A 135207-nucleotide genomic window follows, 5' to 3' on the forward strand; every position below is an offset into this window, starting at 1 on the left:
CCATATAGTTCAGAAGAAAGCATCAGTTCCCCTGGAACTGGAGTTACAAGTGATTGTGGACCATCTGGCATGGTTGCTGGGAACCAAACTCAGGTCTGCTGCAAGGGTCACACCCACTGTTAACTGATGAGCCATCCTTCCAGTCCCCCAAACGCCACTTCTTCTCCATCTTCCTCCTCCTCTTCTTTAAGAAAAAAAAAATAGGTGTGGTGGTGCATGCCTTTAATCCCAGCACACAGGAAGTAGAGGCAGATGAACCTTTTCGAATTTGAGGCCAGCCTGGTCTATATAGTGAGCACCAGGATAGCCAGGGCTATGTAGAGAAACACTGTCTCAAAAAGTCCCTCCCAACACATCAAAATAAATAAATATAAACTTTATTTTTATGTGTATGGTTGTTCAGCTTTTGTGTATGTCTGCGGCAGACCACCTATGCACCGGGTCCCTCTCAGAGGCCAGAAAATGCTGTTGGGAAGCCTGATCTCCCGAGATAGTGGAGTTACAGAAGAGTGTGAGCTGCCACGTGGGTGCTGGGAGTGGAACCCAGGCCCCCTGGAAGAGCTGCCAGTGTTCTTAACCATGAGGCCATTTCTCCAGCCCCTCTCACACACTACTTGAAAGGCTGAGTCAAGTCAGTTTACGATGCTGTCAACCTTCCAGTCCTCCAGGGGCATCCGGACTGGGAGGAGTTAACTTAAGAGCAGACAACCATTGGCCATGGTAAGCTGGCAGTAGCAGGTCTGCACTGATTCCTTTTTTACAGTATGGGATGCAAGCGTCTTTCTAATTCAGAATGTGAATATGGCCCTTCCATCCCTGCTATCCTCATAAACACCCAAAGGAACATCCAGAGGGGTCAAGGACAGGGCAGGCCTCTGCAGGAATGCAGGACACCCACCTCCTCTATCGACAGAAGGCTCCATCCTCCTGACTCTGGGCCCAGATGGCAGTGCCTAACCACCTGGACTTGAAGTCAGAGAAAAGGAGAGGACACAGAAAAACGGAAGTGAGGTGGGACCTGCCTGATCAGGTACAAACTGCATCTGCCTGCTTGTGTTTGGCTGAGCCACTACAGCAAGAACGCCACAACCAGGGAGGACATTAAGAATGGCAGGCTCCACTTCCGGGAAGCTCTCCCCTCAGCAATGAGCCCGCCATTGATACTCAAAACCTCCACATCCCAGGATCCATCTTACCTGACTTACATGACTGTATTCCTTGTGTCCCCAGCTCCTAAGGCATCTCACCAGCCAGTGCCTGGGGGACGGAGCCTCTAAGCCTTACGGGTTCCCTGGGTCATAAGAGGATCATTCATGGTGGGCTCTTAGGACCACAGCTAACAGTTAATTTACTAACAAGGTAATTTTCTTAGAAAATTAAGCTAACTGAGAACTCAGGGGAAGGACTGGTGATATCAGAAACCAGTGTGTCATTAGAAGGTTTTTGGTGTTTGAGCCATATGAGGACAAAGCAATTTGGAATATGAGGTAAGGGACTGGTAGCTGAGTTCATGATGGAAGCCCTGTCAACCCAGACATCGAGGCAACCGGACAGACATTCCAGCATCCTTGAGTGGCCATTGGTTTTGCACATCTCACTCTTCAATTTGATGGGACCCTGAGAACGACAGAAGCTTCCTGTTGGGAGCTTACTAGAGCCTCCCCAATCTCTTTCATTGATCAGTTCTAATTTGTACCCATTTGCTACAAAACAAAAACCAAACCAAACAAAAAAACCAAGAATAAGCAAGGCCTGGAGATGGCTTAGTGGGTAAAGCAATGGCTTTGCAAGCCCGACCACCGAGCTCAGTCTCGGGAACCTATGGAAAGGTGCAGGGAGAGGAGCCATCCCAGGAGATGGTTTTCTGACCTCCAATGCACACAGCAGCATGTACCCGCACACCCACCTCCTACATCACCACAATAACAATAACTAAAGTTAAACTAACCCTCCGGGATAATGGTGCTTTCCTGAGTCCAGTGAGTCATTTTAAGGGATTACAGAAACTGAGGGAGTCTGTGGAGAGCTTTGTAATTAGTCAGCAGGACTAAAGTAAGGTAGCCTGAGACCCCTGGTGTGGGACTGAGGCCATCGCCCGGCCTGTGTGGTCTGTCCTTAGCCTTGAGTTTGACTGACTCTAGGTAGCACCTCCCCTCTGGAAACCTCATCTTTGCCTCACTCCGAAGCAAAGCTGACCTTTCTGATTGGTCTCATGCCTCCTGGCTCTTCCTTGTCATATTTCTTCCACCTCTTGAGGGAGAGATTGTCTTGACACTCACAGCCTAGTACTCCTGGCCTCCTCTGAATAACTCCCATTACCCTCTGGGTAAACAGCTCTGCGCATGAAGACCTGTCCTCTGACCTCTCTCTTCCTCCAGGCCAACCTCAGCCTTGACTCCACTCCCCGGTAGCTTCCTGAACCTTGTTGATACAACATAGGTCTTAGTTCCACTTTGACCTTCAAAATTTAGCAACAGGCTGACTTCCTCCAGGAAGTTTATCTTTGACCCCTTCCCTATGACTCAGGACCAACCTAAAGCCACTTCCCTTGCCCCAGTTCCTCTGACCCCCAACTATTCTTGTATCCTGTGATGGAATTTTTGGTTTGCCCTTAGATGGCTGAACTATGGGCTTCTCAAGGGCAAGGGTGCTGTCATCCAACCTTGTGATTTCACCCAGGGCACGTTCAAGGGGTAGACAGACCCATGAGTCATCCCCTCTCAAGGATCCTCCATGACTCAGTTTCTTTCTACACAAAGTAAGATTTACAAATGTTTATCACATGGATTATTGCCAGTACCCTCTGGGACATAGGTCAAGCTAACATCGCACGCAGAAGACACATACTCCCACCCACACCCATCCCTTTGATTCATCATGTGACATTCACCATCACCTGTGTCCTTCGAAGAAGATTCACTATGGAGCTATTAGATTAGATTAATTGTAACCAAAGCAACTGAAATAGAGAAGAGGATGGGCCTGGCCTGAGAGTCGGCTCAGTGGGTACGGGTACCCGCTGTCATGCTTGAAGACCCAAGTTCAATCCCCAGGATGCACACGGTCAAAAGAGAGAGCCAACTCCCTACAGGTTGTCTTGTAACTGCTACAAAGATGTTATGGCCTGGCACCTGGTGCATATGGGCATCTTCATACACATAGACAGACACACACAGAGAGACAGACATATACACACACAGACACACATACTCTCTCATACACACAAACACACACACACACACACACACACACACACACACCATATAAAATATTTCTAAAAATAAAGCAAGATGACTAGTCAGTAAATTTAAAATGTAAAAGCCAGAGAGAGTAGTTGACTAGCACATCCATGTGCCAGAAAAGATGTTCTGGCTCTGAGGCATCCTCTGAGCTTGCTGATGAGCCTCCTCATCTGGCTGCGCTTTAGCATCCTCTGTGATAAATGGTGACAGGAAGTACTTGCTTCCCTAAGTTCTGAGAGCCCACCACAGCTGCAGGGTGGGGACTGGGACCATACGTGCCGTCAACTGGGTAAGAGTGCTAGACTCCGGTGACCCCATGTATGGCTGGCAATTGACCTGAGAGGGTAGTCTTTTTGGACTGAGGCCTTCCGTTTCTAAAGTCTGGGGCTAGCTGCAGGTAGATAGTGTCAGGACTGGATTAAATCGCCCGACATTAATTTGGCGTTGAGAATTGACCGCTGGTGACAACAGATGCAGCTCAGCCAAGTAGGAAAGCTGAGCTGTGTCTCACAGAGATGGTGTGGAGTGAAGTGGACTTGACCTCTATGACAAAGATGGCTTCAGAGCAGCTGAGCTTGCCAAGGCGCTGCCTGGCTCTCCGTAGGTGCCTCTGCCCAGGATGAAAACTCATGGAGCGATTTCCATGAGGGAATGGAGCATCCAAATCCATGACGAACCTCAGCGTGGCTGCTGGTGCCCGAAGCACCATGCTACCGAACTCTTCATAAACTCTTAAGCACTTAATGAAAATTGCTGAGAAATTTGTTTGGTTAGTTTCCGGCTTTGTTTTGCTTTAGCAGAAAACGTCCAAGAGACAATAACAGCCAGCAAAGTACTTAACATGCTCTAAATGACAGGCTTGTCTGTGGCCCGATCTTAAGGTGGCATTTTCTTAATTGAGGTTATGTCCTTTCTGGGGACGTTAGCCTGTGTTAAGTTGACATAAAACTAACCCACACACTGTGCAAACTTGAGGGCCCGAGTTCAGATTCCCCAGGACCTACAGAGGAGCCAGGCACAGCTGTGAGAACCTGTAACCCCAGTGTCGAAGGACAGAGTTTACAGATCCAGGGGGCTTGACAGCCAGCTAGTCTAGCTGAACCGATAGGCTTCAGGTTCTGCCAGAGACTGTCTCAAAGAGTAAGGTCCTCCGGCGACCTTCTATCAACCTCCAGCCTCCAAACTTGCTGATACCAGCGAGTGAGTGTTCAGACACACATACTACACATGTACAATACGTTAAAATTTAATCAATCAAGAAATTAACAAATAAGATACTTTTGAGGGCTAGAGATGTAGCTCGGTTGGTAGAATATTTGCCTAATATGTACAGAGCCCTGGGTGTGCCCAGAACCACATAAAACAGGTTCTGGAAGCATATGCCTGAAATCCCAGTACTTGGGAGATGGAGACATAAGGAACAGAAGTTCAAGGGTTGTTCTTAGCCACACAGGGAGTTTGAGGTCAGCTCGAGATACATGAGACACTTTTTTGAAAAGAAACAACAAGCCACTACTGGAAAAGGGAACAGTCATAGGAACAGACCTTCAGGGGAACTTTGCTGCGCGCTGGGAAGGCTGCTGGAGCTAATGAGGCTTGGTTTTGTTTCTAAGCGCTGAGGAGAGATGGGGAGACAAAGGATTTTCTCAACTGTACCTGACCCCTCTAGGTAAAAACAATGTGTTATTGAAATGCTCAGGGCCATTGAAGTGGCATTTGACCTGGAATTTAAAAAGAAAAAAAAATCAGGCTCCAGTTACAGAGATAGGACAGGAATCTGAGGCCTTGTCCCTCAGGCAGGGGAAAGGGGAGGACGTGCACTCCATGGGGCTGTCCCTAGGATAAAAACAGGAACTTGAGGCAGATATGGATTTTTCCAATGCTTTGGAATGAGGGGAAAAAGGGGACAGAATCTTTTGTGACAAAGAGTTGCAGGTGATCACAGGGCAGAACATTAAAAAGGTCCAGTGACTTTAAAACAAACAAAGACTAACTTTGTGGACCCACTGACCTTTCCTCTGATGTTAGTTGGTGTGGGTAGTGAGTAGCTCCCCAGATTCTGAAAGCACACAGTCTCACACACACACACACACACACACTCACACACACACACACACTCACACACACACACACACTCACACACACGGACACACATACACACATATGCACATACACACAAGTACAACACAAACATACACACATGTACAAACACATATACATGAGCATGCTTGCACTCACACATAGAGGCATACACACACATACACACTCACATGCACATGGCCTTATATATACACGTACACACACACAGAAGTATCATCTCAGGGAAAAGTGATGGGCTCATTCTAAGAAAGTAACCATTGGGCTGAAGATATAATTCAACCCTGGTTCAATCTGCAGCCCCATAAAAATATTAAAGTAGAACGATTGAGTATTTTGAAAACTCTGCTAAGAAATAATACCAGATTGTGTAAACAATTAACAATTAGTGTCCAGTAAGAAAAATTCACATCTGTACACCTAAGAAACCTTGAGATCAACATGATGACAAGCACAGTTCTCTGAGTTAGAATCTATTCCAATGATGAGAACAAGTGGGTTTTCAACACAGCTATTAAAAGTGTAAAAACTGAAGCTGGACATGGTGGTGCATGTCTTTTATTGTAGTTCTTGGGAGGCAGAGGCAGAGAGACCAGCTTGGTCTATATAGTGAGCTCCAGGACAACTATGACTACAGAGAGAGACTCTGCTTCAAAACACACTCACACACACACACACACACACACACACACACACACACACACACACACACGAGGGAGACGGGGAGAGAGGGAGAGAGACAGAGAGAGAGAGAAAGAGACAGAGAGAGACAGAGACACACAGAGAGATAGAAACAGACAAAGAGACAGAGAAAGAGACAGAGACACAGAGACAGATTCAAACCTCCCTAGTCAATCTGCAAAAGCCATAAGATTCATAATGAGGCCAATGGAAAGTTAATTAGCCACGTTTTTAAAGGAAAACAACTGGTGGATTTAAAAAGAAGTTCAATCCGGTGGGCAGCAGAGCCCTTCCCTCTTCCCTTGTCTGTAGCTTTGGCTAGTTATTTTCCAAACCAAATCTGAAATACATCAACAACTTGGACACATACCTTCAGCTCTTTAAGCAAATTACAAAGGCGGGGTGTCTCTCTAAGGAAGGGACTGTCCCCTGTGGTGGTGTCCCACCACTAACACACCACTGCTGGTGTCTGAGGGTGAAGGTTTTGTGCCATTTATGGATACACACACTAGAATGATTAAAAGGTATTACCACTCACACCTTACACATCTCCCCATTTTAGTATAAATTTCATCAACAGATATGAGAACAAGAACTTGTGCCAGTGCATAGTTTGCAATAAAGAAACACAAACACTGCTCCAAGGACACTCTTTTCTGGCTCATAATAGTCTCTATTTCACTTATATTTTAAAAAAATGAATGAATTTAGTGAGTGCCTCTGATTGTATATATGAACGCACGCATGCACAGTGTATACAGAGGTCAGAAGAGGAAATGGGATTCCCTGGAACTTGAGCTCCAGGCGTCTGTGGACCACCCTGTGTAGGTGCTGGGACCCTAAACCAGGCCTGGGCCATCTCTCCACAATTGCTTTTCTGCAAAGTGATTTGACCTCTCTCCCTAGGGGGCAGTTTCTCACTTCACTTTGGACTTGGGCCTGTGTGGAGCAGTAGAAGGCAGAGGGCTAATATTATATGGTATTATAAAAATCTGGCTCTGAGATCATCAAGATCTGCATTAGCCCAGCCAGCCAGTTAGCAGAGGCAGGTGCTAATCTTCATCCGTCCCTGCAATCTGAGTTTATGTGAGTAGAGCTTCTTGGGTGCCCCAGGCTACAGATGATAGCAGCCCCACCTGTCGTAGTCAGGGTTACCATGGCTGTGATGAAACACCATGACGAAAGCAACTTGGGGAAAAAAGGGTTTATTCAGCTTCCACATCACAGTTAATCATCAAAATCAGTGAGGCAGGAACGCATGCAGGGCAGGAACCTGGAGGCAGGAGCTGATGCACAGGCCATAGAGGTGTGCTGTTGACTGGCTTGCTTCCCATGGCTTACTCAGCCTGCATTCTTATAGAACCCAAGACCACCAGCTCAGGGAAGGAATCACCTACAACAGGCTAGGCCCTGTCCCATCACTAATGAAGAAGATGCCCTACAGCTATCTATTGCTTTCCGGAGAAGGCATTTTCTTAACTGAGAGAACTTCCTCTTTGATGACTCTGGGCATTTTCTCAGTTAAGAGGACTTCCTTTTTGATGACTCTGGCTTGTATCAAGTTGAGGTAAAACCAGTCAGGACACAAGCCAACAACACATGACACTAAAGAATTCCTGCTGTGCCCTGCCCAGATTTTTAGACCTGCAGAGCTGTGGCTGATGAAACAGTAGCTATCAGGAGATGTTAGGCTTTGAGATGGCTTGCTGTGCAAAGTCCTTAGTATGTGGCATGTAGCCTTTCAACAGATGTATGTGCCACATGAAATTTATCACTACAGGGTCTCAATATGTAGCTTAGCCTGACCTCAAACTCATGGCCCCTCTGCTTCAGCCTCCTGAGTTGCCACCACAGCCTACATCACTGTGTACCTTATTTCACCTTGCCTAATGTCTTCAAAGGGAAGCCATGGTGTGTGTCTGGATCTCCACCTTTTTAAAGGCTAAATTGTATTTCATTTTGTGTTCCAAACATCTCCGTCCAGGCTGTGCCACGAGCTTTGCTGCTCTGGGCAGGATGCTCCTTGCCATCACTCCCTTCTGGAACGTTCTCCACCTTCTCAAGTCCTGCTTGTGCATTACAGCTCAGCTCAGGCCAAGTTTCCTGCCGGAAGTATTCCCTCTATGACAGCTGTGTCCCCGGAGTGGCTTTCTCTGTCTCTGGGTGGGTGGGGGTGGGGTGGGAGGTGTCCTTGTGTGTCTTCCATATGTGTCTGCTTCTCAGCCACAGGCCAGCTCCTGGGATGAAAACTTGCTGTCACTTCTTGCTGACCTCAGCTGAGCTATGAGATTTTACACAGCAAATGGCTGGTCAGTAAACAAGAAGGGTAGGAACAGGAATGACCTGAGTTGTAACACCCTAGTTAGTTCTGAGGTACACAGAGTGCCTGCCAGCCCATCCAGCCATCCGGGACCATTGTGGCCTGGAGTACATACAGTTCAGATTGGACGACTAACAGGCATGATCTCAAATTCCTTCTGGGCCATTCAGTGGTCATTTGTGCGACTGATAGAGACCAAGTAGGAAGAATCATATACAGTAGATATAGCTGTTAGAGGCTTTCTTGGGTCAGGATAATGGCTAACTGTATGGGTCAACTTGACTGGACTAGGGAGATTCAGATAGCCTATTGAATATTATTTCTGGTGTGCCTTTGAAGAGGTGTCTAAAAGAAACTAGCATTTAAATTAGTAGACGGATCGACTAAATGGGCTGAACCTTCACCAGAGTGGACGGGCAACAACCAACAGAGAGACAGGCCAAGGAAGGGTAAACTTGCTCTCTGCTCGCCTGGGACGTCCATCTTCTGTCCTTGGATGCTGAAGCTGCAGGTTCCCGGGTCCTTGGATTCAGACCAGACCTCCAGCCTTGAATGGATGTTGGGACCTCTTGCCCTCTCTAACCACCAGCCAGCTTCTTTAATGGTCACCCTCTACCTGGATGCGTTCATACATGCCACTGGACTGCAAGATATATGGCATGGCAGAAGGCACACTTCCCTCCCCACCCAAACCTGGATCTGGGGTCCTCACCCGGAAGTAACCCCAAAGCTCTGAGGCAGCAGGCTCTCCTTATAGGTAGCTATGAGAGAAACTCAGAGAAGTAAGATAATCAGTCTTGCCCTTAAAGTTCCCACTCACACTGCTTCTCCTGTGCAGTGATGGGTCTTCATGGGCCGTCACCATCACCCAACTCCCAAGCCCACACCCTAGCACTAGGTCTCCGTTTCATAGGAAAGAAAACCAAGTGGTAAGCTTGGCTCCTGCTCACGTGACAAGGGGGACATGTCAAGAGCTGGGACAGTCCTGTGTTCAGAAGAAAGGGCCATCTGACACCTGATTTGATGTGAACATTTTGCTCTAGTGGGAAGACCTGAAGTGACTGGAGTTTCTTACTAGTGTGACATTTTGTCTGATGAACCACAAGGTTGTCAAGTCCCACTCTCAGAGAAGATAGTAGATGGTCTCCAGGAGTCACATCTTCCTTATTACTGGAAAGCCTACATGATTCTAAGTGGCAAGAATAGCAAACAAACTTTTAAAAAATATGAACAAGGGCTGGAGAGATGGCTCAATGGTTAAGAGCATTGACTGCTCTTCCAGAGGTCTTGACTTCAATTCCCAGCAACCACATGGTGGCTCACAACCATCTGTAATGGGATCTGATGCACTCTTCTGGTGTGTGTCTGAAGACAGCTACAGTGTACTCATATAAATAAAAATAATAAAAAAAGATTAACACTGATATGTTTATAGAAAACTCCAAAACATCCTAACTTCCTCATCTCTCACCAGCATCCGTGAGCTTCTAGCTGGACAGAAAAAAAAAAAATCCTCCGGTAACACCCTATTTCACCTCTAGATTAGACCGGGAAGAAAAAGTGACCCTCTGGCTCTGATAGATGGTGACCTGTTTATTCCTGTCACTGTGAATGTCTTGCACAAGAGCAAGTATCATGTTGCCCCAGGCATCCTTCAGTCTTCAGTGGCTCGAAGGACCTTATGCTGCAGCGCCCCCCCCAACCCCTGCGCCCCGCCATGTGCGGAGGTCCAGACCACCGTGGGCAGTGCGTCTGACTTGACCTCAGCCCTTCCTTCCAGGAAGCCTCTCTTTGCTCCCTCTCCATCCTGACATGTGGCCTCACTCAAATGATCCTTTGACACGTAGCCAGTGCTCCATGCAGCCCCTCTCCCCCGACCCAGGCCTTCCCATCTGGAAGATTAGATCTAAGAAGTGAGGTCATTTGGGCCTAGCATGACCAACAAGGACTAGGTCAAAAATGAGCTCTGCATCCCTCTAAGGGAGCCTGTCAGGAACTCTCTGTCACAAGGCAATTTTTCAGGAGGAAAAAGGAAGGATTGTTGGAGATAGCAGGAAGTCATGCAAATTGCGTCATGCTTCAGATTTTAAAAGCATATATCAAATCAAAGCAAAGCCCTGGCTAAATGCTATATGCTACAGGGAGAAACACTCGGCACTGTGTCTCTAAGGGAAGCCAGTCACAGTGGTTAGGTCTGGAGGTCTCCAGGCAGAAAGTTCCCAAGGAGTGTCATCTTGTGTTCAAGAGATCAGGACAGGGTGGGAGATGTAGATCAGTTGGTAGAGTGCTCGTGTAGCAAGCCTGAAGCTGGGTTTAACTCTCAGCACCACGCAAAAACAAACAAACAAACAAACAAATAAACAAACAAACAGGCGTGATGGTGGGAAGATTGTATTTGCAGCTCTTAAGATGTGAAGGCAGGAACCAGGGATGAATGTGTCACACGCCTGTAATCCCAGCACTCTGGGAGGCAAAGGCAAGCAGATTTCTGATTTCAAGGCCAGCCTGGTCTACAGAGTGAGTTCCAGGACAGCCAGGACTATACAGAGAAACTGTGTCTCAAAAAAACCAAATCCAAAAAAAAAAAAAAAAAAAAAAAGTGAAGGCAGGAGGGTCAGAAGTTCAAGGTCATTCTTAGCTATTCTTAGCTATATAACAAGTTCAAATCTAGTCCAGAACAAAGGAGACCTTGACATAAAGTGAGGGAAAAAAGAAGAAGAGGAAGAGGAGGAGGAGGAAGAAGAGAAGGAGGAGGTAAAGGAGGAAGAGGAAGAGGAGGAGGTGGGGGAGGAGGAGGAAGAGGAGGAGGAGGTAGAAGAGGTAGAGGAGGAGGTATAGGAGAGAGAAGGAGGAGGTAGAAGAGGTGGTGGAGAAAGAGGAGGTAGAGGAGGAAGAGGAGGTGGAAGAGGTGGAGGTCCCATGTTGTGTTCCCTCAGCTCTTGCCCTGCCGCAGTAGCAGTGCTGGCACTGTCTAAGACAGTGAGTGATCCACGACCTTCAAGTTCCAGCCATTGGGAAGGAAGAAGATATCAGAAAGGATCTTTTTATCCTACTAAAAATTTATGCTATATGTATGGGCGTTTTGCTTGTACTCTGTGGACCACATGAGTGCATGGTGCTCATGGAAGCCAGAAGGGTCCTTAGGATCCCCTTCAACTGGAGTTTCAGATGGTCGTGAGCCACAGGTGTAGCTCACAGGTACACAGGGCTTCTCTGAGTAGCCCTGGCTGCCTGGGAACTTGCTCTGCAGACCATACTGGCCTCAAACTCACAGAGATCCTCTTGCTTCTGCCTCCTGGGATTAAAGGTGGGGATTAAAGGCTTGCACCACCAGTGTCTGGCAGGATGCTCACGTCTTCAGGAACACCAGCTTCCAGATGTGAGTGCTTCATTTTGGCTCTGGTCTCCTTGTACACAACAGAGTGGAGGTAGTCTTTGCTCCGGATGTGTTGGGAGAATGAGAGGAGGGCTGGGGCATGAGCTTTGTGAAGTGGGACATCCATCCATACCACAGGACACACAAGGAAACACGGGTGCATGGCACTCAGCTGGCAGAAGCTGACTGTCCTTGGGTCCATCCACAAGGCCTAATGCAAACTAGCCTGCGGCTTCATCACAAGAACTCTCAGAATCTCTGTCCGTGAAGGCCTTTGCCCCAACACCCGTTTGAAGAGTCTGTGTACAGACTGCATGTCTCTGTCTTGTTAGTTCTTCAGCTTGATTCCCCAGGCTGCTCTTAACACTCCTTCACGGTAAGGAGACAGCCTGCTTTGTGCTAGGCAGGGAGGAGCCGGGGGGGGGGGGGGGGGACCTGAGGAGGAGGGTTCCCATTTCAGTGTCACTCTAAGTCCAAGCGATGGTGACAGGTGGCAAATAAGTCTTTGCCATCTCTGAGGTGTGTGCATGTGTTAGACCTTGAAAAGCAGGCCCTTCTATGTGGCTAAGGACAGAAACCCATAGAGAAGTTGGGTCTGTGAGCGGGCAGGGCAGGTAGGGTGGGTGGTGTCATCGAGAACAGCCTAAGGCTTGATCTCCAGGGTCACTGCTCTTAAACACCGAGTCATAGGCCATTTGTCCATGGGAACTCCACTCTGCAGACTTCCCATTCTGATCCTGTCCATTCTACAACCCTCAAAACCCTAGGGGCATACACTGCTCCCGGCAGTGGGGAGCCCCCACACCCTGAATGACAACTCCCCTTTGTTCTACCAGACCCCATAGCTCTCTGGACTCATGCTGCAATGGTGGGGTGTGGAAACTGGAAACTTTAATATCACTACTATGAGGCGCCCCCCCCCCCCCCAAGCATGGAGGGCTGGGGCCTGCCAGGGATGCGGCAGGCCAGTCAGATTATCAGGCAGGCTACACTTTCAGGTGACCGGCCCGGGCTCTGCTGGCTTTTTCCATATTTATCTGTGAACTTTCCTTTAAACAATCAAGAGGAAATACTCACAGCCCCAGATGGTCAGGATACACGTGTCTGAAGCTTTTTTCCAGGGAGGTAGCTGTTAGGCCGGAGGGCGCTGGTCACAGGAAGGAAACCTAACCCTCGCCATCAAGGAAGCAATAATCCCACCTCGCTCTCAGGCCCTGAGAGAGAGGCATGGCAGGCAGCAGGCCATGTCTGCAAAGCACGAACACCGAGTCCCTTGGGATACCCCTCTCCGTGCACTAGCGAGCACGTTCCTGGGGGGGGGCACTTGTGTACCCTTGGGGTCCCTCTCTCTAGAACATTCTTTTTCAGCCCGATTTACAGGGTAGGGCATCAGCTTCACAGGACCAGTCCTTTCTCTGCCCTTGACCCTGAGGGATGGAGGGGAACAGCAATAAACGCCACAGGGACCTATAAGGGTATGGGCAGGTGCACTGGTTAGTTTTGTGTGTCAAGTTGACACAGGCTGGAGTTATCACAGAGAAAGGAGCTTCAGTTGGGGAAGTGCCTCCATGAGATCCAGCTGTGGGGCATTTTCTCAATTAGTGATCAAGTGGTGAGGGCCCCTTGTGGGTGGTTCCACCTTTGGGCTGGTGCTCTTGGGTTCTATTAAGAGAGCAAGCTGAGCAAGCCAGGGGAAGCAAGCCAGTAAGAAACATCCCTCCATGGCCTCTGCATCAGCTCCTGCTTCCTGACCTGCTTGAGTTCCAGTCCTGACTTCCTTTGGTGATGAACAGCAGCGTGGAAGTGTAAGCTGAATAAACCCTTTCCTCCCCAGCTTGCTTCTTGGTCATGATGTTTGTGCAGGAATAGAAACCCTGACTAAGACAGCAGGCTAGAAACGTCCCCTAGGGCCGGGGGTCCCCTTGAGCAAATTTGAGTGTTGCAATTAGAGTCTCTAGAATGCTGGCGGGCTCGCTGTCACAGCTGTGACGAGTATCTACCAATGGATGGCTTGGACACCAGCTTATTATGGTGCTAGAAGCCAAGGGCCGGCGCCTTCTCGGGCCAGCAGGAAGGGTCTGTTCTAGCCCCCTCCCCGTGAAGTGATGACTCAGCTTATGGGTTTCTTATTCTGGTTTCTACTACCATATCTATATGGTATCTTCTGTGTGTGCGTGCTTCCTTTGGGACACTAGGCACATGGGGTTATAGCTCAATTTAATCACAGAACCTTGATTTGACTTTCTCTGTAATGGTCCAATCGCTGTTAGGATGTAATAAACGAGAGATGAATAAGTAAAAAAGAAAAAAAAAAACCAAGATCCAATTGGTAAGTAAGGTTATATTTGTAGATTCTAGAGGACCTGAACTTAATGTGTAAATTTGCTGGGAGGGGCGAAGGGTGGGGCCGACAGGACACAATCCAGCTCCCGGTTCATATTCGAGGATCCTATGCAATAACTGGAATGTAGTTTCAACTCAGGTTGTCAGGCTTGGTGGCAAATGCCGTCATCCTGTTCATAGAGAGCTGCCCGTGTGCCTTGTTCTCGGGAACATATGTGTAGCCCCCAAGTCACAGCAGCACATCCCTGCAGAGGGCATCCCAGGGCCCCTGCTCTCAGGGAAGTGCTACACTGTTACCTTAAGGAAGAACCTCTTGCCACCAGTGGAGAGACTAGGAGCCCCGCCCCTACCCCAAGTCCTCTAGGCATGTAGGAGAGGAAATCTCAGCACAGGGGCAGGTGTCATCCAATGTGCTATCCAAAGTGCTATCCAGTGACATTATGATTGGAGAAAGCTCGGTCACCAGGCTGTCCCCACCTAGGACTTGCTGCAGCCAGAGCCTGCCACTTCTCCGTTTTGCTGGCATGAGAAAAGGTGAACTTCCTCTGGTCCTGCCGCTGGCAGGCTGTGGGAAGTCCTCCCTCTGACAATCGCAGGAGGGCACGGGAGGAAGCCTCGTGGCCTGGGTAAGGCCACACCACAAGGTTGGGAAGCTGAGTAACAAGAGGCATGGCAGGCACAGGAGCCTGAGGACGGAGCCTGAGGACGGAGCCTGCTTCTCTCACAACGCAGCCTGGAACAAAACAGACAGAGCTGTGGAATGGCTCCAGTCTGGGACCCATTTAACTGTGAGGCATGATTTCACCTGACAGGGGCTCACAATGTATCCTTAGATAGACTGGAACTTGATAGTAGACCAGGCTAGCACTGAACTCAGAGATCGGCCTGCCTCGGCCTCTTGAGTAGGATTAATAGTGTGTTTGCTGGTTGTTTTATAAAATCTCATTTTATGTAGGTAGCAAACATAGCTTTGCTCTTTTTAAATTAAACTCGCTATGAGAATTTAGAGAGAGAGAAGAGAGAATGGAGAAAGTTTAAAAAGCCCTGGCCCTGCTCCAGCAATGTACTTGAGGCCTGGCATCCATTCACCTCCGGGTTCTGCCACATCCTACAGAGACGCTCTTGTCTTCACAGCTCAAACTGAGTCAGCATGTTTTCGGTCCAGATCTCAGAAAGACACAGTGTGGGCAAGCCACTGCTCTGCTGTCTAGGCAGGCGGCCTCTGCTGCATTCAGTTGGTGCAAACATGGCGTGCCCGGCTCCACTAACTAGCCTAGCTGCTCCTTCTGGGAGATGAGAGAAGTTCCAGGCAGTTAGATGTTACGCCACACCTGACAGACTCAGTCAGTCAAATGTGAGTGGTCCCCACCACTGGCCATGTCACCAGCCCACTTCTGACTGTAACTACTGCCAGTCTAGACAATTAGCTTATGAACTTCCACTCCTGCTTCTGTCTCAAGGGCTCCTGAAGGGGTTCCATGTGTGCCTGGGGCATTCTGGGTGTGCCACTGTGCCAGAGTTTAACAATTTATATTTATCCTCAGAACCTTGAAAATGACCCATAATTCTAGATGGGTGAAGGTTTACTTGGTACATCAATATACAAATATGCAGGTACCAGATGGGAACATCTTTTGTCAGCCTGAAGCAGGGCTCATAAGACAACAGACTGTCCCCCCTAGGGTGTTTATTCCCCACACTGGTTTTGGTTTAGGAGGTACATAAAGGAGGCCTTCAGTCACAGAACTGATATTTGAGTCAATATAGTATCCTGTCTCCTCCATGAGCTACAGCTACTTTCCAAGGCTAGACTCCTGCCTGCTGGTACACACCCCAGGATGAGTCTCCCCGCAGGGAGAGACTCTCAGGCCCGTCGGCTTGGTAGCTTTGAGCCTAAAGTGCCTTACCAAGCACCTTTTCTTTTTTTTTAAAGATTTATTTATTAGCCAACCCATGGTGACACACTCCTGTAATCCCAACACTTGGGAGGCAGAGGCAGGTGGATTTCTGAGTTCGAGGCCAGCCTGGTTTACAGAGTGAGTTCCAGGACAGCCAGGGCTACACAGGGAAACACTGTCTCCAAAAACCAAAAAAAAAAAAAAAAAAAAAAAAAAAGAAAGAAAGAAAAGAAAGAAAGAAAGAAAAAGAAAAGAAAAAAAGGAAAAAAGAAAATATGTATGTATGTATATATGTATGTATTAATTTATTTATTATATGTAAGTACACTGTAGCTCTTTTCAGACACCCCAGAAGAGGGCATCAGATCTCATTATGGATGGTTGTGAGCCACCATGTGGTTGCTGGGATTTGAACTCAGGACCTTCAGAAGAGCAGTCAGTGCTGTTAACTGCTCCAGCCCACCAAGCACCTTTTCTACTAGCACTATTTCCCTGTGAAAATAGGACAAGGGCAGTCTACTGTGCCTGGAGGAAGCCAGCCAGAGGTCAGGCTGGAAGAAGGGCCAGGCCACTCATGGTGACAAGAACGACCCCTTTCCAGGAGGCAAGCCTGACTGGGGTTACCAGGGGGATTCTTGGGTGATGTCAGTGCTGCCTGGGTCGGATAGCCCAAGGATCTGCTGGCCTTAGTGGACATGCTGTCACCTTTGGGAAGGCTGACAATTCCATTATGGAAGCTGGAAAGAAGCAGGTTCCAGGCGGGGCACAGAAAGCTTAGCTGTCTCCAAAGATCCCGTCTCAGTTTCAGTTACTACTGCTGTGATAAAACACCGTGACTGGAGCAACTTGGGGGAGGAAAGGGTTTATTTGGCTTACACTTCTGTCACTGGGGGTGGGGGCGGGGGGGGGTGCTGCTTACTGGCTTGCTCAGCCTGCTTTCTTATAGAACCCAGGACCACCAGCCCAGGAATGGCCTCACCCACCATGGGCTGTTCTTCCCACACCCCCATCAATCACTAACTAAGAAAAATGCTGTACAGCTGGATCTTATGGAGGGATTTTTCTCAATTGAAGTTCCTTCCTTTCAGACGACTCTAGCTTGTGTCAGATTGACATACAACCAGCCAGGACAGGTCCATCCAGATACTGCACTGTAGACATCGCTCACTATAGATGCCGAAGAGTTGGGTGGGCTTGACTCTAACATTGCCCCTTCTATTCCCAGGTTAGTATTCAAGCCACCCCATTAATTGAGAACTCTTTATCTTCCTTGCGAGGCAGGAAGAGTGAATTAGCAAAACATGGCTATGAGGCATAAAAATGTTAATTCCAGGCCCCTTCTGAACGACCTGCCACTCAGACTACCGTAGACCACTATGACGATTATACACCCTCTTCCAGCAAACAACGAAAGTCCATCACCTACAGCAGCCAAAGAAGAGTCCATCCTTCAGACTCCGGACCCCAGGCTGGGGCTCTGGAGTCACTTGTCCACTCGAGACCACTCCCATTCTGTGGACTGTGTTCTTTGCTTCTCTGCACACCTCTAATAGATCTGAATTTTTGATTCTACCCTGTTCTTGTTGGCTGGTTTGCCTGTTAGACAAAGAACCTAAACACTGATCGATCATGGGCTACCCTGGAGACGCCCTCAAGTAACACTGGGAACAGACAGGGGCTACGAAGCCTTCCAGTCCACTCCCCACAAAGCTGATTTCCTGCTGCAGCTATAAATGCACGCACAAGTACCAGAACAGGGGACAGTGTCCCGAGTATATAAAGAACTTCTGTTGAGTTTTATAAAAAAGAAAGAAAGAACCAGGTAGAGGGGTGGGGTGGTGATGTGGGGGGGGCGCCTCCGCAGGCCCATGCGGAGCCATCCCTTCCTCTGAGGGACCAGCCATAGGAAAGATACAGTATGGAATAGAGTTTATTTAGGGCAGGGGGAGGGAGAGTTGAGGAGAAAGTAGACACAGAGAAAGGCAGAGAGAGGGAGGAAGAGAGAGGGGGGGAGAGAGAGAACTAAAGGAGTAGAGGCTGGCCATGATCATGTGGAGGGGGGAAGGGAACGGGGAGAGAAGGGACAGGGAAGGGAGAAAGTAAGAGTGAGGAGGGGGCACGCAGCCCCTTTAATACTGAGTCAGGCATACCTGACTGTTGCCAGGTAACTGTGGGGCGGAGCCTAGAAGGCAACAACAATAATAAAAATATGGACCACTGGGCAGTGATGGCGCACACCTTTAATCTCAGCACTGGAGAGGCAGAGGCAAGAAGGATCTCTGAATTTTAGGCCAGCCTGGTCTACAGAGTAAGTTCCAGGACAGCCAGGGCTACACAGTGAAGCCCGGTCTTGAAAAAACAAAAGCACACAAACAAACAAAGAAAATAGGACCCAATTGAAAAACAGGGAAGGTCTAGGGTAGTGGCTTCTGATGGTCCTGATACACCAGAAGGAGGCGGAGCAGCAACAGGGAAATGCAATTCAAAGATACAGGAGGGGCCTACGAGTTGGCTCAGTGGGTAAAGGTGCTTGTGGTCAAGCCTACCTTGAGTTGGATCCCCAGGACCCATACAGTGAAAAAAAGAGAATCAGCTCCTTGGAGGTGTCTCCTGACCTATATATGGACACATGGACATGCACAGTAAATACATCTTTGTTTACATCCATAGGGGTGGGGGACACATCATTGTAACTCCTTACATAGCTGAAAGGTGTTCACAGCCGCACAATGCATGCTAGACAGCAGGGAGCGAGCCAGTGTTCCCAGTAACGAAGGGAGAGATAGGCAAGCTGTGGTGTGCGCGCATACAACAGGGTTACTACTCAGTCACAGGAAGGGGTGGCTTGCTAGCATGCTACTGCGTGGACCAACCTTGAACACCACCTCGTTAGTGAAATGAGCGAGACACAAAAGGTCAAGACTGGATGATCCCATGAGGCGAGGCGAGGCGACTTCACAGTCAGAGACTAGAGCAAAGGTCACCAGCAGCCGGCAGAAGTGCAGGCAAGGGGCACAGGGCGTCAGCAGGGCAGGGAACAAAGCTTTGGAGGTAGACGGTGGAGATGCCACACGGCCGCGTGCACATACTTAGTGCCACTGAATTCATGCTTAAAAGATGGCTCAAGTAGGGGCCGGAGACGTGACACGACTTTGCAGTGAAAGGAGCCTGTGTTTCAGGAAGATCTAAGTTCAGTTCTTATTACCTACACGGGGCAGCTCACAACTGCAAGTAACTCCAGTCCCCTCTTCTAGCCTCGCCAGACACCTGCACACATGCACACCTACACATATTCACGAATGTGTGCGAGCACACACACACACACACACATACCCACAAACATACACATAGAGAACTTTTTTAAAAATTAAATTAATTAATTTATTTTAATTAATTAATTAATTGATTGATTAATTGATTAATTCTGTTTTTTGAGACAGGGTTTCTCTGTGTAGTCCTGGTTGTTCTGGAACTCACTTTGTAGAACAGACTGGCCTCGAAGTCAGAAATCGCCTGCCTCTGCCTCCCAAGTGCTGGGACTAAAGACGTGAGTCACCACTGTCCGGCTTTAAATTTGTTTTCTTTCTTCCTTCCTTCCTTCCTTCCTTCCTTCCTTCCTTCCTTCCTTTCTTTCTTTCTTTTTCTTTCTTTCTTTTTTTTTTTTTTTGAGACAGGGTTTCTCTGTGTATCCCTGGCTGTCCTGGAACTCACTCTGTAGACCAGGCTGGCCTCGAACTCAGAAATCTGCCTGCCTGGGATTAAAGGCGTGCTCCACCACTGCCTAGCTAAATTTGTTTTCATTTCATGTTCATTGGAGTTTTGACTGCATGACGGTGTCGGATCCTCTGAAACTGGAATTACAACTAGTTGTGAGCTGCCATGTGGGTGCTGGGAATAGAACCAGGTCCTCTGGAGAGCAGCCGGTGCTCTAAGTGCTGAGCCATCTCTCCAGCCCCAAATCAACAGCATCTAGACTCTAAGAGACAGACTTCTGCGCATGCCTGAGAGAGAGTTTCTAGATGGGATCGTTGAGGCAGGAACACGCACCCACACTGCGGGCAGCACTATTCCCTGGCGAGGGTCCTGGACTGAATCAAAAGGACAAAGAGAGCTGAGTGCAGTATCCACCTCTCTGCCCGACTACAAATGCAATGAGACCCGGTGCCTCCGGAGAGTCCCTGCTGCCGTGCCTGTGCCTCCCCGCCATGACGGACTGTACTCCCGAAGGGTGACTCAAAATAAACCCTTCCTTTCTCAAGTTGCTTCTGTTATTTTCGTCACGATGCACAGTGTGAAACTGCCGAGCAGGGCCCAGGAAGAGTCCGGCAGTGGACAGGGAGGCTGGCTCTGCTGCCCGGCTCTCCCTGGGCCTGCCGGATGCGCCTCCTTCAGGCACCGGCCTTTTGCATGGAAACCACTTAAGAGCTAGGAGGGAAATTCAAGTTGAGTCACTACTGCAGGATGTGTAAAGGCGGTACCGGCAGGACCCCCAAACTTGGCATCCTCAGAGGAAATGATTTTGTTTTGCAGCCTCCCCTGTCACCTAGCCTGCTCATCAGGGACAACTGTGTTTCCTATCTTAAGACATTTCCAAATGGGGCGTGCTGGCGAGCACTTCTGCAAATACATCCGGGAGGAGCCGGCCACGCTCCAGGGCTGGGGCCCAGTGCCTCCAGGGCTTCCACAGGAAAAGGCTGCAGCTGGCAGGAAGCCTGAGGTCTCTTTCTGGGAAAAAAACCCAAAAACCAGAATAGAGCAGATTGGAGAAGGCCACCCAGTCCCCAGAGGGGGTTCACTCCACTTGCTCCCAATGGATCCGGTTTGTGTTTTCTTGGGCTTCCCCCTCCTCTTTCTCTTCCTACGTGCCCAGAAACCCACAGATCCGCCCACAGGCTTCCCCTGCAAGTGCCTTCTAGCACAGAAGGCCTTCAGGGAGCAACAGCTTCTGCCCCAACCCCTGTGAAGTGTTCACGGCCCTGCTTCCTCCGCTCCTTTCTCTTTCAGCATCTCCAAGCCCACAGATGTCACACGCCTGACTGGGGCCCTGACAGGAAGGGTGAGGATAATAGCCAGATGAGCCTCCCGTCTTCTCTCCTCCGACAAACCCCACTGGTACCTCTGTCCCCCTCCGTTAAATGCAAACCCTGGTATAAACCTGTTCATTTCCCTAGAGTGTGTGTGGTCATCGCGGTCCTCTGGGCTCTGCGGGCCGAGGGCACAGGGTGGCAGTGGCGGCGTTACCATTGGGATTGCCATGGTTACTGGGACACCTTGCCTGAAGAGTTGGTAGCCCTCACCTAACTCAGACAGGCTCGTGGCTTTTCAGGACACTCTGTTGCCCAGGGAGGGGATGCGTTCTGCTCCTGGCTCTGCACATTGTCATCGTGGTCACCTAGTATCACTTGGCCAGGAGCCAAGCACACACAGTGTTCTTCCGGAACTTGCCATGGCTGGGAGTGGCTACAGTGAGGGTTAAGTCAAGAGCCAGGTCTGTCAAGAGAGGAGCTAAGATGTTAAAGACCAGGGAAGATGGACCACTCTAGGATGGTGCCTTAAGCGCTGAATGTGGCCCTGAGAACTCCCAGGCTGCGGACACTCAGAGATGTGGGTACAAGCCATAGCAGTCTCACGGTGCACACGGCCCCGGCCCCTCTCCCTACCTCTCTTCCTGAGGAGCTCTGCTTGGTTACTTTAAAGGTACTTGTGAGGCCAACCCCTGAGGGGAAATCACTATTATTCAGCAGAAATGTCTCCAGCAACTCTTCAAAAGGTGTAACGTTCTCATCCCCTTCTCGGGAAGAAACTCACAGGACTAGGATGATCCAGGCTGAGATTCCTTACCAGCTCGTGCCCCAAGAAAGGAGGCTCTCGCCACATCTGACCTCCCCAGGGAGGCCCCACCCCATCAGGCCTGCTTCTGCTTCTAATTCTCCCCTCTGTAGGATGTTAGGGAGCCCCCGGTTGTGTGTGGACCTCAGTCAGTTCTCTCTGAAGCATACCTTCTCTGTAGGTCCTAGCCACACAAGGAACTTTACTGCCATTGCCCTGACCAGTCCCCACGACTTGCCAATTAGCCTCACTGCTTTCAAACCCTCGGCCACTTATCTGCCAGTTATTTCTTTGTCCCCCATGGGAATTCAGCCACCTCATCCTGTGCCAGGCAGCATAGAGCCCACCGCTTAGCTGACTGGCCCCAGCTCCATCTGCTCTGTCTCTCTTATACCTGGGAAGCCTGAGTTTCTGAATCTCCAACAATTTGTGGCACTTACATCTATCTTCCCAAGGTGCAATGGGGACCTTTACCCACAGATCTGTGTCCCTGGGAGTGCTGTGGGCGGTGCTCTCCCTCCTTTCAGTGAGCATTGGAGATATGACCAAGTTACACACACACACACACACACACACACACACACACACACACACACACGAGCCCAAGCCCCACTGTGGTTTGCATGGTCCTATAGCCATGGTAAGCAGCCTCTCTGGGTGCTGTGTGAGCTCAGGGCAGTAAACCTGCTTGTGGTGAGTGCTCCACTTGTGGTGAGTGCTCCACTTGTGGTGAGTGCTCTGTGATGTGTGCTCCACTTGTAGTGAGTGCTCTGCTGTGGTGAGTGCTCCACTTGTGGTGAGTGCTCTGTTTGTGATGCGTGCTCCACTTATAGTGAGTGCTCTGCTGTGGTGAGTGCTTTGCTTGTGAGTGATGCGTGCTCCACTTGTAGTGAGTGCTCCAGACTGGTTTGTGGTTAAGGCTCCTTAGCTTTTGAGGCTTGGGAGGACTGTGTGGCCCCATTAGGTTCAGGTACACAGAATACATTCCATAGCAACAAAGTAAGAAAATCTCAGCCTGCACCACACCAGGAGCTGAGTGAGGATGTGCAGCTCTTGCTTATCTCTGATTCTGACCTCACCATCATAATCACCTCACCTCTCTAATCTGAAATTTCATTTCTAAAAATCAAGCGTTGATCCTGAGCTGTACAGCTGGTTCCCAAACCTTCCTCACTGACACACCCAAACACTGCCAAAGCGCTGGTAACTGCTGAAGCCAGAGGGCAAGCTCCTCAGGGCCAAATGTTCGCTGATCCAGGGTTCTGTGAGCCTCAGGAGAGGGAGAGCTCACTGCCTGACACTCTCCCCTGGGTCCTGAGGGAAGGTGGAGAGGGGAGCCGACATCTTGCTGCTCAGGATAGGCAGGCCATCAGCCAGGTGCCCTGTGGTGTAGGAACTGTCACCTCAGGTTTGAGTAGAGGAAAACTCCTCAGAGAAGGCAAATGACACCTAGAATGTTTTTTTTTTTTTTCACATATTTTCAGACTTGGCCTTAAACATGGGGATGGGCTGGGAGGACTCTTCATGGTGCACTGGAGGACTCTAACTGCCCCCACTGATGGGTGGTACCTGAAGAACTGCCCACCAAACTCACACCAGCTGCTTTTGCTTGGCCGAATTTTCCCTGGATTCCCTACTTACTTTTTATTTTAGTATATTTAGATATTAGGGATCGATCAAGGTTGAGCCACACCCCCAGGCTCTGATTTCTATACACCCACATTCCATTAACACCAACTGTGCAGGCTGCTGGGCTACCTACCTGGTCAGCCCCACCAGCTGCGTGCTCACGCTCTGCCCCTCCATCCCAGTCTGTTACCATAGTTACCACAGCAGTGACAGTAGGGATGCTGCCGCAGTATTCGAGAAGACAGGGTAACTCATCTGGCCTGAGGTGACCCAGGGTGGCAGGGTCACTAATGGCAGAGATAATCCAATAGGGCCTTAGAGGGGCTTGTGGATTTTGATTCCTGCATGAGAAATGGGCCTTGGGCAAGGGTCTGGACCGCCTGTGACACACAAGAGTGGCGAGCTGGCTTGTGGTTGATATCTTGACTGAGCATGACTTTTGAGGTTAGTTCTGTTCCTAGTCCCATCCTACAGGTGAGGACCTGGAGGTCCAGACAGGAAAGAACTTAGCCTCAGACCCATGAGCAGGTAAATGATTCCAACATCAGATGAGAGGGCATGAAAACCTTTTAGCTCCAGGCCTGTCGTGTTACTGGATCTGGCACACGTCAGTGTGGTAGGAAGTCTATGTCAGCTTGACGGGGCTCTATTCACGCACTGGACAAAGTGATGACTATGACCTGTGGCACCTGTCTCATCCAACCCACCCAAGGCCTGAGTGGAATGCAAGGGTGTCGCTGAATGCCCTCCAGTTGGGGCACCACCGGCCCTTCTGTGGGCAGAGTGGGTCTGAAACATCAGTTCTTTGTAGGTCTACGACCCAGGGCCAGGAGACTGCAGTGTCAACCATTATTAGTTGTCTTGAATCTCCAGCTTTCCGATTGCAGACCCGGGAGGCTTCTCAGCCTCTCAGAACTCCATGTAATACGTTTCTAGCAAATTCTGTTTCTAGCAAAACCTGTGTCACCCCCATGTAGCCAACGGCCACCCTGAGCCTGCGGCATGCTGGGTGTGCTGTGGATTTACTGACTGAGTAACCTTCATTAAGAAGCAGCAGATGCTCGTGTGTGTGGTGTGTGTGTGTGTGTGTGTGTGTGAGAGAGAGAGAGAGAGAGAGAGAGAGAGAGAGAGAGAGAGAGAGAGAAGGTCCTTGCTACTCAGTGGCCACGGTAGCTGACACGCCATGGCGGCCCCTAAGTAGCTGTGAGATTCTGTCCATCCCGTGACAAAACGTAATGAAATGAACTCCACTTCTTATAGGACACTTACAGCTATGCCTTTGAAACTCAAGTTTTTAAAGCAAACCCATCGTCATGGTAACCCTCTTAAAACAAGATGTGACCTGGCTCAGAGAACACACAGGGTAATTACAATAGTGCTTTGTATTTAGCTCCACCTTTCTTTTGAGGGATTTAATGGACCTCACTCATTAAGCTCCACAAACACTCTCTGAAGTCTTCAGGGGACAGATACTATTAAACCCATTTTACAGATGCACACACCAAGGAACAGCAGTCTTAAGTGGCTGTGCCACTAACTGGCAACTTAGCCTTGAGCAAGTCTAGACCAGACCCAGGTCTCCTCTCATTTCCTCTGTTGTCTTCACTAGCAGACTCCATGCTAGCTTTGGAAAGCTCCATCATTAAAGGATTACAGTTTCTCACAGCCTGGTCTGGGGATCCCTGCCTCTGCCGTCGATGTACCGACACTCATGTGGTGCAGAGGAGACAGGGCAAGCAGGGGCCGTGGCCGTGACAGTGGCCGTGCGACCACGGAAATGGGAAGATCTGCAGAGGGCACACCCACTTGTGAGGGCGACATGACCTAAGACCTAAGCCATCAGCCATGCTGATGTCCTAGGGGACAAAAAGCTGACATCGAGCCACACCTGTCCTAGTCTAAGTCTCCTGTCCCATACCAGTCAGAGGCCAAGACTCTGTTCTTCCTGAGCACTCCAGCAAAGTCCACCTTTGAGTCTGTGCTGCAGCTCTGGGATTCCCAGGTTAGACTCTACGACTTCAGAACTGTTTTACAGGTCTTCCCGGGGCTTCTGGTGCATGCGCTGGGGCCCATTCTGATTTCATTCGGTCTTACGCCCCCCCCCCCCCCCACTGTGGGTGTTGGGAGTGGAACTTGGGACTCCTGGAAGGGCACACCGTCTCAACCATCCGAGCTAGCTCACCTCAGCCTTAGACTCCTTTGTTGTTTGCTTCGCTTGGTTTCTCTGGATAGTCCTGGCTGTCCTGGAACTCACTTTGTAGAGCAGGCTGTGTCCTTGAACACTGGGATCCTCCTGCCTTTGCCTCCTGAGCGCTGGGACCACTGCCTGGCTATATTGCCTAGATTCTCGTGACTCTTCTGGTGACGACAGAAGACGCACCAGAGCAGGACATCCATCTGCGTAGTCACTTGCAAGGAGCAGAGCAGTCAGTGAATCAACAGAACAAACCCTGGCTTTGCTGTTTGGCCTGAGGGGGAAGTAAGGACACCATGGCAGGGGGTGGGGTGGGGGGGCAGTGAATAGGAAGGAGGGACGGCATTAGGGAGGGGCAGTGAGGAGCTTTATTCTGAGTACTAGAGACCAGAGGGCCACAGATTTGGTAGGTGGCTCTAGAACATTGAGACTAAACAACAGATACTATGTAGGAAGTAGGAGCAGGAATAATAATAATAGTGACGATGATGATGATGATGATTATGATGAAGGCTGGGGAAGGGACCCCAGAGCCCGTCTGAGAATGGTGTTAAAGGTAACTGTGGGGGGTGAGGCCCCGCAAAGTCTAGAAGGGAAAGTCTCATTAAGAGGCAACCACAAACCAGGTGAGGGAAACTTGGCAAGACTGCAGGGACACAGCGGGGCTCCAGCAGTGGAGCCGAGTGGGCCCTGGGGAGGAGAGATTGCAACGTTCCACTCATTCTACAGAACCTGAGAAGGGTTAGAGGAAGAGAAGACTGTCCCAGGTCAGCCAGGTGTGTGAGCAGAAACTGGGGAGTGCACTGAGGGAGGCCGGATAGGGAAACCCAACTGGGGGGTGGTAGTGGGGGTGTTCCGGCCAGCTGGACTTGAAACACCCTCAAATCCTGAGTCTAGGATTCATCATTCTGTCCTACAGCTAAAAGAAACTCAAGGCTGCTTGAAGTATTTAGTTGGACTCCTTCCCACCTGTCAGCTTTGAAGTCCTGTTTGGGTTGGGCTGGGAGCGAGGACCATCAAAGAATAAGAACTTCCTCTTCCATATGGTGTGTGTGTGTGTGTGTGTGTTGTATACTACGTAGCACATTTACATTTACCCATCCATTTACAGATACCAGCTCAGGAACTGACTTTTCTAATGTCATGTTTTCTATTTTAAAAAGTTTTCACTATAACATTTGAGTTGTGAGCATGTGTGGAAGCATGCACTACACACACACACACACAGGTACATACATAGTGGACATCTTACGAGAGTCAATTCTTTCTACCACATGGGTTTCAGAGCCTGACCTCAAGGTCACTAGGCTTGGCAGCAAGCACCTTCAGCTCTTGAGGCATCACACCAGCCAGCCCCTCACTGACACACTAACACGTCTCTCGCGCTCTCTTGACCTCATATCCCATTTTCTGCTTCTTATGTTACACTATCCTCTCAGGGTTATTTACTGATAATGGATATTCTCAATTTCCTTTTCCTTGGTCCTCTGCCAACCTTTCCAGTTTCATCTTTTGCATCCCACCCTCTCTGAAAGCTCAGGTGGGAATCACTCCTCATGCATAAAGGTTTACATAGAAAGTTTAATTGTCAGTTCCATCCAACTCAGTCATTTGTGACAGGGCAAGACAACACAGAGGTTCCTCCATCTTGTATTCTTGCTCAGGCCACTTTAGGTTTAACTGGAATTTGATCTCCTTGATGGAGAATCCTGTGGAAAATAATTACCCAACTCTAAGAGGTCAAGATGTTCCAGCTAATTTACCTTGGCTTCTGTTAGACTGCTTGCTTGTACAGATCTCTTCCTGCAGTTGCCAAGCGAGATACCAGGATGTGGTTTTGCCTTAAAAACCCCTTAATGCTAAAAGCTTGGAACTGCACTGGGTCCCAAATACCCGAGTGTAGTCACCACTGGCAGGGAGAAAAGCCTTTCGTTTGGCCATGGACTGTGTCTGAGTGGTCTCTGGTAGGCACCCCACAGCGGCTAAAGTAAATATGCATGTGTGGCAGCCATTGCTCTAGAGATGAGATACACAGCCACAAGCAAAACGTACTGTTTAAAACATCCTCCCAACCCTTATTGAGTTGACATTCTGGAAACAGGCGCCAACACTGGACATGTTAGCTAAGAATTCACAGTGAGCAAGTTGCTCGCTGCTGGGGCATGCTGGTTCATTCAACTGTTCCCCATTCATTCGTGCATGTATGTGACACTTTCCATAGTAAGAATCTAACTCCATGCTATACTTCTTAGTGTGTGTGCACGTGCACATGCGTGCATGTGTATGAGCATGTATGGGTCAGATATGGTTTACCGAACTTGGTTTTCTTCCACTTGAGAAGTCTCTGTGGCCCCCACGGCGATGTTTTGAAAGCATATTTAGATGGAGTATCATTTGTAAACTTGGCATGCTGGCACTGGGATGTGACAATTTAAATGGGGCAGAATTGACCAGACAGGGAGAGAAAGCAACCTGAGAGGCCGCCTGGGGGAGCATTCGGAGCAGAGGGAATGGAATGTGTAAGGGCTGAGGGAATGCCTGGAATGTTCTAGAAAGAGGAAGGTCAGTGTGGTGACAGCAAACAAAAGGAGTCTGTGCCAGGCCAGGGTCCTTCAGGGACTCAGGGTGTTACTGAATGGGAAGAGAGCCACTGGAGGATTCTGAGAAAAGGATCTGAACTCAGTCTTCTTCCAGAAGCCCTTCTGAGTCCCTTACCCCTGGGCCTGTATTTTCTGCTGGCTGCCTCCTGTCAATCATGTCCCTCCCAGCATGCCTCCTTCCTCCAAAAATTACTGATGAAAATACTCAAAACAAAAGACTCAGGCATTGGGTCTGGGATACTGAAGTTTGAGAGGGATCTGCAGCAGAAGAGAACACATTACTGAGGAACCCCAGTCCCCCAGGGCCTGGTGCCCAGTTCTGGTGCTACCCTTCTCACACTGGCTTGTAAGTCTCACCAAGAAGGACAGCAAGCTGCTGGCAGGACTGGGAAGAATAAGGCCACATCCCAGTGCTGGTGACTAACAATCATAGGTTAGGGGTTGAGCCTGAAAGGTCTTCCACAGGCCTCTAACAAACGTCTGTCCCTGGACAGTAGCTGGGAGGTGTGGGGGTGTTCTTAGAGGTGGGGGCTAGCTGGCAGAAGTCAGAGGTTGCTCAGGCAAGCCCTTTAAAGCTATGGCTGCGTTTCCATTTCCTGGTCTGTAGTGATGTGAACAACCTCTGCACCCCCAACACCCTCTGAAACCAAGAGCCAAGATGAATCCCTTAAGTCCATATTGAATGTTTTGGTGATAGCTGTGCAAAAGCAACTAATATAAACACAGAAAAATGACAGAGTAGACTACATAGCATGCACAGCAACTTTAAAATGGGAAATTTTGAGACAGGGAAGAGAGGGCACCAGGGGCTCAGCCCCAGGAGAGATCTGCTTAAGACTTAATAAATACAAGGCGGGTGGTAGTGGTGGTGCAGACCTGTAATCCCAGCACTCTGGGAGGCAGAGGCAGAGGCAGAGGCAGGCGGATTTCTGAGTTCAAGCCAAGCCTGGTCTACAGAGTAAGTTCCAGGACAGCCAGGGCTATACAGAAAAACCCTGTCTCGAAAAAACCAAATCCAAAAAACCAAAAAAAATAAAAAAAAAGACTTAATAAATAGGAGTGTGTGTGTGTGTGTGTGTAGATTCATGCACCAACAGTTAGAAAGCTCTTGAGTAATACCTCAGGCTGAAGAGACACGGAGGAAGATAGGGCCAGTGCGCAGCCTGCTATATAACGTGTCTGCCTTGTGGACTCAGCACGGACACAGCCCAAAGAGCTCCCATCCCATTTGTTTACATGAGAAATTCCAAAGTATGGAAGCTGAAGTGAAATTTAAAATTCCCAAAGGCAGGAGTCCTCCTTAGAGAAACTGTCTGAATAAAAGCATCTCCCTTTATAGGCGCTGCCTGTATCAAATAGTACTTCATCAGAAAAATAACTACGTTAATTTTGTGACAAGCTAAAACAAATAGCCAGTAACATTCATTTATTATTTATTACCATTCATTTATACTCTTGATATAAAAATAGTTTAAAAAGTATACCGAGGGACTATAAAAGCAATGGAGCGAGCCTGCACATACTCCTGCACATAAGCAGGGCCAATGAGCAGACACCAGGTAATGGGGCGGGGCGTCTGTGTGCCTCAGTCCCAAGGGAGAAGACAGTGAGCACAGACAGTCTGGCTGGGCATGGTGGTTCATCCTTTAACGTCAGCACTCAGGAGGCAGAGGCAAGCGGATCTCTGAGTTCAAGGCTTCAGATCAAATTTCAGGACACCCAGGGCTACACAGAGAAACCCTGTCTCAAGTCTCAAACAAACAAACAAACAAACAAATAACAATTTCCAACAAAAAACAAACAAAAACCAAAAAACCAAACCATTCTGACAACATGATAATCTCTTGTTTTCAGCAGAGGATAAACTTTTCATTTCATGTAGACCTTTCTAATATTGGAAACGATGTCTGCTTTCCTTGATCATCAGCAGGGCAGAAGACAAGATTTAACTTAGAAAAAGCAGCCTGGGCCGGGGGCCCCCCCTGGCTGGGTAGTGGACCAGCCAGCCCACCAGCACCATGCACACACATCCGCGTGGGGCTTTAGCTACCACAGTCCCTCCCTGGGTATGACGCCCTGTGAGAATCCATGGCAGAAGCACAGCTTCCTAGTTGCTCGTAGGCACAGTTCTGTGGTCAGTGAAAAGGCCGGCCTCTTCTGGGCCTGGACCTCAAGTGGCTGGCAGACCTACGCAGCTTTTTCCTCTCCTGGCGATGCAGTTTCTCGGCCTCCTGTTGCTTCTTTTGCTGTTCAGACTAAAAAAGAGTGAAGTGAGTAGAGGAAAGGGTTTGCTAGAACCAGAACAAAGGGCTGCCAGTCACAGTCCTGCGACCATCACTGCTGCTGGGTAACAGTCTGCCCTGGCGGCGGCAGCCCGACAAAGAATCATTTTCACTGTCAAAGGAAAAATTCTGAATCCCTGGGCAAAAGGAGAAGTGTCCACACACCAGCCTGACCACAAAGGCAGAGCCCCCTGGAATGCTCTAAGAGGACTCCTGTCTACGTCTGCTTGCACACTGAAACTGTGAGTTCATTCACAGAGACTTAAAGGCAAATAAAAATTTTGTGTTTTATCAAATACATATCAAATATGTATTTTATCACACACATGTCAAAATGTATTATGACCTACACCTGATTAGATAACTTATTAGGATTGCCCCAAAGCTGTTTTGGGTGCTAGGGAGGGAGGGAGAGAAAGAGGGAAGGAGGGAGAGTGGGTGGATGGATCAAGCCTCCCCAGAAAGAACAGACTTGCTATTATTAACCCCTGGCAGTTGACAGGGCTGGTTTCCACAGGAGTTTTCCATCTTCATTTGCTTGGGAGGGGGCAGTGCTCCCAGGGCCCATTTCCTTCCTCCCTTCCCCTCCCCCCCCCCAGCAGACAATCAGTGCAGAATCCATTGAAGAGAGGAGCTAAGGAGTCTGAAATCCATGCCAGTGCTTGCTGTTGGCACTTGGAGCTTTAGCACATGATAAAATGTGGATATTCACCAGTATTTCCCTCTTGAAAAAAACAACACCTGAGCTTAAAGAGTAGGGTGCAGAGATGAGGGTAGGAGAGCAACTGGTGAACCCACCATGGACCATCTCTGCATTCTTTTTTTTTTTGGGGGGGGGTTTCGAGACAGGGTTTCTCTGTGTAGCACTGGCTGTCCTGGAACTCACTCTGTAGACCAGGCTGGCCTCCAACTTAGAAATCCGCCTGCCTCTGCCTCCCAGAGTGCTGGGATTAAAGGCGTGCGCCACCACTGCCCGGCTCATCTCTGCATTCTTGTAGCTTAGGTTCCTATCACTCCAGCTCATTTCTGATGATCAATACATCCTATGCATTTTCACTATCAGCTCTGCCCAGTATGCCATTCACTCTAAGTCAGGTGGAAGCCTCCTTCTGCGATCTTCACTGGGTGTGGATAGGGGATGGAGATGCAAACACATCCTCCTGGTTCACTCCTCTGGTCACAGCCAGTATGTGTTTTAAAAAATAAAAGCATTATGTCAGGCTGGTGAGGTGGCTCAGTAGGTGAAGGTATCTGCCACCAAGCCTGATGACCCAAGTGTCATCACCTGGGGGCCAAATGGTAGAAGAGAGAAATAACTCAAGTTGCCTTCTGTCTTCCACATGTATAACACACATTACACACACAAATAAAATATATAAAAATGTTGTCTGTCGGTTAGGCCTCTGCTTCCTAAAACACTGCTTACACTCCTTGCCATGGGCTCACAGGCACTTCTTTCACCACAGCACTTTGGGCTAATTTGCTAAGGGTGTCATTTGCCCTGTTTCCTTAGCAGAGAGAATGGGCTGAGCCTTGCAGCCATTCAGAGCACTGGTGTCCTGTGTTAACAGGGAGACTCTGAAACCTGGGGACTGTACCTGCCCTGTAGACCAAACTGCACATCATCAAGATCCTCATGGAGTTAGCACAACTATTTAATTCTGATGAACAAGGCTCTGGGCTTGTTCCAGTGAGGACTTGGGGGCAGGGGCAGAAGAGGGGGAGAATATTCTGCTCTACATATTAATAAGTTTCCCTTAAATCCTCCCCACCCTAAACAGTGTTTGTGTACCTAGGCTAGCCTCACACTCATGATCTCCCTGCTTTGGCCCCAAGCGAGGATTAGGGCTGTGGGTATGCACTACCAAGTCTGGCTTATAAAATGCATGTCTTCAGATATACTGAATACAGATTGACAGGATGCTAGAAGGACTTCTGGAGTCTTCATGTGCTAGTGTGGCCCTGTTACAGTGTGGAGCAGGACTTCCGGCAGCTCTGTGCAGCTTCTCGGCTTTCTTCAGGCCCAGAGCAGCCAGAGGAGCTGGGAAGAGGCCTCTATTGTTCCGCAGACAAAGCTCCCCACACAAGGTCTATCATTAGCCTTTCTCCCCAGGGCTGCACTGGAGACCATGCCACGGTGTCACCCACTCATCAAGATTTACAGGGCAATTAGCTCTTTTCCAAGTCAGCTTTCCTCTTTCTCCTTGTTCCTGTGCAGCTGCAGCCTACAGCCCTCGTGGGGAAGGGGAGAGGACAGACGCTAGTTGTGGTGACATGAGCAGCAGCTCTGACTGTACACACAGCAGTACACACAGCATCCGTGAATTCTACTGGCACTTCAGAGGCACCTACGGACATACTGGGCATCTGATTTTGCCTCAATGTATCATATACAATAAACATAGAACAAAAGGAAAGGTCTAGAAACAAATCCACAAACATGTCTGTAAACATATATTTAACAGTGATATACTAAATAGTTAAGAGCAAGCCAATCAAGTAATAAAACTCATAAATCAAATATTAATTGACATAGCATATTCTCCCAAAGGGTTCTGAAGCCTACACTTGATGTCACTTCAAGCAAGTCTCAGGGTATCTCCTCATCTTTTCATTTTACCACAAATTTACCAGTGACATTCGACTTTGTGCCTTCTGACTTACAAGTTCTGAGGGGCGGGGATGACTGCGCCTTCCCACTGCTGGAGCGGGGGCTGCGACCAGCGTCCTCCCACTGAGCTATTTCCCCAGCTCTGAGACAAAAGCTTCCAGTGGAACAGTTAGTGATCTAATGAACATACTAGAAAGCACTGACTGGCTTGCTGAGTGTAGGGATGGAGTTCAGCTGTAGAGTGTTACCTGCTTGTGCACGGACCTGGAGGACTGATAGCAAGCATCAGAAGGAGAGAACAAGAAAAGGGAGCGTGAGGGAGGAGCGTGAGTGGCTGTGCATGTCCTTTTCTGTCGAGTTTTCCAACTTCACTGAAAGAACTGAGCAGTGAGGAGCACAGACGGCTCAGGCTCAGGCTCAGGCTCAGGATCCTGCCTGTCCCCGCTGTGCTGGGTGACAAGGGGCTGATGATGGAACAGGAGCAGTGCTGCTCTGCAGTCTGCCGGACAGAGCCACACAGAGAAACCGTGGGTCTGTTCCTAGAGATGGATCCTGTTTCAAAGGTGACACGAACTTGCCCTTATAGATTACAGACAATAAAGCTAACAATAAGCCCTGTTACACAATAAGCCTGTGTTAACAAGTCATATCTGCTCATTGGATTTCGGGGGTGGGGGGGAAGCCTAACATATCAAGTAGTTTTAGCTTAAAAATTCTGATCTATTTAAAAGATTTAAAAGATAGATTACAGGTTTTTGGAAAACTGCAAGGACCCCACTGCTAAGTGTGTATTCCTGTGTGGAGCACGCAGCTACTCCTGCATATATTGTTAAGAAAACCTTGGGGGATCTTACGGCATATAAGTGACACGTCAGTTTAGAGAAGAAGCCACAGGGATGACAATTGCCTTTGCAGTGCCCGTTTTTTTTTTTGTTGTTGTTTGTTTGTTTGTTGTTGTTGTTGTTGCTGTTGTTTTTGTTTTTTGGGGGGGTGGATTTGGTTTTTTTTTTTTTTCAAGACAGGGTTTCTCTGTGTAGCCCTGGCTGTACTGGAGCTTACTCTGTAGACCAGGCTGGCCTTGAACTCAGAAATCTGCCTGCCTCTGTCTCCCAGAGTGCTGGGATTAAAGGCGTGCGCCACCACCGCCCGGCTGCAGTGCCTGTCTTAATTGATGACTTTGTTGAGGAATCTGACTGGGAAAGAGAACATTATCTTTTAAAGAAAGAAGCCATGCTGTTTCAGTTGTCAGCTACTAGCAGAACTCAGTCTTCTCACAGTGTGCAAAGGCATCAGCACTACAGCATGCTTAAGACATGGATCTTTGCCGGGCAGTGATGGTGCAATCCCAGTTCTTGGGAGGCAGAGGCAGGTGGTGGGTCTTTCAGTTCAAGGCCAGCCTGGTCTACAGAGTGAGTTCCAGGATAGTTGGGGATACACAGAGAAACCCTGTCTTGAAAATTCAGCCCCTCTCACCCCCCCAAAAAATAAGAAAGAAAAGAGAGGAAAAGAAAAGGATCTTCAAAACAATTTAAAACAGATTACCACTAACTGAGATATGGGGAATGCCTGTATCCGGGCAAGCCAGATGGGACCATCACAAAGCTAGTCACTCTGCAGTCCTTTCTAGGTAAGTACTGGGTGTGTTTATCCCGTTCCCCAGACAGAGCTCTTGGGTAGCTAGGATGCACAACGGGCCAGAGACCCAGAGGAACATAGGTTACTATGTAGGGCTGACTCTGGAATGAGGCCTTTCCCCCATGACTGTTTTTCTGTAGCTGTCACCCACTGGGGCTCTGGCTATAGGAAGCACTGGAGTAGGGAACACAGCTTCCTCAGTGAGAGGAACTTGGGAGAGTGGTCTCAAAGCCATACACATACCTAGAGCTTTTCTATGTGAATTAAAATAAAGTCGTGAAACTACTTACCCTCTTGAGAGTAAATGTCAACTGCTTGCTGCCAACAGCGGTGTCCGAGACATTCAATGTTCCATGTTTTGCTTCAAGTTTCAAACGATCTTCCAGAGTTTTGCTGTAGGAGGTTAAAAGAACAACATATTCATCAACATGCTTTGATTGACTATTTGGAATAAGATTTAATTAGGACTGATCATATGAACAAGTCTTTCATGCACATGGTAAACAGTAACACTCGTCTAGCAGAGCCCAGAGTCGGCTGCCCTCAAACTGTCATTCTCCATAAGCACACCGTAAAAACAGTGGCTGACAAAAACACTAATTAATTCAATAGTTAAGGACCTCAACCTCAATGGCTGCCACTTAGCTCACTGGATTATATTTCCGAAGCTAAAATGCAATGAGCAATGTTTCTAGCCCGGGGTCTCCTGGGATAGTCTGCAGCAATGGAGATTCTAGGTCACTCCATATTTAAACCATCGAGGTGGGTGGGCATGTGGGCCCTTGGTCACCTCCTACAAGGAACTGGGTGCAAGCTGAGTTCCCAGGCACAGAGGTCACTGACACCTCTGGTGGTTCTCCATCAGCCTTAGTCAATCCTCATCTTCTGCATGGACAACTGAACACAAACCCCTCTGTTCACACCGGCAGGGAACAGAAACAATTTACATGTTGGGTAAATTCTACCTGATTTCTTTCCATTGAGACATCTGCTGGTATCTTAAGATTTTGATACTTTGTTCCAGAGTTGAATCTCAATTCACTTCTTGATGAAGTTTTTCAAACTATTCTAGTCTCTTTATTCAATGGGTGTCTCTGTAACTTCTGGTTGATCTGTAATTTTCTTCTTTATAATGAAAAATCCTTTTGTGCTCTCCAATGCTGGGGAGAGCATGTCTGTGTGTGCGTGTGCGTGTGTGTGTGTCCCTGTACTGAGAAAAAGACATGTGTGTGTGTGTGTCCCTGTACTGAGAAAAAGACATGTGTGTGTGTGTGTCCCTGTACTGAGAAAAAGACATGTGTGTGTGTGTGTCCCTGTACTGAGAAAAAGACATTTTACTCTATAGTGCAAACTGGCCTCGAACTCTAGGCACTCTGCTTTAGCCTTCCCTGTCCTGGGATTATAGGAATGCACCATGTCCAACTCTCTGGGACCAATATTATATTCAAATTCCAATAGCAGTGATACATAAAACTTACCCGCACATTACTGAAACATTTATTATAAATGAGAACATGCCCGAGACCCCATGCCCACTTTGGAGTGGGAAAGCTGAAGCAAGCCCAGCCACATGCAGTAAGGCTCTGCCTGCTCCAGAGCACAGGAGGGAGCAGAACGGGAGAGTGCCGTTTCCCTTGCAGTTCTCTTCCCTTCTCGTCAAACCAAGAGAATGCACAAAACAAACAAAAACAAACAAACAAACAAACAAACAAACAAGCTCCAGCCACCCTCCATCTCCCATCTTCCCCGAGGGACCCCACTGAGGACCTCTTAAAAGGCCCTACTAAACACCTAATAGAACAAGGAGCAGCGCCAATGGTGAGAGCCATCCTCTGTCCTCTGTCCTGTCCCCTGGAATGGTCTCTGTGACTAATTATGAGCAGATCCCTACTCTTGAGGGAGCTGCTAGACAATGAAGTTCCTTTGAGATTTTGAAGCCAATGTTTGATGTTCACACCATGAGAAGTTCACCTTACTTTATAGCTACCTGTAGTGTGCTAAGCACACCTTCATCACAGTCTGAGGCAGAAGTGGTTAGCATAAAAGTGGCTCTCTTTTCTAGGCGATAACGTTATTAAGAAGCACTTTTAAAGCACTTTTCATCTTCAAAGTTCTTTACAGACTAACTAATTAATCCTTTCAACATCCCTGAGACAGAAGTATTTATCCTTTATAGATGGCAAAAGGGAGGTAAATGTTAAATGACTTGCCCCAGGCCATATGTGGATCAAGTCTGAAACCAGGGTTCCAGGACGGAGTTTGCTTTTCAAATGTGTGAGAGACCACAGATTTATACACATCTCTTCAGGAGACACGTCCATCAAGTGTTCCCAGTGACAAGTTTCCACATGACAAACTGGAAGGAATTAAAATCCAGTTGCAATTTTTTAAACAACTCCAAAGTGAGGACGAGCTGACTGGGGCGCAGCGACTGTCCACCGCGGCAGTTCCTCGGCCTGCCGTGCTGCCCCTTACAGCTCTAAACTCGAGCTTCAAAGTTAACAGGAATTCTGAACTGTGGAGCCACGGAGACAAAGTGGGCCACAGAGAACCTTAATTTGGGAAGTAAAAGACTTTTCAAGTCAATTGTGGGAAATTACTACTCTTTAAGAATGCCCCAACTTCCTCTACACTAGGGCACATAACTGCCTTTCTCCAATGTTCTCTCCTCCTGTGCCTGTAAAAACTTGTTCTGTCTAGGCTGCTCAGAGAGGCAAGCTGAGTGTTGGACGAGCCATGGCAGAAGATCAGAGACAGCTGGGGATGGAAGCAGACTTCTACATTAAAGCAAGCTCCCTTCCCCTCCCTTTGAAAGGCAGTGTGTGGCTGCCACCCAGCAGGCAGGTCATCGTCTGCTGCTTGAGTGTGACTGGTCATAGAGAAGCTGCAGGACAGACACAGATGCAGCAGTACCTGGGATAGGGTGCAGGGAAGCAGGCAGGTAGGGGACAGGGTGCAGGGAAGCAGGCAGGTAGGGGACAGGGTACAGGGAAGCAGGCAGGTAGGGGACAGGGTGCAGTGAGGCAGGCAGGTAGGGGACAGGGTGCAGGGAGCAGGCAGGTAGGGGACTGGCTGGCTTCGCTCCTTATCTCCAGGGCCCAGGCTTCAGGTGTGGAGTGGAGGGTGAGGACACGGGACCCTTTCTGGTTGGCACAATTATGTATTTCAGGAAAAAAAAGTAAGCAGGACAAGTTAATAAGAACATTATGGTGACTCTAAAGAGAAGATACAGGAATTAAGATTAGAAGCTGAAGCACCCAGCTACCCAGGGTAGAGCATAAAGGGAAGTCTAAACGACTAGGAAGGAGACCTTAATATGAAAAAGAAAATGGGCATAAACTACAAGGGGAAAAAAAATCAAATGAGATATTTATTAGCTGCCCCAGGAAAGGAGAATGACTGACTTCTTTGAGGCTTAAAATACACACATACTTTATAATTTCTTTAATTAGCAACATTTAATTAAAAATCACTCCTCAACCAGTTTTTTCACTCCCTCTGTGTGGGAGGGGGCAGGCTAAAGAGCAGAAGGCTATGCACTTCAATGTTCCTCAGAACAGAATCTAGTTACATGGTAAGTGGAATCCAAATGAAGAATATAAGCAGTGCTTTAGTGCTAAAAATTTTAATATTAGGAACTCCTAAATAAGCAACATTGGGGCTCATTGGTTAAGAACATTTTCTGTCCTTGCAGAGGACCCAAGTCTGACTCCCAGCACCCACATCATCAGCTCACATCTGTCTAACATTCCAGTTCGGGGTACCCGACACCCTCTAGTCCCCATGAATATCTGCACATACATCATGTGTATAAACTCGAGTAAGTGCACATACATACACACTAAGTAAGTCTTTTAAATAACTGACAAAATTTCACCTGTCCTATAAAAGGTAAAAATACTCTCAATATTGTTAGTTTGCAAATGCTGCTTCAAAAGCTCCAATGAGGGTGATCAATTTAAGCAGCCAAAAAATGTGAGGCTTCAGTCTCTCAGCGCACTTAACTAAACAGATGTATGGCTTTTAGCTGACTCAACAAACAGGTTTTCCCTGGGATTCTATTTCTTACTAAACATATCCTTAGCACACTGTAGCCTTTCACATCACAGCAAAGGGATAGCATCTCTCAAATCAGCACAACCACAAGCCCAGACTTAGGTCTCCATTTGTCCACAGAACACCACCAAGAAGACAGGCTCTGTGGAGTTCAAAAGCTGAAAACCCAGCTCTATACGCTGTCAGCTTTGCTTCACTTCACAGGGACCATGCTCGACATTTCAATGCCAGCCGTAACTGTCCCATTCTGCTTTTGGGTTTAACTCAGTAGCCAGTGTTACAGCTGGTGTCTGCCTGCCCCACCTTCACATAGCCTTTTGGGTAATAACCTGGCTGGGAGTCTGTCAGCTCCTCCTGCCTCTGGCCGGGTCTAGGTACATGGACCTTTTTGGGTGTGGGGGGCAGCTCTATATCTTCTCAGACTCTCTGACAGTCTGAATGGCTCCTTGGGAGTACAGTTTCTCCCACAACAATGTTCTAAAGCTGAGATACTTTGCTATGGGCTTCTGAACAGGGGCCTTTTCTACTTCTATGACTTAATTCTATGATAAACACACAGTATTGTTATATAAAGTGTTTGTATTACTGAGGGAGGGACTGATGAGGACAGATTTGATGATTTTAACGTCAGCTGGACAGTTCGCCATGGCTTCCCAGGGCCTGGCAGGACCTGTCCCCACCCCACTGACTGCTCAGCACTATACCTGTCAAAAGGCCAGTTCCAACATGACTCTCACAAACGGTTTCTTGACTTTCCCCTAAATCAAGCCCCTTTCTTTCTTTTCTCTCTCTCCCACACCTCTCTGACTCAGAGGATATCGCTAGGATAGGAGTAACAGATCTGTGTCCTTCCTTCCTGTCCTCAGGGTCTAGGAGGGTCTTAGCTCATTCATACCAGGCACTCCTTGGATGTTTGATGAATGGATAGTGGGTGGGAAATCTGAGAAGTGGGTGAATAGCTCACAAATACAGTTAGCAACATGCAAAGCAAGAAAACATGTGTGGATGGACATGTGTATTTATCTAAAACCTGCTGACTACTGACTACTTTCTCTGTTAGAAAAACCATTTTCAAGCTGGGCAGGTCTGAGTGAATATTTAAACCCAATCCATCCCATCTGGATGCCATCTTTTCAGGACTGCCTTGTGGTGACTCATGAGATAAACACAATGAGTTATTTCAGTTCTCTGAAGGATAATGGTTCAATGCTTTACTAAGTAATATTAAAATCTGCAAGCCCAGGATTTGCCACAACAATCCAGTCAAGACTAGCACTCAGTAAGCTGCTTTTGCCAACGACATTGGTTAGCCCTTTAAGTAGCAAGCACTGTAACCTCCCCTGCTCTTCTATGGGGACTACTTACTCACTGAGAGTGCTTTACTGCAGGGATTCCCTCAGCTGTTGCTTATTTCTTGTTTAAAACATTTTCAGTTTACTGCATTTTAGTTAGTGCAGAGAAGGAGCACGGGTGATAGTCAAATACCTTCTAGCAGCCAGCTTTCATTCTACCATGAGGGACCTAGGATCAAACTCAGGCTGCCAGCAAGTGTCTACAAGCACAGAGGCACCTCACTAGACCTGATGTTTCTTCTCACAATTTTAAAACATGTACGATCTGCATGAGTGTGTGCTGTGTGAGAGTGAGGCAGGAGGAGGGGGTCAGGCTCCCTGGGAGCTTGAGTCCCACAGGGTTGTGAGCCTTCTGATTTCGGTGCTGGAAAGAAACTCAGCTTCTCTGAAAGAACAGCAAGCACTCTTTACCATGGAGCCATTTCTTCTGCTGCATTACATAAGAATTTTAAAAACCCCCTAAAAATATTTTTAAATTGTGTTTTATGTATAAGAGTGTTTCGTCTTCATATATGTGTATATGTATCATGTGTGAGCCAGGATCTGTGGCAGTTAGAAGAGGGCATCAGGTCCCCTGGAACTGGCGTTTCAGATGGCTGTGAACCACCATATTGGTGCTGGGAACTGAGCCCCGTTTATTGGAAAAACAAACAAACAAAAAAAAACAAAAAAGATGACTCCTAACTGCTGAGCCATCTCTTTAAGCCCTAAATGCAAACTTTCATCCTGTTTGTTTTTCACATTAACACCCTGCTCCAGCCCACAGGACGGATGCTATCCAGCTTAGTCACACTCCCACTCCCCAGAGTGGCCTAGTTCCTATGGTTACGCTGAAAACAACCACTGCAGTATCCCACCGGTGGTCACCAGGACAAGAGGCTTTCTTGAGAAGACCACGAAGCAGTAACTGACAGGCCTTTTCCATTCCAAGCAGGAGTCAGGAGCACACGAAGCAAGACAAATGCAACAGAAAATAAACAAATAAATGCAGTCTACAGCAGTGGACTGAGAGTCAGTAACCCCGGGACAAAGCAGGCTGCACAGTGATGGTGTGCCCACCCTGCAAAGCTATTTAGCAGTTTCTCAAAGGCTAAGGACAGAGAGCAGCATGACGGCAATTCCCCTCACACGCACGTGAAAACACATTCCAGCCTGAGCCAGCTTGGGCTTTCTACAGAGTGAGACTCGTCTCTTAAAAAAACCAAAGCTAACCAAACAGCTGCCCCAGACAAAACTAACCCACTCTCACCTCTCTCTTTCTCTCTCTCTCCCTCCCTCCCTCCCTCTCTCTCTGTTACCACTAGCTTCTTTCTAACACACCTTTGGTTAACTGTGCTCCTAGGTTCTAAGTGGAAGGAGCCGCTCACCATGGCTGTGTTAGATGAGAGGCTCAAGTATGAGGATGAGAGAAACATGTCTGAAGCCCAGAAGCAACACGGATGCCGTCCCCACCCCTCCTTTCTCCCCTGGACTTTCTAAAACGCCCTTTTCCCGGATGGAAGACTGGTGCTGGAGGAAGGAGCTCATGTGGCAGAGCGGCACTGGTCTGCCTAACTTCCAGCTGCTCCCAAGGACATCGCAACTCTTCTCTCAAAGAGCACTCAGAGCATCCAACGTTATCTCAAGGCTCTGCTTACACAGTCCCAAAGGGAAGATGCACCATTTGATACTTGACAACTGAAAATAGTTCAAAATGGTATGGCTTTTCTGAGGGCTGACCTCTTTTCATTATGGCGAATATTTATAATAGAACTGTGTAAGGCATGTGAGGTGGACAGCCCGGGGCAGCAAGCACGTCACATGCTGCCCAGCTGTCACAAGCAGCAGCATCTCCAGGCCACGCTTGTCCCACACGGAAGCTCTGCGCCCACTAAATGAGCTCCCTCTTCTCCTCTCTCCCAGGCTCTGGCAGCCACCACTCTTCCGATCTCCCTGCATTTCACTGCTCTACTGACCTTCCATCTCTCCATTCAGTTGTAAAGGACTTAAAATTTCTAGCAAATTTTTGAGTAAATTTCCAATAATCGGGTAACTGAGGGTAAGATGCTTGGTATGTTTGTCTCTCTGTGTGTGTGTGTGTGTGTGTATGTGTAAGTGCACATATATGCAGAGGCTGGTAGCCAAAGCTGAGTACCTTTTTCAGTTACTCTCCACTCTTTAAAATTAATTTAATAAATTATTTTTGAGACAGGGTCTTTCTGTATAGCCCTGGAGTTTACTAGGAGCCTAGGTGGCCTTGAACTTGTAATTCTCCTGCCTTTGCCACCTGAGTGTTGGGATTAAAGGTATATGCCACTACACCTAGCTTCTCCTTTTTTTTTTTTTTTGAGACAAGAAAGAAGTTTTCCTACTGAACTTGGTTTCTGCAGATTTGACTCCACTGACTGGCTAGTTCCCTGGGATCAGTCTGCCCCAGGCATGAACAACTGTACCCAGCTCTTTTGCATGGGTGCTGGGAATCAGATTCAAGCCCTCACATTGGAACAGCAAACCCTTTACCAACCGAGGAATCCCCCAGCGCTGGATCTGGTTGTTAACCAGAGGTCCTGTTGGCCTATACTTCCAGGCCTCAAAAGTGAAGTGAGGAAGGAGAAGAGAAAGCTTGAAGCATCCTGGGCTTCATAACAAAGCTTTCTCAAAACAAACAAATGAACTAAACATCACTTTTGTTAAGAGGCCTTTGCTCTCTGACATGCAGGGTGTGGAGCAAGTACCTAAAGGCTGGGCAGCCCAATGGAAAACACAGGGCAAGAGTGAGGCTTTTAGAGATTAAAGTGTGCTACCATATGTAAATATATGAAGACTTCAGAGGTGTTTAAGGAGCAGTGAGGGCCCAGTGGCTTTGCTGCTGACTTTCCTGCTGGGGTGGGGGTGGGGAGCATCCTACCCTCTCCTCTGGTACCCACCGCCCAGAGAGAACAGGCGCCCTCTCCAGCGGGCGCAGCATGGTGTGTGCTGTGCGGAAGGAGCTGGGTTTCCCCTCCACAGGTACTCACTTCATCAGTCTCTGCTTGGTGGCAGACTCTTTGAAGCTCCTGAACTCTTCGCCTGCTTTGATCTCATAGAACTGGGGCTTCAGGACTGCCTGCTGGTCCTCCTTCAGCTGCTCCTGCCGCTTCACTCTTTCTTCCTGCTGCAGGAGTCTGCGCTGCTTCCTGACTTCTTCAACCCAATCTTTTTCATCATCTGAACTCTCTGAACTTTCTGCATCACTGGGTTTTCCTTCCGGTTCTTCCTCCTCTTCCTGAAATCAAAAATAGCAGGAAGAGCTCTTCCTCCAGCCAAACTTGGACCATTAGAGGCATCAGCCCATCAGAGTACGTGACAGCTGCTCCATGGAGCATCAGAAGAAATGCCTTAATTAATAAGATACACTCCAGGCTGAATGTCAAGCAATTAGTATGCAACTAATTACCTCTCATGTGTAATCAGAGGCTTTGTAATTCTCAGAAACTGTGTTAAGAAGCCGTAAACACACAGTGTCTGTCTTTATGAAATGCTATGCTTTCCCTCATCTGAGGCTCTTAGATTTTATACAGAATACACATGTGCACACAGACAGACTCGAGTGCACGTATGACGTTGAGAGTAGAGGTGTGATTGTCCAATGGAACAGGACTAAAGGAGGAGAGGGATGAGGGGGACACAGTGGAGGGATGGGGGGTGTCAAAGGGTCCTTATGCAACACAGGGCCATGTATACGGCAGAACAAAAGGCCTTTAAAACAGGCAAACAACAAGAAGAAGCCATCCCTGCTACTGACGACGGTATGTATGCCTTACATTCTTGAGACGCTCCTGCTGCTCCAAGAGTCTCAGCTGCTTCTTCCTCTTCTCACTAATCCTCGAGACAAGTGGATTGAGAAGCCTGAACTCTTCACTGTCCTCGTCCACCTGGAAGTCGGGATTCTCAAACATAACTTTAAATCGATCATCCGTGAGGATATTAGGAAGGCTCTGCAGGAGAGACAGGAACCAGTGTAAGTCAGTATCTCAATTAAAAAACAACAAAAAACCTTCATTAGAAAATGATTTTATAACACTTAGTCCATAAGGTATAGACTATTGCCATTATAAAATGTTCAAAATTGCTTTGGAATCAATTTCTAGAACTTTCTGATTGGTTCTAGGTTTTACTTTCTAACAACAAAACAAATTCTATTGATACGTTTAACAGCTGATTGATAATTCTTGGCCATTACACATAATGATCTAAAAATGAATCTTTGGGCTAATATAATGCTTACTATATAGGAAAGAATTTTCTTCAATTGATATTTTTAGTGCAAAGCAAATACAAACAACCCAATATTTTTCAAGGAGATATATAAAATTTTAAGATATGGCTTTGTTTGTTTGAGACAAGGTTTTTCTGTGTAGCAGCTCTGGCTTTCCTGGAACTCTCTCTCTGTAGACCAGGCTGGCTTCAAACTCACAGAGATCTACTAGCCTCTGCCTCCCAACTATAGGACTAAAGGTGTGTGCCACCACTGCCAGGCTGGAATATGGCTTTTAAAGTATAGCTACCCTATTAAACTAAACTAAGAACACTGTCCAATGTCACGGTGCACAATGGAAGGGTTTAAATCATCTGTCAGTGTGGTGGTACAGCGGCAGCAGCAATTTACTGTTCAACTAAGAAAGTCTGCAACTCCCCACCATGAGGCCGGACACTGCCGGACACTATAAGGATTACTCCATCAGTTTTCTTCCTTGGACCATGGGTTATTCTTAACGGACACAGTACAATCTCTACATAACAAGCTTTGGCTATTCAGATTCATTTACACAGTTCAGAACGGACATTAAATTCCTTTTTATTAGTAGTGTTTTAAGCAGCAAAGCAAGCTTCCTAACACGTATAACACACACGTTTGCTCATTGACTCAGATGACAGCCATTTCACACTCAGACCTAGAAGCCAGTGGAAACCAGCCACCCAGGAATGATCATATCAGAGTGACATCCCAGAACAGAGCTGCAAAGCACCAGCCTATTTGTGCCGCTCTCGCTTCACCACACAGACCTTCGCTCACCGGCTCACGCTCCACTTCTGACTCAGGTGTGAATGCCACGCCTGAATGAGGCATGCAGAGCTACGTAAATCACAGCAAATCTCACACCACGGCAAGGCATAGCCCATTTATTACTTGTATAAAACTATAAACTGAGAATCCCTTAACTAAAATTCCTAGAGATACAAGTTCAAAAGTCTTCCCCGAGTAATTATCATTTCTAAAATAGACCAAGGAAAGAAAAGACCTAGTGTCTGACCCCCCAGCTTTAGAGGGAAGGAAAAAAGCACAATGTGTTTGCTACAAAACTCTGTATAAAAAAAATGTTCAGAGTGTATAAAGGGTATTCAGGATGTATGGAGGATGTCCACGGATGAAGGTACTCAGAGGGAAAAAAGTAATCTAAAAGTATCCAAGAGGGTATCCTGGGGACATGGCATTGAGGAGCCCTAAAACCAAATAGGTTTCAACAAGTAGAAATGGGAAGAGAAGGGCTGGGGGATCAGCAGTTAAGAGCACTTACTACTCTAGCAGAGGAGCTAGGTTCTTTCTGTTCCCAGTACCTACACTAGGCAGCTCACAACTAACCACCTGTAACTCCAGTTCCAGACAATCCACATCTTCTAGCCTCTGTGGGTACTTGTATGCATATGTGTGTGTGCGTGCACATACTCAAGCCTACACCCATACACACAGTCTAATTCTTTTTTTTTAAAGTTAACATTTATTTATTTATTTGATTTGATTTGATTTGATTTGATTTGGTTTTTTCGAGGCAGGGTTTCTCTGTATAGCCCTGGCTGTCCTGGAACTCACTCTGTAGACCAGGCTGGCCTTGAACTCAGAAATCCGCCTGCCTCTGCCTCCCAAGTGCTGGGATTACAGGCGTGCGCCACCACGTCCGGCTCTAATTCTTTTTATTAAAAAAAGGGATATGAATATAGCATTCCAACTGACCGAGGAGTAGTAAATCATCTGACAAGAGCAGATCGGCAATTTGGAAAAGACATCTTAAAAAACAAAAATTAGAAACAACCAAGGCAAACTATAAACACTCTCATCACTCTGTGACTGCTCTTCTGAAGACCTGGGGGAGCCACTATTCAGAGAAAGAGGCAGGGGAGAGGAAGACACGATGACAAACTGAAGAGTGTTTCTGGGACCACAGCAGACAAGGGAAAGTGCTCCAAGAGGTGGCAGCGACACGGTGCATAGCACAGTTAAGGAGCAGACTAGAGCCATTGCAAGAGTCTGAGACATCTGACTTCATCACTTCCTTCATCCTAGGAAGTGATGAAGAGGCAGGGCCGGGACCAGGGTGATGGAAATCAAAGGGTGGGAGCAATCCCTGTGAACCGCACTTCTATGGACCTCAAGCAGCAGCAGCTAGATGAGAGGCTAGAGCTAAAGATTAAGCACGGGGCTGCAAACAGCTCTCAGCTGATTGGTCTGAGTGGGCAGACGCTGGGAATGGCGAGCTTGGAGCCATCATTAGGGCATCAGGATAAAAGGCTTGGGCTAGAGCGAAGGGCAGGAAATGATGATCATTTAGGACCAAGTGTGACACAGTCATCCACATTCTGACCGACACCAAGGTGTCTTGGGAGCAGTAATTCACACAAGGACTCAGGAGAGAGGAGGGGGCTACCAGGTAAATTTTGGAGTTACCTGTAAATGTGAGAAAACTGCTATTGGCAATCAACCAATATTTCAGGCCAAAAGCCATGTGCCTATTAGGTTAAAAAACAAAGAAGGAAAAAATTTAATATCTTGCTGTATTTGTCAAAATTATTATATTTAAAATAACAGAGACTGTTAAATAGAGTATGTTGTTGGTATTTTAAAGATTTTTCTCCCCGTTAATTTACAATAAACAAATTATCCTGCCTAAAGACAAGTATGTTTTAGAGGACTGATTATAAAATCAAAACTCCTTTGACCTAGCTGTAAAAGTATTTCCCCTAGGGACCTTTGCTTGTCTAATTGCTTATTTTCACAGCTGTCTTAAAAGAAAAAAGAATAAGATAGTGATGTTCTTGAAGTAGTTTACAAGTGTCTGGCTAGTGATCTGTCTATAAACACACACGTGCACACATGCTCAGCACTTGCTCCCGTGTTTGGGAAACATGTGATTGTGGTGTTCAGCACTGCCTCAAAGAATCACTTCTGTAGCTCCGAGCAGACACGTATTATCATCTCGTCCCAGTGTAGAAACAGTCAGACTATCTGCTACTTAAAACCTGACTCTCTAGCCCCACCTCTAGCCTAAAGAGGAGGGAGAGGAGGAGGTCTAGTGGGACTGGGCAGCTTGGGAGAAGGAAGTGAGCAGTAACAGGAAGGAGATGAAGGCTGGCTGGGGTGGGGGGTAGGGTGTGTATGTGGAGGGGGGTGTGTGGAGTGCTCTCCCAGCCTGCAGGTGAAAATCCTCAGGCTGCCGAGCTGGAAGCTCACCTTACAGCCGGAAGATGGCCACAGACCCAAGGGTCCTCCGCCTGTCCCCTCCTCTATTTCACACAGCTCTTTAGCGCCCCACCCCAGACTATGAACATGTAACCAAGACCATGGCAGAAAATATTTTTTTTCTTCCAAGAGAATTCCTTCTACACTAAAGGCCTAGGTTTCTAGGCTGAGTGGCTCAGCAAGCAGCCAACGATCCATCCTGGCCAGATTGCAGCCTGGAAGGCACCTAGTATGACATGGCGGTCACTAGAGCTTTGCCAGGATAGTGCCTCTCCTAATTCATGAGTAAACCGTCTGAGCGCTGTCTGGAGGGCACAGTGTGGAGCTGCTGTGAGAACATTGTATCTCACATCTCGTATTTACCCTCATGAGTCCTCACTGGCACTCATCTAGTGAATGTAAAGTATTTGGGTAGAAACTACATTCCTTCAGAAACCCAGGGTTCTTCTAATTCTTTGTTCAACATTACATGAAATAGTACAGGGAGACCCCAGGATTTGAAGATGAGCAATGTACAGACTTAGAAGTGAGTTCTTCAGGAATGTACAAACAAATATATCTGAGCTACACAGATTCTTGCCATGAGGTCCAGACTTAGGGTCCAGAACAAGGGGCTGATCGGTGATAATGACACAGAAACTTACTCCAGGGGAAATCAGTCATGTGAGGTGACTTGGCTACAAATGGCATTTACACAGTCACCAAAATTACTATCTAGCTTCAGTGGGAAGGAAAAGTCACGACACCAGCACCACAGGCAACAGCAAGAAAGAGTTTTATACCAAAATAACCAGCTAAAGAGGGGGACGTACATCCCCACAGAAGCTCACCAAGGCAGGAAGGGAAGGAAGATAAGGGATATGAGGTGTGATGCCCAACCCTCCCAGGAGGCCCCGTGAAAACATCTAGTTTTGAGTGTTCAGGTCCTTGTAATTTGCAATTAAAAAAATTAAATGACAAAATTCTAATGTTAAAACTATCTGATCTAACTTAGTATGTTCTTGACCCAAACCGATAAATTACTACTTTACTATAAAGTGTTAGTGGTATTTACGGATTCCTGAGAGGAAGACACTGCTTCTGTGGCTTTCTAGCCCCAGTACATAGACAGCCTCTCTCACACAGAACCCAGGAACAACACATTCAACACAGACTGCAACAACAGAGGGGTAAAAGGGGCTGGCATGTAGATCATGTGCTGTGGGGGAATGGTCCCACCTACCTGGATGGACCCTTAAAGGCCAAAGTGGGCACAGGTTGTGCATAAGGGAAGCTCAATTTGCATTTGTCAAAAGGTAACTATAATTAACACCACCAAGGTCTACGCTCCTCCAGCACCCAGACAGTGCTCATTGATGGTCTGCGGACTATATGGTAGGTCACTTCCTGTTGTGGACTCAACACCAACTGTAGGGTGTACAGTTTACTAGACTCCATGTTATCAGTGTGAACACTAACCGGGAACAGCTCCTGTGTCAGACACGGTGGAGCTTACTTTGGGTCAGGAGACAGTAGTGACACTCTGGAGGTTCTGAAGAGTTCTGCTCACGGGCAGAACTGATGACCTGCTGTAGTTTGCAACTCATTCCTTACTGATTTAATTTATGAACAATTTGGTTTGAAAATAAAAGCATTAGATGACAACTCTAAGAACAGATTTTTAAAAGACTATATATATTATTTCTGAATTTCAAGAGTCAGACTGAACTCTAATAATGGGGCCTGATTTGGATTAAGGCAATAAAAGCAAATCAGGACCCATGTTACTAACAAAGCTTCCTAGAAGAACCTGGAGATCATGTGACATGGCTATTAAGACACACTGGTTATAAAGAGGCAGGAAGAAGACATAGCAGTTGACAGAGGAATGTAACATTTTCTAGGCTTTGTCCTCTCTGAATCTAGTACCAACAGTACAAACCCAATCAATAACTATCCCCCTAAGATAGATGCTGAAGTAAATGCATGCTGTCTTGGTTATGAAGTACAGAACAGGTGCAAGCAGGAGTTAATGCTGCAGGAACACAGGGGCAGACTTGCCTGGAAGTACCAACCAGAGAGTCAGAGGCCACAGATTAAGTTAAACACTACCAGGCCCTTAAAAACAGGATTCAAATTTCAGTGACTTCTGAAATTACTTGACTGTGGTATCAGCAAGAAGTGTAAACTCCCACTCTCTGATGTGAGCAGGAGGCAGGCTCATGGGCAGCGGCCACCATGGTGTTTTTTTCAGTGCTCTCAGTGATGTGCCCCTATGGTCACCAGTTTACACAGCGTAGGAGCACGGCGTTGCTGGCACCTGTATCCCAAGTTAAACCTTCTTCACAAAGTTGATTATTAATGAGGAAAAAGATGAAAATGTAGCGGAGAGAGGGAGGGAGGGAAGAAAGAAGGGAAGGAGGGATGAAAGGAGGAAGGGAGGGACAGAAGAAAGAGCTGGGAGTGGGAAATGGAACACTGCCCCTGGCTAGGACTTTATTGATACAAATCGAGAGACAGTGTGAAGCAAATGTCTCCACATAAATCAGAAAACAGTAATAACAAAAGGCAAATATCTCTTTTTTTTGCATGACGCCAGCAAAGCCCTCATATTGAAGGAGCTCTCAGAATGGCTAGGACGGGCTCAGGGGCAGCACTTCCCCAGCAAACCGGGGGCCCGGGATTCATCCCAGCACTTCAGCAATGAGTATGCTCTTGGAGATAGTTAATGATATCAACAGGGCCAGGGATGAGACTTTGAAAATCAACAATTTTCTAGGGCAAAGGAAAACACTGGGTCCATATTGAAAGTGTGAGAAGAGAAGATAGCAAGCATTGTTCAAATTATTCTTGACAGTTTTTACAAAATAAGTAAAAAGGTAAAATAATAAGATATCTTCTACTGTTTTGATTAACGGTATATTTAAAAGGCTTCAGTTGCCTATTTTCATTTTTGTAGACCAGGAAAGAGTTCCTGAAGATCTGGGAGGACCGCCAGGGAGGAGCAATGGTGAATATTCACTGAAATGAGCACTGCTGTTGTGTGCTTGCGGCTTTCCAGGTCATTTCTGTCATCTCATACCACCCTGCCCCCGTCCAACACCAACAAAAGACTCCCGACAGAAGGGCTGAGAGACGGCTCAGCTGCTTCACTATGGTCCCAGAGAGGCTGGAGGGATGGCTCAGTGGTCAGAGCACTGACTGCTCTTCCAGAGTTGGTCCTCAGTTCAATTCCCAGCAGCCACATGGTGGCTCATAACCATCTGTAATGTAATCTGATGCCCTCTTCTGGTGTGTCTGAAGAGAGTGACAGTGTACTCTACGTCAAATGAATGAATGAATGAATGAATGTGTCCCCAGAACCAACATGAAAATCTGGGTATGGTGGTGTCCCTACAATCTCAGCACTGGGGAGGGAGAGACAACCAGAGGGCATGACTCACTGGCCACCCAGGCAAGCCTAAGCCCAGGCACCTGGGAGAGTGTCTCAAAAACCAGTGTGGCCAGAACCTGAGGACTGTGGGAATATTCAGTGCAGGAACACACACACACACAAAGACCCTTTCCCCAACACAGTCTCCCAAAGAGAATGTACCAACTTCTGCATCTTCATTACCATGACCCGTGAGAAGGCTCTGCCATACACCATGCTGCTCAAAATAGCGAAACTGAGTTTAGTCCAAGTACCCTATAGCTTGGTTGTGCAAGGACTAAGCTCAAAGCATTCCTGAAATGCATCCATCTATAGTCTAAATTAGTTGCACTCTTCCTCTGGGAGCTTCAGGAAGACAGTACAATGATCACTTCCATGTGGCTTGTAAAATGACATTATAAAGCTGGAAAGTCATAGGTTAATCACCCTCAGACTCAGCTAACAAGAGCAAAGTGAATGCTCTGGGGAGAAGGCCAGCAAGGCAGGCAGCTACTCTTTCCACCCCGCAGACACACACCCAGGGTAGACACGCTTGGTCACACACTGGCCCACACAGACAGCTACAGTGCAAACATGGGAATTTAAATGAGCATGCTTGCTCAGTATTGGCTTGTTATTCATGAAGAGGACAGTGAAACATAAAACCATCCATGTAGTTTACTTGAAAAGAGCTTCCGACTTAAGTAATGTACTTAAAGAATATAATAGGCCAGGATGAAAGGCTTGGGAGAAGCTAAGGAAGAGAAGGCAGCAAAGTGGAGCATCTGGTCGGAACTCCACAGAAGTGACAGTACTAAGATGGTCCCCACCTGTCCTTACGGGTTACAGGTGAAAGTGAGGCTGAGGGAGCCATCTAGCACCACAGCAAGTGCACAGCCAGCCTCAAATGAGCCTGGATTCTGAGGAAGGCAGAGGAACCAAAGAGCACAGTAAGGTTCATGCAGCTACAGCCTGCACAACCCATCTGATGGGACAGCAATGAATATGCTACCAGACAAGGAGCCTGCCTGGCCCAAGGTTAGGCCCTTATCCAGCTCCTGCGCGCTCTCCTGGCGGGCAAGGGGTTTGGGGGCAGTGGATACTGCACTGGTTCTTTGCTGTCAGCTCTCAGCAGATGAGGGAACAGGACTGGGGAGGACCGAGTCTTCATAAATCTAGAAAAACTAGGTACATCTTCCCACTGCGGGACAATACTAAGACTGTGCTAACTTATTATTTCATGGCTGGTCCCTGTCTACCGTCACTTCAGAAAGGCAGGCAGGCAGCAGCTACATGGCAGCAATACCCTCCCATAATGCCATGTCAAAAACAAAAAGCAGTTACTTCTAGGATTGAAAAACTCTTGACCAGAAAATTCTACAAAATCATGCAAATCAAGAAGTTCAAATTTTCATGTTCATTTTCAGAACATCCGTGAAACTGCTCAGGTCATTAAGGGTGCTCGTATGTGTCACCACCATGTGTCTGAAAGGTGTCACTTTAAGGAAGCAATGGTGCAGTAATGAGGTGTGCCCAGGCCACAGTGGGGCTGGACACAGGTGAGCCGTCCAGTGCTGGGTTCAGACAGTAATGCACACAGCACAGCAGTTCTGACGTAGATCGTCTAGTCACTGACTGCACTGTGAGAGGACAGATGCACCACTAAAAGCCATGGAGGGTTAACCCAAATGCCAACTTTCCTGGCCATATGCACACGATCCTGACCAAAAGAAGCAAACTGTTCCCCAGAACAGAAATAAGTTCAGCATCAAATAAATGCAAATAAAGTAAAAAATTGAACAATAAACCTAGTCATTACAGAAAAAAGTAACAGCAATTTAGCAACAAAAGGATTAAGTAAATTATAACACAGACTACATAGCCATTTAAAATACTGAGAATTTAATAACATGTGAAACTACCACTATTATCTTCTAGAACTAGGTAACATTTCAACAGACACACGGTGATCTTACTAATACAGTATATACCTTTAAGAGGACTAACATGGAGGAATCAGCCAATGCTAATGCTTTCCCTCTATAGAGTACAGGAAGGTAGCTCTTAACTTTTTTCCAACTTCCCATACTGAGCAAGCATGGGGATGGGGAAACACCAACAATGAAAAGATATATACATTACTTTTTTTTTTTTTTTGGTTATTTTTGGATTTGGTTTTTTCGAGACAGGGTTTCTCTATATAGGCCTGGCTGTCCTGGAACTCACTCTGTAGACCAGGCTGGCCTTGAACTCAGAAACCCGCCTGCCTCTGCCTTCCAGAGTGCTGGGATTACAGGCGTGCGGCACCACTGCCCGGCGATATATACATTACTATCCATGAACTGCAAAGCAGCTTACTGACACTTTCTGGGCCTTAGGACATCTTACCTTAACTTTCTTTTTCAGTGTAGACTTTTGTTTCTCCTCTTCTTCTTCAATTAATTTAAGTGCCAGTTCTTTGTTAACTTTTGGCAGTTTCTGATAAAGAGATGGAAATAAGATACACTGAGAGAAATACACTTAACAGTACAGGCCAGCAGGTCTGTGAGCAGCGTAAGCTCACAAAGGGCAGCTCATTCCGATGTCTTAGTTTATTGTCCATGGTAAGAAAGAATTACACAAGGAATAGCAGCAGGTGAGCTCAATGGCCAGACCCATGGGCATGGCCTGTAATGGGAGTATACTCTCTTTCTAGCTTACTGAGAGGCTGAGCACAGAGCAGGGGACCCTTGGAATTGCAGCCCCCGCCCCGCTCGCTCACTCGCCCGCTCACTCCCTGCTGCAGCTGTGGGAAGGTCTGAAATGCTCCCTGCTCTGTAAGGGTGAATTCCTAGTCTAGATGGTAATGTAAGGACTCTCGGATAAGCCATGGGCTACCTACTATCTTCTTTCACATTGTGCACACTTACTGTACTAAGTCAAATGTAGCTCTGGCAGGCACAACCCCCGCCCCTCCTAAAACTCACAGGCACTCACAATTGCTGCTTTATAAACTCTGAATAACTGTGGAGAATGGAACGAGCACTGAGGTCATCTCAAGAAAGTCACTAGTTTTTTTTGTTGTTGTTACTGAGAGTGTGTATATTACATACATATTTTAAACCCATGTTCAGTTATAAATATTTCATCACTCAGTGATTTGACTTAATGGATGGGAGGCTAGAGAGCCAGGAAGGCAGGAACAGGCAGACAGGAAGCTCCTCCCTGTCTGCTCATGGTCTGGCTGGAATAACCAACAGCAGCTCTTTACCAGGCGCTAGCAGGTGGCTCTGGCAGCATTGGTATTCACCAGTCTGCAGTTCTCAACACACCCACGATCACCCTCAGATCCCAAGGGCACCAGCCGGCCAGTTCCTTAGGAGTCTGGTTCCTCCTGTGCCTACACCTTTCTTGCCACCTGGATCTAAGTCACTGTCCCTTTTCTCCCACCTCAGCGTTTCTGTCTTTTGGGTGCTCTAATTCCTGGCAGGCATTAAATCCTCTCCATCAATACAACTGGTGCTGGTTGCTTCTTGACGCTGTCTACTAGCATCCTGGGATGCAGAGAACCTGATAACTGAACATACTAGGAGGAAATGGAGAACAGATTTCTAACATCTGTTAATCTGAAAACAGCTGGAACTGTTGTTCAGTGCAGCCCACAGCAGCTGCTGAAGATTGAAGCACTACAACCCAGTGTGTCTTGGCCTTTGGTTATCATCACAGTATTACCCAAACACCTCACCACCCACCCTCAGGACAAAGTACACCAAGAAAGCAAAGAATGTGACTAAAAGAAGGAATTTCAAGGATATGATAGCAGACTTCTTCAGAGTAACACACAAAGAAGATGGACTCTTTCCCTCTGGTAATCACACTGTTGAGTAGAATCTTTACCTTTAATTGGACTCTCTGTGCACGTGTTTCTTCTATTTTCTGTCGAATTTTATCTTTCCTATATTCTTCATAAGCAAATGGATTGACCATCAATTTCACCTTTTTAAAAAAAAGAATGAAATTAATCAGAATCAGTATTTAGTAGCATTTACCATGACTACCAAAGAAAGTGGATCCCTCACAATGTAGAGGTATGCTTTATGAAAGCAAAGTAGGCAGAAGCAGCTATGGATGGCTAACCTCACCTGAAGTATCCATAGCTCATACTGACCTTGTGGTAGAGTCTGATATCCATGAAGAACCCATGCATATATGCTCGGAGGAAAGGTGATCCAATGAGATGTGTGAGCCCTGCCAAAGTTAATCAGAAGGATAAGTCTTTATGACGTCTTCATTAAAATTTAAGTTTTTCTTTCCTCCTTTATTAATGGTTATCTTATGAGTATGGGTGTTTTGTCTACATGCATGTCTGTGCACCACATGCATGCATTGCCTGTGGAGACCAGAGAGGGTGTAGGATCCCCTGTAACTGGAGTTACAGAAAGCGGTGAGCAGCCCATGGGTGCTGGGGATTGACCCTAGAAGAGCAGACAGTGCTCCTCATCGTCTCTAGTGTAACTTAAGGCGGGAAGTCTTTTGTAACTATGACTATGGTAAAGAGGGCTCCTTAAAACAGTGGTTCTTAGATGTTGAAACCGACTGTTCATTTGTTCATTGAGACAGGGTCTCTATGTAGCCCTGGCTGTGCTGGAACTCTCTATGTGGACTCTCATAGAGATTTGCCCCGCCTCCCACAAGGCTTGAACCACCTGCAGAGCTAGCGCAGCTTGATTTTAAAGCAGTATACTGGGAATCATACATACAGCAGCAGGGTCCTGGGTTTATACTGTTAGGAATGGGGAAGTAAATCCTGAGGCAGTGTTGTCAACATTTCCAGAAATGGAGGACAATGTCATAGCATGGTCTTCCCAAGCAGTTGACAAGCTTAACTCACACACATGCTCATGCACATTAGGACCATTCCTGGCTGGGGCACAGCTCAGATGGAATACTTGTATAGGATGCACAGCCTCAGCAGCACAAGCAGCTACACTGCTGCCAGTACTTTACTAGAGCTCATTATCAGTTTGTGTTCAGGAATCTTCTCTTCCGTAGGCTTTTCCTAATGATTACATTTAGAATAGAATAGGCCAGCTAGTGAGAGGATCAACAGGTAAAGCAACTGCCATGCAGACCTGATGACCTGAGTTCCATCCCTGGCACCCACACAAAGGCAGGACAGAACCAACTCTATAAAGCTGTCAATCTGTCTCTCACATGCATGCCACATAAGCACATCATGTGCGCGTGCGCGCGCACAAGTATAATAATAATAAAACAACACATTAAGTGTAAGCACATTTAGGGAATACATATGAAATCTGCGATGTCACAGAAATCTACTTTTTTAAAACATGTTTTATGCGTGCGTGTGTGTGTGTGTGTGTGTGTGTGTGTGTGTGGTTGTACATGTAGATATAGGTGCCTATGTTGTGCAGAAGATTTCGGATCCCCTATAGCCTGCGAGCTGCCTGGTGTGGGTGCTGAGCCCAGCTCAGATAGGTGCTCTTAATTGCTAAGCCATTTCTCACTCCCTAGAAATCATTTAGGTGGAAGGAGGGAGAGAGGGAGGGAGGGAGGGAGGGGAGAGAGGGGAGAGGGGGGGCATGGATGTCATGAAGATTTATCTTCAAAGGAAACCATGTGTAATACGTGAAATCCAGCTTTAGTGTTGTACCCAGTCCTTTCCTTCCCTTTCTTTTCTTGGTGGTGCTAGACTGAACTATGGAGAGCCTTGTGCTTACAAGCTCTCTAGCCCTGAGACACACCTTACCAGCCTTTTACTTCTTATCCTGAGATATGGTCTCGCTGAGTGTCCCAGACTGGCTTTGACCTTGTAGTCTTTCTACCTCAGTTTTTTTGGGTGAGTGAGACAATAGGCCACAGGCTATTTTGCTATTGTTCACTATTGATTTCCATATTTAGACCTGAAAATTAGACTGAAAAAAAGGATCACACAGAAGTTTAAAGTAGTATAGTAACAAAAGGGAAAAATTAAAAAATTAAACTTAGGAAGACCTTAAACATCTGAAGGTCTTTAGGGAACTGAGGGTCTTGCTCTTTAGTGTTGTGTCTCACTGCAGGTCTAAAAGGCTGGAGTGTGCTCAGTCAGACTGCAAAATCTACACACCTTGATCCAAAATAAATCTCTTTGAAAACTAAGTCAGGTATTTGCTACAGTGATAGAAAGCTACACAGCCCTACTTTTAAAATCCGGACTCAACCCTGAAACTTTTAAGTGGCAACTCAGGACTCAAAAAGTTCTGAACTTTGGGGCACTTCAGATTTCAGCCTCTGTTAAGAGTCTTTTCTATTGGAAGGTTTGAATCCTAAGTTTTGGATTAGGTCCTTTATGAATAAATCTAAGAGCCCTAAGAGCCATCTGCTTACAGTCTGAGAGCATTTCAAGGCATCCTATTATTTATATTTATCACCCTCTCAAAGCCACACTTGACTTCCATAGCCCGAGAGATGCCACACTCTCAGGACAGGAGGTCGGTTACTAAAAGGGAGTCTGTCCCAGTTAAGGCACAAAAGGCTTCAGTCAGTTGAATGTACCAAAGCTTTTCTGAGCAGAGATTATAAAGTTGATCATTTAGAACATTTTGATATATGATTTCGCAGAAATTTTGGAAAAATCAGATAAAAATGGCTCAGTAGATTCTAATGTTCAAAACTCAGGAATGTGGAAAAAAAAACCAATTTTGTAAACATTTTATCACATTTTACCTAAATTTTCAAGGTCTTTCTTGGTGACAAATTTGTAATCATCATACACTGTGCTCTCTGGATTCTCTTCTAATTCTTCTGTTAAGTTGTCCAGGAAAGAACACCACCTGGGAGCAGGACCCAAAACCTGGGAGGAGATATTAAAAGGTCAACCACAACTCACCTTGCAGCCAGAATTCTTTAACCATAGTTGCAAGTATTCATTCAACCAGAGGAAAGATAGCTACAATATGTGTAAACATGGCAGAGAATACAATGCAAAGGGAATAAACCAAGTGGAAGAATTTAGGCTCAAAGGGAAAGATACAAAGGTATTAGCTGTTACATCACACTATCAAAATACAGAAGAGCGATTGAGATCCTTAACTCTATCCAGTTACTTACCATGCCCTCTCGCCAAACAGTACTAGAATTTTATAACATATATTTAGATCATAAATATGTTATAACATATATTTAGCTTGTGATTTCTAGATAGCTTTTTATTGTTGGCAGTATATTTCTCTGCACCATGCCACATCCAATGAGGTCAGTGCTTATTTCAAAGAAAATGTGCTCATTCCTAGAGGTTACGACAGCAAGAGAGCCAAGGTCAGCATATGGAACTTCCAATGATAACCTACCAGTTTACTTCAGCAGTAATTATGGGGGCGTGGAAGGCAACCAGATCATAATGAAAGTTGTGAAATTGAGTTTAACCATTTTTGAGGTAGGAGGAAGAGGCATAGCAAAGGAAAATAGCCTGTGTTAACACCTCTTCAATTGAAGGGGGACAGGGGCAGGGACAGCCAACTGAAGAGGCTACAGGGCTATGAACAGGAAAATAGGTCTTACTGAGCATAGAGGAACCTTACAGATCAGTTTCCCAATACTACAATTTATGCTATTTTAGTAAGTGAAATGATTTGATTTCAAACACAAATAAACTTTCAAAAAATGCAAGGCACCTAAAAAAAAAAATCATGAAGGAACTGCTATGGTTTTAGGTAATTGTGGGGTAGCAGCTTAAAATCAACAGGCACCTATACTCAACATTACAATACATAAAGCACTTCTTGGCCACGATCCCTCTAAAGTTTAAACTCTACTCCTAGAGAAAAGGCATGGATGGTGTGCATGTAAGTATGTACACACACACACACACACACCTGTCACATGAAACCAAAGCAATGAAACAAATCCAAAGTGACTTCAGCTGAAACAAACACAGTGACAAGTCGGAAAAGTTGGAGGTCTCTTGGGAGAGCTGCCCAGAGCACCTGCACTTTCAGCAAGGTTCTTCTTTCAGCCACGTGGAAACCTGAAGGAGCAAAACTTTACCAGCGAGGCCCCCGTTCTTTTAGACATGAGAGAAGTGGTTCACTGCTACTTTACTACAACATGAGGCCTCAAATATCAATGCGTGAAACCCTCATCTATTGTTTTGTTAATGCTGAATTCGTGGCACTTAGGACAGTCTTCCAAGTTGTACGAAGTATGTATAGGTTGACCCACATGGACAGTACAGTTTAAAATGTCTCTGGCAAAATTATTTCCAAATGGTCTCTTTTTCTTATTTAGATAAAACATGTCTATGGAGCTTATAAAACCATCAATTATAAGATCACTTTTGGGTGAACATCAGATATAGTTTGACTCCAATGCAAGGGACTGACAGCAAAACACCACAGAACTGTACCCTGGTATCACCAAGAGACCAGTCCCTAAGGCTATACCAAAATGTGCAGGTGCTGCTGAAACAAGCCCAGCTTTTGCCTGTAAACAAGACATGCCCTCCTGTGTAGTTTAAATCACAGTTCAAGACTGGTTGATCAGTAGGCCTGGGTTTAAGTCCCGTCACTGCAAAACACCATCTCTAGATTATTTGCAAAGTACTTTACATTCTTTTTTTTTTTTTTAATTTTTGGGGTTTGGGGTGGAGCTAGAGAGTGCTTAATGCTCCCGCAGAGGATCTGGGTTCAGTTAACATCAGATGGTTCTCAACTGCCTGCAATTCCAATTCTAGGGAACCTGCAACTTTCTTCTAGTCTTCTGCCCCTGCATGAACATGGTACACTTAAACTCATGTAGGCGCGCTCGCACACAGACACAGACACAGACACACACACACACAAAAAAAACAAGTTCTTTTAAAAGCTAATATAACTGCTATGTAAGTAACTATCACATTATATTGCTTAGGGCAAAGTGACCTTCAAAGCCCTGGAATCTAAAAAACCTAAAACCCAAGTCTTATATAACAGTTTCCTCCAAAGACTGAAACATTTCACCCTTCAGGGAAGCTCTACAACTCAAAATAGCTTTAGAAAGTCCCAGAAATTGACCAGAGTCACTAGGCCTTCCTTACCAGAATAAGCACTAGAAGCTGAAAGTCCCTCTTGAACAAGCTGAGCTGCAAAGATTCTTAAGACAAGCTACAAAGAAGACTGAGAGCAGAACAGCTGTCCGGAAGAGGTCTAGCTCACTTGAGGAAAGACATTCTTCAACCTGTTGAACTGCAGATAGGCTGTGTACTGTGCTCTAGGTTCCTAGTTTTTGTGAGTTTCTGGGGGCTTTGGTGATGCAACTGTCTTTTGGGTCATTTCTTTTCCTGTAAGTAATCCCAATAAAACTTATGGTTTACCAAGTGGACTTTGGTGGTGTACTGGCTGGTTTTGTGTGTCAACTTGACACAGGCTGGAGTTATCACAGAGAAAGGAGCTTCCGTTGAGAAAATGCCTCCATGAGATACAGCTATGGGGTATTTTCTCAATTAGTGATCAAGTGGGGAGGGCCCCTTGTGGGTGGTGCCATCCCTGGGCTGGTAGTCTTGGGTTCTATAAAAGAGCAGGCTGAGCAAGCCAAGGGAAGCAAGCCAGTAAGTTACATTCCTCCATGGCCTCTGCATCAGTTCCTGCTTCCTGACCTGCTGGAATCCCAGTCCTGACTTCCTTTGGTGATGAACAGCAGTGTGGAAGTGTAAGCTGAATAAACTCTTTCCTTTCCAACTTGCTTCTTGGTCATGATGTTTGTGCAGGAATAGAAACCGTGACTAAGACAGGTGGCATTTATACTTTGGTTTGTTGTGGGATACCTATTTGAGTGAGTAGGTGTGTATTGCATCTTCCCAGAAAAAGTTTTGTCACATGACACCAAGCCTGTATATACTCAGCATGTAGATCATAATTTTGCAAGTATTTTCAATCTGTAGCTCACTGGCTGCAGGTGAGAGATGCCCAGATGAGGCCAGGAGGTCTTAGCATCGAGGCAGCTATAAACATGAACTTGAAGGACCAAGAATAGATTTCATGCTCTGACTTCTCTTAGGGATGGTGACAGGAATAACAAAATGTCAGACCAGATGCAAATCTAGTTTTCCATAGCCTCCTTTAAAAAAATTATTATTACATTTATTTATTAGTGTGTGGGTGGGAGGAGGGTGTCATTTGGCGGTCAGAGGACAACTGTCAGGGAATGGCCCTCTTCCTCACCATGCGTGTCCCAGGGACCAAGCTCAGGTTGTGAGGCTTAGTGCAGGCATGTTTCCCTGCTGAGCCACCTCACGGGGCTCTAGGCTTCTTTTAGAATGTCTTGTGACTTTCTTTTTGATTACTTACCTGGATTTTCATGGAACTGTTTTTCAGGAGACAGGCCTACTTATGATAAATAATCTCTACAAACAGATTTGTGGGCCATTAAATTTTCCACCAAATCCAAGATTAAACCTATTTGTGACACTATTTAGCATATTTCCCACTTCCTTTCCACACAGACCCCACAGCCACTGTTAGGAAGCGGAGCTTACTAAAGGTATTAACTGTGCACTTCTCCACACCAGGGCTTTGCTCACAGGCCTACCAGTAAGCTGCAAAAACCATGATCATAAATTTGCTATATTTACAATGACTGCATACTAATGTGTCAAAGTCCCTTGCTGTCTTCCAAGGCGTAATGTTACATGTCAGATAATCCTTAAATACACACTAATTACTAAGTTTTGCTTTTATAACTTGAGGAAAACTTTTTTTAAACAACTGATGGTCTGTTAACTTTCTATCAACCATGTCATGTTTTCTGAGCTAGGAGCTGTAGCTCAGAGAATGCACTTAACACATTCCAGATCCTGGATGATCCATCTCCAGCATGAGATGGCTCGATGGGTAGAGGTGCCCGCTGCCTAGCCTGGCAGCCTAAGTTCTACTCTTGAGACCTCCATGGTGTAAAAAGCTGTCCTCTGACCACCACATGTGTGCAGCCACATACATTTACAATACACAAATAACTAAGCAAATCCAGTTTAAAAAAAAAAAAAAAGAACTATATTTGCTCACTATGCAATGCTGATGCAGACTACAGAATAATATTATTACTTGGCAGCCATTCAAGTTAACTATTAAGTTATTTTAATTGTTTTCAGGACTGTTGGGAACCAGAGAGCTTGGCTCAACACCCCCAGCTGAGCTTTTTGCACAGGTTGAGAGCAAAACATCCCGTGGCTAAGCTTGATTCCTGCCTTCCTGCCTGGTGTGGTTTGGACTTCCCAGGTGCCCGACCTATGACTATAATTGTTTTCTCCTGTTCCTTCCCTGGCCTCTAGTATATATATTGCTAGTCTCTCAGTAAAGTTTTGGCATTCTCCTTGCAGAATGACCCGTGTCTGTGTTTTTTGTTAATCCCCCAGGCCTACGCCCAATACTCGGTACCATGGCAGCGCGGGCGCTGTCACAGGACATTCTAAAAACAGACTGAAAAATAAATTCTGGGATTCGAGCATTAAACACCACCATTTCTAGTCCCTTGAATGAATGCCAGAAGCCAAGTGGGCACGGCTGTGCTGCCACCTCAGTGACCATGCTAGTCACTCTAAGGGATGAAGTCAGACTCGGGGGCTCACACCTGGGTCCCAGCAGGAAGCCACCGTTCTCACCAGGAGGCTTTCATCTTCACCAGAAACAACCTGGCCCAGGCTTTACAGCACAGAGCGTCGGACATCTTAAAAAATGATAGTAGAGCAAAGATACCATAGGTTATATGGAATGTCAGGTGTTGTCTGTGTTAGTGTCCCATTATTAAACACATTTAAAATGTCTATAACAAAATCATATATATTCATATCACTGAGTTAAGACAAAATAAAGATAAGAAAGAGCCTCATTAATGTCAATCCAGGTAAAACTTGAGTCCTAAGGAATCAGGTCAGTTATAAAACAGAAAACAATAGTTTTTTAAAAATAAAAATTACAGGTAAGAAAGAGATGATAGTACTGTACTATAACACACACACACACACACACACACACACACACTCTGAATATTGCTTCCTGTAGCAAATATATACCAAGCTTAGCTAAGCTATATAGAACTTTCCTTCTATAGCTTGCTCCATGCTGGCTCTGAGACCCAGCAGCACCAGCATGTAGTTTTCAGTTTGACAGCTGATGCTTTGTAATGAGCCATCACAGACCGGTGAGCCAAAGGGAGGAGCTGACTTTGAGCATGTAATTGCATTTGCAGCATAATGAGCTGCCTAATTGCACACCCAAGTTTACATGCATTAACTGAGTAATTATGAGTCATTCAAAGGGGCATTGCTCTGCAGTAGCCTTTTGTCCCATTCTTAAAATTCAGATTAGCATTACTACAATTTAATCTCAGTGTTTATGCTTTATTTTATTTGGTGAACAATCTGAGCCCAGACTGGTCTCAACTCTGTTCAGAAGGGCCTTGAACTGCTCATCTTTCTTCCTGTGTCTCTCAAGTGCTGGGATCATAGGCATGCACTACAATGTAGCAGTGTTTACTTTTGAAAACGAGAAAAATTATCTGCTGTGATTTATTTTTGATTTAGTTTAGAAACATAGTTTAGATACTAAAACTAATAGGAAAAGACAAGGCTAAATAAAATAAACAAGCCCTGTTTATGGTGCTCTCTCCCTGTCAGCTGGTCAAGGAACAGTTAGACTATGCAAGGCTCTGAAAGGACAAAGGAGCAGTAGACAGCATGTCTACATTTAAAAGCCAAGGGAGACTGGACATCCCAAGCAAACCATTAAATACAATATTAAAGCCAATATTAACTACAAGGAGCTTTCAGTTACTAATAGCAGTTCCTATCCTCAAGCCTTGTTAAAATGACAGTAAACAAATATAAAAAGGGCTTTAGGACAGAAGAGGTACAGTGACGTAGGGAGCACATCTTGTCAGCAAGTCCACAGACAGAGCTGGGCAGCAGCAGAGTGGGAAGACAGACGGTGCATCTGGGCAGTCAGAAAGAAGCATGGCACGAGGAAGGAGGTGACAGGATGGGAGACACCTAATTCCCACCATCTCTAAGGAGACAGATCTCTGGTAAACCCAAGCTGCACTGCATGGCTTTGGGGCCGAAAGAATAAAGGTGGAAGTAGTGACTCAAGCTATGGGGCTAAAATGACAGCTGGTCCAGATGTCAGATCCTGAGATCCCTGTCCCAATCAGTCCCTTATATACCAGAGGCCAAGTGGGCACTGTTGTGCTTCCACCTCTGGAAGAACCCAGGGAGTATTCTCCAGAAAACTAAAGGTCCTGAGGCACTGGTGTCTGGAAACAGTGGCTCAATGAGTCAAAAGGAAACCGTTGAGGGGACAAGACAAGGCGCATAGGGATGCCTAGGCAGCAGTCCACTGCCTCACTCTCACACAGGGAACCCAGGAACAGCCCCTGTTCATGGTCACACAGAGTCCCCAGGAACACATCTCTACTGCCTCATTCTTAAGCAAAGATGCCCTTATCCATCCAAGGCCACCACACAAAAACCGCCTTCCACTGTAGAGAAAGTGATCAGAGCTGAGTAGAAACCTTGGCCTCCAGGAACCATGAGGCAAAGGTTCCACTATGAGCAGGCATCACAGCTAAAGCAGGAGGAGAAATGTGACCAGATAGAGGCCCAACAGGGAGAGACTGCAGAGCACATCTGGCAACTGCAGAGGTGGTGTACTCAGAGCCATGTGCGGTCAGGGAAAAGGCCTGCCCAGCACAGCCGAAAGGGGCCATCTTGCAGGCCGCTCACTTCTCTGTACTGAGTGAAACAGAGGCCTTCAGAGGGCTCTGGCATAGGATTGACACGATCTGACTTGCATTTATGCTGATAGTGGCTGGGAGACTTGCTGATTCCAGGTATTTAAAGAAATTCTGTTCAATCATTAACTGACGACTAAGCAAAGCAAACAGATTTCTGTGGCTCCCTTTAACAAAATCAGACTTTATAGTTAGTCCAGGAGCCTTACTACACAAGCAACAAACTCTGGATGTGGGGAATTAAGTTCCATAATTTCCACATTATCTTTAAAGTTTCTAGCTTTCAACAACAAAAAAATGACAAGATACAGAGGTAAGGGGGCACATGGGGTGAGGGGCGCATGGGGTGAGGAACACCATGTGTGTCTGGAGGTGGAATAATCGGGCCTGCCTTAGGAACAGCTTCCTGCATGAAGTCCTAAATATGCTCAGCAAATGAGCGGGCAGGGAGTGCTGCACACACAGAACGGAGTGCAAAGGGGAAATGAGCACAGCAGAGATGGAGCGACAACAGGGAAAAGCCCAAAGCACCTATCAGGGCATCCCTTTACACGCAATGTGCAGGAGCAGCCCTACAGCGCTGGAGTGGCTGGTGGGACTGTGAGAGCGAGAGGAGAGGCAACACTGAGCTTCCTTTTGGTGTGAAGGACCCCAGAGTTAGACGGTGGGGACAACATGATGCTGGATACACAAGAAGCCACTAGATTTATCCTTTAAAGGACAGAGTTTTTGACAAAGTTGTTTTTTAAAAATCGAATCTAGAAGATTCTACTCCACCATTCCTGCCTTTCAGACAGGGATATTCTCTGGGGGGCTGAAGTTGCTCCTCATAACGAGATCATACAGACTGCTCCTCATAATTAGATCCAGTTAACATTTCTGGCAGGAGTCTTAGGGAGCGTGTGCCAAGGTTACCATGGAAACATGTTCTGCATTAGGTGCTCAGTTTCGTGACACTTATATTTGTATCAATCTTTTTATCTTTTCATTTGTTTCCAAATTTTGGTATTAAATTGAGTTGGAGACAAGTTGGTTCTGGGAGTCAACTTGCAGGAGCCATTCCCGGCAAAGCTGAGCCACAGAGGAGGTCAGAGAGACCCAAGGACTTCCAAGGGCCCACCCCACATCTCAGAAGACTGCCTACTAAATAGACCTGGCTCAAAAACCAAAATGTGTGTGTGTGTGTGTGTGTGTGTGTGTGTGTGTGTGTGTGTGTGAGAGAGAGAGAGAGAGAGAAGGGGGGTTTAAACCCAACTTATGAAGTTAAAAATGAAACATATCTGTCTGCTTTACATTAAAAATATGAATGACATAAAGGGGTTTTTTTTTAATTTTAATTAAGTGTATGTGTGGTTGTACATACAAGTACAGCATTATCAAGGCAAGAAGGAAAAATCGGAGACCCTAGAGCTGAGTTACAGGTGGTTGTGAGCTGCCCTGCATGGGTGCTGGGAATCAAACTCAGGTCCTCTGGAAGAACAGTATGGTTTTTAATTGCCAAGCCACCTCTCCAGCCCCACAAACGGCATATTAAATGACATAAAAACTCCTCAGCTTCCATTTTCCTTCAGTATTGATTGAAAAACAAAACAAGGAGGAGAGCAACTCTACCACAGTTTCATTTTCTGTCGGCTACATGAGAAGCACAGATTTTTTTTTTAAAGGTCTCCCATGTATTCTTTCCTGAGGAACCCGGCCTTGCATCTTGGCTACAGACTACAATCTGATGTCTATCATACTACACTTGAATTCCAGAGCATTTCCTAGAGTTCACGCCCAGAGCCTGCAGTAACAAGATGCTGAGCAACGTCTTATGCTTAAAACCTTTTCCTCTTACACCTTCCTAACTGCTAAATTCAACCTCACAGGCCCCACAGACGAGAGGAACCAGGCCAACTTTACACTGGAGAATGGAGTTATCCTTTGATCATGCACCTGGAAGCCGGCACCCCCATAATCTTGCTTTGTTGGTTCATTCTGCCAAGAATCACAGATGGTTTAGTATGTTGTCCTTGGTTGTCAGCACACCAGTCGCTTCCGTTCTACTTGACTTCCTGCTAGCACAGGATATGCTAGGGGTCTTCAGCACACTCTCTGTGCTTTCTGAATCAATTCTGAAGTCTATGTCAAAACACCCAGGGAAGGAAACTTCACAAAAACAAAGGAAGAATAAAGCTTTTAAAAAGTTTGTGACACTTTCTCAAAGTCCTACCTTTTAACAGTGCTATCCTAGGAAGGTCATAAACTCTCTTGCCTCTCAATGGCTACTCATCACCTCCAGAGGGGCATGCAAGGGAACCAGGAAATCCTGAAGGAGACATTTCACATCCAGCAAAAGGCTTCTTATGTCCCCAGATAAAGCCAAAGGAGAATGGAAAACAAACAAAATCCTCCAAACTAAAACAAAAACCACCAATTTGGAATCAATCATTTAAAACGCCAACTTCAATAGTGCTAGAGAGACTGTGAGCTCACGTTCCCTGTGAGGTCAACTAAGCTCCCACACTAACCATTTCAAGGATCCGAAGCTAGAAAATGTGTGTGCACCACTGTGAAAAGGGGAGAGTGTGTGTCCTAATAATCTTTTTTAGTGGTGTCTCAAGATAGATCCCAAGCACCAGGCAAACACCTACACATTATCACGGCCATGAAGAAAGCTTTACATAAAAATCAATAATCTCAGAATAAAGAAAGGAGTGGAAGTAGGAGGAGGAAAGAAAGGAGGGCGGTGGGAAGGAAGGGGGAAGAGGAAAATCGGACAGGGAGAGAGATCCTGGGCAGGGAAGGAACCATGCAATTTGGTGGGAAACAGCTGTTCTGGGTGAAGCAAAGATTTAGTCCCACGGTGCTTAGCAACCAAAGCAAAGGAAGAGGGCCAGAGGCCTGGTGGAAGGAAGGAAGCGCACCAATAACGCAGGAGGAGAAATCCACTTCTGAAACAGGACTGAAGCAGCGTCCCAGGTCTGTCAGGGCCCTTCAGAACGTACAGTACCCTTTAAGAGAGGTTTACAAAAACTTTATCTGGCTTGAATTGTTGTTTATGAAGGCCGAAGCTAAGTAGTCTAAGTTACTGACTTAACGCCCAAGGCCCACTCTGGGATATTTAAGGACACACTGTGCAGCACCCCAACATGGTCACTGCTAGTCACATGTGGCTCTTTAAAGAAAAATTAAAATGAAAACACAATTTAAAAACTCAGTCCTTTATGCACCCTGGTCACATGCCAGGTAACCCTGGGTATAGTAAGAACCAGAGCAGCCCCCCAATCTGCTCCTTGACTATGGACACAATGTGACTAGCTTATTGTCACAGCAATGGGTAAATAAGGAATTTGTTAGCAGGTATAACAAACTATTGCATATCCACACAATCAGTCTTGACATAACATATAGAAATAAGCTAGTAAGTAAGCCACAAGAAGGGATACAGGAACCTAAAAGCAAATTACTATGGGAAAAGTCAGTCTGAAATGATTGCGTAGCAGATAGAACTGTATATTCTAGAAAAAAGGCAAACCTATAAGACGAGTCAGGGTCTACTGAGGCCTGCAAGGCTGAGAGAGAGGAAGGAACAGATTTTGGTAGGACACCATCATGGTATACAGTGGCACAGTCATCTGTGAAAATTCATTAATGCACAATACCTTGTGTGGCCAACTAATGCAAGTTGTGGATTCAGGCTGATGACGGTAAGTCAGTGTGGTTTTAGCAGGTATAGAGAAACACCACTCTGTACAGATTCATGACAGCAAGGCAGGCAGGCATGAGATTGTCCTTCTCACTGTTCTGTTGTGAGCTACAAAGCTGTCCAGAAACTGTTGTGCTGAGCAGATGAATGAGGGCATATGGCCATGGGCAGACATGCAAGAAGCAGGTATGTAAGTGTACTGGCTAGTTTTGTGTGTCAACTTGACACAGGCTGGAGTTATCACAGAGAAAGGAGCGTCAGTTGGGGAAGTGCCTCCATGAGATCCAGCTGTGCGGCATTTTCTCAATTAGTGATCAAGAGGGGAGGGCCCCTTGTGAGTGGTACTATCTTTGGGCTGGTGCTCTTGGGTTCTATAAGAGAGCAAGCTGAGCAATCCAGGAGAAGCAAGCCAGTAAGAAACATCCCTCCATGGCCTCTGCATCAGCTCCTGCTTCCAACCCTGCTTGAGTTCCAGTCCTGACTTCCTTTAGTGATGAACTGCAACGTGGAAGTGTAAGCTCAATAAACCCTTTCCTCCCCAACTTGCTTCTTGGTTCATGATGCAGGAATAGAAACCCTGACTAGGACAGCAAGGAACCTTTCCTTCAGTGTCCTAGCACCACCAATCACATATCACTTCATTCCTAGCCAAGAATAGCATTGTGTTCCCTAAGAAGGTAACAACATACTAAGCTGGCTGTGACGGTTGTATCTCTAGTCACAACTACAGAGGAGGCTGACACAGGAGGACTGCTTCAGGGCTGGAGTGTAAGATCGCCCTAGGCAATACAACTGAGACCATATGTCGGGAAAGTGAGTGGCCAGGAGCTCAAGGCTAGGCAGTAAGACTCCTGCCTTTAAACAATGAGATTAACTAATAAAAACCAAATAAATAAAAATGAAAAAGCAAAGCCACACAAAGCCACCCCCTCATGGGATGATTCAGTGGAGAGGGGCCTAGAGGTCAGCTTTGCGGAAGCACAGGCAGCAGAGGACAGACAGCACACACCCAATAGCTCTCTTACTTTGCTTTGCACATGCCTAAATATCTCCACCTTTCAGCTACATGTCTGGCCCTTTGCCTTCTGTTTTTAAGGAAAGAAAATACAGCTACTGGGGATATTAATAAAAGATAATGTGTCCTGATTTCAGTCGGACATCCTCAGGCAATTCCTGCCACTGTGCAAATACTGTCCTCTACCTCTGCCACCTGAGTGGCGTCACTCACAGGAAACTGGCTTACAGTGTCACTTCCAAAGAATGGCAGAGGATCAGCCCGGAAAGCCCCAAGATGGGAGAACAGACCTTGTAAGCAAGGCTTGGGTCATCATCAGACTCAAACTGGTGTCAGACAGGAAGTCATTCATTTCAAGAATGAACATTAGACATGTGCCCATTTAAAAAAACAAGAATCATTTGATACATTTACATAATGTAACATATGCCATATGTGTATCAAATATTTCCACATGTAAATTACATATTTTTAAACCAATCAGAACTGAAATTTATGTTTGAAAATGTGGCAGGATGCTCAGAAAATTATTTCCTGATTAATACACATTAATGCCTTAGGTATGTCTGCTATTTTTGTTGCCCAATAATTGTGATGGGAAGTGGAGAGGATTTCCTCTGTTAAGAAAAGTGTCGCAGATACTGTTACTGCCCAAGAGTGTTTAGATTAGAATAGGAAGCTCCCATTTCCTCTTTGGAAAGTTGAAAACAGCGCACACTGCCGTCTACCATGGTGCGTTTCCTCTCACTTCACAGTTATATACACGAATGAACACCAGCACCAAAGAAGAGCATTTGTTGCCTTGGATAAAATTCACTTACGAAGAAATGCTGTGAGCTTGGTTTAGTAAACACCGAAATGAACAGGAAAATGGAAGACCACTCCCCTCCTTCGTTAGTTGAAAAGTTCATGAAAACATACTTAACTTGGACTCCAACTCCTTCACAAGCTAGTGTGCTGCTCATTACCCTTACATCTGTGCCCCTTAAGCTAGCATCCACAAGATACCCATCCTTCCAAATTCCCCACAGACCCAGCCTCCCCTTCACACCTTTGGTGGAGGTGAACACTAAGCAGATGTCCCCTGACGACATCTGCAGACTCCCTGTCTCTAATTCAAATCGGAATTCATCCAAGTGCCCCATGTCTGCACTCAAACCCTCCTCCGCTTTGCTCTGGCAGCCGATGTGTTTGTCCTCGTGCCCAAGAGAGAGCTCTTCCTGCACACTCAGTGACAGAAGGTTTCTGCTCTAGGCTAACTCGTGGGTGTCACCTCACCTCACACCTGCTGTCTTTAAGATCCCGCTCTTCCTTACATCTTGAAAACATGCTTTCTGAGAATAGGTTATACCTGATAACTTGATAATCCTGGACTTCTGAGTTTCACCAATCCAGAATTACCAGAAAAACTTCTCAATGAATAAAAGAAATTTCAGGAGCATCCCTCACTGGCCTCTGCCACACATCCATGTACATGGGCACTCCGAGCTCTTGGGCTTCAACAGCTGAACAGTCTTCTGCTGTTTTTACAGATGTAGCTGCTAAGGTGTGCCTCGCCCATTCTGAACTTTCTAATTTTATCTTATAAATCTCCCACATTTTGTATTCTAGTCATTATATTTAATGTCTCTTAACTTCGATTTCATTGGTTTAAACTCTTACACAGACAGCAGGGATTTTTGGGGGTCAGAGTTCGAGAGATAGCAGGTTTCAAAGTCAAGTGAATATAATCAAGTGGAGCAGAAAATTAACTTAAATGTCATAGGCAATGTGGTCCCATATGCCTATAGATCAACACTTGGAAGGTGGAGGTGGAGGCAGGAGGCTCTAGAGCTAGGGTGTGTAGTAAGATCCTGTCTCACAAAGAACAATCTGGCAACACAGACCCACCCTGTAGTGAGAATTCTAGAATTTTGGTTTTTTTTTTTTAAAACAAAACAAAAGAAAACAAAACACAGAAATATCTTAAGAATGCTTCCTTTTAGTCCCAGGTGTGAGGGTAGGAGGCTGTTTTGTCTAGCTGACTATGACTTGCCTTGTGCTCTAGCAGAGGTATGGTTTTGCCAGCTGCAGACAGTTTCTGTGATTGTGTGATATTTGGAATTCTGGGAATATTTCAGCGGGTATATAAATGCTAGAGCCCCAGTAGGTGGGGTGGGTGGCTATTGGCTGTTTAGGGAGATTAGTAGCAGTTTGTTAGTAGCCATCCTCAAAGAAGAAATGTGAAGAAACTAGATTCAGAGCTCTCTCTCACTCTCTGTCTCTATCCTTTCTCTCCTATCCAGTGATGGGGGTGAAACAAAGGGGATAAAGGGTGGGAAAAAGAAGAACCAACAAAGTAGCAAAGACCAGCTAAAAGCAAAGAAGAAACAAGATAGAAATTCGATTTGGAGATCTCGATCTTTCTCTCTTCCCTGTATCCTTCTTTCTCTCCTATCTAGTGATAGGAGGTGCAGTGGGAAGGGGTAAAGGGTAGGGAAAAGAAGAACCTACAAAGAAGCAAAGACTAGCAACACTATTGTGCCAGCCACTTGGCTGACTGAGGCAGAAGGAATCTTGGGATTAAGGCCAGCCTGAACTACAGAGCAAGCCTGATTGCTAGATTGCAGAGCTAGCCTGGACACTTAGGAATTTATCTCAAAATGAAGCGTAAAAAGGACTGGGGCTGCAGCTTAGAGGTAGCAGGCTCCTTGGCATGAAGAAGAGCCCAGCATCCATCCCCAGTCCCATAACCAAGCCAAGCCAATCCTACGACCCCTCTGGAGCATGCCCTCTGCTGGAGCAGCACTACACAGGCAGATGCTGTGCACCCAGGGCTGAGCCATGCCTAGAAGCCCATTATCTGAAGGGAGCAGGGCCCTCCCAGTGTGCTGTCACTGTGAAAATGTGGAGAAACAACAGTGTTTGTCCTGGTGCTGCTGCTCATCACCCACAGCGCACAGCAGAAGGAACTGCACGGCTGCTACCACAAGCTCCCAGGAACAAGGAGTCACTAGCTCTGTCCTAGATGCAGAAGGGAAGGGACTGGCAACCAGAGCTGAAAGAAAGCAGCAGCCACTACTCTGCTGAAAAAGCTCTCCCAGTTCAAGGTTAGTCCAAGGCAGGCGCCCAGGGAGCAGTAAAAGACGAGCCCTAACTGAAAACGCTCGAAAGGTGCCATGCTCCCCGCTCTCACCCTGACCAGGGAACAGGCTTGGAAAGGCCAGTGAGTCGGCGACAAGGCCAGGCCTCACTCAGCTCTGCCCACTCCAACATCTAAGCGCCTTCCGTTGGGCCATCAGAGCAAGGAAAGAAACCCCAGATCCAGCTCTGCTAACAAACGGTTATCTGACCTTGAACAAATAATCCGATGCCTCAGCTATAAATCAAGGTGATGGCTTAGTAGACCTCAAAGATTCCTTCCTGCTCTCTGTTCTGGGCTTCAAAAGCTTCCTCCTTCCTTCAAAGCACGCTCAACACGCCTGTAGTAGGGAGGGCATTCAGCAGAAACTTGTCTTGCTTGTGTTCTGTCTTGTATATCCTCTGCTTGCTGGCAGAGTCCCTGGGGGAAAGGGGTTCCCCCCCCTTTTTTGGCCTATAGCACTACTTTCCCAAACCAAAGGAATAGGTTGCTACTAGTCCTATAAAATAGAGATTTCTAACACAATTACTTCTGTTACTGTATCCAACAGTTCTTGGATTCAATCAGCCTTTTATAGGAAAATGGCATCAATCATTTCCAAAATGTACATGCACACCACAGTAACAACAACTCAGCACATGGTACTGTGCCAATAGATAGCTCTTCTAGGGAGCTCTCTGGAGTATCAAGTTAATGCTCAAGAGGGGCCTTGCACTGAGGCAACTCCACAGGCACATCCGGCAGGGGACTGAGCAGAAACTCCAGTGAACAGCACAGGTCCCTACATGAAGAAAGCAAAGACTCTGTCTGGCCTTTCACACATGTACCACAGCAGCAATTGTGCCCTACACACAAGGCAACGTTTGCAGGACCAGCAATAAACATACAGCAAAAGCTCCACGTCCCTGGCTCGCGTCTCTTTTCGCAGTTTTCTAGGAAAAGGATTAAACCAGTCTGTTCTACATTCAGAATCACCATCAAATCTTAGGAATGAAGTCCTGGCTGTAGAAACCTGTTGGCATTCCCAAACAAAGCTGCTCTGTGCTGGGTGATCAGAGTGTGCCTCCAGGGCAAAGGAGCCCAGGCTGCACAGACCACAGGACAGGCCTGCTTCTACATTTTAATATGGCAGCGGAAGAAAACTACTGTGAAATGTCAATCTGGTCTAAAGATGGCTACTGCACTGCAAACCATCCCTGTCAAAATACACATCCATTGACTAGTGCTCCCAACATCTGGTCATCAGATGCCTCACAGGTATTTGTTCACTGATTTTCAACACAGATCTAAAGTGAGACAAAACTGCTTTGGGTGCTGGGGAAAAGCACCTTCAACCCACATTTTATGTAGGGAATGGGGGATACACAGAGAGGCAGATAAGTAAGCACAGCGGGGGATGAGAGGGCTCTCACTGTATGTTCTGCAGCACAGCTACTCAGCTGTGTCCTCAGGGAGAATGCTGAGAGAGCCCACGGCTTTCTAATAAAGCCTCGCTTACAAAACAGGTAGCTGGGCCTCACCAGGTCCCTGGTCTGCAGTACAGCATCAAGACTGTCTGATTCTGGTGTAAGAGGATATGACACAGATAGCTAGGAGCAGCCCAAAATGAATGCCAAAAGGTGTCTGGTGGTCACTCAGCCCTACGCACGTTTGAAAAAGCATCCTCTGTGTCTCCGTACATCTCTATTCAATGTAACTATTCCATGTGAACTTCTACCTTTCTAGTCTCTTAGGACTGGTCATGAAATATACCTACTTCCCTCACTTAAAATTTTAAATTGCTAAATTTTTTTTAAAATTTTTTTAATTTGTTAAATTTTCAAAAAAAATTTTTTTTGGTATTATGTGCAAGAGTCAAACTCAGTTTTTAAAAAAAGTTATCCTTGAAGAGTTTGGGGGGTTTTGCCAGGCAGTGGTGGGGCATGCCTGTAATTCTAGCACTCTGGGAGGCTGAGGCAGGCAGATTTCTGAGTTCTGAGGCCAGCCTGGTCTACAGAGTGAGTTCCAGGACAGCCAGGGCTACACAGAGAAACGCTGTCTCGAAAAAAAACAAAATCCAAAAAAAAAAAAAAAAAAAAAGTTTTGGGGGTTTCTTGGAGATGCAGACAGACATGAGTAAACTTTCCCTGTCTAGGGTCCACGTGCCTTGGCTCCCACAGGTGAAGCCAAATAGCAGCAGAATTTGGCTCCTTTGTTTTGACTTTTGTTTTTCTGCTTAGACAGCACAGCGGGGACTGTAACACAGTGCTAGAGTGCTTGGCCCTAGGGATAATCCCTGGGTGTCCTGGTTTGCTGTCTATTGCTGTGATAACACTGAAAGCCAGTTGGGGAGAAGAGGGTTCATTGGGCTTTCAGGTCCCAGGCACAGTCCACCGCTGAGGGAAGTCAGGTCAGGACTCAACAGAATCGGGGGCAGGAACCATGGAGGACGGCTGTCTACTGCTTGTTCCCCACGCTCGCTCAGCTTACCTTTTCCTTTCTTCACACCCTTCTCTCATCCTTCCTTCTTCCTTTCCTTTGGGGCAGGGTTTCACAATGGATCACTGGCTAGCTTAAAACTCACTGTGAAGCAAGATTAGCTTTGAACTCCCAGAGATCAATCTGCCTGCTTCTTCCTCCTAAGTGCTTGGATTAAAGGCAGTGCCACCAAGCCTTGCTCTTTGACACCACCCAGGACTGCCTGCCTAGGGCACCACTGCCCGGAGTGGGTTGGACTCCCACACCACACATTAATCAGTAATCAAGAAAATGCCAGCTCTCGTCCTCTTCTCTTCCCTCTCGCTCTCTTCTCTGACCTTTCTCCTTTCCCATTCTTTTCCCCTCTTTCATCTCTCTACCTCCCCTCTCTCACTCTACTCTTCTACAATAAAGCTAAAAAATAAAAATAAAATAAAAATGTCACAACCTTGCCTATGGCATCCCCAAAAAGGCAATTAATACCTCATTCACGGCTCCCAGATCAATCTAGCTTGTGTCAAATTAACAAAAAACAAAACAAAACAAAACCAGCAGACCAGTAGCTACCACCCACCCAAAACTCAAATTCCTCTCTAATAATTTCATTTTGGTAACTATATGGCTGGTTTAGCTGGCAATCTGGTTTGACAATTTGGTGATCCTTATAAGTAGAAATGGTTTTTACCAAGATCTAGTTTCAGCAGGATGAGAGGAGACAGAGAATCTGGTCTCTAGTCTTTTCTGTCTACCTTACAGAACATCTCAAACTGTGTGCATAGTTAGGACATTATTCTGAGCAAATGGGTAGGCTACTGGACCAGTTTTAAGCAGAAGATTAAAGGACTGGTTTATACTTGTTCTGTTTGTATTTTTACTGTTTACGTCAATCTAGATGTTGACTTAAGAAAAACAGACTGCAAAGTGAGCTATGGGAGTGCACACATACAATCCCAGAACACTGGAGGCCAAGGTAGTACCAACTGCCTGGATCACACAGAAAGACCCTAAACAAACAAACAAACAAACAAACCCAACAACAAGAACAACAGAAGGCAGACGGAAAGAGGGACAAACGGGTTAAGAGGACAAGGCAAGCTTGTGGGAACCAGGCCCAGGCCCAGGCGAAGGTCTACTGCTGGGGTTCTGCATGGACACAGGATGTGCAGTTGGCATTCAAGTGGAAGAGCTGAGGCCACCAGAGAAGACACGCAACAGGTGAGGAGGAGGCTGGACAGGAAGCTGTAGTGGGTCATAAAGCATGGGGCAGTGGGCTGCCTGGGAGTGAATTCAGACAGAAAGGCAGGCTCTGAGCCGAGTGCTCCCAGCCTTTAGATGGAGGGAAGAGAGCCAAGGCCCAGGCCCTGGGACATATCAATGGGAGACAAGAGCCAGCAGAGACGGAAAGAGCCAGACAGGAGAATGCAGGGTTACACACAACATGAAGCTGCACAGAGCCATGGTCACTGGCATGGGAGACAACTGATGGTACACTGGGCTGTCCAGGAAGAGCAGGGCCTGCACCCTGGCCCCCCTCACCCTGCTACTGTTATGTTTCCAGGCATTTACGATACAAACCCAGGTTTGTGCTGTGATCACAAAGATCAAGCCTCAGGTCTTAAAAAGTTGAAAGCGGAGATATTAGTTTTAAAATATTTGCATACTATCTAAGAGGGACAGGAGTTAATATTCAAGTCTGACAAAGACCGAGACAAGGCTCTGCTGCTGTGCATCCTGTCTCCTCTATGAGCCACGTCAGTTCTGCTCGAGTTCTCAGGCCATTTCTTACCACAAGGACCAGTGCAGGCTAGACAACCGTCTTTGGGTTGGCTTTGTTTTTTAAAGGGTTACATGCTTTCTTATATTAGTGATTGTATGTGTGCGCGCTCATGTGTGTAAGTGCGCAGCCAGATAGAGGACAGAGAGTAACACCAGGTGCACACTTGTTGCTCTCCACATTGCTTTCTGAGTCTCTCACTGAACCTGGAGCTCCAGGTTCTAGCTGGGCTGGCCGGCCAGCAGCTTCTTAGAATCTGCCTGTCTCTGCAACCCAGCATGGGATCACAGGTACACAGCACTGCACCTGGCATTTATATGGATGCTAGAGATCCCAATTTTGGTCCTCAGACTTGCACAGCAAGCACCTGCCATCTGAACCATCTCCCTAACACCCCTACCCCATCCTTCATGCTTTTAATCTGCCTTATTTGTAGGGATTGGGTATTCTAAAAATAACATTCCAATTTTTAAATTAAATAGTAAACGGTAAAATACTTAATCAGTATATTGTGATGATTTATAATAAGCAAACAAAAATAAAGAAAAATGTAGACTATGTTTTTTCCTAATAAACTGTTTTGAAATAAAATAACTACCAGGATTGAAAGGAAGGTTAAATGGTTATTTCATATAATCTTTTTAGCAGCTTAAATTTACATTTCAAACAAAACTGAAAATATATACCTCTAATGAACTCAGTTATTCTGTTTTCTAAATCAAACAGCTTTCAAAACAGGTAATGCTACATTTTCCTCCGCTAAGCATGCACATCCACTATGGAACATGCAGGCAACTCCTGCTGTGGAGCCTAGGAGCTTACAGGAACTTGCTATACAGAGCCTTGAACATCAGGAGCATTCCCATTGGAGTATCAGGTGCAGGGCTGGATTCCCTCAGGAGTCTGCAGTTGCCAAAGGTGTTTACTATGCAGAGCTAACCTGAAATGGAGTCAGCACTGTTCTTGCCCTATGCTACTAAACTACTAATAAATCAGATGCTGAAGCAAGTAAAGAAACAAGGACAACTCCCTTGAGAGAGAACAAAGACAGGACTTGGAAAGTGAGATGAGGATGAGGGGAACCCACTTGGTCTTCCTAGCATATGGAAGGGGCCGCACACTAAAGTCGGAAACTGTGTCTCCAGAGATTTCAAGTATTCAGGAAAGATGGTATCAGCTGGAAGGGCAAACACGAACAAGCTGAGAGAACATCATGCTGCCTTTTCTGTAGCGTAGCCTGTAGGGATGTGTGGGACGGCTGTACTGATTTATAAGATGTTCGTACAAATCACAGGTCAGACCTCCTAAACTTGGCACAAGCCATGTCTTAAACACACAGTTCTCTGGTTCTATAGGCCTCAAATGAGCCTTTGAGCCAAATGCAGCTCCTTAAGTTTGATATTAATCTTCCGGTAAATGGCAAGCTTTCAGCCCTGGGGCTTGCTCTTGCTTTGAAGGAGCAGTAAAGGAGCAGGTGCCAAGTGAAGACAAACGGGGCTGTGGAATAGATTTGGTGCAAGAGTGGCAGGCAGACTGTGGGGTCAGGAAGGAGAGCAGAGGCTGAACTGCAGCTCAGCACTCGGCCTAGCAAGACCTGTGCACACTGGCCCCTCATGAGCAGGCACCTGGAGAGGGCTCTGGGCCCATTTCATAGCCACCTGTCAAACCTCAGCTGCCCAGCTGAGACTCAGGGGCCTTGTGAGGGAGGCAGGCTTGTGAGTCAGAAGCAGTCTCATCACCTAGCACCACAGCTCCTCTTGCTCTTGCTGCTCAAAGTCCTCATCGCTTGGAACAACAGCACACCCCACTGTTGGCTGAGGCGCAGTGTGGGGGCAAAGTGCTTGGCCAGCACCCCTCCTTGGCCAGTATGAGGTGCAAAGCCCTGGTGTGATGCCCAGTGCAGGAATGGACAGGAAAGAAACAAGCCACCCCCAAACAGAACCAAAGAATTGCATATGAATAAGAGGTCTCCTCAATTTTAAAATAGCCCACACATGCCCAGCAATAAAATACAACAGAGAAACCAAGCTTGGTGGCACACACCTGCAATCCTACTTACTGTAGAAGGCCTAAGTAGAGGTGGGGTGGGAGTGTTGGGGGGTGAGGGGGTGGTGACTCACACCTTTAATCCCAGCCCTGGGGTGAGGGGCAGCAGAGGCAGGCAGATCTTTGTGAGTTCAAGGGCAGCACAAGTTCCAGGACAGCCAAGGTTACAACAGAGAAGCCCTGTCTCAAAAGCACACCACCCCCAAAAAGAAAGGAAGGAGAAGAGGGGAGAGCAAGAGAGGGGAGGGGAGGAGGCTGAGGCAGGAGGACCAAGAGCTTGAGGCAGCATAGATAGCTCAGGTCCTAGGCCAACCTGCCCAGACAGTGAGATCCCATCTCAAATTGAAGAAATATAGTAGAAATGACTGCTATGCAGCCCAAGCTATCCTACTGCCTCTGCTCCTGAATTGTGTAGTCATGGGTGTATCCACTGTGCCTGACTATTTTAGGTGATTTTTTTTTTCCTTCCAGTGTTAGGTATTGAACTCAGTGCCTGTGAATACTAGCTTTAGGTGACTTACTATTGAAGTTAATATACCTAAGATTGAGTCTATAGAACTGGATACAATTTACTTATAAAACACTACGTTGCCACTCGTGGTAGAGCACACTTGTTATCTCACCACCTTGGAGGCAAAGCCAAGATCAGGAAAGCTCTAGGTCATCCTTGGCTACATAGCAGATCCCTGGCCAACCTGGGCTGCATGAAACCCAGTCACACACACACAAAAAGCAAAACTGAAGATTAAAAAAAATAAAATAAAATCCACATATTTAACACTATAACAGAAAAGACAATGGACCAAATATTAATAGCATTTATAGGGACAGAGCATATATTTTTCCCCTCATACTTTGTAAAATACTGAAAATAAGAACATGAATATATTATTTGTGTAATTAAATGTGTGCCATTTCTGCAAAAGGTCATCTCACAAAGTAAAAAATATCAAAAGGAAAATATTTTTATTATCACCCACCTCTTCCTGCATGGAAATGACATCAGCACGCACGCATGTGCCCTGGCAGAGCCTGGGCTCGCCCTTGTTTCTTTCCTCCTCCTCACACCCGTATCTACACTCCTTACCAAGTGGGTCCTCCTTCCCACACCTGCCTCCTCTGGGCTGCATGGCATACGAGCTCTTGGCCTGTACCATCCCTGTGATACCCCCCGCACTGCGGAGCTGCCCTTTTGATGTGGTGCTGGCGCGGAGCTGCTGCTTACTAGGAGTGCTCCACAGTAAGCACACCTAGGGGAGAAGGAAGCGACCAGGACAGGAGGGGGGGCGAGGGGAAGATTTTCTTAAGGTCCACCCACATCTCCACAGGTGGACATTAATGCCAAGTCAGATTTGTTTCCTTCTCAAAGGGTCTTGACCTACCAAAGTACTGATGCTAAAAAGTATAGTCCAGCACTGCCTTCCCTCAAGGGAACTGCTACGGCCTGTTCTGACTGTTTCCAGCTTAGATCATATGTCATTCTCTTTGTAGAAACAAACAAGCTTTCCAAAGGGCAACCTTGGCCTCCTCACTTGGCTGCTCATGATGTGCCAGACTCTGCATGCCTCCCGAGCACACACACTTCCAGAGCCTTCCCAATCGGGCGCCTGCTCTGCTCCATGAGACCCTCTCCCAGCTCTCCACAGGCACCCCCCTGCTGCTGAGATGCTACCCCTATTCTGCAGCTCACCCTGCCCTCCACTAGTCTACACACTCAAGCTCCAGGCTCTCCCTGAAGTCACTCTGGGTAGTTTTCTGAGTTTCTCCCAGCACCTATCCCACTCTGGGGGAAGGGGCTCTCTGCCCAGGCACTCTCAAAGAGTCCTCTTCCTCCAGCTCATGGTGCAGACCTGAAATCACCTTTCTTCCTGTTTTAACCCTGAGGATGGAGGAATGGTAATGCACTATGTACTGTGTGCCGCAGGCATCCAGCATGTTGCCTGACACACAGCTGATGTAACAAACAAATACCTATTAAGCCACGGAAACATGGGAAGATGGATGAAACGGCATCTGTGAGGCTGGGAAGAGGAGCATATGACAATACAGGAGAACCGCAGCTTCCCGTTTGAACAGCTTTCACTTTACTATCACTCAGAACAAACACTACAGAGTGCAGCAGCATTAGCCTCCTAAGACAAAGGAACTCAGAAGCAGGTGGAGGCCGGTGAAAACCAATCCACAGACAGCCGAGCTACTCCAACAAAGACGGCCATGATGGGAGGCCAGCAGCAGTGAGAGTCCACTGCTCTCAAGTTTCCCCGTTGGTAATACCCGCCACTCTGCCAGCTCTACATGAAGGCTGCCTTACTAAGAGAACACATCCCTGTTCTTTCCTTCTATAAACCAAAAGGTAAAAACACGGAAGCTCCCGGAGTAGAAAAACAACTCTTTAAGAATGACAATATGATAATCTAAACTATGTGTCATCACTGATAATCCTGATGTTCTGACTTCTTGAGTGTGCAACTTATTTTTAAAAGAGGCAAACTACAGTGAGGTAACTAGAAGAACAGTAGACCAGCAGCTTTCAACCTGAGGGTCTCAGATCCTTTAGGGGTTGAACAACCTTTTTACAGGGTCGCATATCCGATATTTGTGTTACATAAATATCAGACGTTTATATTACAATAACAGTAGCAAAATTACAGTTATGAAGTAGCAACAAAAATAATTTTATGGTTGGGGGATCACCACAACATGAGAAACTGTATTAAAGGGTCACATAGCATTAGCATTAGGAAGGTTGAGAACCACTGCTCTAGACTCTTAGCTTTGATTTAGACTTCTGCTAGTCAATAGCTTTAAGTTCTAGATTCTGAAATATTTCCCAGCAAAACAAACAACAATGCATATTTGAAGACTACTAAATTTCAAGCCTATACTAAACAGTACAAAACAATTGGCCAACAGAATACTGAGATATTATTCTACTGGGCTGCAGAACACACTATATCCACAGTGAATCTATAGTGCAGCAAAGCCACACAGAGCCTAAAGGCTGTCATCAACACTACCAGTTCAAACACAAAACTCGCTGTGCCTGCCCCTGCTGGCTCTTACCGGAATGTAGTAAATGCCCATCTTGGGGGACTCATTGGCAGTAAGAAGCATTCCTAAAAAGAAATACAATGAACAAGTTAAACAAGTGACCAGAAGTACCCATTTCTACAAAATGTTAAATGCCTGAGTTGCCTTTACCCAATCTTGCTTTCTAGGCGAGAGACCTCAGAGTAGGAGTTGCTGATGCCCTGTCTGTACTGCCCAGGCTTGATGAGCCAGAGCCTCGAGCAGGCTCCAGAGAGGCACTCAGCTCTACACTAGGTCTGGGGAGCTTCCAGCTTTATGCATAAGATGTACAGTATGAAAATAATAATGGAGAGACAGGCTCCTCTCCTGGAGTTAGGAGTTAAGGAACCAAAAGGCCCAGCATCAGAATTTCTGCATTAAACTTTACAGCCAACTGCAGATCAAAATGATTATAGGAGAGTTTTATAGAACATCCTCCAAAAGACCCACATGTCAGGGTCAAAGAGAGGGTTCAGTGGCTAAAAGCACTTGTTGCTCTTGTGAGGAGCCAGGTTCAGTTCCTAGCACACACCTGATGGTTCACAATGATCTATAACTCCAGCTCCAGGGAAACTGATGCTCCCTCCTAGTCATTGTAGGCACCAAAAGTACAACTTGGTCACATAGATACATTTTGGCAAAGCATTCACACACACAAAATATTTTTAAGACCCATATGTCACTAAACAGCCCTTAGAGTGCCATGATCATTTTAGGGAATTTTAAGAGAATAGACCACTAAAGAAATTAATTTTAGTTAGCTTTAGTTAACTAAAAAGAGAAATTAATTTTAGCCTCCATGGCATTTACATTTCAAAAAAGTAAACCAGGCTAGAGGGCAACTCTGCCATTCAACAAAGGGAGTTCCTATAACACAAAAGCCCAGAAATCCACAATTTGTTGGCATTTAGCTACTTCATGTCAAGTATTAGATGGTTCAACTGCCAGCAAGTATCCCCAAGTTTTCCAAAGCACCTCCAAGGTGGCAAGATATTCTACAGCCAACCCTTTCATAACTACACACAAAATCAGCCGGCATTTCTCAGACCCTTTACAAGGTAATGCAGGATCCTTTATAAGCTTGTATATGATCTCAGGAAGCATGGCATCCTTGAAAATAAACAGCACTAGCCCCATATAATTTGGAGCATAAAAACTCTGCTCAAAACAGATAAAATGAAAAGGCGTCTAATGGTATCAAATAAACCATTAAGTAGTCTAAATACCACCCAACAAAATGAAAAAGAATCCCGCCAACTACATGGGATCTATGGGCTCACCTTCTTGCTGCTTCTAATGAAATGTCAAACCAAATAGCAAAGGTGACTCTAAGAGCAGCACAAAGGCCACTTAAAACTTAAGACCATGGAGTTAATGCAACCGTCTTCTCTAATAAGCAGCAGGAGACTGGCATTAGGGCAGCATTTCTACTAAGTTTCCTAAGAGAAACAAAACTGTTCAGAGAGGGACAAGAACCCAGCAACTGGAGTCCAAGACACCCTCCTCTGTTACCACTCTAAGTGGTAACAGAGATCCGGTAAAGCAGTGCCCTCCTGGGACACATGACCACATCAGAACTCATCTGGGTATATGTCACGGAAAAGCTCACCAACGCTCAAAACACAAAGTGACCGGAAACAGTGTTTATGGCAGGTCTACTCAGGGGGAGCCCTGGGCCATCTGCAACCCGCTGCCAAGCTGGGAGATAAAAGTACAGAAAAATGAAAGGAATGTAAAGCTTGTAGGCAGATCAACACAGCAGTGCCAAGAAAGGACAGAACAAAACCACAGACAGTGTTTGACACACTTTGCTAGCTATCGTTCTTTACTGTAGTGCACAAAAGCATCAATCTGTAAAGGATCAGAAGGTTAAAAGCACAGGGATATAAAAAAAAAAAAAAAACAAAAAAACCCAGGCAGGTGGCTGGCCAACCATGATTGAAAAGCAGCACTCTAAAACACACAGCTTCAATGGCACTCTCAATGGCTCAAGGCAGACAATGTGGGAAGAGGGGCAGCAGGGACACATCTGTCTGATCTTTAGCTTCTCAGTGACATCTGGAATGGAAAGTCCACTTTTGTGAGCGCTATGTGCAGATGCCCCATAGTTGTTCCTCATGCCACCCTGCTGGAAGGTGCTGATGGGGACAAGAGCTATGGCATTTGCCACAGTCCAGCTGGTCTGTTGCTGCTCTCTGTGCTGGGTGAGAAAGTTGAGGGTCATAATGGGCATATAAGCCTGAAGCAGGTCTTTCTTAAGTCCAAAGCCCACCTTCTTCCCCTTCTGCCAATGGCTCTGGACCTCTGGCCCTGCTGGGGTGGGACCCACACACGTATCATCTTTACATGCCTCCTGTGTCATGTCATGCACACTGGGTCCCTGAGCGGTGCTGCCTCTGACAGTGCCCTCACCTGCAGAATGGCTGCTCCACGAATGGAAGCTGGGCAAAGAGCTGCGTGAGCAGTCAGGCCAGGGCCCGGGAGGCTAAGTCATCTCTCAATCTTCTGAGCTGCTTTGCAAATACAAAGAGACCATGCTAAACAAGTGCCATGATTAGGTCTGAATTACTCCAAAGCTGAATGTGTGAAAAAGAAGGCGGTCTTCCCTTCTCTAAACTACAAGTAAGCACAGGGTGATGAAGACAAAGCACGGAGCGGAAGGAGTATGGGTCCGGGAAAGCCAGAGCAGAGCACAACCTCTGAGTGCAGCAAGGAGCCCAAGCCGACCGCTGAGGCCAGCACACACTATGTTGGCTTGTGAAACAATTATTGGCCTGGTTGGCACACTCCTGTAAGGCATTTGTCAGACAAAGCCATTCCGTGTCCAAACCACACATGGTAAAGATTTCCGAACACACTGAACCAACTTTGCCCTCCCCACATGGATGGTCCGCTGGAATGAGACCTGACATACAGAACCTGAAGTTTGGCTTGGGCTGTGTCCATGATTTTTTTTCCCCCAAAATACAAGGTTTCTTTGTGTAGCCATAGCTGTCCTAGAACTAGGTCTGTAGACCAGGCTGGCCTCTGTAAAAGTAATTTTTATTTTCCTGATGTAACTGTTGTCTTGGAGGCTTCCTGCCTCCAAGTGCTAATCTAGTCCTAGTCGTGGATGTTTTTAGCCTCTCTCTGTACAATCTAACCTAGGCCTAGAATGTTCTCAGCCTCTGAGACTTCCTGCTGAATGAGCTCACCCTTTCTACTTCTTTCTGATCTCTGGCTGGCTGGTCCTACTCAGCTGCTCTGGCTCAACTCCCCTTCAAGCTGCCTGATTCAAGCTAGCTTTTCTCAGTTTCTCTGTCCTAGAACTAGGTCTGTAGACTAGGCTGGCCTCAAACTCAAAAGATGTACTGACCTTTCCTGGTATAATTGTTGTCTTGGAGGCTTAGTGCTCTAAATTGCCCTGTTTAGTCTCAGCCTCACTTTGGTAATATGTTCTAATCTTCTGGTTCTCTCTGCAACCTATCTCTTTATTACCGTCCAAGTAAAACCACCTGCCTTCTCTCTGCACTCTCTCTTAATAGCTTCCCTCTCCTCCCTTTTCTCATGAGAGTTGGGCATATCCTATTCTATCAAATCTTTCTCTGATTTGTCACTTTGTCTGCCAATCAATTAGACATCACTTTCAACTGTGGGTGCTTCCTTCCACAAACTAACTTTACCTTCATTGTTTGGGATTAAAGGTGTGTACCAAGGGCATGCCTGTATTCCAGTCAAGAGGATTAAAGGGGTGTGCTAAGGAGCTGAGCCACACCACACCTAGAAAAAGTTTTTTTCAGTAAATATCACACTCTTGGGGTTCATAGTGTGATCAAACATTCTTCAACATACCCCTGCCTCCCAAGTACTGGCTTTAAAGGTGCACTACACCTGGCTTGTCCATGATCCTTAACCTAAACACAGGTCATCAAGCAGGTAGACCTCACTAAATTCTATCAAGTTGGGGGACCTCACTGCCAAATTCAATCAATCCTTCACTGTTACTTTAGGTTCAGTATAGGACAGAAAACAAACCAAGTGACATCAGGACGAACAACTGCATATATTCAAGAGACACCCACTCTACCAGAAGACTGGCCTGATCTTATAAAAGTTAACGCCATGAGGAAGAGGAAGTGCAGTGTGTGTGAGCTGGAGGAAGGGGGGTAGACTCCAGAGTGAGGACCCCTTACCACTCTCGGCCACCCTTTCAGACTGTTTCTCCCTCACCTACCAATCTTTCTCTTCCCCCTTTTCCATCTGCTACTTCACTGGCCTCACTGAGCTTCTATGCAGCCCAGAATCCACCTAAGGGCATTTCAGTACCTCAGCACCTTCCCCTCAATGAGTCCTCAACTTAGCAGAAGTGACCACATACCCATCTGCCTAAGACCCAGAAATTCTTACAAATGAAATGACAAGGTCCTCCACTGCCTGCCCCTCCTCCCTAGGAGCATGTAACTAGAGTCCATTTCAAAAGGTTCTAACCAAAGCCTTGCCTTATACCAGGCAGGTAACTACCCAATGTCTATGACCACTCATGGTGCAAGACAGAGGGCCAGGTATGTTGTCACAAGCCCACAATTACAGTACAAAGAAGGCCGAGGCAGAGGATCATGAGTTTGAAGCTTGGTTGGGCCAGAAACTGCTTCAGGGAAGCTGCTGGAATATGTAGGGAGAATCTCAATAAAACAAAAATAAATAAGCAAACAATAAATAAATAAACCCAAAAGCCAGAGAGAAAGAACAAATTGTGGGCCACTGACTACACAGGGTTATAATATGATATGTGATAGACTTGCTTTTCTCACTCAGACTCAAAGCAGTGAGTGAGTCTGCTCTTTCCTCCAGGCCCCAGCTACAGAGCCACAGGCTCTGCCTCAGGTTCTACCTAATGCATGGTCCTTTGATACTGCTATATCCAATCCTGTGAAGGTTCTCCATTCGCTCTTCTCCCCCACTGCTCTAAATGGAATGGCTCCTGCTATCTCCAGTCTTACACGTCCCCTTGGGTGTTCATACCCGGTCTGGCTTCTTCACTGGTCAATCTGTACTTACTTATGAACATTCTTACCTGCTTACCTAGACACATAAGCTATGGTGTACCAGGTGTTGAACTGTGGCAAACAATCACTACCTCTTGTTGTCACTGCCTAATACTTAAATGCCAGAAACACATGTGCGACTCGCTCAATTCAAGACACTATTTCATGGGTACTGCAGTTCTAAGCTGGCCCACTCTATCTGTGCAGGTCCTCTAGTGACAGATGAAGCCCAGCTGGTCAGGTGACCACCTGCACCCACCTGTCTCTTCACTTCAACTCTCCTGTGACCCTGTTATTGACCCTCCTACGATCCTCTTCTGACACTGTCTTCTTGGTGACTTATCTTACCCACAAAGCCACTCATAATCCCTTTCAATGACTGCCCTCCAGACTGCCCTCCACATAAGACCCTGAAAGCCTCCCCTGCTCCTCTGCCTCACCTCCAACTCTAGCTTATGACTCCCTGTACCACACTGGCACAGTACTGTCCACATGTGTGCAGTGGGACATTTCAGACTTTCCTCTAGACCCTGTCAACAGAATTATTTGCATGTGTCGTCCTCAGGGGACATGGCTTGAGAATGGGAGGGCGCTCTCATTCTTTTCTCAGACCCCATTTGAGATCTGCCCTGAAGGTGCCGCTGAATTTCGAAACCTATCATATAATTTGCTGAACAGTACTTGATGCAGAGTATCCTCAAACCTTTATTACAAGGTGACTCCATCCTCCTTCAAATCTCTAACCTCAATTTCCACATGTCATTACTAATCACATAAAAGAATACACCAAAATAGCATATCACCTGCCGCCTGCCTCCATTTGTTACTAGTTTCTACTAATAGCTAGGCGGGCTGAGCACTGAGTCATGAGAGTGCCCTTTCTGAATCACCCACACCACTTCCTGTTCTGTCTTCTTCCAGGAGACGAAAAACTCAAGAACTGTCCTGAGCAATCCAAGTGTGAATTTGCTATGAAGCAAATGCAGTTTAAAACCCCAGTGTGGGAGCGTGCGCCTACCTGAGCTGGGATAGAGGCAAACATCATTAAGGTCATGTTCTGGCTCCAACGAAGTAAATATTTTCCCCTAAAACAGTAAACAAAAAGTGAATTACTGAATTGATCAATAAAGCTTTTAGCAACAGCACATAGAGAAAATAAAATGGAGACACACCCCAGATAGTGCCACAAACAAGAAAGAACCTAATGGAAAGAACTCAGACTCAAAGATCTTATTTGTCTTATCAGCGTATCAAATATTCTTGTTTTAGAAATGAAATTTTGGCAGAGTTGATCTGTTCAAAACAAAACAGAAGACTCAAAGCCTCAGAGGTGCCGGTACACAGCAGAAGACATCAGGCACACAGCAGTGCCACCAAACCCCAAAGAGACAACCAAGTACAACCCGGAATCCTGCGAGGCTGGAGCATCAGTCACAACATGGTGAAGGCTCCAATATTCCTCTTTAAGCATGGGGAAACATCTACTGTACTACTGAAAACTAAGAAGAAGGCCCAGCTGTAGGCAGGAGTGGAAAAAGACTGGGAGAAAGAGAACCAAGGAAAGCAGGTCATGCAGAGCCAGGTAATCTGTTAGTCAAGAGGAAGCATTTAGTCTTAAGAAACAAAAAGTACCAAAATAAAATTGATTGCTGTAATTACAGCGTGGTTGTCTTCAAATGGGGATGCTGACAAGTTCTGCAAGCTCTTGCAGCGATAAGTCATTACAAGAAGACGGACACCAGGATGTGGTGCACCCAGGGCAGAAGTGGGTGGAGCTGAAGCCCAGGCAGGATGGTTATTTCGAGGTTGATGAAAATCAGTAGCCAAGTTCTCGTTCACCATAAACAGTGAAATTTGCCTGGCTATCTCCCACTGAAGTGGGAAGGAGAGGAGGGCAAGAAAAAGAAGAGAGCAAGAACTATGACAGCACAGATCAACAGAGGCTAAAAGGGCCATTGGTGCCAGAAAACTGGGCACACAAAGCATGACAGTAATGGGTCTGGAAGAGCACATCCAAATGGAACTAGTCACTGGCTTACATAGGATGGGAGCCAGTCAAATGAACGCCTTCTTTATACTACCTTGGAAATTCTTGGAAATAAGAATGAGCGTGGTAGCACACAATTATAATCCCAGCATTCAGAAAGTAGAGGTGGGATGGTAAGTTTGAGGCCTGTGTAGGTTCCCTAGTGAGTTCCAGGTAAGCCTTGTCTACATAGTGAAACTCTCTCTAAATAAACACAATGTATCTACTTATACAATGAAAAATAAGACTTATTGTTGTAGTTGTTGTTGCTGTTATTATTTTTTGATCCAGAGCCTATTATTATTACTATTATTATTATTAATTACTATTTTGATCCAGAGTCTCGCTGTATAGTCCAAGCTGGCCTCAAACTCTTGGTCCTCTTGCCTCAGTCAGCCTCTTAAGTGTGGAAGTTATAGGCAAGTACACAGGTAAATAGTGTTTTTCTATCAATTGTTAGAGATGCCAGAAAAATTATTGGTCTATGATATGAAAAGTCTCCCAGGAGCCCTCAAAAGCCCCAAACTCAAAGCCTACCAAGCAGACCGTTTAACCCCTGCAAGTGTTGGGGTAGTGTTTCCAAAGAATTTAGGAATGCATTGAGCTGGCCACCGGTGCTAAGTTATACAGTAACTAGAACGGACTCATATCAAGGGCTGTGAACACCAAGACAGAGCCAGAGGAATAATGAAAGGTCACCACTTCTGAACACTGAACTTATTTTTATTTTATGTGTATTAGTATTAGCCTAAATGTATGGCTATGCAACATATGCATGCAGTGCCTGAAAGGCCAGAAGAGGGCATCTGAGCCTTTGAGAGCAAAGTTAAAAAAAGTTGTGAGCTGCCATGTAGGTGCTGAGAATTGAACCTGGGTCCTGGAAGAGCAGTCAATGTTCTTAACGAATGAATCATTTCTCTAGCCCCAAAACGCAAAATTTACAAAACTCAAAAAGTACTGTCTAGAAAAGCCAGAGTGACAGGTAGCTGGACTGTGCCTGACCTACCAGAATCCTCACACCAAACACAACAGGCACCCGCAGAACCCAGTACCCACTCCAGGAAGTGGGTGGCAGAGGGCATAGGCCTCCTGCTCAGTGTCACCTCAGGATTGTTTTCAAATTAACTCTTTAGCCTATAGAATTAATGCTTATGTTGAAATCAAAATTATCAAGAGACTGTAAGACTGAAGAGATGGCTCAGCAGTTAAAAGCACTTATTGCTCTTCCAAAGTACCTGAGTTCAGTTCATACCACCATACTTAAGGCAATTCACAAAAAGCCTCTAATTCCTGCTTCCAGGAAGTCACCTGAACAATGTAGCAGACACATAGATACACACATACACATGAATAAAACTGTTTTTTTTTAAAAGAATAACAGGAGTAATTGCTGTACTGAATTTATTTTACTGATATAATGAAGATACCTTCAATCCTCTCAAAATGATTTTGAGACAAGTCTCACTGTAGCCCAGGCTAGCCTTGAACTTGAGTTGATCTTCCTACCTCTGCTCCTAAGTACTGAGATGACAGGCATAAGCCATCACATCCCACTAATAGTTAGATTTTAAAAATAAAAACAATGAGCCTAGGCATGGTGGAACCCACAGCAAATCTGACACTATCCTGAGCTACATAAAACCCTGTGTTTAAAAGAAAAGGGGGCGGGGGTGGAGGGTAAGGATGGAAAGATGGCTCGGTGGTTAAGAACAGTGACTACTCTTGTAGAGATCCTGAGTTCAATTTCCAGCAACCACATGGTGGCTCACAACTATCTGTAATAGGATCCCTCTTCTGGTGTGTCTGAAGACAGCTACAGTGTACTCATATAAATAGAGTAAATAAGTAAGTAAATAAACAAACAAACAAACAAATAAATAAAAGGGAGACAGACAGACTGACCAATATACGAACTTACTTTAAAGGTACTTACTATTTCTAGACTCTGTTTGTTTGAGATGGGGACAGGATATGAACCTGGGACATGCACTGACTCTGAAATGGAAGAAACTCAGTAGCTCCCAGAGCTCTGCTGGGGTAGTCAGTGAGCTGAAAGGTCTCAGGATGGAGCACAGCAGGTGAAAGTGTCTGCTGTGCCACCTGAATTCAACCGTGGAACCCATGGTGGAAGAATACTATCCAAGCTGTCCTCTGACTTCCATGTGCATTACAGCACATCGCCACCCTCACAGGCAGCAGTAATAAAACAAGATGGTGGGGTGGGGGCAGGACTGAAACAGATCAGAGGTAGATCTGTTTCACAGTGATTTTCTCCCATCTAACACATGTTCAAAAAAAATGTGTGCCAGGGACCTCACAACAAGGCTCAGGTAAAAGCCCTAACCACCAGCCTGATGACCTGAGTTCAATCCCTCTTCATGCACAAGTGCACATAAATCAAGATGCTCCTGAACTGAAGACAGGCTCATGTCAGCTGTGCCAAAACACAGACATGCCTGACCTAATGTGACTGACTTGCTGGCTACTCAGCCAGCCTCTTCTCAAGGACCCACTGAAGCCCCTGAAGCACACGGAGAGAGAAGCAGCACTGGGAACAGGCAAGGGAAACAGAGCAATTGCAGCAGAGAGTACGTACGGAGTCCTTGTTCCACATTTTGACAATTCTGGAGTCTGCAGACAAAACCAAATCTAGTGAATTCTGGAAATGAACTGACTTAATGGGCAGCCCGTACTGGTGATCCTTAACAAGCAAGGGCTTATCCGAACGAAGATCATATAACAACACCTAAAAGAGAAAAGTTAATTTGAGTCAAACAAGCCATTTCCAAACAACACATTTAATACTCAGAGTAACGGGAGCTAGGGAGGCAGCTCAGCTACTAGAGTGCTGACCCAGTACCCACAAAGCCCCAAGTTCATTCCCCAGCCCAGCAAATCCAGCCACAAGTGGCACATGCCAGTAGGTTCAGCACTTAGGATATGGAAGCAAGAAAATCAGGAATTCAAAGTCATCCTTGGCTACATATCAAGTATGAAGCCAACATGGGGTATAAGAGACACCTCCCCTCCTCATATACAGACATACACCCGAAGAAAAAGAAAAAACAAAAAAGTTGGAATAATGACTGCCATCTATTTCATAACCTTCTATGAACATGACAAACACATTTAGTCAGAGCCTACCACTAAAGTCAGTTCTTAAAACAGTTTTACCACTTTACTCCTGGGAGTAGTTTTAGGCTCACTAATTCGACAACTACTGATCTATCTGAAAGGAACAGATATTCCTAAGAATGTTTCACTTGCTAATTAGTAATCTGTGGCTTAGGAAACAGCAGGTGCTGCTGCAACAACTGACCTTGAGTGAGCATGGTGGCACGCACCTTTGGGAGGCAGAGACAGGCAGATCTCTATGAGTTCAAGGCCTGCCTCTTCTATACAGAGCTCTAGACCAGCTAGGGTTGTATGTCAAGACCCTGTCTCAAAAGAAAAAGAAAAGAAAGGCTCCTCGCACGCACACATCTAGAAAATAATTAATGAACACAATTCTTATTTGAAATATTCCCAGGGTTTTCAAAATATGTACTTAAGTCCACCATGACTCTACAAGAGTAGAAGGCTGATAGAATTCCAAATTTGGGCCACACACTCTAAAAAATGCTGTTCCAAACCCCTATCAAGAATGTTTGAGGACTACCTCATTCAACTCTAACTCCAAAGGACCAATCTTCCGAGGTGCTAAAAGGATCTAGTTAGTATTCTGGAGCACCCGCTCCACGCCGGCCTCACTTACTGTCCCAGTGCCTTCCACTACACATCCAAACACTGGCTCGCATGCTCACCAGTGGCATTTACCTGCCCTGTGGATGTTCCAACGGCCATGCTCAATGCTCCGTTAAACTTCAGTGCAGAGATGGTGGGTAAGCTGTTTATCCTGAAAAGCAAATGTTTGTCCTCTATGACTAAGTAACAGGGTCATCATTTATCTTCACTTCAAATCTAACAAGGAAAATCATATTACCAGCTATTTGTTTGCAGTCTAACTGTATCCAAACTTTTATAATAAAAAAAGACACTTTTCACACAAATGTAATCCCATAACCTACCTTCATCTTCCAACAGAACTTCTCCAGGGTGGTGGTGTGTGTGTGTGTGTGTGTGTGTGTGTGTGTGTGTGTGTGTGTGTGTGAGAGAGAGAGAGAGAGAGAGAGAGAGAGAGAGAGAGAGAGAGAGAGAGAGAGCGCACAAGTGTGCCAGGAATCAACATCAGATATCTGCAATCCATGTGTGCTTTGGAATGGACTATTCAGTGATTCTGGAGCTTGCTAGTCAGGGCCCCCCAGGGATCTTCCTGTCTCCATCTCTCCAGATCTGGGATTAGTGACTGGTTTACATGGATGCTGGGGATCTAAACTAAGGCCTGTCTTGCCCAGCTAGCACTTTATTGAATGAGCCATCTTCCCAACCCCCAAACATCCCCATCATTACTCAGAGAAACAATTTACCTTGGGATATGGGTAGGTATGCTTACTTCTGATGTAAAACCACTTTCATTCAGGCAGGAGAGACAGTTCAGTGGTTAAGCACATGCACTGTTTTTGCAAAGTACTCAAATTCAGGCCCTAGCATCCAAGTCAGGTGGCTCACAACTACCCATAGCTCCAGGTCTGGGGATCTGACACCTCTGCACTCTCTAGGCACCTGTGCTCATGGGGGGACGGGGAGGGGAAGCGTGCGCGCGCGCGCACACACACACACACACACACACACACACACTCACACTCATAATTTAAAATTGTTTTAAAAATAAAATAGCTCAACTTCATTTATCTAAAGTAAAAGACTAAGACCTAAATCTCTATGGTACTGAAGAACAAAAGGTACTGCTATAAATCTAAAATCTGCTTCTCATGCACCAGCTACAAACACTAGCACCAAAAAATGAAGGTGGAAAAAAAGAGATTAGGTCAGAAGTAGACCAGAGCTGGCTGTGCTGATGCATGCCTGCAATCCTAGCACTCAGGAGGCTGAGATACACTACACAGTGAGATCATGTCCCACAAAAAGAAGCGGACAATAGCTCTGCTTCCAGTCCTTAAGAGCCGCATGCTACCCGGCCCCAAGCCCAGGCCAGACCATGTACGGAGCACTATTAAGCCTTTCCTGCCACCTACAGCCTTAGCCTGGAGCTGCACTGAGCTGCTGCTCCTCAGAGCCTATCACCTACTCTTTAGCATGAACTTTAGAATAACTTTTCATACAGAATTATTTTCCTACTCCTCCGAGGTTTCATAATGCAATTTTATCACTTTCTTCAGACAGGTAAATGATTCCTTCAATAATTGTAGTTTATGCTATGAGAGCTTTTCTACTGCCTCCTCCTACTGGGGAATTGCTAATAGATACCAAATTCACTGACTTTACACATTTATTTCTTAATCAGCTCATGTAACTCTATTACTTCTCCCTGGTTTCCAGGCGACTCTGCTGACTTCCTCGGGCAGACAATCATGGAAAAAAATGGGAGCCTGCTCTATCCAGTACTTCTAACTTCTCTGCCTTCTAGAATTTACTAACCAACACAAGTGACAGGCTACAAGGTTTGTAAAGCTTGGAAAAGCATAAAGCTAAATTAAAAAGAAAAAAGGGGGCTAGGGAGATGGCTCAGAAGTTAAGAACACTGGCTGCTCTTTAAGAGGAGCAGGGTTTGATTTCCCAGAACCCATCCATAACTCTATAGTTTCAGAAGATGCAACACCCTCTTCTGGGCTTCATGGGTACCAGCACTATGTACAGATACAAACAGATACATGTCATTAAAACTAAATAAATCTTAAAAAAATAAAATAAAAGCCGGGCGGTGGTGGCTCACGCCTGTAATCCCAGCACTCTGGGAGGCAGAGGCAGGCGGATTTCTGAGTTCGAGGCTAGCCTGGTCTACAGAGTGAGTTCCAGGACAGCCAGGGCTATACAGAGAAACCCTGTCTCAAAAAAAAAAAATAAATAAATAAATAAATAAAATAAAAATAAAAATAAATAAATAAATAAAATAAAATACGCCAGGCAGTGGTGGTATATGCCTTTAATCCCAGCACTTGGGAGGCAGAGGCAGGCGGATTTCTGAGTTCGAGGCCAGCCTGGTCTATAGACTGAGTTCCAGGACAGTCAGGGCTATACAGAAAAACCCTTTCTCGAGAACAAAAACAAAAAATAAAAAATGAAATAAAATAAAATGTAACTAGAGAGATGGCTCAGTGGTTAAGAGCATTGACTGCTCTTCCAAAGGTTCTGAGTTCAGTTCCCAGCAACCATATGGTGATTCACAACCATCTGTAAAGGTATCTGATGCCCTCTTCTGGTGTGTCTAGAAACAACTATAGCGTACTCATTTATTAAAAATATATACAATAAGATCACTTGAGCGGGGGTGGGGAGGGATGGGGGGGGTGGGGTGGTGGTGGTGGTGGTGGCGGGCGGCAGCGGCGCGTGCCTTTAATCCCAGCACTTGGGAGGCAGAGGCAGGCAGATTTCTGAGTTCAAGGCCAGCCTAGTCTACAGAGTGAGTTCCATGACAGCCAGGGATACACAGAGAAACCCTGTCTCGAACCCCCCCAACCCCCCTACCCCCTAGCCACCCCCCCACTCCCCGCAAAAAAAGATCACTTGAAACTGAATCAGCAGAAGTAAAGAACCAACAATTTTTAACATTTTGTAAAGCCTCTAGATGCTTTTCCCATGACAATAAACACACATGGTCATTGTCCTTTTATAAGGTAGGGATGGGGTGGTGTAATCCCAGCATTTGGGAGGAAAAGCATTAGGAGTTCAAGGCCATTCTTGGCCACCCAGTGAGTTTGAGGGCAACCTGAAGTTTATGGTTTGTTTTGTGGTTTTTCAAAACAAGGTTTCTCTGTGTAGTCCTGGCTATCCTGGAACTCACTCTGTAGACCAGGCTGGCCTTGAACTCAGAAATCTGCCTGCCTCTCGAGTGCTGGGATTAAAGGTGTGTGACACCACTGCATAGCCAAGTTTATGTTTTAATATAAAAAGGGAAAAGAATCACTACCTGTTAAGCAGTCAGGTAACTTTAGTTAACTGCTACCTCTGTTCTTTCTAATAACAATAAACTGGGAGGGGTGTCTGTGTGTCTACCAGATACTCAGGAGACTCCCTTAGACCCAGGAGTTACAGCCCACATGGACAGGGGAGAGCCTCGTTCAAAAAAAAAAAAAAAAAAAACTGGGCCTAGAGAGAGGGCTCAGTGGGGCCAACCCTGAGGCACCTGCTCTCAACCTGACAACTGGACCCACAGGTAGAAGGAAAAAAGTGCTGTCCTCTGACCTCTACATACATGAAGTTGCATGGGTGTGCTCCACCCATGACAATCAATCAATCAATCAATCAAACAAACAAACAAACAAACAAACAAATGTAATAAACTGAAAAGAGAGGAGGAGGAGGAAAGATCGGTGAGGACCTACTAGGAAAGAGCCTCAGCTGAGGACAGGGAGACAGTGCTAACTCAATAAGATGGTGGACACTTATATTTATATTAGTTTCTGTAAAACAACTTAGCACAAACCCTAGAAACTTGGGATCTAGATGCTTGGGAAGTAATCACTGACCTGCAAACACTGGATATGCTCCTGGAGGCTCTGGTTGGCCAAATTGTGCTACATAACTGGTGGGCCTCTACTGCTCTTTCTGTTTCAGAAACTGCTTAGTGTCTTTTGTTATACTAAATATAATTATTTTCAAAATATTTTATCACAACAGCTGAAAAATCCCTTAACTCTAAAGAACAACAACAAAAAAAATTCAATACAAAATGTTAATCAATTTTCATTTAAAAAAAAAAAACAAAACTCCAGTATTTCAACCATATATGTATGGTGGTACACACCTTTAATCCCAGCACTGGGCAGGCAGAAGCAGGCGATCTCCCAGCTCAAGGCCAGCCTAGTCTACACAGTGAGTTCAAGAACAGCCAAGGATACACACAAACACTGTCTCAAAAAAATCATGAAGAGAAAAAAAAGTACTCCCATTATTTCTAAAGACCAAAGTTAAGATGGCTTTGTTCCATACTTTTCCTTAGATTGTGTAGTATCACATCTCCTATAGTTACCTTAAGATATATTATCAGAGACTCCTACACATCTGTTTGCTTTAAAACAAAACAAAATGGGCTGGAGAGATGGCTCAGCAATTAAGAGCACTGACTGCTGTTCCAGGAGTCCTGAATTCAATTCCCAGCAACCACATGGTGGATCACAACCATCTGTAATGGGATCTGATGCCCCCTTCTGATGTGTCTGAAGACAGCTACAGTGTACTTATATACATAAAATAAATAAATAAATCTTTAAAAAGAGAGAGAGAATTGTGTGAGCACACACAGGAGTGCACCCAGAGATCAGAGGACATCTCTGTGAAGCTGGTTCTCTCCTTCCACCTCTGGGGGTTCTTGACACTGAACTCAAGTCATCAGGCACACACCTTTGATCCAAGCACTCAGAAGGCAGAGGCAGGTAGATCTTTGTGATTTGAGGCCCGCACAGTGTACACAGAGTTCTAGGCCAAGCAGGGCTGGAGTGAGACTTTCACAAAAAGAAAAATAACAAGAAACAACAACAAAGAGAAACAAAGCCAGGCTGTGATAAGGGCACAGTGAACTCAGAACACACATCTCGACATAATTCAAAGACAAATCAATGCTTAAGACAAATCTGCTTCCTAGAGAATTTGTAAATATTTAACATAATAGGGTTTTCTAAGTATTGTTTTCTTAGTATATTTCCTAAATATACTAATTTTTCTGATTCTCTCTTTTTTTTTTTAACACTGATGGGTTAAAACAATATGGCAAGTGGCCAGCTGAGGGAGAGCACGCTGCTCGGAGGGGAGTGGAATTTGCCTCGCAGCACCCGCACAGGCTGCTCACAACGGCCTGTAACTCAAGCTCTGCCTCTAGGGGATGCAGTGCCCTGCTCTGGCCTTTTAGGCACCTGCACTCATGCACAGGCACACACCTTATACAAAAAACCCTTAATATGCATTTTTGCATTAGTTTATTCTACGTGGGAGTGAACTTCCTGGCTTAAAATTGCTTAATATTCTCTATACTATGTCATGATTAGTGAAGTTGATTATCATTTTAAAATAAACCCAAATAGTAATCAAGAAAAATGATCGTTTCTATTGTCACTTTAAATGTAGCAGTTTAAAAGGAACAAACACACAAGTGTACTTAACACAGAGTAAGATTTATATATTAGAAGATGCATCTTTCTAACTCTGCCGTTCTTGGTTTGATTCACACTGGATTGCTTGCTCCTGTGATGCCGAGGACTGACCCTGCAGCCTTGCACACTCCACAGGCTCCCTCCTGCTGAGCTGCATTGCTCCTGTGATGCCCAGGACTGACCCTGCATTCTTGCACACGCCACAGGTTCTCTCCTACTGAGCTGCGTCAGCTGAGTCATTCCTAACTTTTTATAATCAAAGATGCTCCACATAACATCTTTTCAAAGGTGCTATGCATTCCCACCCTAAAGGAAATCATACAAAACTTCGCAATAATTTAAAGAGTCCTTGGTGTCACTGTAGCCTGTCACCATCAGACCTTCACCCTCCCACATGACATCAAGGGATGGTACAGGAGGATGTGATGGAGAAGCAGTGCCCAGAGAAAGGCTTTTCTGAACTGACTGCAACAGATAAGCCTGGAGCAAAGGCTGCCTGAGGGTGATCTGCCTACAGCCAGCACCTGGGCAGTGGTGCCAACCTGCGCCAGCCCACACTGGTGAGTGGATGTCAAAGATGCCTTCTTACTTGATTCAAGCTGCTACCTGTGTAACATGTTTTTTCTCTCCAAGTATGTCCTACTCTTTAAATGTTTTAAGTGTAGGAATTAGACTAATAAGAACAAGAAAAAAGGAGTCATCCCTTGCTTCCTTCACCATAGCATTCAAAGCACACCTTCTCGCCTGCTAAGAGTAACAGGCCCTGCCTAGTCACCAATCCTGCAGGACTGAAAACTAAAAAAACCACGCTGCTCTGAGCAGTACCGGGGAGAGGAATCTCCCTAGCTTGCCCACCAGACACCAGTTTAAGATGTGAGTCAGAAAGAGTTTATCCTCTGGCAATTAATTTCATACTGACACACTGACTTAAATCAGAAGGTTGACTGACAGTTATACTACAAACTGATTGCTACTCACTCTGAATCTGCGGTGACACTGTTTAATGCACAATCTAACACGCCGACCCTTTTTCTTACTCTTGGATCCCAGCATTCCACTCGACCCTGAACAGAGGAAAAAAAAACATTTAAGTAGAACGTAACTAGAAAACTTGTAAACATTTACCAAAAATAAGATTTACTCCCACCAGTTCCATGCAGAATCCAAGCTTAGCTTTTAACCTGTGATCCTGGCAGTGACAGGTATTTCACCACAAAGTGATTTACTTCATAGTAAATGGGAAAAAGGCCCAACTAGACTCATAACCCTTGAGTTGGCTCCTACGGGAGGAAGGAACAATAACGTTTATATTTTATGGAAAAGGTCTTTATCAGTTGTCAGTTTGTTTGAATAAGAACCTCACAGTCGTCCAGGCTAACCCTGACTTCCTGGGCCCACGTGATCCTCCTGTGTCAGGCTCTGGAGTAGTTAAGGCCATTAGATAAATCTTTGCTTTAATCTGTACTACTTTTATTTTTTTTTTTAGTTTTGGGAGGTTTTATTTGTTTGTTTGTATTCAGGGTTTCTCTGTGTAGCATTGTCTGTCCTGGAATTCAATTCTGTACACACGGTTGGCCTCAAACTCCAGAGATCTGTCTGCTTCTGCCTCTCCAACTGGGATTAAAGGCATGCTTCACCACACCTAGCTTATTTTTTGGCTTTTTGAGACAAAGACTTTTACAGCCAAGATCAGCTTGCACTCGCTGTATAGACGAGGGTAGCCTTTAGCTTCTAACTTTCTAACCCTTACTACCAAGTGTCCAAGGATGATGGTCTACCATCCTCAGCTTGAGTCCTTGCTTTTTAAAATTATATTTCAAATATTTAGGCATGAAATGTCATAATGATCATGACTTACTTTCAAATGGCTCAGAAAACTTTTTAGAAAATAACATTTTTATTTCAAAAAGGAATGTGTGGGATGCTATCGCTGAACTATTTTCAACATGTCTAAAGGTGTAATTTTCTTAAATAAATTAAAAGCTAAAGATTGATTAATTAATCGGTTTGACTGATTAATTTATCTGATTGGCTCATGGATTTAGACACTGGTTTAAGAACCAAACCTAGGTCACACAATGCTAGACAGGTCTCCATTTTTAATTAGATACACATATATGTCTATATATAGGTATGAGTCTATATATATAGGGTATGCATGTCCCCCATAGCTCAGGTCATAGGCTGTTGTGAGCTGCTCTACCTGGGTGGTAGACACCAAATTCAGGTCCTCTACAAGAGCAATCATACACTTGTAACTACTGAGTCATCTCTCCAGACCCCAGAAAATCTTTTTTGAAATGAAAAATACCTTTGTGGGCAAGGCGGCTGCGGCTAAGCCTGATAACAATCTGAGTTCAATCCCCGGGGCTAATGCAGAAGAACTGAATCAACTACAATAAGTCATCATCGTCGTCTTATCTCCACTTAAGCACAGTGGCAAGTGTGGAATGCACACACACTAAATAAACGCAGAAAGAAAAAGACATTCTACAGAAAAACTGAACCTGTAAACTAATGGAACGTGTTTCAATGGAGCACGCACTAACCTCTATCGTTCCTGTGGCGAACAAACCATGCACAGCATTTATGTCACAAACATTGTTCTCCCTAAACAGTAACACAAGCACAGGAAAAGTATTAGGAGTGTTTAGTTCCCGGCAAGAAGCACTCAGTGAACACGCGAAGTCTATAGCGCATCCAAATCCTGTGGACAGAAACAGGCATGCTCTCATCCACAAATGAAATACATGGAGACATGGATGAGCTAAAGACACGGCTCAGTCACCAGACCCCATACCTGAAATACTATCCCACCATGAGAAGAAAGGCCCTTCTGTGTTCTCCCAAGGCAAGGCAGCATTCTTAAGAACACAGGCTATCACTACAGCAATCTCAAGACCTGCATGTGCAAACAAAGCCTCATTTTCTTCCTCTCGGGAGTGAATTTTGACCTACCTCAATGGGTTACTGTGAAGATTAAACCAAAGAACAAAATGCTCCAGTCCAGAGTATAAAGGATATGTAATAAATAACAGAGGTTATGAACAGGAAATTAAACAGCTGAAGAGCAGGTAATTTTTCATTACATAATAATGTATTTCTTAAAAGTTTAAGTGCTTATATAAAAAGACTTATAATTTAATCCCAGCACTCAGGAGGCAGAATTGGGTGGAAGTTACAAGTTTTTAAACATAAAGTATTTTCGGGGTTTTTACCATTCCATGCTCTCCTTTCAGAGTCCTCTGGCAGAGCTGAGGCGAGCTCGTAAGCTCTGTATGTGCAGATGGGCAGCAGTGCAGCTTCCATGCCCGCCTAGCTGCAGGGCCCTGGGCAAGCCACCGACCCCAATGCAGCTGCCCTCTGTGAGTGGGGACAGCACCAGCCCTGCCACCACTGTCAGCTGACACAAGTAGAGGGCTGCACGACCCTCAGCATGGGGGAGTGAGCCGTGCTTCTGCGCATCTGCTAGTCATCATTATAAGGGGGGAGATAGCAGGGTCACTCCTGAAGAACTTCTGTTTGAATCAAAGTGTAGCTGAGAATGGTGGCAATGTCTGTCATCTCAGTGCTGAAGAGACAAGAGACAGGAGGACTGCTGCAGCCGGAGGCCGGCTGGGCTATGTTAAATGCCAGGCACACAGGGTACATGGAACCACTGTCTCAAGAGGAAACAGAAAGCAAAATAAACGCAAAAGAGCAAGTATAAAGCAATATAATTGCCAAAAAGCTTTTTTAAAAGAAAAGGTAGCTTAGAATATGTGCAAAAAAAGCACCTAAAAATTGAAATGTCTACTAATCAAGAATAAAATTTTAAAGATTCCCACAAATTGAGTGTAGCAGTGCACACTTTTAAGCGCAGCACTTGGGAGGGAGACTCAGGCAGATCTCTTGGCAATCAAGACCAAGCTGATCTACACAGGGAGTTATACAGAACAGCAAGAGCTACACGGTAAAGACCCTGTCTTAAAAAGGAATTCACAAGAAAAAAGTAACAGAAAACAAATCATGGATGAAAACTTAATAATAAAAGTAAAAATAATAAACTTGAATTTTTAAAAGTTGGTTAGAAGTTTTGTTGTTGCAGTTTTAAGACAGGGTCTCTGTATAAAATCCTGGTTGGCCTGGTCTCTCTCTATAGCCCTGGCTGGCCTGAAACTTGCTGTGTAGATCGGGCTGGTCTTGAACTCAGAGATCCACCCAATTCTGCCTCCTTTGTGCTGGGATTAAATTACAAGTCTTTTTATATAAGAACTTAAACTTTTAAGAAATCATAGGGCCAGATGGTGATGATGTTAGGAAAAGAAAAGAAACTGGACAACACCTTCATTTCTGATAAGAGCTTTAGTTAACGACATTCTTTTAAAGATGGTCCAGGATGCCGGTTTAATGCAGCTAGGTCATTTGATAACAACTAGAGCCTCTGGCTCCATCTCCTGGGCAAAATGTGTGCAGCAGTGAACAGGAGTACTCACGCTGCGTCCGTCTGGAGAGGATTCAGGTACCGCCCTTGTTCTAGGTTTAATCTATAAACTTCAGAGCTGCAAGAAACAAAGAGAATGTGGAGAGCTACAAGCATCGTCCTGGGGGTGAGAATAAACTTCAGAGGCGCATGCCCAGCTCTCCCTCACAGGCTGTCACCTCTTTGAAAAGCTGATTAAAACTTACTCTAAATACATACACTATGTTCAGAATTTGCCACATCTTGGTGGTGGTGGTGGTGGTGGTGGTGGTGGTGGTGACTGTGTGTGTGTGTGTGTGTGTGTGTAATGTTAATCCTTTTTTCTAAGATTGATTCCCTTTCATAGTAATGACACATCACTTTCTCTATTAAGGACACTTAGTAAAGTCTACAAGTAATCTAAGAGAAGTCGCCTGTGTGGGAGTTGGAAAAGAGAAAATTAAAATAATCTGACCAGTACCTTGCACCTACGAAGTACAAGTCACAGGATGGATAGTGGTAAGAGAAGTCTCGGCCGAACTTGGGAATTCTGGTTTTGTAGTAAAAGCCTGATTGTGAGTGAAATTCAATATATCTGTCGTTATGTAAGAAGACAATCTGAAAAGGAAACAATCAAAGTTTGTTCGCTTAACTTTCATCATCATTAAAACTACCCAGGCAAGAAAAACTCTCATCTCTCCCCCTGCTCACTCTGTACAAATATACAGATGTGTACACATGTGCACATTTAGCATATGACAAAGGAGCTTATGAAAGCTAGCATAGTATTTAAATGCAAATCTGTCAATACTAGAAAAAGTAAGCTATAAAATCACCATACCAAAATCCTAGATAAAGAGCTATGACAGCTACGAGGACAATCTGTGCCTCACAGTTGGAGGAACTGAAGCCAGAAAGGAAAGCCACGTTAGCTACGAAGCTCAACTTGCTTCCAAAATGCATGTGAACGTTTGTTTGTTGAAATCCTTTTAGCTGGTGAATACTTAGGGTGAATAATGACACACTTTCCATCATTCCCATCTTAAGTTGAGAAAGGGCTTCCCTAACAATTAAGAAAAGTCTATTCAGTTGTGCTCAGACCTGCTCCACCGCATGCTACAACCTCTCCCTGAGTTACAAGAAATGAACAGGCTGTTGGCTTCCTTATCTTGTATAAATAAGGAGATGAAGGCAAACATGCATAGGCTGACATCAATAATCAGAACCACAGATGGAGACCCGAGACCGGAAGGTACCTAACAAAGGCTGACTGCTACCAATCCCTTAAAGGTGAGGTCGGACCACACTGAGAACCAACTTGACATTAGGTTGACCAAAAGCTCGCTCCCAGTGGTTTTTTTTTTTTTTTTTAAAGATACTGCATATCATACATGTATCTGGCTAAAAGTTGACAGGTAATATGTATTACCTATTATTACAGTGATTTTTAATTTAACACTGGGAATATCATAAAAATATTTATTAGTAAAATAAGTTCCAGAGCTGGGGAGACAGTTCAGCAGTTAAGAGCATTTGCTGCTCTTTCAGAGGACCTGGGTTCAGATCAGCAACTCACAATCATCTGGGGACTGATGCCCCCTTCTGGCCTCCACGGGCAACTGCACACACATGGCACTCACTGTCACAGACACATATGCATATAAATAAAAATAAAAAGTAAATATATATACATATATATGTTTTAAAGAAGATTTATTATTATATCTAAATACACTGTAGCTGTCTTCAGGCACATCAGAAAAGGGCACCAAATCTCTTTACAGATGGTTGTGAGCCACCATGTGGTTGCTGGGATTTGAACTCAGGACCTTCAGAAGAGCAGTCAGTGCTCTTAACCTCTGAGCCATCTCTCCAGCCCAGTAAACATATTCTTAAAAAGTAACTTCTCCTAACTCAATTCTTGAGCACAGCAAGTACAAGCCAATGCTACAAAACATACCTTTGAATAGTCATCTGATAAGATCTCAAAGGTGACAACTGAAAAATAATAGGAAAAAAAAAACGCAATTATCAACCAGTATTCTAACAAAACCACAAATTTTATGTGAGGATTCTAATTGGTCTTAACTGGTGAATAATAATATACAAATGCTGTGTTTATCCTACCTCTCCATACAACAGGAAGAACATTCCCACTAAATAAAAAGTCTTACTTTCGTCTAGATTTTTGTTTTTACAGAATAAAAGTAAATTAGAATGATTCCTAAAAGTTTTTGCCATAGTTTTGCTGAGATAGTCTTAGTAGTTTTTAATATTTTCAGATATAAACTAAAGAGTAGCCTTTAATATGCTGCTTTAAGATGGGGCCCCAGGCCAGCACTTGGGAGACAGGAAGGAAGACCTCTGTGAGCTTGGGGCCAGTCTGGTCAGACAATGAGTTCTGAACCAGCCATGAGTGCAAAGAGAAATCCTGTCTCAAACAGAAAGAAAGAAAAAGGCAACAGTAACTAACTCTTCGCCGATACAAAGTTTACCTCTACACAAAAACAGAGAAAAGGAGCAATTATTAATGGTATCGGAGTTTCTATGTTCTCTAGAAGCAAGGGTGAGACTAGGAGGCTATGCCAGTAATTCTACACAGCACTACATCCCCTTTACTTCTTTCCTACTGTTCCTCAAACACTGGGCTAACCGATAAAAGCTGAACTTTGCCATTTTAACTTGCTGCCTATATTAGACAGAATTCTGGATATGACCCCTGTGACCTTTACAGGGTACCATACACGCTGGTGAGATCATGGGTGGAGCCTGTGAGTTATTGATGCACTGCTCCCTGAGTGCATTTACAGTGTTATGTTTACAGTATGACAAAGGGGAAGATTTGTCTAGTCATATGAATCTCTTAAAAGAGGTCTCTAAGAGCTGAAGATAGGACTCAGTGGTTAAAAGTATGTGTTGTTCTTCCAGAACTCCCAGGTTTGAGTCCCAGCACCCACATGCAGCTCACTATCTGTAACTCCAGTCTGAGTGGATCAGATGCCCACTGGCCTAGTGTGGTATTTGGCTCATGTATGGTACACAGATAAATCTGTAGGGAAAATACCCATACATATAAGATTTAAAAACAAAAGAAAAAAGCAAAGAAAATGCTGGCAGCCTAATAAAGCAAATGGAGTCCAGCTGAGACCCAGGAAGAAAGGAGACACCACCTTCCAGTCCCACAGCCATAACCTCTGTGAGGCTAGAAGCCTACTCTAGACCAGCCTTGAAGGTAAGAGCCCACCTGGCCAACGCCCTGTGCACAGCCCTGAGTGTGGCCAGTGCAGCTTGCAGCCTGTTAAGTGCAGCACCATATTAAACTACTTAAGCTACAGCAACCAAAACCTGCACAACCCACTCCCATTTTAAAGGACAGCGCAATGGACAATTATGAAAAGCTATTTATGAGCTCTGAGTTGGCCTTTTACCTTCAGAATCCAAGCACCTTTCAAACTTTAGGGATAACTGATAGGTGTCATAACACCGGACCCGAGGCTTATATGTTCCTAAAAAGAATAATAAAATAAATAAATAAAATTAGCATGAAGTAAAACCAAAGGCTACAATTTGCATAGTCACACCCTAAACAACTGCTTTGTGTCCTTTCTTTTTTTTTTGGGGGGGGGGGTTGAGACAGGGTTTCTCTGTATAGCCCTGGCTGTCCTGGAACTCACTCTAGACCAAGCTGGCCTCGAACTCAGAAATCTGCCTGCCTCTGCCTCCCAGAGTGCTGGGATTACAGGTGTGCGCCACCACTGCCTGGCTGCTTTGTGTCCTTTCTGTCCTGAGGTAAGATAGTTATCCCCAAATCAAAGAGCCATAGAGAATGAAATATAAATACTTTAGAAAATTCATAGTAATCCAGTAAAAGAAGACAGAAACAATCAAACAGCTTGACAAGACAAAAAAAGATTCTTAATATTTGTGTCAGTGAAAGGGTTAAAAAATTATTCATTTACTAATTATTGATTAGTAAATTAATTATTAATTCACTAACCAGACTGGACTTCCTTGATAATGTCCAATACATGTAAGGTATGTGACAGAAATTCACCGTGAAACTGTATTAAACTTACACCCCTTGTAGACTATAGAAACCCAGCCACAAGCACAGCAGCTACAGGAAGAATGTTCGCTGCACCTTGTGTCACACATGGCCAAGGATTAAAAGAAAACAGGCTCCGCTGATCGGGCCCAGCTTAAATAAATGGTAGTAACCCCCACCAGGAAACACGCAGTACACAGGATGAGCAGAGCTGTAGCACCAGTAACAGGCTCTCAATGTGTGCTGTGCAGCTGGTTCTCTTTCTACCACGTTGGAGTCCAGGGATTGAACTCAGGCTTCTCAGCAAGCACCTTCACCTGGAGAGCCACCTCAGCAGCCCCCAGAATGATAAGGGAAGTGAGTTCAAAGACTGCAGCACAGTGCATAAGATCCCAATTCTATGACGCTAAAAGCAGCTGCATAGGGACCGTGGGCAGAGTAGGTGCAGACACAGCAACGCTCTGGGGATGCTCACATTTTAAACGTTCATAGTCTTCTATAATGTTTGTATTCCATATAAATGCTTGCAGTGAGGAAAAATAAAGATCACTTTTTAAAAACTAAAAAGACATTATAAAAAACCAACCAAACAAAAGGAAATAGTTTTCTAGCATGAATCAAAACCTAGGATTTCATAAAAAAAAAAGAAAAGTTAAAAACCAAAAAAATATACTTAAGATAGTAATTGTCTCAGTCAGGGTTTCTATTCCTGCACAAACATCATGACCGAGAAGCAAGTTGGGGAGGAAAGGGTTTATTCCGCTTACATTTTCATGCTGCTGTTCATCACCAAAGGAAGTCAGGACTGGGACTCAAGCAGGTCAGGAAGCAGGAGCTGATGCAGAGGCCATGGAGGGATATCACTTACTGGCTTGCTTCCCCTGGCTTGCTCAGCTTGCTCTCTTATAGAACCTAAGACTACCAGCACAGGGGCACCACCCACAAGGGGCTAGGCCCTCCTCCCTTGATCACTAACTGAGAAAATGCCTTACAGCTAGATCTTGTGGAGGCATTTCCTCAAGGAAGGCTTCTTTCTCTGTGATAACCCCAGCCTGTGTCAAGTTGACACACAAAACCAGCCAGTACAGTAATGCATGCCTATAACCCCAGCACTAGGAGGCTGAGGCTAGAGAAGACATCCTGCGCCTCAAAGCAACAGGACAGCAAGTCCTCCCAGAGCAGAAAAGCATGCAGACTTTGAACCCACTGCTGGATGCTATCTGTGTGATGGGCCTTAGGAAAAACTACTAAAATATACAGGGCCTTGGCTTTTAATTTGAGTTTGTTTTTCCTTTTATTTCTGCATTGTCTACAAAGTTCATTTGCATTATCTTGACTCTCAGGAAAAAGAAATGTGGCAAAAACATACATTTGGATAAAATCAGCACCTGTTTCCATATCCATGCCTACGTATCAGTAAAGTGTAACGAGGTCACTGAGGACGGAGTTGCAGCTGAGACACTGCTCAGTCACTAGAGCACAGCACTCTCAAAGCACGGGGTTTGGTCCCCAGCACTGAAGAGAAGGAAAGGAGCGTGTGAATCTGGCCTGACTCTAAATTGAATGCTCCCACAAGAACCCAAGAGGCTGTTTAACTCCGTGACCGATCACGGTTTGCACACACCCTGGTCTGATTCCCGTGGGTAATCTTGACTGAAACACCTCCAGGGACAAATTTTATCCAACTTGTTTTCAACCACAAGTCCTAGAGCAGTGACAAGGTGGCAGAAGCCAGAGATGAAAGGACTAGCTCTACTGCCCTAAGCATACAGCAGGCAGATCCTAAATCCACTACTAGGAGTTCCAAGGAAAAGGCCCAAGGTAGGGTAAACAAGAGGACCCTGCACCCAACCACACTGCCCCATAACAGCCACTAACTGTACAGAGATATTTAAACGATAAAAACAATTACAATCAAAACGTCAGTTCTGAGACTCAATGTTCATATATAATTGATGAAAAGTTTTTTTAAGGTAAAAATAAAACCTAACAGAGGTGGTGGCACACAGCTTTAATCCCAGTACTCCAGAGGCAGAGGCAGACAAATTGCTGAGTATGAGGCCAGCCTGGTCTAAACAGTAAGTTCCAGGACAGCCAGGGTACACAGAGAAACCATATCTCAAAAAACAAACAAACAAACAAACAAACAAACAAGATCAAACAAAAACCCCACAACAACAAAAAGAATAAAATCCAAGAATTCTAAGTAAGAAAGCAATTAATCTTGTCAAGAGTAGAGAATGATTTCATAAAAGAAAGTGTAATTTAACATTAGACATCTCTTGCCAGGCATGGTGATGCACTTTCTTTTTTCTAAGAATTACTTATTTTACATATATGAGTAGTACACTGTAGCTGTCTTCAGACTCCAGAAGAGGGCATCAGACCCCATTACAGATGGTTGTGAGCCACCATGTGGTTGCTGAGAATTGGACTCAGGACCCCTGGAAGAGCAGTCAGTGCTCTTAACCACTGAGCCATTCTCCAGCCTGGTGATGCACTTTTAATTTAGGCACTTGGGAGGCAAAAGCAAGGGGATCTCTGAGAGTTTGAGGCTATCCTGGTCTACATAACCAGTTCTTGGACAGCCAGAGCTGCACAGTGTGAATCTGTTTAAAACAAAAATAACAAAATCCCCACACTTGATCTATCCCTAGAGCACGGGACATTTAGCATCTCTGGATTAGAAGACCTGAACTAAAGGTTCTTTCTAGCCCTCAATAACTGTGCCCAAACATCTCAGGTCTTCTCAACCCTCTTTCTCAGTTTCTCAAAATAAAATCAGAGGCTGAAGGAATCACTATTAAGAGATTAGCTGCTTTTCCAAAGGACCAGAGTTTGGTTTCCAGCACCCACATGGTGGCTTACAACTGTGTGTAACTCTAGTTCCTGGGATCCAAAGCCCTCTTTTGGCTTTCTGGGCATAAGGCATACATTGCACTTACACAACACTGCTATACTCATATATAAAAAATAAAAATAATAATTCTTTAAAAAAATACAGGCTGAGAGATATGGATAGTATTGGTACTAAGACAGCCATCAATACAGCACAAAGGGATTGGCTGGGGATATATGAAGCCGTTAAAATGGAGTAGAGCAAAATCTGGCCTGGATGCACATGACTGTAATCTCAGCCCCAAGAAGTAGAAGCATGAGGATTCTGAGGGCAGTCTAGGATGCAGACTAAGGCCAAATATTAAAAATAAAATTAAAGGCTGTTACCTGTGACCTACTCTGAAAATTCATTTTAAAAAGATATGGATGGATAAACACAGTAAACTATTCAATGCAGAATCTAGGTCACAGAGAAATGAGTGCTCATTAAATTCTTCTGAGTATTTCTGTATGTTTGAAAATGTTTATAATGAAACACTGAGGTAAACAAAGGGGGTGAACTTTTCCTCCTAGAGCACTTCCTGCTATGGAACACACACAAATCCTAACCACAGAGATGCTTACCAGTTGCTAAAATATACTGTCCGTCTTTTGACACTTTGATTGTAGTACAAACAGTAGGCATTTCAAAGTCCTGAATAAGTTCAATTCTCCTACGAACATCTACAAAGAGAGAAGGAGATAGGATGGAAACTGGTTCAGCACGGGCATCAGAGGAAGAGGACAGAGCATGCTGGACGGACACAGCTACACAGGCAGTAGCACATGACCCAGCGGCTCCCAACCCAGAGAACAATCCCAATACAGCCCACATGGCTTTCCTCTTAGCTCCTACCAGTTGTTCACAACAGCTTGGATCTGAATTCCCCCAAGGACCCAAGTGTCCAAAGGTCTGGTTCCTGAGCTCATATTTTAATTGAGAGGTAGTAAAACTTCTGGGGGAAGGGGTAGTGAGGTCTTAGCCACTGAAGTCATACCCTCAAAGGTGACTATAGGATATTCATTTGCCCTATCTCCTCTTGTTTCCTAGATGCTAAACAGTGAACAGCCTCTTCTACCATGAGGTCCTACTACCACATGCTGCCTCACCACAGGCCCCAAAGCAACAAAACCAGCTGTACACAGACAAAACCCTCCAAAACCATGAGGCAAAACAAAACATCCATTCCTCCTTTTGAGTTACTCAGGTACTCTGCTACGGTAATGGAAGACTGACTTCTTTTCCTCACTTTTTAAAAAGAAAGAATATCTTCTTAAGCTGAAAAGAAAAAGTCCACATGATAATCAGAAAGAGTTTAAAAACCTGGGTCTAGGAGGAACACAAACGCACCATTAGTCACTGCTCAACAATAAGCAGTGTTTTCACCTAAATATTTCTAGGCATAAGTCTCCAAAATCTTAGGCTTACCTAAGAAATTAGCGTAGAGCTGACTTGTTTGCTTGTTAGCTCTGCCTCTGTGGCCAAGAGGGCCCAGGCTAGAGAAAGACCTAGTGCAGTCTCTGTGGACCACAGCACAACACCTACTCTCAAAAAATTTTTTTTTCTACCAGGGTAAGGGTTCTGACTGGTCACTACTGCGAACACAGCTTATCTATGATATATTTATGCCTTGTGTATAAAACCCAAATATTTATTAAGATTAGAAGAAGGCCTATGGGTGTGGCTCAGTGCTTAGCATGTGTGAGGCCCTGGGTTCAATTCCTGGCACCACAAAGAACAAAAAAGAAAAGAAAAATCAAACCAGCTGAATTGCTAGACGCCTATTAGTCCTGAGTAGGCCAGAAAACACTTTCTTCCCATAAATAACCTGAATCCATTTTGTTACACATGAGCGCCCTGGAAGGGGAGCAGATAAAATCCCAGTCTGTAAGCTCCGAGCAGCATTTGTTTCCTCCTGAGTTAGAAATCTCATTTCCACCTGACTTTAGTACTATATACTGCCCATTTTTCCAAGAAGCTTGCCAAAAGATCTCAATCTCACAGCCCAAACCCTCCTAGCGCTCCATTTTTAGAGACTCAGCTAAAATCTGAAATCTATGGGAAGGCAAGCCCCCTTTCACAGCAACATGAACTAGAAATCGTTTAATGAGAATAAAATCACCAAAGGCAAGTGAGTTACAAACAGACCTCATCGTTTACATCCAGACATTTTACACACAAAGTTCTTCTGTTTATAAAGAAAATGTTTACTGTCTCTCTATTGCAAAACAGAGAGATTCAACTGACAGATAAAAGTTCTGACACACTAGGAACAAAGCAGTTAAGGAACTGTTTTGAAATATGGTCCTCCTTGGACCATCTTGCTCAGTGTGGCAGTCCTGCAAGAGTCTGACCACTTTTACCCGAGCCATGTCTCAGGGTTGTTTGCAAGTGAGAATCTTGACAAATGAGGTCACAGAAGGGCAGGTCTGTGGTTCAGCCTACCAAAGCAGTAGGCTACCCACCTCTGAGTTCCTCCCTGAAACGCAGACCCACTGTGTACAGGCCTCATCGGAGCTACGCTGAAGGGACTCCAGGGGCAACTGAGATAAGCCTGTTGATATTCCTGTCATAGTGCCATGTCGTGAGTACTGAAGTCTGTGCCTCTGACCCAGGAGCCTTGCTGCCATCCATTAAAGAGGAAGAGGCCGCCTTGTTAACTTGAAAGAGAGATACCACACCACCAGGAGGACAGGAACCAACAATGCCAAAGAGAGAAGGCAAAAAGCTTATTTGCCAAGTAAGAGAGGCAGAGAGCTGAGGACACTCCCTCTCACAGGCAGCTGACAAGCTGGAGCGCCCTGCAGACTCACCGACATTCTTCTTCTGCAGTGCTCTCTTCTTCCTGTCAGAAAGCCACTACAAGAGAACAGACAGTGGCTTTAAAACACTTAAATTATCTCCTACTTGTAAAATAATGTTCATTTTAGTAAACGCAAGCTTACAGCAAATAATAAAATGGAAAGTGGGACTATTATATAATCTAAACACCATGATAACATAGATTCTGGATTTTTACTTATTTTCTTTTCTTAATGTATATAAGTGCTCTGTCTGCATGCATGCCTGCATGCCAGAAGAGGGCATCAGATCCCATTACAGATAAGTTGTGAGCCACCATGTGGTTGCTGGGAATTGAACTCAGAATCTGAAGAACAGAAAGTGCTCTTAACCACTGAGCCATCGTCCCAGCTTAAAAAAAAAAAAAAAAAAAAAAAAAAAAAAAAAAAAAGACTTATTTATTTATTTATTTATTTATTTATTTATTTATATATGTGAGTACACTGTCTTTAGATATTCAAGAAGCATCAGATCCCATTATAGATGGTTGTGAGCCACCATGTAGTTGCTAGGAATTGAACTCAAGACCTCTGGAAGAGCAGCCAGTGCTCTTAGTGCTGAGCCACCCCTCCAGCCCTCATATTCTGGACTAAAATATATATATATATTTTATAGTGTATATATATGTGTGTGTGTGTGTGTGTATCACATACACACACACACTAAACAATTATTAAAACACCCATTTTGCAAAGCACTTAAAAAAAACATAAAATTAATCCACTAAGCTAAGAGAATGCAAACACTCAAAATTATGGGTTTTAATTCCTATGGGGGAGTGAGTGCTCCCAGTGTGTGTACATGTTCCTATGTTGAAACTGAGTCACATTCCATAGCCCAGGCTAACACAAGCTCACAATTATCCTGTCTCAGTGCCCCAAGCACTGAGAATATTAATGTGTCTCTTTGCCAAACAAATGCATTTCTTACAAAGAATAGGAACAAACCTATGACTGGCTTAATAACCCTGGATAAGAAGTGGTTTTTACCAGCACATTCACTGAAAGCTGATTTTCTTCTACAGGCAACAGCTGAATGAACAGCAACAAAAGCACTTGTCAGTTATTGGGACACTGAGTGGATGGGTCTCTACTGGGACAATTGTGCTTCCCAGAGGGCTTATAGCTTTAAGTTTTAGTTTGTCTTCAGAATCGGTAAGTGCAATCCTAGTATCTTGTAGGCATGGACCAGGGATGCTGGCAAACATATAAAACAACACCAGCAACAAAGAGTTGTCCAGCTTAAAATGTCAAATTTGAGGTTAAACACCCCTCAAAAACGGAAAAATTTCATTTCTAAAAGGGAAAAGTCAATGTACTATTCCTACTAGTCATGGCAAAATAATCTTGAGAAGTCTCTAGACACACGGACTCACCTCTCCAGACCCTAAGTATACACCAAGTCAGCCTGCATTTGGAACGGGATGATACTTTAAAGAGAGTAGGGGTTAGCCACAGTTTTCCTCCTCTCTAGCAGTAAGGGAGCTAGTTGCCTTACAGTCTGTGACTGTATTGCTCTGACTGTATTTCAGGCAAAAATGTTTCAAGACAGTCAACATGTTCTTACACATGAACTTAATACAGGCAAAACAAAGGTGTTGTCTTAGGATTTTTATGCTGTGATAAAATACCAAGACCAAACGCATCTTGGGGAGGAAAGAGTTTACTTCAGTTGAACATTACAGTCCATCACTGAGGGAATTCAGGACAGAAACTCAAACAGGGCAAGAACCTGGAGGCAGGTGCTTATGCAAAGGCCTTGGAGCAGTACTGTTTACTGGCTTGCTCGGCCTGCTTCCATAAAGAACCCAGGGCCATCAGCCCGGGAATGCCACCCCAGACCATGGGCTGAGCCCTTCCCCATCGATCATTAATTAGGAAAGGGTCCTACAGCTATATCTTATGAAGGCATTTTCTCAATTGAGGTTCCCTCCTTTCGGTTAATTCTAGCTTGTGTTAAGTTGACATAAAACCAGCCACCACAATCAGTCAATGGTAAGCTAGAGATACATGTCATTAGGGCGATGGGAGGAGCGGCGAGGGGATGAGAGCTCACCTCGGGAAGAGACTTGCCGCAGCTGAGGCTGTAAATCTTCACTTCGTTGAGGCTGGAGACCTGCATCGCAGCGCGGAGCAGCCGGAGCCCGGCACGCAGTCACAGAACGCCGGACCTCCGGAATACTCCAGGACTCAAACTTCAGGCGAGCCGGCACAGCGTGCAGGAACTGGCGCGAGCTGATGACGCACTTCCTGGCTCCGGAAGTGAGCGCTCACTTGGACGCCGGAGGGCGGAGACACTAGAGACAAGCAGAGCGGGTCCGAAGAGGCATGCAGTGGCTCTGGGGTTGGAAAAAGCGAAAATGAAAAGAAAAATCGTACGAGAAAGCATGAGATGGGGAAGTGAGTTTGAACCTGATATCGTTTGAGACTAGAATGTGACAGTTATAACCACTTGTCATTTTTAGAAAGTTTGTAAATTGTACTGTTCCTTTAGTCCAGGCTGCCTCTGCTGTCCACATCTGAGGACTTGGGATGACTTTATAACAGCAGAGGCTGTCTGCTAGAGAGGACCCTCTCCAGTCCTTCTCTGTATCCTCTTCCAAACACATGAAAAGACGAATCTGGGAAAGAGAGAATGGTTAAGTAATGCTTTCTCCAAAGTCATGTGAAACCACTATCAAACCCTAGCTCCAGTCGAGAATCTTTGATAGGCACTTACACTCAAAGTCAGGTTCCCTCAAGTCCTCTCGGCAAGGTCCAGTGCTTTCTTCTTGGGCCATGGCTCACTAGTTCCTGCTGGTTTTGCAAAGGCTTGTCCTTGTGGAGGCCTTTTCTTTCTGAGCAAGGCAGATCTGCTACAGGACTTTTCTGTGCTGCTTCTCCATCAAAGTAGTGTTGGCACATGCGCTGAACTCCCAGTTCTTAAGATGGTGCCACGTAGACACCACTCAGACCACCCCCGTGCTTCAGTTGCAGGTCTCTGTCAGCCCCTTAAAGATCAAACAGCTGCCTCAACTCCTTTCTGGGATGACTGGTCTTTCTCTGGGAGCACCCATAGATGTCCTCAAGAATTTTTGACCTAAGCGATTGAGACAGAGTACCCTCTTAACGCTTGTGTTCTTCCAAATTAAACTGGGGAATTGCCAGTTCCCAAGTTAGGTGTAGTGACCCCCCACCTAAAATGCTAGTGTCTGAAAGGCTGAGACTGGAGAATTACCAAGGCCAGCCTGGGTTAAACAAAATAAGTTTATAAGGGTTGAAATCTCAAAACGTAGCATGTAATACCTCAACTCAATCAAAAGTCATTTTACATCTTCAAAACTAGAAAATTCTCTGTCCTCCAGACCCTAGTTGTGATCTACCTATCACCTCAATTGCTACCTACCATGACTTCCTACGTCTATAACCAGCTTCCTCAATTCAGTGTCTCACTATGCTCTTTTTATTAGTTCAATTCTGTCTTCATAGCCACCTTGTAGCCTATTTCTGCCTCTGGTTCCCATATTGAAGGTCTAAGCCTTGGCATCTGTGGTATTAAAAAGGGAAGAATTAAAATAGGCTGGGCATGATCGTGTGTGCATCTGGTCTCAGCACTTCAGAGAGGATGAAAGGATGAGGTGTTGAAGGTAATATCTATATAGTGAGTTCAAGGCCACCCTAGACAGAAGGTAATGGTGCTTGCCACCAAGCCCGATGACCTGAGTCCTTGGAACTCCCATGACAGAAGTAGAGAACAAGCTTCCGCCAACTGTTCTTGGCCTCCGTGTGCCCTTGGTGGCAGGTTCATGTCCACAGACAAGTAAATACACAAACATTTTAAAAGAAAAAGTGAAGCAAGGATATTAGATGGTTTGTTGATGTGTTCCTTTTCTAATGTTGGAGTTAAAGATCCAAGGCCATTTTGCTTCAGTTCAGTTGTGTTTCCTGTAGCCCCTGGATGTTTGAGCCCTTGGTGGCATTCTGTATTTGAAGCTTTGCTGCCCTGGACTTCAGAAGACCTCCCATACCCTGATACCCAAGTTCTACCAGCTTGTCAAGACTCAGCTGTTAAATATTTTGCTCATTTTCCTGTACTGTATAAACGCCATTAATATCAGATTGGGTTTTTTTATTCTCTGACTGGTCTGTTTTTATGAGCAAAATGTGCAATTATTTAAAATATCCTGCAACTTTGATAGTATTGAGCCGGCTATAATGCTGTTGTTTTTAAACTTGGCTTTTTTTCAATGGGGACTATAGTTCCCTTAAGATGGTGTCCATTTGAAGTTAATGAAACTCATTTTATTTTGTTTTTATTATCTTAAATATTGTAAGTATGTATTTGGACAGGAGTGCAGGTGCCTACATCCAAATACATTGGATCCCATGGAGCTGAAGGTGGTTGTGAGGGTGCTGGGGACCAAAGTTGAGTCCTCTGGAAGAGCAGTAAATGTTCTTAACCATTTAGCCATTTCTCCCAACTCCAAAAACTGTCTTTTTAAAGAACCCACAAGTCGTTATTCATCCTAGAATGGGTCTACTCTTGTGTATTTGTCACTAAATATTAAATACTATATTAGACTCTCTGTGTTTCCCAGCCTCAACAGTCTACTAGGGACCTCAGCATCCTTGGATTATTGGATATTCTGAAGCAAAGCTCTGATTAACATCAAGGACTGTAGTTCTCTGAGCACCTCCTGATCCTCAGGCAGTGATGTATGTATAGCCCTGCCTGAGCCAGTGCAGGTATATAGGACCCTTTCAGTAAACACTCGTTGATAAGATGAAGCACTCTGACTGCTGTAACAAAACTCCTGAGACTGGGTAGCTTATAAACAACAGAAATTTCTCAGAATTCTGAAGGCAAGTAAGTCCAAGATTGGGGTACCCTCAGCTCTGGTCGGGGCTGACTTCCTTCATGGGCATTTTCTCACTGCTAAGAAAGACACATGGTAGAAAAGACAGTGAGCTTCCCAAAACCTGCTTTATAAGAACTCGAGTCACGCCGGCGGTGGTAGTGCACGCCTTTAATCCCAGCAATTGGGAGGTAGAGGCAGGCAGATTTCTGAGTTCGAGGCCAGCCTGATCTACAGAGTGAGTTCCAGGACAGCCAGGGCTATACAGAGAAACCCTGTCTTGAAAGAAAACCAAATAATAATAATAATAGTAATAGTAGTAATAATAAAAAGAACTCGAGTCACAGCCTGGCAGTGGTGGCACATGCCTTTAATTCCAGCATATGGGAGGCAGAGTCAGTCAGATCTCTATGAGTTTGAGGCCAGCCTGAACTCACTCTACAGAGTGAGTTCTAGGACAGTCAGGGCTATACAGAGAAACCCTGTCTTAAAAACAAACAAAATAACAACAACGACAACAAGCCCACAAATCATATTTATAGTAATTCCCACCCTCAACCCTATCATCACACACTGTGGTTTGAACTTGAATTGTCACACTTCCTAAAATTGTTCATGTGTTGAACACTGATCCCCAGCTGATGGTGATATTGAGAAGTGATTGGATTGTAATAGCTCCAATTTGATCACTAGCTAGCTGAATAGGCTCTTAATAGTTGGGGCCTGGGCCCAACAGGTAATAGCCCTTGCACCCAGCCTAGTGATCTAAGATTGGTCCCAGGACCCATATAGTGAAGGAGAGAGATAATTCTGGCAAGTTGTTCTGTGGCCTCCAGACACATGTGCACCCACCCAGACACAAAATAAATAATGTAAAGACTTTTTTTAAGTTGGAGCCAGCTTGGAGGGGTAGATCACTGGGGGCATGCCTAGGGAAGTTCTCCCTCGTCTTCCTCTTTCCCTACCTTCTTTTTCTCCTTTTGTCTATCTCACTCTTCCTGACAGCTCGAGGCACATGTCCCCTCCTGGGCTACATGTTTCTGCCACCATAGAGCTTTGCCGCCGTGGACCAGCACCTCTGAGAATAAGAACCAGTATAAACCTGTCCTCTTTTCAAGTTGCTTTCTTAGGTGTTTAGTCACAGCTGCAGAAAGCTGACTGGCAACCCCCATCCCCCACCCCGCCTCCCCACCCCGCCAAGACCCCTCCCTCTAATACCATCCCCTTGAGGCATAGGATTTCAACATACAAATCTGAGGGAAGAGACACAATCAGAACATAGCACTCTTTGCTGGGAATTTAGTTCAGTGGTACAGTACTTACCTGCAAGCTCGAGGCTGTGGGTGTGATCCCCAGCACACACACACACACATACACACACACACACACACACACACACACACACACAAGAAGTGGGCAAAGTCATCCTGACCCAAAGTCCTTCAGTGTGTGATAAGCTTTAGCCTGTGTTGATACCACACAGCTCCACAAAGATGGCTTTTATTTCAAACACATCCACTTGTCTCTCCAACAAGAACAGCACAATTGAGAGTCAGCAACTGCACACAAGAGAACACAGGCTTTGCCTCAACATGAACAAAGTCTCTGCACACTCAACCCCAAAGGTCTGACCTGCTTCGCACAGCAGACAACTGCTGAGGAAATAGCTGGATTCAGAGAGTGGCTCCAGCATCTTATCTAACAAGGCACTCAGTCCCCCCACCCAAAGGGGCAGTGAACTTTGATGAGGCGCTGTGGAACACAGACTTCTAAGCTAGACTGCTTGGGCTTCACTGCTGGTTCTAAGATATGCTGCTGCATAGTGAAGAGTTAGCCCCCTGCCTCTGGTTCCTCCGTTGAGAAAATAAGGCTTGTGACTGGGCCTACTGCAGCTGGCTGTTGTAACAGTTAAATGCTGCAAATCACTGATTCCAGAGTGTCTGCCACTCAGACCAGGCTGGCCTTGGACTCAGATATCCATCTGCCTCAGATTCCTGAATACTGCAATTAAAAGCGTGTGCCACCTCACCAGGCTTGAGCTGTTTAACTGTAGAATCCTTTGATAGGGCCAGCGAAGTAGCTCACAGGGTGAAGGTGCTTGCTGCTAAACCTAACAACCCTAAGTTTGATCCCCAGGTGGGAGGAATAAACTGAGTCCAACAAAGATCCTCTGACCCCCACATATCTGTCTTCCCATTTCTTTATCTTAAAATGCTTTAATATGCATTTAAAAGAATTCTTTGGCTAAAGAGTGTCAGCTATTCACTGAGAACAATCATAAGCTAACTGATCTAGTCACAAGACTGCTCTGCATGTGCTTTTCCCATTGCCAACCCCTGTCTTTATGATGAAATTGGTGCCTCACATTGTGACCATGTTTGAATACATTCCCTCAAAACTTTCAGAGCCTGAGCACAGAGGGTCACTTCCTGTTCTGCACCCTCAGGAGATGACCTCTGGTAGCCATACTTTGGGTTTTGAATGAGTGAGCTTATTACATATGAAATAAGCAAAAGTAAAACAACAAATAGCAAGTAGCAGACAAAAGAACAGATAAACACGAAGACATCAAATTGGGTGTTAAAAACATCAAGATGACTGGAGTGGCCCAGTTGGAAGATCAATGTGTCACATTATTGGGGATCCCGACCATGTTTGTGCAGTTATAAACATCCAGCAGAAGTCAACTAAGAAGGATAAGGGAGCCAGCTGGAGTTTCCCACTGAACTCACCATGGGTGAGCTCTGGGCCTCTTTTCCCACTGCAAATGATCTAAACAACAGTAGCATCTGTTAGGAATACTTTACCTTGTAGTTGTTCTCAACTATACAAATTCCTTAAACTATTTTATTGTTTTTTAGTTAAGGTTGTGTCTGTATTTAGGTATATGCATGTGAATGGTAGTGAAGGGTAGAGGTGTGGATCTTGCAGGACTGGAGTTACAGGCAGTTGTAAGCTGCCCAATGTGGGTGACTGGACCCAATCCCAGGTCCTCTGCAACAGCAGTTTGTACTCTCAATGGTTGAATCCTCTCTCTGGTCTGATAAGATGTTTTCAATTCTCTTGGGTGCTTGTTTTTCTCTTATACCCCCTTACAGAGTCAGGTGGTCAGCTTGACCCAGGACACCGAGTTTTGGTAGAGACAAGTTTTGCTCCCAGGGTGAGCTTTCAATAAATGTAAACATTGTTTGGCAATCTAACAGTGTAATGTGCACAACACTGGTACATGGTCACCATTTAACGCTGGTGGTCAGATCTGAGTAACTGGACCACATTACTATGAATGTTAATGTTAACCAGACTAATCATAGTGAACATGCTATGACAAAAGACAAAATACACAAAAGTTCAAGAACACAGCTCCTTTTGTGGATGATTTAGTCAGGCAGAGACAATAAAAAGAGCCTGCTACACATGGCTTGGCACTTTGCCATCACTGTCACTGTAACGAGAGATGATAGCCATTGGTCATTAGAAGGCTTGTCTATAAAAATGAATAAGATGTATTAAGACTGGGGCTGGAGAGATTCCCAGCAGTTACGAGCACTAGCAGTACTCATGAGGACCAGAGTTTTTATCTCAGCACCCACACAACAAACCTTCTCTCCTGCGTATCCAAGGGGTCCAGTGCCTTCTCCTGATATTTGTGTGCTCACGGACCTGCCCACCTGCATGAATGCATACGCATTCACACAGATGCATATATAAATAAAGGAAAATAAATTGGGAAAATGTATTGAGACTGGGAAAAATATTTACAAAATACACATCTAACAGACTAGTGTTTGGGAACTGTGAAGAGCCCTTGGCCAGGTATGGTGGTATACCCATGTAATCCCGGGCATGGGGAGGCTAAAGAAAGAAGATGCTGAGTCCATGGCTAATTCAGGTCACTAGGGAAGGCTGGGGAAACAATTCTGCTGCTCTTCTGTTCCCAGCAACTGTATATGGCAGGTCACAACTGGAACTCCAACTCCAGGGGATCTGATGTCCTCTCCTGGCCTCTGAGGACAACTTAGGCACACATTCTTCTACACAGACACACACACATTAAAAAAATATAATAAAGTTAGCTGGGTATGGTAGTACATACCTTTAATCCCAGCACTCAGGAGTCGGAGCCAGGCAGATTTCTGAGTTTGAGGGCAGCTGGTCTACAGAGTGAGTTCTAGAATAACAGACTACACAGAGAAATCCTGTCTCAAGGTGTGTGTGTAGATGTGTCTGTGGGGGGAATAAATTTTTAAAAAATTAAACAAAAAGCCTTAACCACATAGACCTCTCCATAAACCCAACAACTCAGGAAACTGGATCAGGAGAATTACACGTTTGAGGCCAGTCTGATATATATATATATCACAATTTCAAGGACAGCCTAGGTAACTTAAGGAGAAACTGCCTCAATACTGAAAAAATATAAAATATAAATGGCTGTAATTGTTGGTAGAATACTTGCCGTGTATAAGATCTTGGGCTCAATCTCAAGACTGTAAAGGGAACAAATATAACTTCTAATCAAAAACAAACAGAACTCCTGGTACTCAATAATGATAAAGCAGTCTAATAAAATACATGATAGTATGTTTATGACCAATAAAAACATGTGGATATCAGCCTACATGAGTAGTCATCAGGAAGTAGGAATCAAACAGGGTACATAAATATCTGGTTGTTTAAAATGAAAAAGTTCTGGGCCAGCAAGAGGGCCCAGTGGGTAAAGGTATTGCTGCCAGGACCAACCATCTGGATTTAATCCCTAGAATCCACACAAAAGTAGAAAGAGAACTGACTCCACAGATTTACCCTCTAACTTCCACGTGACAGTGGCATGTATGTCCTATCTCACATAAAACATGAACACATCACATATACACAATAGTAATAACATTAAATTAAACATTTTTAATTCCTGGAAGCCACTGCTCTGTTGTTTGTTGCAATGCTAGGGATCAAGTGACATGATAGCTGATGTCTATGATATCAGCACTTAGGAAACTGAGGCAAGAGGATTAGGGATTCAAGGTCATCATCTGCTGTGTAACACTTTAAAGGCCAGCCTGGTCTACCTGACAGAACAGGTCTGAAAAGGAGAGATTGCTCAGTGGTTTCAAGTATTTGCTGCTCTACTAGAGGACCCAGGTTAGGTTCTCAGTACTTACATGGAGCCTCTAATTGTCCATAAGTCTAGTCCAGGATTTCCAGCCTATTCTTTTGGCTTCCTTGGGCACCAGCCATGAAATATGCATATGTGCATGCATATAAGCAGAAAACTCATGCTCATAAAAACATAAGCTAGTTAAAAAAAATAATAAACCCAGTCAGGTGGTGGTGGTACAAGCCTTTAATCTTAGCACTCAGGAGGTAGGCAGATCTCTTAGTTGGAGACAAGCATGTTCTACAGAGCAAGTTCCAGGACAGCCAGGGCTACACCCAGAAACCCTGTCTTAGAAAAATAAAAAACAAACAAACAAAATGAATAAAGAAACAAAACCAAAAACCTCCAATTGCAGGAGACCACTGCTCTGTTGTCATGATGAGATCAAACCCGGGGCCTCACGACTCATGCTTGTAATCTCAGTATTTAATAAATGGGGGCAAGAAGGTCAAGAGTTCTAGAAATTGTTATGTTCAAATCCAAAGTGTGCTCCCTGATAAGCTTGTGGTTAAGCTAGGACCACAGTTCCTAGCTTATGGGTGTGTGGACTGGCTGGCAGGTGTAGGTCACTGCAGCCTGGACTTTGAAAGTTGTCCTTGTTCTGATCTGGACCTGCTCCTGGTTCTGGTCAGCTTACTAGGCTTCCTGGTCCTCAACGAGAAAGAAACCTTGGAGCCTGGAGAGATGACTGGGTAGTTAAGAGCACCTGTAGCCCTGCAGAGGACCACGTTTGTTTGCCAACATCCATGTGATGGCCCACAACCATTTGTGACACCAGTTCCAGGGGATACACCGCCCTCTTCTGGGCTTCTCAGGCACTGCATGCATGTGCTTTACTGATATTGATGCAGGCAAAGCACCCAGACACATTAAAAAATAAAGTAAAAATAATTGTAAAAAGAAGTAAGAAGCCTCCACCACAGACTCCCACTACCACCCAGGCTTGCCACCATGCCTTCTGCACTATGATAAACTAAATCTCTGAAACTGTGAGCTCTTTACAACCTTTTTCTTATGTATATGTTAAACACTGACTCTTAATTCTGCTTCTTGATCGTGATTGTGCATCTGTTTACTGCCTCTCCCATTAAGAGGTCAGTGCCAAGATCAGGGCCTGTGTTGCCAATACTGTGTTCCCACAGTCTCAGTGCTGACCCAAAGCAAGTGTGCAGCATGTATTTGCTGAATGCATGAATGGCCAAGTAGCCACAGGAAAGGGACAACCAGGGAAAGGTCCTGTGCCAATAGTGGGGCCAGTTGGCCCAGCAGTGTCACCCATTCCAGCATGGCAGAAATGCAGGAGGAGAGCTCTAAATAAGAGGCCCTTACTGATCCAAGGCAGGGTGACTAGCAGAGGAGGTGGATGCATGGAATCCACGTACTGAGGGCGGTTCAGCCGCCACCACTCAGTCCCAGCTGGAAGAGACAAGCAGAAGGTGACAGATGCAGACTGTATGCAGGGTAAGGGGAGGTGCAGTCAGGCAAGCAGAAGGTGGGAGGAGCAGCAGGTTGGTGAGAGAGTGGGATACTGGAATTCGAGATTTCAGAGGTGGAGCAGTTTCAGCTGCTGATGAGGCACAGGGTGTGGCCACAAGGAGTGGGCAGCTGAAAGGACAGGAGGGAAAGGCCCTGGAGAACACAGCTCAAACGCAGAGGGGCCAGGTGGGTTTTTGTGGGAGCACACAGCCTTCTTTCCTTGGGCTGGAGAGAAATAATTGATTAATGCTAGATACCTGAGTCTAGTGAACAGAGTGAGTGACTGGATGAAATGTTTCCTTCATTCATTAACCATGTCTTTATCCAGAAAACATGTTTTGTCTATTAACATCAGCCCATAGTGAACCAGGCAGCCTTGGATCTATTCTGCGTAAGTTCCCTGTGCGCTTTGTCACTGGCTTTCTCTCATCCCTTCCTGGCAGGGACAGAGTGGGTAAGGAGACGGCAGGATTCTTGCCAAGCAGGGCCTTCTGTGCGGGCCTGGAAGGAATCCTGGTGGTCTGGTTATGAGGTGAGATGGGGCCAGGATGTGCTGTCCCCACGGTGCTTAGGCAGTGACTCACCAGGGAGCAGAGGCAGGTGGGAGATAGAGTGGAGTCTACCTGCCCTGGAAGTTGGTCCTTAGAGCCCTGGTCTTGGGATAGCCCCTGGGAAGAATGAATGAGGCAGAGGTGGGGATGACTGGAAACCAAGGGACTGGACAGGTCTAGGGAGCAGGACGTCCCCAAGCAAGCCCCATGCCTTTGGAGCTGGAGACATAGGCTTAGGGTCAGAACCAGCGCGATCCAAACACCTTTTCTTCCCACAGCAGAGCTCTCCTGTTTCACCAACATTCACTAGGCTGTTGGTGTGCTTCGAACAATGTGACCTGCCCACACCACTGCAGAGAATAAGAAACAGTTGCTATTCCATGACCCCCCTCTCCCTCCCCCCTCTCCCTCCCCCATCCCCTTCCTCTCCTTTAATCAAAACAAGAACTTCAGTGTGTGCTAGGTAAGAGCCTTCTGCCACAGAGCTATATCCCCAGTCCCAGTTCTCACAACAACTTTAGGGGTATGCTTTTTGTTTTGTGGGATTTTTTTTTTTTTTTGAGACAGGGTTTCTCTGTATAGCCCCGGTTGTCCTGGAACTCACTCGGTAGACCAGGCTGGCCTTGAACTCAGAAATCCGCCTGCCTCCGCCTCCCAGAGTGCTGGGATTACAGGCGTGCGCCACCACCGCCCGGCTAAGATTTATTTATTTATTTATTTATTTATTTATTTATTTATTTATTTATTTATTATATGTAAATACACTATAGCCTTCAGACACACCAGAAGAGGGCATCAGATCTCATTACAGATGATTGTGAGCCACCATGTGGTTGCTGGGACTTGAACTCAGGACCTCTGGAAGAGCAGACAGTACTCTTAACCGCTGAGCCATCTCTCCAGCCCGGGATTTTTTGTTTTTGAGACAAGGTTTTCTTGTGTGGCTCTGGCTGGCCTTTCCCACACTATGCAGCCCTCCTACCTCAGCCTCCTGAATGCTGGGAGTACAGTCATATGTGGGTTTCTTCCTGACCTCTAAAGTTCAGTCATCAGCTTCCCTCATCTGAAATGATGCCCTGAAAAGGAAGAGAAGCTGCAGTCCCCAGCACCCGCGCACCAGGTTGCCGCTTTCCGTGAGTCAGCAGAGAAAAGAGCGCTCTCATCTAGATAATGCGCACAGGCGAGTCCAGCAAGTCCGAAGGGGATCTTGGAGACCTCTTTAAGGAAATAGAACTGGAGAGATGGTTCTTTCCATAAGTGCTTGTTCTGCATCTTTTCTTTTGTTTTTTTTGTTGTTGTTGTTGTTTCTGGTTTTGTTTGTGTGTTTGTTTGTTTCAAGACAGGGTTTCTCTGTGTAGCCCTGGCTGTCCTGGAAATCACTCTGTAGACCAGGCTGGCCTCGAAGTCAGAAATCCGCCTGCCTCTGCCTCCCAAGTGCTGGGATTACAGATGTGTGCCACCACCACCCGGCTCTTGTTCCGAATCATAAAAAGCTGAGCTCTGCAGCACGCACATGCTGTAATCCTGGCACTGGAAAGGCAGATGGGAGGATTCTGGGCACCATAGTCAGTCAGTATAGCCGTGTTGGCCAGCTCCAGATTTCGAGATTGTCTCAAGGGTAATCAGGAGCAATCTAGGAGGACATCTAACATTGACCTCTGATTTCCACATAAATGTGTGCCACGTATGAACATACACAGAGAGAAAGAGAGTTGCAAGGAAGAATCTTATCTGGCACTCTGAGGAACTGCCTGACTTGTCCTCCCAAGGTGCTAGGGTGAGGGGGTGTTGCCTCCCCCTCAGTGGAATAGAAGGACAAGGATGACAGGACCTGCCACCCCCTCCCCTCCCATGGTTCTTGGGCTCTGTCCATAGACTTCCTCCCATTGGACTTTGGCCAAGGAGATGTCTCCTTCCATTAGGCCAGGAGGAACAGCCCACAGTGTGCACCTTTCTGGAGAGCCTGCTCCGTGTGAGATGCTCTGCCAGCACCAGGCACAGGGACGATTCAGGAACAGGACTGGAAGGAGCTGTGTGGCTGTGAGGGCTGGCTATAGGGAGGAAACTAGAACAGGAACAGGAGGGTCCCAGTAGCCAGGGTCAACCACTTTAGCACCTTCATGCCCACCATCTGCTCTCTAGAAATGCTGGCCATCTATTTGGAGAATATAATATTCCTGTCCTCTGCAGTTATTAATCTCAGTGTGTTTCCAGAATCTTTGTTCCAGCAATGTTTGTCCGGGTCTTAGTTAGGGCTCCTGTTACTGCAATGAAATGCCATGACCAAAAGCAAGTTGGGGGGAAAGGGCTTTATTTGGTGTCTTGGGGTTTCTATTGCTGTGAACAAGCACCTTGGCCAAAGCAACTCTTTTAAAGGAAAACATTTAATTAGGGCTGCCTTACAGTTTCAGAGGCTTAGTCTGTTATCAGCATGGGAGGAAACATGGAAGCCTACAGGCAGACGTGCTGCTGGGGAAGGACTGAGAGTTCCTTGATCTTCAGATCTTGATCCGAAGGCAGCCAGGAGGAGGCTCTCTTCCACTGGGTGAAGCCTGAGCATAGCCTTAAAGCCCATCTACACAGTGACACACTTCCTCCAACAAGGCCACACCTCCTCCAATAAGGCCACACCTCCTAATAGTGTCACTCCCTATGGCCAAGCATTTTAAAACATGAATTCATGGGGGCTAACCCTATTCAAACCACAACACTTAGCTTATACTTCCATATCATAGTCCATCAAGCAGGGCAGGAGCATGAAGACAGGAGCTGATGCAGAGGCCATGGAGTAGTGTGCTTACTGGCTTACTTAGCCTGTTCTCTTCTAGAACCCAGACCCCCGAGACCAGGGGTGACACCACCCACCATGGGCTGGGCCCTCCCCATCAATCACTAATTACGAAAATGCCCTACAGCTGTATCTTATAGAAGCATTTTTCTCAATTGAGGTTCCCTCCCTTCAGATGACTCTAGCTTGTGTCAGGTTGACATAAAGCCAGCCAACACAGACAGCCATGGTAAATTAAAGATATTAGAGTGGTGAGTAATATGGACTTATTAATTGATTAATTTATATAGTTATTAAATCATTCAATATTACTCCATTCAGTAAAATCACCACAAGAATTTAATCACTGAGCAAACATATACTGCTTACCACTTTGCGCCAGGCATGGTAATGACCTATCTAGGCAGGACTGAGATCAGTGGCCATGTGGTTCTCATTACATCCACACGCTACCTTCCTTCCCTGAGGCAGGGCCTCTCACAGAACCTCAAGCTAAATTAGCAAGCCCCAGATGATTTTCCTGTGCACCCCAGCACTGGGGTTCCAGGTGCTTTATACATGGGCACTGGAGATTTGAACTTGGGTCCTCATGCTTGTGCAGCCGCCAAGCCTTCTCCTCAGCCCCCAAGGAACATTTCTCAGTGAAGTTCTTTTTATCTTTACTCTGTTGTTTGTGAATTGTGGCATCATATTGAAACTGTTTCTTAATTCAGAGTCACAAATATTTATTTCTATTACTTTTGTAAGAGTTTTATTATTATACTTTAACAATTCAACTTATGATTATGGTGACAGGGTCTACTGTGACTTAGAGTTGGTAATCAAAGCCTTCTACTGGAGATGGAGAAGAGGTGTGAACATGAGAAGATGAGGGGAGGGAGAGAAGGCAACAGGAGAGGAGGGGACCGGAGGGGAGGGGAGGAGAGGAGAGGGGAAGGGAGGAGAAGAGAGGGGTTTCGGAAGGCAGAAATAGAATGGATCAGAGAAATACTGTGTAACTTGTTTATGAACTGTATCAAAGGCTGGACATAATACCAATCAAAAGCTTAAAGGAGATGGGTGAGTATAGAGTTGTGGTCCCCTAGTCACAGGCAGCTTGCCTGATCGCTGTGTGAGACAGGCGGTGGGCAGGTGTCCTCGGGGCTGGCTATTTGCCCATGGAATAAACTATGAAACAAAGCAAATTAGGATAATATGCTTGGGAAGACTGAGACATGAAGGCATGAGGTGGGGGACTGTGTACAGAAGGATAAATTTAGGTCCTACTGGGTCTGTGATGGTTGGTACTGGAAATAGTGTCATGGCTTGCTGCGGTGGCCTCAAGTGGAGAGGGTGGCCAACAGTGGCTGAGGGTGCTTGCCTCCGCACTCATGAGGACTGGAGCTCGGCTCCTCAGCTCCTGTGGAGAATACCAAGCATGCCTATGTATCCCAGGAACCTGGGGGTGGAGCGGCAGATCTCAGTGAGGCCCAGGCCAGCCACCCTAACTGACACACTGGACTTTTGGAGGGAGTGACACACCCTCCCTCCCTCCCTCCTTCCCTCCCTCCCTCCCTCCTTCCCTCCCTCCCTCCCTCCCCTCCCTCCCCTCCCTCCCTCCCTCCCTCCCTCCCTCCTTTCTTTCTTTCTTTCTTTCTTTCTTTCTTTCTTTCTTTCTTTCTTTCTTTCTTTCTTTCTTTCTTTCTTTCTTTCTTTCTGTGGGAGATCATGTCAAGGCCATAATCTGGAGAATGACAGAGGAAGGCATCCAACGTCCTGCTCTGGCTCTGTAATGCATATGAAGCACTCTCATGCACTACACACAGAGAAACAGTAAAGAAAAACAAAGCCGTGAGCTGGAGGGTGGGAAGCAGGAAAGCCAACAGGTAAGCAGCTCTGCCCGCTGAGAATGGAGAAGTGAATGTGTAGCTGGAAAATGAACGTTCCGGTAGTTCAGACCTGGCTTTCCAAACACCATTGCCCACAAAAATGGTCCCTCGATAACCTCATCTACTTTGTCTTCCTCCCTCCCTCCCCTCTCTCCCTCCCTCCCTTCCTTCCTTCCTCCTTTTTTTCCATGCCTTTCAAAAATTTCTACTGATTGATACTTTTGAAATGAGGTGTGGCCTTTTCTCCCTCAGGACTCAGACCTGAGGACCCTCCTGTCTTCACTATTGTCCTGAAAGGTCTAGTTAACCTTCCAGTGACAGCCATCAAAGATGGCCGGAGTGGCTGAATTCCTGAGTGTTAATCATGCATTGTGTTTACACCAGGGCAGGAAAAGAAGAGAGGAAAGAAAGGAAGGCAGGGATGAGAGACAAAGGGAGGAAAGAAACCCAGAAGGCCAGCACTGGCTCCTGGCCAGTGCCAGCACTCTGCTAAGACACCATTGTTCACTAAGTGGGAACGGCTCTCTGGGTTTCATTCAGTTCCCTGGGGCAATGTCAGGGGCAGCTTATTGGTTACTTCTGCATTCCATGACCAGAGTACCCCACATAAACACTTTAAGCCGGGAGCATAGCCGCATTTTGATTTATGGCTTCAGAGTGGAGCAGAGAAGCATAAATCACAGCAGTTTCCCTAATTTTCTGCACACCTTCAAGATATTCAGGTAACAATAGGATCAGTCTGCATCACTGGTCTTTTTTGTGAGTCTGACATCCAAATGTAGCTCTTTATAGCATTCCCTGCAGGCTTACCCAAAGCCATATAGCCACCTCACAATGCAAATTATATTCAGCACATCTCTAAGAATCCCTGTACTCTCTACAGCTTGACATTAGTCAAAAACACAAGTCCAGGGCTGGCTCTTCAAAGAAAGGCACTTACTACCAAGCCTGACACTTGGAGTTTGGCCCCCCAGAACCCACATGGTAGAAGGAAGAGTTGTCCTCTGATGTCCACACACGTCAGTATCCCTGAATGTCCATGCTTATACAAACACATAAGGTAAGTAAAATAGAAAAAGGAACAAAACAAAACCAACTAAATGAAATCCAAAGTCTTCTCTGAGACTCAAGGCAGCATTGGCTTTAAGCATCTGTACAAAAGATAAAATACAAAGATAAAAAATTTTATATAGCCCAGTACACAATAAGGCAGCCTAAGTGTTCCCATCTAAACCAAGAAGAATGGGGACACAGAAAGGAGTGTTTTGACCAAGAAAGAACAAAACTTGAAAACTCGATGTTAACTCTGGTAGCTCCATGTTTGGCCCCGGACCACATGGCCTCACATGACTTCTCCTTCCAGCCCTGCGTGCTGCCTTGCCACTTACGCTACATATGTCCTTCCTTTGAGACAGGATCCTCTCCTTTCCTGATATTTTTTTTTTCCGAGACAGGGTTTCTCTGTGTAGCCCTGGCTGTCCTGGAACTCACTCTGTAGACCAGGGCTGGCCTCGAATTCAAAAATTCACCTGCCTCTGCCTCCCAAGTGCTGGGATTAAAGGCGTGTGCCACCACTGCCTGGCTCCTTTCCTGATATTTTTGGCCATATGTTCCTGACACCCCCAGCATCTCCGAGTCTCCATTTTAGCTAAGGATTCACATCCACAACTTTACAGCTTCTCTTGGGGACTGCCTCTAAGATCTTGACTCTGTCACTCACTGCCTGACCTCCCAGCCTTCCTCTGAGATACAGGTAAAGGCCTCTATAACCTCATAACTCATGTTTGCAAATCAAGCATTATATGGATGATATAGTAGTCTGCCAGTTTTCCTTTGAACCTTGACTGGAGTTGCCTCTGAGTCCCTGAGTGGCTAAACCTTGAGAAAAGCAGGGTCCAGGAGATGTCTCTGCTCTGATCTTTTCTCTTTGATATCCAGGAGCCTGCTGAAGGTGGACTCTAATGTAACAATACTTGAGATGCCCTCAAAGTATCTTTTCCATTGCTTCAATGCAAATTCATTGGTTTCTTTTTTTAAGGCCCTAATTTCTTTCACAGGCAACCCCTTCCTGTCTATAACTTCATCCTTTTTTGGCCAAACTGCTAGCTTTTAAAATATTTATCTATGGGCTGGAGAAATGGCTCAATAGTTAAAAGCACTGGCTGTTCTACCAGAGGTCCCTGAGTTCAATTCCCAGCACCCACAAGGCCATCTATAAAGGGATCTGACGCCCTCTTCTGACAGACAGGTGTACTCACAGCTAAAACAGACACATAAAACAGCAAAACCAAAACCAAATCTAAAATGTTTTTAAAAGTATTTGTTTAGTCTGAGTGTGCATGCACATGGGTATGAGTGTGAACATCTCACTGTGCATGTGTGGAGGTCAGAGGACGACATGTGGGAATATAGTCTCTTCTTCATGTCGTCCTAAGAATTACTCAGTACTCAGTAGGCTTGACAGCAAGCACCTTTACCCAATGAGCCATCCTGCCAGCTTCAAACTTCAGTTTTAAAAAAATTTTTCTCTTCTTGGGTTGGAGAGAGGTTTCAGTAAAGCACTGCCCATGTCTGGTGGTTTACAACTGCCTGTAACTCCAACTCTAGGTGATCAGATGCCCTCTTCTGTCTTTTGAGCACCTCAAATACACTATATAGCCAAGGATGATCTTTTACTAATGAACCCCCCATTTCCACTTTCTGAGTGCTGAAGTTGTAGTCATACACCTCACTGCACTCTCATTTTCTACAGTGCTAGAGACTGAAGCCCAGGGTCCCTGCATTTGAGGCTGACCTACATTCCCAGGGCTTTACTATGAAATTCAGCCTTACAAAGCCTTCAGACACAGATTAAATGTAACTAAAATCTTCGTCAGAGTGTAACCTGAAGTGGCCTCTAGTCTGTTCTAATGGAGCAGGCTGCAGGGACCTTCCTCAGCTTGCCTTTCCTGTAGGTGCCTGTGTCTTCTGAGCTACCAACCACTTCTGTGCATATAGTATTTCAGGACTTCTCTAGCACTCATCTCTTAACATTTACAAGTTCCCCGTCAAAGGCTCCAAAGGCTCAAGAAGCACATGGATAGTTTTAGTCACAGCACCCACTCTGGCTGCTGATTTTCTTTAATTGCTTATTTTTACATATCTGTCACTGGAGTACTGAGAACAATGTAAGAGTTGTTTTGTTTGTTTGATAATTTCAAAAGTTTCAGTCCATCATGGTAGGGAAAGCATGACAGCACAACCACTCACAGCATGGCAGCCAGTTAGTAGAAGAGGGGAAATACAGAAGGGGGCCTGAGCAAGACCATATCCCCAGGGGCATGCCCAGTGGGACAACACCCAACCAGGCTCCACTTCCTTCTTTTCATCATGTCCCAACAATGCCATTGACTTATGGATCCATGCAGGGTTTATCCGTTCATTAGGTCTACGTGTCTCTAGAAACTTCACCACAGGCATATCTAGTGGTGTGCATCACTAATGCCCCAGGCATCGCCACACAATCAAGCTGACAATAAAGATCAGGGTCTGGAGAGATCTCGAAGAGGTTAAAACCATATACTGCTCAAATGTGGGTGTGAATTCCAGGAGAGATGGGACTTTAAGAGAGACCCTGCCTCACAAACAAACAAAATAAACAAAGCATGCACTGTTCTTGAAAACGTCCTGAGTTCAGTTCCGAGCACCCATGCCGGTTGGCTCATGACCTCCTGATACTGCAGCTGCAGGGGACCTGCACCCTCCTTCAGCCTCTGCAGGCATCTGCATTCATGTGTACATAGCCCAACCCAGAACATAATATACACATAAATAAAACAACATCTTTTAAAAAGAAGTACTGATGAGATAGACCTATGTTTATCTTCCACATTTTAAAACCACTTCAAAAGTCCACTGAAGTCAAGAGAATTGGTGAGTGTGTGGAAGAACCAGCACATAACTGTAGAAAGGGGCAAATAACTGGGTCTTTGGACAGGGCCAAAGAATATTTTAGCTCTTTTGTTGTTTGTTTCCAGACAGAGTTTCTCTGTGTAGCTTTGTCTATCTTGGAACTCTCTCTGTAGACCAGGCTAGTCTTGAACTCAGAAATCCACCTGCCTCTGCCTCTCAAGTGCTGGGATTAAAGGCGTGTGCCACCATTGACTCTTGCAGAAAACAGGAGCTAGGAGGTAGAAGGATGAACTTCAGGTCCCAGGTGAACCACCATCCGTCTCCAGATCTGAGAGAGCCCTTAATCTCCTTGAGCCTGTTTCCTCATCTGTGAAATGAGGATCACGGCATTTCTCAAATCTTTATACCTCATTCTTATGCAGGTATCACTTCCTACCTGATGTTCAGTGTTCATGCCTTAGAGAGCTGGGGCTGCTCACTGCTCTGTTGTTAACAGTCTGTCTTGCTCTGCTGCAGTCTGAAAGCTGGGTTATTTTTGCATGCCTCAGATGTGAGGGAAGAAAACATGTTAAATGGGGATCTGAAGAGAAGGGTCCTGTGATATTTGGGAAAAGAAATCACAAGATTCTCTAGGCTTTGTTTATCCAACAAAAAGTGGCACTGGTCTGGGCTTATGGCTCAGTGGTAGAGTGATGCCCAGCAGAAATGAATCCCTGGGTCCAGTCCCCAGTACTGGAGGAGAAGATGAGGAGACACCAGGCATGGCAGCACAAGTCTTTGAGTCTAGCACTGGGGAGGCAGAGGCAGGGGGATTTCTGTGACTTTGAGACAGCCTGGTGTACATAGTTCAAAGCCATCTGGAGCTACCTAGTGAGTCATTGTCCCAGAAGAACAAAGTGAAAACAGCCCCAACGGTCAGCAAACACGGCAGCTTCCAGAACCACGAGGGGTTTGGCTGAAAGAGGACACAGACCACACCTGAGTCCTACACTTCTTCTATTGTAACCACAGTTTGTCACACCAAGTGGATAACACACCACTGAGCTTATAAGGGTGTAGAAGAGTGATCCATGTGGGGACTGAGCCTCAGGTGTTCTTGTCAGAAATAAGCTCTCTCTTACAGTCCCCATGAGAGTCAGAAAATGTGGGTGTAACCGAACTCTCTTTTAAGAGTGGGAAATCTGAACCGCAGCATGGGTAAGCAGTTTATCTAGTTGTCTGATTCCAAAGCCTACACTTTTTCAGCAGATCCGCTCCTGTGGGTCCATCCCTCCATCTCCCCACCAAAGAGAGGGCAAGAAAAAACTTGTTAGAAAAGTCCATACGTCCACTGAGACTCAGTTCTGTCTCTGTGCGTTTGTAAAATACATCCTCAGATCTGTATGAGGAAATAAAGAAGTCCCTAAGCCTGTCATCTGGGAGTGGCCAGAGAACAACAGACTAAATAGGCCAGCCTTGTCCTTCTGGTTCCCAAACCTGAAGGGACTGTTCGATCTTGCACCGACTTTAGCTGGCTCAGTGCATGATCCTTGCCAACGTTTCAGAATATCTCACCAAATAGCAGGCTGGAGATGAGTGAGGTGGGTGACTGGCTAACACGTTGAAATGCCCTGGGAATAAGTAGGAAGCCATGGCTTTCACAAGCCATGGCTGTCTGAACTCTTCACTGTTTGCATCCTGGGGAGTGTTGTAAGAGCAGTGACCATGATTTAGTAATAGGTTTCAGATACTCTAGGGAGTATGGGAAAGAGGAGAGGGAAGGGGCCATTGCAGGCATAGAAGAGAAACACTTTGCTTATGGAGCAGAAAGGCTGCTGGGATCCCAAGACTCACAGAGCAAGCTCTTCCTGTACCAAGGAGGCAAGACCCACAGCTGGCTTCTTATTTCTCTGTTAAAGTGTTGGGGATACTAATGGATATAGACATGTTTGCCCTTGAGAACCAAAAGTCAAAACCTATCGAGCAAAACTCACCCCCATTCCATCCCACCGTAAGTTCTCTGACAAGTCAAAGCTGCAAGATCCCTGCCCCCCATACAAGTGCTATCATAGCCCATCTGAGCTGTGATACGTGCTGATGGCACTGATTATCCTTCACTGAAAAGATACATGTGATAATTTTTAAGCTTTAAAAAGCAGTATCAAGGCTCATTTAGTAGCTCAGTCTGTGAACTGCTTGTCTTGCAAACCCGAGGACCTAAGCTCAATTCCCAGAACATACATTTAAAAATAAAGAAGAAGCTTGTTGTGGTGGCACACTTTTGTAA

At 45.6% G+C, this 135207-nt stretch overlaps 1 protein-coding gene across 1 annotated transcript; it reads right to left on the reverse strand.

Moving 5' to 3' along the window:
- Nucleotides 1-29625: 29625 nt before the first annotated feature.
- On the reverse strand, nt 29626-114623 carry Nol10 (nucleolar protein 10). Its single transcript, XM_052186064.1, has 21 exons — nt 114434-114623; nt 112351-112396; nt 110122-110220; nt 106043-106120; nt 104575-104612; nt 103096-103232; nt 102649-102714; nt 100723-100783; nt 99152-99237; nt 92784-92862; nt 91564-91713; nt 87960-88026; nt 81912-81964; nt 57716-57842; nt 55158-55237; nt 54887-54985; nt 53399-53488; nt 43928-44101; nt 43142-43389; nt 35028-35130; nt 29626-30464 (listed from the first exon to the last, which is right to left on the reverse strand). Exons 1-21 carry the CDS (start codon nt 114497-114499, stop codon nt 30345-30347), a joined length of 2067 nt encoding a protein of 688 aa, XP_052042024.1. The 5' UTR covers nt 114500-114623; the 3' UTR covers nt 29626-30344.
- Nucleotides 114624-135207: the final 20584 nt, after the last annotated feature.

This window comes from Apodemus sylvaticus, chromosome 6 (assembly GCF_947179515.1).
Source record: "Apodemus sylvaticus chromosome 6, mApoSyl1.1, whole genome shotgun sequence".
NCBI lineage: Eukaryota > Metazoa > Chordata > Mammalia > Rodentia > Muridae > Apodemus > Apodemus sylvaticus.

What these genes read in the sequence shown, in the direction of transcription:
- Nol10 (XM_052186064.1), bottom strand. Translation starts at nt 114,499, where the DNA reads ATGCAGGTCTCCAGCCTCAACGAAGTGAAGATTTACAGCCTCAGCTGC. An exon ending in CCTCTCCAGACGGACGCAGC is followed by an intron (nt 100,784 to 102,648) that starts GTGAGTACTCCT and finishes GTTACTGTTTAG; the next exon opens with GGAGAACAATGTTTGTGACA. An exon ending in ATATCAGACTCTACCACAAG is followed by an intron (nt 54,986 to 55,157) that starts GTCAGTATGAGC and finishes TTTTTTAAAAAG; the next exon opens with GTGAAATTGATGGTCAATCC.